The 144,179-nt window shown below is 38.6% G+C and overlaps 6 protein-coding genes and 1 non-coding gene across 12 annotated transcripts in view; 3 read left to right on the top strand and 4 right to left on the bottom strand.

Moving 5' to 3' along the window:
• Positions 1-8,584, bottom strand: part of slc39a14 (solute carrier family 39 member 14) — a 38,626-nt gene extending 30,042 nt beyond the window's left edge. The window contains exon 1 of one of the 2 annotated variants that reach the window (XM_039802543.1): positions 8,328-8,584. The gene's annotated coding sequence lies outside the window, so the exon portion shown is untranslated. The remainder of the gene's footprint in view (positions 1-8,327) is intronic. The other variant, XM_039802541.1, reaches the window with a different exon arrangement.
• Positions 8,585-9,024: 440 nt separating this feature from the next.
• trnap-ugg lies at positions 9,025-9,096 on the bottom strand. The gene has a single exon. It is a non-coding gene; the product is annotated as a tRNA-Pro (tRNA).
• Positions 9,097-9,973: 877 nt separating this feature from the next.
• LOC120561217 (STAM-binding protein-like A) lies at positions 9,974-18,255 on the top strand. Of its 2 annotated transcripts, none has more exons than XM_039804239.1 (10): positions 9,974-10,466; positions 11,971-12,195; positions 12,494-12,569; positions 12,807-12,902; positions 13,382-13,781; positions 13,979-14,103; positions 14,710-14,847; positions 16,050-16,162; positions 16,284-16,383; positions 17,725-18,255. In XM_039804239.1, exons 2-10 carry the CDS (start codon positions 11,990-11,992, stop codon positions 17,779-17,781), a joined length of 1,311 nt encoding a protein of 436 aa, XP_039660173.1. In that variant the 5' UTR covers positions 9,974-10,466; positions 11,971-11,989; the 3' UTR covers positions 17,782-18,255. The 2 variants fall into 2 exon arrangements, with proteins under 2 accessions (XP_039660173.1, XP_039660172.1); XM_039804238.1 differs by having other exon boundaries at positions 9,975-10,129.
• Positions 18,256-19,443: 1,188 nt separating this feature from the next.
• ppil2 (peptidylprolyl isomerase (cyclophilin)-like 2) lies at positions 19,444-50,007 on the top strand. Its single transcript, XM_039803792.1, has 20 exons — positions 19,444-19,601; positions 19,809-19,858; positions 20,905-20,950; positions 21,767-21,829; positions 23,042-23,093; positions 24,770-24,821; positions 25,242-25,333; positions 25,837-25,926; positions 26,026-26,101; positions 26,813-26,973; positions 30,542-30,617; positions 31,669-31,775; positions 35,496-35,585; positions 38,199-38,232; positions 41,854-41,971; positions 42,913-42,969; positions 46,261-46,333; positions 47,187-47,249; positions 47,989-48,131; positions 49,740-50,007. The coding sequence occupies exons 1-20, from the start codon at positions 19,570-19,572 to the stop codon at positions 49,840-49,842; spliced, it is 1,578 nt and encodes a 525-aa protein (XP_039659726.1). The 5' UTR covers positions 19,444-19,569; the 3' UTR covers positions 49,843-50,007.
• A 20,039-nt stretch (positions 50,008-70,046) lies between these two features.
• Positions 70,047-103,746, bottom strand: LOC120560610 (protein yippee-like 1). 4 transcript variants are annotated; one of them, XM_039803277.1, is made up of 5 exons: positions 103,149-103,746; positions 93,811-94,095; positions 74,420-74,463; positions 71,965-72,073; positions 70,047-70,239 (listed from the first exon to the last, which is right to left on the bottom strand). In XM_039803277.1, exons 2-5 carry the CDS (start codon positions 93,925-93,927, stop codon positions 70,150-70,152), a joined length of 360 nt encoding a protein of 119 aa, XP_039659211.1. In that variant the 5' UTR covers positions 93,928-94,095; positions 103,149-103,746; the 3' UTR covers positions 70,047-70,149. The 4 variants fall into 4 exon arrangements, with proteins under 4 accessions (XP_039659211.1, XP_039659214.1, XP_039659212.1 ...); XM_039803280.1 differs by lacking the exon at positions 103,149-103,746 and adding an exon at positions 102,190-102,446; XM_039803278.1 differs by lacking the exon at positions 103,149-103,746 and adding an exon at positions 99,819-100,132.
• A 6,210-nt stretch (positions 103,747-109,956) lies between these two features.
• Positions 109,957-140,409, bottom strand: mapk1 (mitogen-activated protein kinase 1). Its single transcript, XM_039803502.1, has 9 exons — positions 140,039-140,409; positions 118,303-118,485; positions 116,813-117,002; positions 116,459-116,575; positions 115,979-116,093; positions 114,933-115,064; positions 113,987-114,096; positions 113,585-113,713; positions 109,957-110,710 (listed from the first exon to the last, which is right to left on the bottom strand). The coding sequence occupies exons 1-8, from the start codon at positions 140,182-140,184 to the stop codon at positions 113,597-113,599; spliced, it is 1,110 nt and encodes a 369-aa protein (XP_039659436.1). The 5' UTR covers positions 140,185-140,409; the 3' UTR covers positions 109,957-110,710; positions 113,585-113,596.
• A 2,326-nt stretch (positions 140,410-142,735) lies between these two features.
• grsf1 (G-rich RNA sequence binding factor 1) overlaps positions 142,736-144,179 on the top strand; it is a 6,819-nt gene continuing 5,375 nt past the window's right edge. The window contains exons 1-2 of the mRNA XM_039804593.1: positions 142,736-143,077; positions 143,759-143,903. Of these exons, the coding sequence (XP_039660527.1) occupies positions 142,874-143,077; positions 143,759-143,903 (349 nt within the window). The 5' untranslated portion in view covers positions 142,736-142,873. The remainder of the gene's footprint in view (positions 143,078-143,758; positions 143,904-144,179) is intronic.

Below are 144,179 nucleotides of genomic sequence, written 5' to 3'. Positions count from 1 at the left end.
TCTTAAGACTCTTCAGCTCCAATTTTTCATTTCTCTCCCCATCACTTGTCTCTTACACAATCCTTGTAAAAAGTTGCAGGAGCGCTGAACTTTGCCCTCCTTACTGCAGGCTGCTATTGTTAGTGAAGCACAGGATGAAGCCAGGAGTGGATAAAAGCGCTGATATGCTTATTGACAGAATGTGGATTGACAATTTTTCTTCGGGTATTTTAAAAAACTAGTAATCTTAAGAAAATAAGGAAAACGTGATGGACATTTTTCACTACTGTTGGACTTTTCATATTTTAATCTTCCATTACATTACACAATACTATAATATATTGGGATAGCTATATACTCATTGTTAGTACATTTTCGTCTGAAGTTACTTTCCATAAAATAATGTGTTTTTGGCTAATCCACAACCTTAAATGTGTGACATCTAAATTAAATTGAGGAAGCTGATAACGCTGGCCATAATTTGGACTACTGGAAGTGCTATGGTGGTTTTCAGCAATTTCTTATGCTACTGCCTTGGCCAAAGTCTTCATATTTGACCTGGTCAAATAAAGGTTTAACAAAAAGAGAACATAAATCTGTATTACCTAGAGGTATCTAGAGGTCATATCACCCAACCCTACTTGAAGCTTTCCCTCGTAGTGTACAGTACTTGCTGTAAGATACACTGGTCACATCGACAATAAGCCCTGCACCTCTCCCTCCAACACGCATCTGGAAGTAAAGTGATATCGCTCTTCCTTTCCACATTTATTTTTCATGAAGAGAGAGAGGAGAGGCAAGGTGTGTGACAAAATCTTTAGGAGTGACTAAAGGCAGCAGCATATGGCAGGCCTGCCCTGGATAAACATTTGGGTACTACTGTGTTGCAATCTAACATCTGGCTACACAAACAGGTTAAAGGCAGAGTTCACGTATCATTTAAGTGCCAACAAATAGGCACTAGTATCACATTAGCCGCTTTCCAACCGGAGGGATTTTTGCAGTTCCTAGAACATAAAATTCCTAGAACCCTTTTTTTCTCCTGTTCCGACTGGACCAATTTGGGAATTTTTAAGTTCCTCTGGCCGCAGTTCCTGTAACTCTTTCAGTTACAACTCTCCTACTTCAGGGCAGGGTCTTTTCGCTGTTCCCTTTTCAGCATAGGGACCTAGGTCAACGATGGTCGGGTTTCCGGTACAGACAGACCAACAGCGGGACAATTTTAACAATTTTCTTTATTCATCACTAAATTCACTTCTGACAACATTTTAGGCGAGAAATGAAATGTTTAGATTTCGAATATAGGCATTCTTGTGAAAATTGATGCCGAATTGACAATTTGCTTCAAAGTTTTCGGAGTTGAGAAGCGCCATAAACTGAGGCGACAGCCTGTCAGGCGACAGCCAGCAGGCGCCTGCCGCTAGCTCGCCACTCGGACAGTCATGCTCAGAGACCCCGCTGTAAGCTGGACGTGTCTCAGACCGCTTTCGTAAATAAGACTTTTATTTCGCCGTCCACAGCGCAGCAGGCAGAGGCGGGGGAGAGAGAGAGAGATACCCGTTTCTCTTCGGGAGACTTGTATAAATTATGACAAATATGCTATATACATTAGATTTAGTATTTAGTTCATCCTTTTTTTGGTGTATTTGTTTTCTGATTTTAACGCTATGAAGACCATTGCCGTGCTTTCATCACTCCCTTACCCCTCCTACCAGTCCCTATGGCCACTTGGCCAGTGCGAATGCAAATGGCAAAAACGGTTTTGGGGGAGAGTGGTTAGCTTAGAAGTGGACTTTTCCTATAACTACATTCCTGTAACTACTTGGTCAGAAAGCGGCTTATGTGCACACATCACATTTAAATAACGGCTGTTAACAACCAAGCCTAAGGCAAAAAAAGACCCTTAAATAAACAGCATCATCTGTCTATATAGCAAGATAACCAAGGAGGAAGAGGAGCTGTTAAACTGCTGCCTGTCACCTTGCTTTCTTGGCTGTGATGATAACCCAGGACGCAGTACGGACACTTAACATGCACTCATGCCTCTAGTCCATGCTCGAAGCCCTTATTTTGCTTTGAAGAGCATAGATCCAAACAGTAAAGCTACAATAAAGACTGAAGGAGCAAAATCCTTGTTCACTGGCAGACCTTTGCTTTGGTCTTAGTGTGGCTATGGTCCAATTAAATACAGAAACCGCTTTTAAATGTCAGCATGTCAGGTCAGACTGATGTCCCCGCACACTCAGACACACATGCACTTAGAGTCCAAGGGCTATTTGTAGCTGTGGAGATAAAGAGTGGTGGGAAAAGGCCAACTACAGCAGGGATGTTAGTCCTTCACCACAACAGTGAAGGCCTCTGCCATGGTGTTAAATATGAGTTCTACAAGAGAGCCAGCAGCATAGGAGAAAAGAGGGAGGAGCAGGACGAGGAAATGTCTAGTCACCGATCCCAAAGGCATGCAGCTGATTCTACTCTGATCGGCCTTTAAAGTCTTCTCTGTTCTTAGAAAGTCACACGTTTGCCCCAATTTGTAATTTATATGTTAAATGAGTACAAACTTATGTCATACTAACAGCAATAATGTCACATCTCACACACACACAGGGTTCTTTGGACCTGTGTAAACCCAGCTCAGTGAGAAATTTCCCTTGCCATTTATCAACTTCACCACCTGACTGAGCAACAATAAAATCTCCGATTGGTCCCACAAGTTTAACAGGAAGGAGCTCAGGCAGGAGATGCGGCCAATTCACACAGTTAATATCCACCAACCAGCCGGTGAACGACACATGAAAAGAACGATATCTGAACGCAAAATGGTACATGAGGGAACACTTACCCATTCTTCCAGGACTTGTGTAACCAAGCAAACCATCATCACTCAAAACCCACACACCTTTTGAATAAATGAGTGAATAATTATGGTGCTAAATAATCGTGAGCTGAACACCTTCAAAAGTGTTGTTTTTGTTAGAGCTGCTTATCAGTTCAACAGTTATATGATAAGCAATAACAAACTTAATCAAAGGCAAAGGCAAGGTTATGACTGTTAAAGTGCTGATGGAAACTTCCCACACTTTTCTGACACTCTGCACTCTATTGACTCTTGACTTACCTTTTCAACAATGTCAATCTCTCAATCTCTGTCATATACATTTCATTTACCAAATCAACTGTGCACTAGTTTGGTGGGAGATGAAGGGTATGCAGTATTTTGTGGACAGTCCTACAGTACATCTCAACTTAGCCTACTTTTGGTCAGGATCTTGATTTAACTCCCCTGCCATGAAATGATCTAAGATTTTCAAAGCATGCTAAACCTACTAATACCTTTAGTACTGTAATCGACACGTAGCAGCCTGTATGTTTGCATTCACTAATGCTGAAAGTGGAGTGAGTCCACTCAAACTGTTGTGCTTGTATTCAAATGCGTCTGTTGGCTCAGAATCAGACGCCAGCAGAACTATTCTCCATAGTGATGTCAGATTTTATGGTGTCAGTTTAAAAAAATAAAAAAAATTACTCCTGCTAATTGTAAAGCATAAAGCATACAGTACCTTTTATGAATGGAGACACCCAAACAGCAGCTACCCCTTGCTAGTTCCTTATTAATTCAAAGCAGACTGTTCCTGGAAGCAGACTCTGGTGTGTCCTCTCACATCTGCACAGTCAACTGTCTCCTCCCTGGGTCTCTTTATATACTGTGAAGGGCAGGTTAAGCTGTGCATCGACTCATCAACCTTTACCTAAGGCCCATAATTATTGTTTCACGCAGTACTCAGGCTGATATCATCAACCAAGACTGTCATTAGATGAGAGAAAGATGGCTATGGGCATTGTGGTGGTTCACTGAACGCATTGTCCATGTGCTCCACTCATCCTGAGTGTACATCAAAGCATCATTCACCATCAAAATTAAAGGGTATGGACATGACTTGGCCTGGCTCAATCCCTCACTTTTACCCAGATACCCAGAGGCCAGCTTAGAGGTCAGAGATCGGGAAGCAGAAAGCCACAGAGCACATACTGTATACTTCTGAGCACCTGAGCACAATGTTGAAGTGCTGGTGTTTTTTTTTTTTACAACTTTCCTTAACTACATTTCAAGAAGAAATGTTGAACATTTTACTTTCTACATTTATTTAACAGCTGCAGTTCTAGTTAGGTAGCAGAATGTTATCTTACAAGCAAAACATATGATAAGCTCTGAAAGTATAATGATAAGCTCTGGAAATATATTAACATGCCCTGTTGACAGGTATTATTTACACTTACGGAATCCAAAAACCTCTTAAGATTAATGCATGACTTATTTAAGACCCTAAAACACTGGGCATGTTTACTTTTGGCTGCATTAACAACATTTTGAATGCCAAATATCTACTTTTCCATTACAGTATTGCTCAGGGTTCACATACATTTCCAATTAATTCTAAAGAACAGGGCTGCAGACTAACTTTTTTCACTAGGAGCACAGTGGCCCCCAACTGAAAATGTTAGGGGCACAACCAGAAAATGTAGGGGCACACACCGTAAATCAACATGCTAACCAAAATATTCACATTTCTACTAATTTCCACTGTATTACTAATAAATACTTTTATAATAGATGCAGAAATTACAATGTTCTGTTTCAAATTCAGTGTCACTTTTGAAGATGCAACATAGAAGATAAACTGACAGACCCATCGCTGTCATGTCAGTAAAAAATATATATATTTTTTTTATTATTGTATTTGTATATAATTTTTTAGCCTGTTTTACTTTCATCATGACCGTTTTAATTGCTCTTTAATGTTTCATGTAAAGCACTTTGAATTGCCTTGTTGCTGAAAGATGCTGTAGAAATAAAGTTGCCTACAACCTCAGTCCCAGGGCACCGAAACCACAGTTGTGCTGCTCGTTTCCGAGGAAGTGTAACGTCAACAGCACCGCGGCTGCTTTCGGCTCGCCATTAATATCATATCGCAGCAAACGCTGTCTGCGTGAAGTTATGAAAAACTGTAACCACACTTGAAACCACTTAATCAGCATCGCCGTGACTCACTGTGACTTCAACAAAACAGCCCACGTAGTTTGCTCCGTCTGCAGCTCTGCGTGTGTGCGAGTGTGTGTGTTTGTGTCAGAGCTCTGCTCTCTGTCAATTTTCAGAGAGGACAGATAAGCTTGCGCTTACGCGCTCTCAGGTACCGAAATTTCAACGTTTAACGTGTAAAAAAATGGGGCAAATTTACTGGTCGCACATGTGCGACTGGATGTAAAATTCAGTCGCACACTCAAGTTTTGATTGCAAAATGCGACCATTTGGTCACAGTCTGGAGCCCTGAAGAATTTTCACCAATACCATGAAAATCTCTACAAATGCTGTATATACATATACAAATAAGAGTTATATGTGGTGTCAAAATTGACCACCATATTTACAAAATATATTAAGTATTCCTTGCATTATTACAGACGTTAATAAGTTTGATCGCCGTTATGTCTGCTCTTACATTTATGAATGGTTGAAATTTAACATTAACCAAACTGTTTTCAAAACTTTTCCCAAAATGAAGGAAAAAAAAAAACAACTATGAACATGTCAGGGTTATTATGATCATATGAACCATGATTGCTAGCTTTTCACCACTGGAGAGATCACATGAAGGCTATCAGATTAACTTAAAGGGATTTTCCCTTATGCTGACTGTAGAAACAGACAGCTGTGGACTCTAACTAAGTAGGCTACATTGACTCAATAACTTTATTTAAGTACAAATTTGAGGTACTTGTACTTTAGTTGGGTAGTTCCATTTTTTGCAACGTTATAATTCAGCTTCACTACATCTCAGACGCAAATGTTGTACTGTTTACTCCGCTGCATTTGTTTGACAGCTTTAATTACTTTTCCGATTACAATTTTTCACACCCTTTCATAGCTTGTCCTTTTGCTAGCCCTACAGAGATAACCTCCGCCTCTCGGTCTCCAGATGAGCTAGTTACTCTGTTTAATACCACTGTCAGATATTCTTGATATTTGTTGCCCCTTTTAAACTGAAGCGACCCAAAGTCAAAGCCCAACCTTGGCTTAAAGGTGAGACTCGTGCCCTTAGACAAAAGTGTAGAAAAGCAGAGAGGAAATGGAAAAAAGATAAACTGCAAGTGTCCTATGAGATACTGAGAGATCACCAGGTATCCTAGCAACGCCTTGTCAAAGCATCAAAAGCAAAGCATTTTTCTGATATCATAGCTAAAAATGCACATAGCCCTAAAATGCTGTTTAGTGCAATAGATACTGCACTAAATCATGCTATTGCACTCCCTGATGCTACCTTTGAAATCACAGAAAGATTTTTGAGGAGAGGTTGACACTATCAGAGCTTGTATTTCACCTAGTGATGATGACCTTTCTAAATCAGTCCTATGCCCTGCTTCTCTGAATTGTTTTGTGCCTGTGGCCCTGTCAGTATTGATGGATATTGTATCACACATGAAACCTACCTGTATTCATCTTCAGATATTGTCCCCTCTCGTCTTACGAAAGAGGTATTTGTTACTATTGGTCCCAGCCTCTGGTCTGTAATAAACAGCTCTCTTATGAATGGCACAGTCTCATCTAGCTTTACTACATTTGTCTGACAGCTTTAGTTACTTTTCAGATTACAATTTGTCATACCCTTCCTGTCCTGTGAAAAACCATGCATCTCCAAATGTGTTGATTTTGAATGTTTGTGATAAACTGAAGGATGAAGTGTTCCTTTATGTGTGGAGAAAATTCTCCCCCTTCTTAAGCTCAATAAACCATTTAAAAACCCTCTTGAATTAGCTGGGCTGTTTTTTCTGAGCTCATAAAAATGTTGACTTTTTAGAGATATGTGGTTCCATCTGTTTGGACCCCTTCCATTTTTCGAGACGTTATAAGGCCTCTACGCCTGCACCTCCAGACTACAAAATAGCTTTTTCCCCTAGAGCTATAACTGCATTGAATGAATCTGTCTACCAAGTGTCCCCCATAATCTGTCAGCGGTGCACAACTGACTTTATTACAACACAGTTAAAGTTGCTGTAACTAAACATTAACCTCAGTGTACACGGTTTAACTTTCGTGTACATATCTAAAACTATTTGTACTATTTTAATACTGCCAGATGCTGTTTATGCTGTAATGTTATAACTTTATTGCTATTTTTACGCATTTTTATTTTGTACCTAATTTATTTTTACAGCATTGGCACAGCAGTTGCATGCCTAATCTCGCTGTACTTGTACAATGACAATACAGATATTCTATTCTCACAGGACAGCTATGCTACAAACATATGATGATTTTATAGAAAAGTGCATTGCTGTAGATTCAACTACCCAACAGTATAAAGTAGTTTAAATTTGCACAAGCTTAATCTGCCTTGGATTGGGTTTCATCATTAGACTGGATAAACCCAGCCCGATCTGCCGGAGATTTGATTTTGCCCTATAGCCAGACTATATCATCCTCTCTTGAAGCTGATGTTTCTGTCTCTGTGGGACAGTTTAGGTTCAATACAACACCTCTGTCTTGTGGTTTCCCCACAGGGTTCAGTTTTCAAGTACAATGCTGTTCACCCTTTACATGCTGCCTCTGGGACAGATCGTTTAGCTGTTATAGTGCTATCTTTTATCTTAATTCAGTTATTTTGCCCTTTTAAAACACCATGATTATAGCTGCCTCACTGCCATTATTTATCTGCTGCTGCTGTGATTTTAATCTTGTCAGCCCTGTGCTATGTATTGTTGCTATCTGTCGTTTTTATACCTTACTTAAACATCTACAGCGGTAAAATACAACATGCACATTAATGCGGCAGTAATATGAAATAAAAAGATCATAGTAAAACAGTGACAGAGAACATTTAACATTACTTTTCAAAGTTACATTTTGCTGATACAAACTTTCATTTAAGTAGGGTTTTGAATGCAGGACTTGTAACTTGTAACGTTAGTGGAGTAACGTTAAAGGATCTGAATACGTCTTCCTATATATTGCCTGGACACCCACATTTCTACACACTCTTTCCCTCGCTTTTGATTATTAGGGAAACTAACGATGGAAAAGATTACACGGAGAAGTCAATGAGTCGCAACATTTAGTCCAAACTTAATCTAACGTTAGCTAACGTTACATTAGGTTAGCTTCAAGTCTTGATTCAACTAGCTAGCTACACTCTGCCGGTATTAGTAACGTTAAACTAACCAGGTACGAGAAAACTCCAATATGTAGCCAGCTAGCTAAATAACCGTGTTTACGGTCAATAATGAGCCGGTTTCAGTAAGCTAGTTAAGGTAGAGTCAGATAATATTAGCCGTGACAATTTGCTTAACGTTACCCGGTGATGCTGTTGGGGGCATAAAATCAGGCTTGCTTGACGTCAATTCCTCTTTACAACAGCGTCCCTTTGACTCGGACACACCGCGGATGACACACGCACACACACACGAGTAGATAAAATGTCAGCAGCAGGATATCTCCGGTAAGTTCACAGGCGGACGCGATTGTTTTCGTCCTGCCATTCAAACACATCCAAGACATAGCAGCAGCAGCACCAGTAGCAGCCAGCGCGTGGAGGATGTGGTGGGGGGGTCATTCAGTAGTGACGTCGACAGTTGCCTTCTGGGTTTTCAAAATGGTCGTGTCTCCCTCATGCGGCCGACAGCAGGTACTGCAAGGCCATAGATCTATGTGAACATAAAAACTGTGTCAGAGAATCATAAACAAAGGTCTCTTTTATAGTATTTCTATTGCCATATTCATGCAGTTCTTGATAAAAAAAATAATAATATCCAAAGTTTGGTTTGGAGCCCTCTCATTTTGTTTTATTAAGTATAAAGTAATTGAATTACACTGGTTTTACCATTATAATCTTTTCGTCTCACATAATCCTCATAATATGGTACATTTAATGTATAATAGTTCTCATCGTATTGCATTAATATTTTTTTGGAAATATTGTGTTATTAAGATATTAACACTAAATATTGTGCTCACACATAATAACTACATCGCAGTGACTTCGAGCAAATAATGGGCTCGTCCGGGATTTGAACCCGGGACCTCTCGCACCCAAAGCGAGAATCATACCCCTAGACCAACGAGCCACAAACAATTCGGGTCAGTCACAATTTAAAACTACTCAACCATGGCTTTAAGGTCTCTGAAAATTTGCTTGCCCTAATTGGTTATGCTTATTATAAATTTTGACCATCGTGCGTTATTATAGATCCAACTGCAGTTCTAGGCAAGACCCGCCTTTCAATAGCATTCGCGCGCTAGGATTGGCCAGGCGTCCAAGCAGTGACCAAATGGCGCCACCTTGGCGCAGCTTTGCGAGACAACCTTCCTATATATATATATTATAGGTTAAGAAAATAAGGAAGAGTTATATCTCATTTCCACTTCTTCCTAAGGTAAAAGAGGTAAACTTTAAAATTAAATTTACCCAACAAACAAATTTTTAAGATTGGGATTAAATTTTGATACAAATAAATGTTTTTTTTTTTTTTAATTGTAAATGATTCTTGTTCTAATAAATGGTAATTGTAATGGAGTAATGTAGTAGCCATGTATGGTATGGAGCTCAGAGAGGAAAGTTTAATTTTATTTCTGTATTTTCTGTGTGTTTTTTTATGCAAGAACATTTAAAAGTATGGATTTTTATTCTGTTTACACAATGTTGGAAATACTTCTATTCGACTATATTTCAGAAGATGCTGTTTGTTTTATATTGTTCTTTTTGTTCTCTTTGGTATCAAGTATTATGAATATTATATTATGAATATGGACACATATCTTTGATTAGACAAGGCAAGGTAGCAACAGTGAATTTTGCACACATGCGTAACAAAGATAAGTAATATATTACAGTAATTCGTCCAGGAACCCGGGACCTCTCACACCTAAAGCGAGAACGCTATCAACAAGTAATCGATAGCATATCGATATTTTCCGACTCCCTGGTGACGTGTGCGTGGGATGCGTCAGGCGGAAGTTGTTTAGATTGCGGAAGAGTAGCCACAGATGCTGTAGGCGCAGCCCCACTGAAGTAATTCGTTTTCAGGACTCTGTAATTCGATCGTATTTTGATGTAGCTATATGTAGGCCTCTGGGAGCTTCAGTTTACAGCTCGATCAGGTAGGTGAAGAATGAAGACAACGTTTCTCAGTGGCGTTGAGCTGATTAACCGTTTTAAACTCGTGGTGCTTTGCTAAATTAGCGTGGCTAACGCGACGTCGTTGAGAGGCATTGGTCACTGTAGTGACAGGGCTAGCTAGATATCAAGAGCTCATGGAGGGAAAAACATATTTGTATGACACCCAGAGCATGTCAGTAGACCAGGAGGTTTTGTAAATGAGGTGAAAGTAATGTTATGTGAGTCATTACTTAAGCTGAAAAGGGCCCATAGTTGCGCATCTGCAACAGGACATTGTCTGGGTGACACAGAATCTGTAGATGATACATAACATATACAGTAAGTCTGGTGATAACTGTTAACTCTTTTATTACTGTTGGGTAGTTTAATCTACAGCAATGCAGTATTGTATAATATCCTGTTTCTAGCGTCGCTGTCGTGCGAGAACCACGCATCTTTTAAAAGTCAACTTTTCATGGTGTCAGAAAAACAGCCCCTGTTTTCAGCTTTGCGATGATGCATTTTCCAGCTGATCCAAGAGGCTTATTAAATAGTTTATTACATTTAAGAAGTAGGACAGTTATCTCAACACATAAAGGAACACTTCATCCTATAGTTTATTGCAAACATTCAAAATCAACACATTTGGAGATGCATGGTTTTTGCTTGACAGAGAGGATGAAAAATTGTAATCTTTTAAAACTTTTTTTCTGTGCTGCACCGGCTAGCCAAGAATCATGGCAGCCATCCATACAGGCCATCTGACTATTAGTCAGCATGCTGATGAAGCGTTCTCACATTTGTCTTCATTTGATCAATAAAGAGTCAAAAACCTCAAGTCATACCAAATAGACCGTCCGCAGCAGAGTCAATTGTTTTTTTCTTAATAAACTCAATTCAGGGTGTGAAGAGAGAAACACTCCCTCTTCGTGCTACTTTGTACAGCATATTGTGTGGTTTTGCACACACACTGAATTGATTGACTAAAAACATACGTGCATATCGTACTTAAGAATGAATTATGAAGCCTTCACATCAACACATCATAGCCGTATTAGGTTTGAAGTATTTTTGACTTTTCACTAATATTTCTGCGTCATTTGTTGTTTCCTGACAAATTGAATTCCTAATAAACATTTTATTACCATTGAAAGTGGAAGGAAACGTGTCTCTTAGACCAGTGTTATGAACACAAACACACGGTTTGACATCAACAGTAACACAAATATACAGTATGTTGTCTGCTACCTGTGCCAAAGAGGTCAGTTGAGTTCACCCAAATCACAATTCTCACCCATTGTGGGCATGCCATGCAGGTAGTTTTTTTTCAATGTGTTTTTGTTCAGCAGATATCCTGCATTGACTGTATTACTTGTTGTAACTTGTTTAAATGAAAACTGACTGTGGGTTACCCAGGAAAACCTGGATATTGTTATTGAGGTTTAGAAATGTCATTTTGTTGTGCTTTGAGTTGGTGGCAGAAGTTTAAGAGACAGATCACTCAGTATTTGATACTGAAACTATCTACGTCGCTTACAGGGATACAGTGAGTCAAAAAGTTAAAAAAATATATATTATTATTAACACTTAAATTATGTAGTAATCAAAATATAAGTTGGGGCTTTTTTTTTTTTTTTTTTACAGAAATGTATTCTAAGTAAGGATTGAATGGATAGAGAGAGAGAGAGACTTTATTAATTATTGTTACAGCAGCAATCAAATAATAACCCAGTGTTGGAAAAGCTTTTTGGCTGGCAGTGTTCATGCTTCAGATTTATCACCACAACGTTAAGTTGCAGACTCCACTGAATATAGTATTAAAATCTTCAGCTTGTCCTCTCAGCGTTCCAGGTTGAGCTGTCATGATGACGGACCACACTGACGTCAGTCTGCAGCCGGAGGAGCGGGTCCGCGCTCTGACCAAGAAGGGAAGCTCAGTCGGAGTTAATGACGATGTACCCCCGCGCCGCTATTTCCGCTCCGGCATGGAGATGATCCGCATGGCTAACATCTACGCAGAGGAGGGCAACATTGAGAGCGCCTTCGTCCTTTATAATAAGTATATCACGTAAGTGTCTACAGTGATAGGCTGGACTGAGCCGTTGATCAGCTTGTAATGAGATTTTATTTGTTTGATTGTATTTGGTACATTAATTGAATAGAGTGACTTCAGCATGCCCGTTCTCTATTTTGCGATGCCTCCGATGTACGATTAGTAGTTTTTGTTTTCAGGAAACCAACCAGTCTATGTAGTCTGTCATTTCTCTGAATTACAGTTTTTAGGCCAGAGTTTTGAACAAGCATTCTCAGTGCAAGCATAAACAAAAATGGTTAAGTTAATAACAAGATTTTTACTTTTTACAAAGTCTCTTTATAGAACGACTTCCCAAACATCGGGAGTACAAGACCGCTAACATTCCTGAGAAGAAGGACACACTAAAGGTAGGCATACAGTGTTTATACTGATCAAATGCTTTTCATTTTCTCAAAGGAGAGCAAGGAATTAATTTGCGTCCAGTAGTACATATGCAATGCAGAGAATAACATAATAAATAATAATAAATTAACCCTCCCGACGGCAAAAGTGTAGAGGACACCTGACTCTCCTATTCCTATATTACATATTCTCAATTGTTTTTAAGGGAATAACTGAGCAAACCGTTTTTCTCTCTTCTCCAGAAACTGAAGGATGTTGCTTTTCCTCAAGCAGAGATTCTGAAAAAAGCTCTTTTGCAGAGATTTGAACAAGAGTATGCACAATATCTTGTCAAAAAGGTAAACTGTCTGTTAACTTCTTTCATTATAGATCCGTTAACAGTCTCTTGTAGCAATTGCTTTTTTAGTTAATGCATTTTGACACCCAAAGAAAACTATTTTGGTTAGACATTAAACATAATGTAAAAAAAATATCTAATACATTTACAATACAGCAAGCAATGTACACTGATTTTACAGTGTGCTGACACGAACCCTAAATGGAGGGAAACATTCATCAGAAACTGCATACCACGGTTGTAATGAAAGGCACATTTCTTCATTAATAGAGTAAATGGACCGAGACAATGACATTAACCTTGAAAAGTCACATTTTGTGCGACAGCGATTGATAATAGATATAAAGTTGAAATCAAATTACACCGCACATGAATTTCTCTGCAACAAAACTGCTGTGATAGGAGAACAATAGAAGAAAACAGAAGAGACCACCTGCTGAAACTCAAAACTTGTACTTGATGTGTTTTCTATGCGCTCAGAAAGCGGAGGAGGAGGCCTTGGCGCGGGAGCAGGCCAAGCAGCGAGCGCTGGATGCAGAGCGGGAGCGCGTGGCCAAGATGCAGCAGCGGCAGCGGGAGCAGGAGCAGTTCAGTGCCTTCGAGGTGATGATCCGCCGCCAGGAGCTGGAGAAGGAACGCCAGCGCGTGCTCTTGGAGTTCCCGACGCCCGCCACGCCTTCCCCTGACCTGCCCCTCCTTCCAGGCATTCAGGGCCCCCCCCAAATCTCCCCCACCCCCCCACAGAGCCCAGGGGGCCTGTCTGGCGGCACCAACCACCAATACAATTTCCCCCCTGCAACCAACAGCACACCTGCGGCCAGCATGCCCACCGTCGACCGGTCGCTCAAGCCCGGGTTTCTGGTCAGCCCAGGGAACAACAGTGAGTTAATCTTTTTCAGACACGAGGGGGCCGGCCTCCCGAGGATTTAAATACTGCTCTACTCCTGCATTAAAGTATTTATACTTCTGAGCTGTTTTCTTTCCCCCTGACCTACTTCATTTCCTGCTTGCACCATGCCTTGGTTTAGAACATCACAAGGATCTCACTTTGTCTTTTCATCTACATGGTATTTGCAGATACAATGGTGGATGCCCTCCGGCAGTTGGCTGTTCCCGCTGAGCTGTGCCGGAGCTTCCTGAGGTTAGCCGAGGCTAACACAAGCCGCGCTGTTGAAACTTGTGGCATCCTGTGTGGCAAACTGGTAAGACTCTGAAACACGGCAACTGTGTTGATACAAAAATGATTGACTCCCCTTCTGAATAGGTCTGTTACAGGAAGCATAAAAAGGAGTATAAATGAGATGATAAAAAAAAAAAGTATAATAAAATGTTTCTTTTGAGTTTTAATCATCAGTGAAACTTAAGATTTTGCATCATTGAATGCCATAACCTGAGATGGTTAGAGTTTATTATGAAAACAAAACCTTGCCGTTTCAGGATGTTTTCCATAATTCATATTATACTATATATTATATAGTCTATGAATATGTAAGGAATGTGGATTTCGAAACCGAGATATCAGCTGAGCTCCCGTCCCAGAGGGGCGGAACATAATCTTGAGACTTCAGTTCTGCTGTGGCTTTTGTTTGAATTATATCATTTGCTGTTCGGTTTAACTTAAAGCGCTTATCACTTTTTAATGAGCATGACCAAGCGTTTTTTTTTTTTGCCAGCAGCAAACCAGTTAGTGCTCTGTTAATTGTGTCCAGACAGAGTCCTTGGATAGCATTTTGGCAGACGGTTACTGCTGTGTGCATCATTTAAAGGGTTGCAAAAGTGTGACTTTTTTTTGTGTGCGTTTGTTCCAGACCAGAAATGCGTTTACCATAACCCACGTCATCATACCAAAGCAGAGTGGTGGACCGGACTATTGTGACACAGAAAATGAGGAGGAACTCTTCCTTATACAGGACCAGTATGATCTCATCACCCTGGGCTGGATACATGTGAGTAAAGATGGGCAAGTTCTGGCCAATGCTGTCAAATTATCGCCTTCTTGCCTTGTGTAAACCACAAAGGGAGTACAGGCTAATCCTGCTGTACCGTAAAGGAAAAAAAACTCGCAATGCCATGAATCCCATATTTGTGTATTTTGCATGTTTAGAAACGTTTATTGCCAAGTAGGTTTTTACATACAAGAAATTTGCCTTTGTGTTTTGGTGCATAACAATACACATAGTAAGAGAAAATAAAAGATAAAAGCAAGTACTGCAACAGTCAAGAAAATATATTATTATATCAATATAATTGAATAAAATAAAATCGACAATAGAAATGTAGAAAATATTATTTAAAAAAAGTGCACAATATGTCTGTTTGTTTTTTTTGCAGGACTGTGCAAAATATTGTCCAAGGCATGTGCAAAAGTTCACAATATAAAGTATACAGAATATGTGTAATGCAAAGAGATGATAATTTAATACACTTTAATGTAACGTGTAGTGTGTATTCCTGCCATGACACCGAATTAAGATTTTCTTAATGCTGCTACAGTGGAACTTGATTGGAGAAACCTTTTCAAGCATCGAAAACATTGTCATTAAGCAATGATGCGATACAGGAACAGGATAGGTTACGTTTTAAATAAATAGTGAACTCAAACTCATGAGAATGTATCAATGTGACTCAATTCAATATCACAATATTAAAATAAATATTTTTTTAGATGTTGATAGATATTGCGATCAAAATCACTTACAATGTAATCAAACTGATGTTTAATGCAGTGAAATTAAATAAGACAAAACTGTTCACACGTAAAATAGAATGCTTTGCTTATCTTGGTACTTGCTGCAACAGAATTTAGCAAAATTATCTTTACACATTATACCAAAAGTGTTTTATTATTATGATTCATTGCCACAAAAGAAAAGAAAAAAACAATTGAACTTTAGACTATCACCCGGCCCATGTAACCACAGAGCTTGAGTTATTATATCAACAATCTACACATGATTGATTTTACGGTTGTTGAACTTTGGCTTCTTTGTATTTGTACACTTGTATATTTACACATAACACTTGTGCCCTTACTTTTGGTCTACAACATAAATAGAAGAAGAGGAACAAGGAAGCATACAGTAGGTCTTCTATGTGCATTGATAATCAGTTGAGGTAAACTAAAGTATGTCCACTGTGTGCTTCCCAGACTCACCCCACACAGACGGCCTTCCTGTCCAGCGTCGACCTGCACACACACTGCTCCTACCAGATGATGCTGCCGGAGGCCATCGCTATCGTCTGCTCGCCTAAATTTAACGAGTGAGTCAGAAGTCTTTTAGCTTGGTCTCGTTACCCATTGTTATGTGTTTGTCATGTCGGCATGCCACCAGTGTATCTTATGCTAACGTGTGACTGTGTGTGATTTGTGTTTTTGTCCCAGAATCGGCTACTTCAAGTTGACGGATCGAGGAACAGATGAGATCTCCACATGTAAACAGAAAGGCTTTCATCCTCACAGCAAAGAACCCCCTCTATTTACAGTGAGTACACCTCTACCTGCAGTTTTATCTCTTACTGAAATATTGATTCTGGGGGAAAACATATTTGATTGTTTCTGTTTCAAATTGGTTTATTTCATCAATTTACTAGAGTCTAATAAGTATAACTTTCTTGATATTAGTTTCTTGATATTAGTGCACAATTTGTCTGATCCAGTGAGACAAGGAAAACTGCACTGGGAACAAGTGTGATAATGGTTGGCATTTTATCTTGTTTTAATGAGTCTGATCTCCTAAATTCCAAACAGTATATCTTTTCTCACTCTAGTGGTGTCTGCCATCTACAGTATCTCACAAAAGTGAGTACACCCATCACATTTTAGTAAATATTTCATTAAATCTTTTAATGGGACAATACTGAAGAAATTACACTTTGCTACAATGTAAAGTATTAAGTGTCCAGCTTGTATAACAGTGTAAATGTGCAGTCCCCTCAAAATAACTCAACACAGCCATTAATGTTTAAACTGCTGGCAACAAAAGTCAGTCCACCCCTATGTTAAATTCCCATAGAGGCAGGCAGATTTTTATTTTTAAAGGCCAGTTATTTCATGGATCCAGGATACTATGCATCCTGATAAAGTTACCTTGGTCTTTGGAATTAAAATAGCCCCACATCATCACATAGCCTTCACCATACCTAGAGATTGGCATGGTCTTATTTCAGTTAGCCTATTAGCTGGTTTAATTTGCATTGAGAGATGATCTTATGGAAAGTACCCCATGCCAATCTCTAGGTATGGTGAAGGGTATGTGATGATGTGGGGCTATTTTAATACCAAAGAAAGACCAAGGGAACTTTATCAGGATGCATAGTATCCTGGATCCATCAAATAGCTGGCCTTTAAAAATAAAACTCTGCCTGCCTCTATGGGAATTTAACATAGGGATGTAGTGACTTTAGTGTCCAGCGGTTTAGACATTAATGGCTGTGTTGAGTTATTTTGAGGGGACAGCACATTTACACTGTTATACAAGCTGTACACTTAATACTTTACATTGTAGCAAAGTGTAATGTCTTCAGTGTTGTCCCATTAAAAGATATAATGAAATATTTACTAAAATGTGAGGGGTGTACTCACTTTTGTGAGATACTGTATATCTGTCTTTCTAAGTATAGTCTGTTTCTTAGGTAGGTTCTTAAAAAAAGGAAAAGGATTTCATTTTTTTTCTTCTTTTGTTCAATTGTGTTTCTTTTAAATGTACCTTCTCAATAATGGCCATCATTGATTTGGGAAAATACTGCATATTTTTATTATTTTGTACAAGCAGTACAGCATTGAGCTTGTTTTTTTCTGACTCCAATCTGTTTCTCCTTTTCAGCACGCGGGACATGTCAACATCACCAATGACACTGTAACCATGATGGATTTGCGGTGATTTTTCTTTTTTCACCAGAAAACTCAAAGACTGTTTTATGAACCTGCAGACATTTCACTTGGAAAAAAACACTACTTTTATTTTCAGGACATTACTGAGCAAATGCCGGCAACAACTTACCATTTATATGGACTTCATTTGTTCTCAAAGGGAACAACATTGTGAACCTTTTTTTAATTTTTTGCTCTCTTAGCGAATAGAAATCCACATATTATTGCACTTTGCAAGCAAACAACTACGATCCACTTTACTGACTGGCTCTTTAACCCCTCTGTTTTTGTCAGTATATGCTCTACTTCCTTATTGTTACAACTTTGTCATTAATACAAATTTATGTTTGTCTGTCTGTTAACCCAACCTTTGTTTCATAAATGCCATCAAATTTTGGTTCTGCCTGACAGATAAAGTGCCAAGAACGAGAACATTCACTTGCTATTGAGTTGTTCATTTTGCAACAAGAAGTTTGTAATCTTTGTTCTTTTGACTGGTGTGTTTCTGTCATAAGCTGTTGAAGTGCTATGAGTGATGGGAGAAATGAAAGCCAGTTGTAACTCAGGGATGCAGGCAGTGTTGCTGCTCTGTATGAATTTTTTTTCTATACAACAACCATCACTGCAAAGTATCCTTTATCTACAAAGGGTTTTGTTTGAAGTTTAATTCCTGCTTACAGTGTAATGGATCCACCTTTGACTTATTCTTTGTTTATGTTTTTTTTTGGGAGTGGTTGATAGTACCTGTATAAGGTGTCCGTGCTTCAGAAGACGTGTGCGCCAGGCAATCTGAATATACCTTCTCCTACACGTTACTACACATTACTAACCACCTGGCTAGGGATCATGCCTATTAACGATTTTTGATTGCTCCTTTTGCTTGTTAGAAGAATTGAATGATTAGCCATGATTCTGAGATTACTTTAAATTAATGAAATGTCATATCAAAATAAACTCATTGTAGACGAATTTATTCTGCATTGTTTTTTTTGTCATGTGTGTCCAGTTAGTTGTGTGGTACAAATTTAAAGCATAGTAATGGAGTAGAAAGAAGATAGATTGCACGCGAGAGAAAAAAAGATAAATAATAGACGGCAAGTATAGAATTTAAACTATCTATGACAGGATTACTATGCACCTAATGGGTGATGGGAGAAATGAAAGCCAGTTGTAACTCAGGTATGCAGGCAGTGTTGCTACTCTGTATTATATTTTTCTTTTCCTTTTTCTCTTTGGGTACTGTGCTTATTTCATTTTGCTTGGGGGACATATGGTCTCAAACATATAAAATGCAAGTCTCCTTCAAAAACTATCCATTTTATTTTACCAAGGTCATGAAGACTTATGTTGATCGCAACGCATTGGTCATTTCAAATACGTGTTGCCATGTAAAATAAAGCCATTTTAATTTAGCACAAACTTTACAGTGTGCCTTGGATTGGTTTTGAAGGAGACTTGCATTTTTATATTTTTTGAGACCATAACCCACCCATGCAATGAGCTCTCCCCAAAATGAAATTAAAAAAAACTTTATTCTAAATATATATTAAACTATTTTCTCACAAAATGATGATGCATGTAAGAAATGTGGGGTTTGCTAATAAATAAATAAAATGCAGGCCCTCATCCAGCGGGGGCGACAGAGTGCCGTTGTTATAAGTCGTATCCGGTTAATGACAACGACGACGTAGAACGTAAACAGGAAGTCACAAAAAGGCGAAGAAGGTTTCGTGTTGTTGACGTTAAAGTCTGTTGTTTTTACCAAAATAATCTTTCAGATCTACACAAAAAACTCAAAATGGGGAAGCGACAGCACCAAAAAGACAAAATGTAAGTATCAAAGTTATGCTGAACAATAACGTTAGCGTTGCACCGCAACACTGTTGTTGTTAGCCTAGCTAGCTAATAGTGTTTGCTAACGAGCTAGCTAGAAAACTTACAGCAGCTCATTTCTAGCATTAATTTAGGTTTCCATTTATTAAAGGTTGCTTCATTGTCTTTCCTCTTATTTGTCTGTGTGTTTTATCCGCCTTATAGGTACATTACATGTTCAGAGTACACACACTTTTATGGAGGGAAGCGATCAGGTGAGTTTTATTTCATATTTATTTCATTCCAGTTTCAACCTTTACGTTTACTGGTTAAAACAAACGCTAACAGATATAGTTAGCTATGAAGTTACCGTGTGGTTTTTGTCTTTATATCTTGTTTTATTCTTAGCCAGTGGTGGAAGAAGTACTCAGATCTTTTACTTGAGTAAAAGTAGCAATACTACAGTGCACAAATACTGTAACTGTAAGTATTTGTGCACTACTGTAACTAGTCAAAGTTCTGCATTCAAAATCTTACTTAAGTATAAAGTAAGTATAAAGTATAAATACAAAAGTATTAGCATCAATATACCAAAAGTAAAATTACTCATTATGCAGAATTCCCCGTTTCAGAGTACATGTGGGGGTCACGAACTCCATGTTGGAAACCACTGTAATAGAATAGTTTTAGCTACCGAATTTGAATCCGAATCATATTTATTACCAAAATAAGTTTTCACCTGCATGGAATTAGCCTTGGTGTATTTTGTGCATACAGAATATATATATATATATATATATTACAATTTAAAAAGTATGTAAAAATACACAATATAACAAATATGTGCATTACATTATAACTGTTTTAAGAAAGGGAATGAAGGAAGGCTGTACGGTTTAGTGCAGGGTGTGCAAAAATATTGATCAGGGCATGTGCAAAAGTTCACAGTATGTATAATGTGTGCAATGGTCAGGGTTAAGAGTCTGTCAGTGCGGGTGCCGGGCCTTGTTGATGAGGCCCACTGCAGTCAGTAAGAAACTGTTCTTAATGCGTGAGGTTTTGGTTAATGGACCGTATCCTCCTGCCAGAGGGGAGTGTTTAAAAAACAAACAGTAGATGTGACTAATACACTGGCAACTCTGTGTTTCCTGCTTCGCTGAATTTGATAGAGGCTAGTTAAACTATTTCAATATCCACGATTCCACCCATTACTGTCTTCAAATGAATGTGAAGTGTAACTCTTTTTGAAAATGTCTTATTTCTTATATCAAGTGGATGTATTGTATGGAAATGAATGCCATTTGCTGTTTTTACTTTTCAGAAATCCCACAGGCAAACTTCAGACGGCTTCCATTTGACCACTGCAGGTAAGAAGAGACTTGTTTACCATCTCCAGCAGAGGTACATTAGATCTTTCTTGCATTCTGTGTTATGGAAAAACTCAGGAGCAGCACTAATCTGGATACGTGAGGATGGTTATGGAGACTTTGACGACTTACACATAAGTATTTAATGAAATCTCGATCGAGGAGAATTAGGATTAAACTGTACAGTTCAACCACAGTGTGGTTATGTGTAGTGTCATCCCAACTCTGTAATTCCTGTCTTCCTGAAGGTGTATTCAAACTCATGCTGGAGATGTTTAGTTAAACTGAACCTTCAATGGAAACAAAGATATTGCGGGCGCCGCAAACGCATATGCTAACGTAATCACGACCCCGAACACCTCCGCACAGACCGAAAACAATGTCACCCTGACCATACTGCAGTGGAGCCTATCCTTAGGTGTGTGTGTTTATTCAACTATGTTTTCCCTGTGGACATTATCTAATTTTGGGACCTTGGGAGACAGAGAGACACAGGCCCAAGCCTTTTGTTATACACCTCCTCAGTCTCCCTCAACTTTGAAGAGCCAGAGTTAACCTATGGCTTTGTCTGCAAGTGTTTCCGAATTGAACATGTTGGGCTTTTACCTGAATGAGACCTGAGGTACCCCTGTTTCAACTTACACAGCATGAGTTTGTAAGATGGAAATTCTACCACATTCTGTAGAATTGATCCTCTTTGCACTAAAATCTATGAAAATCTGGCTGGACATGTAGTTTTGCTGAGCAATACATTGGTGTACATTTTATACCATTCGTCACATTTTGACATATTGTGTTTTCTCTGAAACATTTCAGTTTGTCCCTGCAGCCGTTTGAGTATCCAGTCTGTACTGAAGAGGGAGTCGTCTTTGACCTGCTGTAAGTAGATGCTAATTTAAAAAAATAAAAAACATTTTACAATAGGCATTACTATGACTATAAGTGACCTTTTGACTGACAGCTGTCATAGGATGTTTATATAATAGCCAAGCAGACTACTAGACAACCCTGGGAAGATTTGTCTGTCTACTCAACACTAGTTGAAATACCTGGCAACTGTTGTTACATGGAACTTTTAGAAATCCTAGAAAGCAAATTGTTAAAGGCCAAAAATAAGATGAGGATGAATGGTGTTTGTTGAAAACATATTGTAGCTCACATCTATTGCGATTGCTTCTAGTTTGACCTTAAAGTGCTCATAATATGCTTTTTGGCTTTTTCCCTTTCCTTTATTGTGTTATATATCTTTTTTGTGCATGTAATAGGTTTACAAAGTGAAAAAGCCCAAAGTCAACCCCAAAAGGACTTACCATCTCCAACAGAAAACACTGTTCACCAACTGCTCCAAACAGCTCTATTGTAGTCCAGCCTTTACTTCCGTGACAAACGTTGGTCACTTTGTAACACACGTTATAATGCTCGCCTAGCTGCTAGCATGGCACGCCCTCATACTCTTGCTTCTTAATGGTTAGTAGTCCTTACCTAGCTACTGCTCATGTGCGACTTCCAACAAAGATGGAACAGAAGTGAGATGCCTCACTCTGTAGCTAAAACAGAGAGCTCAACACACAGGGTGAAAAGAGGAGATGCAGCAATGTGCAGTACAGCAAATTTATGGTGTTTTTTGAAAATTAAACAATGTAAACCTATTCTGGTACAACCTCTAAATACAATTATGAACCTGAAAATTAGCATAATATGAGCACTTTAAATAAAGACCACTTCCTTTCTATTAGGGCTGCTCGATTATGGAAAAAATATATAATCACGATTATTTCAGTCAATATTGAAATAATGATAATTTAAAACGATTACTCATTGACTTCTGGAAAGATGTTTCAATTATTGAACTTAAAAAACTGGAAAAAGTTAAATAAATCAACAGTAAAAAAAAAAACGCATACAACTGTGAAATTTGCCTTAATGCTTTTCCTATTTAAACTTTATTTTTTCAGTTTACTTGCAAAACGTAATGAGCTAAATAATTGTTTTTCTCGAATATTCTGTTTTTGTGATCATTGGGAGCCAAAATCATAATCACGATTACATTTGGATTAATTGCACAGACCTACTTTCTACCTTGTGTTTCAGGAGCATTGTCCCATGGATCAAGAAGTTTGGTACTAATCCGATCTCTGGAGAGGTGAGCAAAAAAACAGACAATACAGCGAGTTTAGTTTAGTTGACAGACTGCTGCTCCCCTTTTATGTACTGCCATCTTGTTAAGGCAGCTTCTTGGTGGTTTAAATATTAACCTGCATATTTTAGTTTTAGTTTAGTACTTTTATATGTTAGGTACCATGTACAACAAAATCTCATACAAAGAAGAAATGCATCTTACGAGTTTAGTTACTTGCTATTTTTTATCTGCAGTTCTTTGGCAGGTAGGCACAAACTACTACTACTAGAACATTTAATACAAGTTCAAAATGCAATAAGTATGAAATATAATCCTATATCTAAACATACAATACATACAAATTTCAGGGATTATACCCAACCTTATGCAGTATAAGTGCTCAGTCCCAGTCAGCCTTTTTCCCCCTGAATGTTGCTTCAGAGTAGTGCTGAAACAATTCTTCAGTCATTTGAACTGAAAGATAATCATCAACAATTTTTTTTCATTAAGTAATTTATCAAGCAAAAATTATGCAAATAATTTCCTGGTTCCAGCTTCTAAAATGTGATGATGATTTTCAGCTTTCTGGATTTTACATGATTGTAAATTGAATATCGTAATATGTTATAGTATGTTATAGACTAAACTATTGAGAGATTCATTAAAATATTTAATAATGATATTAATAATTTGGTGCAGCCATAAAACGTTTGAAATTTAAATTGGTGGAGCGGGTGCCCATATAGAGGTTTACTCCTTGACGCAGCAGTCCCGGGTTCAACTTTGCTGCATGTCATTGCCCCTCTCTTTCCCCTTTAATGTCTTTTGCTGTCCTATCAAAATAAAGGCTGAAAATGCCCCTAAAAAATCTTTAAAAAAAGAAATTTAAATTGCTAAATATTTTTAGTTCACACAAGCTACCAAAATGAACTATTGTAATGTAACTTTTAAAACACCAATTTTAGAGGCCCCACAAAATGTACTATTAACGCAAGTATTCTTTCCGGAAAGTTTTACTTTTACTCCTCTACATTTCCCCTAAGCATCTTAGTTACTTGTTACCACAAAATAAAATCAGAAGAAATGTGTTACACTGGAAAAAAGCAGGTTTGGTGAATCATTGCTCCTAGATTGCAAGTTACGTAATGCACGCTCCATTCCAGTTGGTGATGTAATGCCTGTCTGTTGTGGCAAAAAAATAAAATAAAATAGGCCAAAACTAAAGAAGAAGAAGAGGAGGAAGCATAATAACTGATAGCGTCATGGAAGGACCTGCTGCAGGCTCTGGAGCCAACATAACAGACGATGAACACCTCAGTGTTTTTTTAACTTATACTTCTAAAACTTAAGTACATTTAATATCAGAAACATTTCTTTTGATACTTAAGTACAGTAGATATCAGATACTTTAAGACATTTACTCAAGTAATATTCTAAAAGGTGACTTTAACTCCTACCAAAGTCATTTTCAGGTGAAGAACTTGTCTTCCTATTGAATAGCTGAATATAAAAACTGAAAAGATGTGAGAGTTTGAAAAACTTCAGCTCTGGTTCACAGTTTAAAAGATTCCAAAAGTAGAGAAGTCCACAAAGATGACCTCTGTGAGAGTTTAATGGAAGGTTAAGGGGAAACTTTTTACCATTATGTTTTTATGCCTCAGTTTTTCATTATTTTTTTTTTGCCTTCGTCTTTCCTACAGAAACTGGAAGCAAAGTCCCTCATCAAACTCAACTTTGCCAAGAACAACGATGGTAAATATGCATTTGTTAAATGTACTTTAACCTTTTGGGATTCACGTAGAAACTAGGGGGGTAATACGTTGATGTTGTCATTAGAGCTTAATAATCCTGATTCTAATCACCAAAATCAGACAGTAGTTTTGGATTAAAAAGGTCAAAGCCACTCTTATCTTACTGCCCTGCTGTGTGTAAGAGCAGCTTGAAAAAGAAAATTAGACTGAGAATGTTAAAGGGTAATTTCTTTTGGGTAGATAAGAGCAAATTAAAGCAAGTAGAGGAGGGAGATGTGAGAGAGGTGATATAATTTGTCAGGGAGCACATTATACGAGGTATTTCTTGACTTCTGGAGGAGATGAGTTTTCAGCCCGTAGCGGATTCAAAGCTACTCTGGCGCTCTTGCTTGTTTCTGATTCTCTTTTCATTTTCTTCTAGGAAAGTATCACTGCCCTGTTCTGTACAACGTCTTCACAAATAATTCTCACTTCGTTGCCATCAAGGTCACCGGCAATGTGTTCTCTTATGAGGTTGGTGAACTCGCACACTTTCCCTGCATTGATCCTCTCATAAATAATTTTGTAAAACAGACCATGGCTAAAATTACACACACACACACACACACACACACACACACACACACACACACACACACACACAAAAATGTTATTGATTTTCGTGTGATACGGTGCAGATGCTCAGCCCACATGGGCTCACAAGATGCTGCCTTGCATCACACTGCCTTGCATCACATCGTTATGTATAACAAATGTTTCTCCTTGCAAATTTAGGATAACACAGGGAGGGGGGTGGCTTTTTCAACCTTTGTCTGAGGGGAGGCCCATAGTCTCAGATTTTGAAAACCCCTTAATAGAAAACAAGCAGAAATTAATGTCAAGCGGTTTGAGTGACAATGAAGAGTAAATAAAATTAACATAAAATACACTTTTATTTTCCCTTTCATTACATTGGTGACCTTAACTGTGTGCCAAGAGAGGCTTTTGTTTTCTTAAATATTTCTGTTTCTACTCAGGCTGTTGAGCAACTCAACATTAAGACCAAAAGTTTTAAAGATCTGCTGACAGACGAAGAATTCACCAGAAAGGACATCATAGTACTTCAGGTGGGTTTTTCCTTTGTTTTGGTTTTCAAAGTTGAAAGCACATTATTTCAGGAAGAAAATCTGGTTTCATCATTTTTTGGTTTTGTTTTGTCTTTGTAGGACCCCACAAACCTGGATAAATTCAATGTTTCTGACTTCTTCCACGTAAAAAACAACCTGAAGGTTTTGGATCCTGGTGGGTAATCAAACAGTTTTTTGTTAAAGGTCCAGTGTGTAACGTGTTTAGTTGTTCATTATCTAAATCTGTGTTCACAAACTTGTCCTTTTTCATGAATATTTACCACCACCATCAATTCCAAGTATTCCTTTTGGCTTGAAATTTTACATTTGCATTCGCATGAACTGGGGTAGACCCTCCATATTCATGCGGCCATCTTGAAATACGTTAGCCGGTAAGGGACATACAGGACATACCGCTTCGCCTTTCGCGTTTTTGCTGTCACATGATAACCTCACAGGTGCTGCTAATGGGTATCGTAGCTTCCCGGCCCCGGCAAGTTTGAAGAAGGAAACATGGAGGACAACACATATTCAAAATCCAAATTTTCAGGAACAGGAGTCTTCTTCTTCGCCCAGAAAAAGAAAAAGAAGATTGAAAAGAGCAAGAGACCGGCTTTTTGATGCGTGAAGGCTACCGTAGATGTAATACGTAGTTTGAACTGCATGGTGCGAGAGAGTTGATTGCGATATATGATCTCAACGCTAGATGGGAGAAATTCCTACACATTGGACCTTTTTAAGTAACTATTTGTTATGGGGAATTGTGGGGAATTTACTTTTAATCCAGAATCAGGGGTAACTTTGGATATAAATCTTCATGGACTATGAAAGTGCTTTGGTTAAATCATTTCCTTCCACTTGCTCTCCTTTCCCTGGCTCGGTTCAGATGAGGAAAAGGCCAAGCTGGACCCGGCGTACCACCTGAAAACCACCAATCTCGAGACCCGGGAGACCTTAGCTGAGCTCTACAAAGACTACAAGGGGGATCAGATCCTGGCTGCCACGATGAAGGAACCAGAGGCCAAGAAGACAGACAAATTTAACGCTGTAAGCAAAACCACTATGATGCAAGAGAATGAGAGAGGAATATGAAATGAAATGAAATTGAAAGTGAAGTAGTTTCATATCTTTCCAATCTCACGCTTTATTCTGTTCGGTATTATTCCCTCACTTTAGAGACCATAGAGAAACAAGTCTTTAACATCTAAAAATCCTCCTGGTAATGGAAGTTTTCCATGCACAAATAAGTTAAAGTCCGCACAACTCCGATGCTCCGAAAAAGTATTTAATAGTGCAGAATCAGGCACACAACGTTTCGTCCCAAAATTTGGCCTTCCTCAGGTGTATTTGATTATGGTGGCCCATGACCCTTATCTCTTTTCACATGATCAGAGGACAGGTGATGTGAAATAAACATCGGAATATTATTCTGACATAGGTATAAATATTGTCCCAATATGGCAAAAATAATAATCTCATTATTCCAATTTACAAACGATGCAAGTAGTTGCATAACAGACTCAAGCGGGTGTTACTCTCAAATGCAATAGAAAATGACATGAATGAATTGTATTTACAAAATAAATAAAAAAAAAAAAAACAGCAGAATGGAAGTTTTATATGCACATCTAACCTATAGCTACATCTAATATACTGTATATAGAATGTAATGGTGGATGAACAAAACTTTACCCCAAGGTAATGGTTCAAATCAGCCAGCTAAACATCGCTTAAATGTGTCTTTTTATCAACTTGTATACTTAGCTTTTAAATGAATGTGTAATTTGTCCGTGTCTGGCAGAAAACGGGAGCTTCCTGGCTAGAAATCCATCTTCGTGTACTGTCATTAGCCTCCTTGTAGCTTTAATCGATTGATTAGTCCAAATCCATCAGTTCCCTTTGACTGGAGGACCAGGTTCAGCCCTCTGACCTCATGGATGAGGGCAACGAAAAACGATACCGACTTGAGGTGCACTTACTATCTTTTCCTGCAGCTTTCAGCCATGTTACTTGGTCTTTTGTTTGGAGTAGGAGCTGTTGGCGTGCAAGTTTATGAGCGGTGATAATTTAATCCATAGCTCTTTTAGGACTTCTTGTGCGCGCTGGCTTAAACGTTTAGCATCAAAGATCATTATTGTAAAGATTTGTTTAGAGGCTAAATTTACAGTGTAATTAAACTGATGCACAAACATTTCCAGATGTGCCTGGAAAAAATACATTGAAAAGAAAGGATAAATACACAAGTAGATAGATAGATAGATAGATAGATAGATAGATAGATAGATAGATAGATAGATAGATAGATAGATATAGAGAGAGAAAAAATTTCCCCAAAAAGTCCAGATGATACAATGCATTTTTTATTTTTTTATTTTTAAGATTATCTTTTGGGCATTTTAGGCCTTTATTATATAGGACAGTTGAAGACGTGAAAGGGGGGGCGGAGAGAGAGAGGGGGGGGGGGTAATGACATGCAGCAAAGGGCCGCAGGACGGAGCTGAACCTGCGGCCGCTGCGACAAGGACTGAGCCTCTGTACATGGGGCGCACGCTCCACCAGGCGAGCTATCCAGGCTCCCTTAGACTCCTTTTTTTAATGAATAATTTCATTCTTCAGTTGTGCTGCTGCAGCATTTTTAATAGGGCATTCATTTGGTGAAGACATGTACTTTTTACTTTGTACACAGGAGGGAGCCAAACACACAGTAATACATTGACAGTAATGTAAGCAACAAGAAAAACAACTGCATCCAGACACAGAACAAAGCATGTTTACAGTGCTATGAGGAAGATGAATTGTATACTATATTGTATACTTAATTAAAGGAATTTAAGCAAATATTACAAAAAAAGACTTTGTTCGTTAGAACATGGCATGGTCGGAAACTGCGAGAGAAATTGAATAAACAAAGGCCTCTTTAAATATCCAGCAGGTTTAAGTTCTTTATTTAAAAATACCTTCTGAATATTTACTGTAACCTTCCCACATGCTTATCATTATAAGTCAGGTATAACTGTAGGGGAAACAAACACATACAGATGTGTAACAAAAAAGGTCAACCGCGGCCACGTTCCCACCGTGACTGTGTCGTGACTCGTGAACAACAGGGGCGGCTGAACTCTAACTCAATTTGAATGGCATTCATGACTCTTTTCTTAATGGCCTCTCTTTTGATGCTGCTTTTTTTTTTTTTTTTTTTTATGCTTGAGTTTTTCCTTGGTCGCTCTCCGTCTCCAGTTCACAGTCGAGGTGATGCTCTGACAGCATTTGAGAGAACAGGGAATATAGGTCAAACGGAGCACACAAGGTAAAGTCTGGGCTTTCATGCGCCGTCACAAGAACTAGAGCAGAAGAATGCCAACCCAGGACCGTAGAGTAGACTTGAGCTTTTGAAATCTATTTTCACGTCTCCGCTTTCATCTCCCCGAGTTGTTATTCTAGCAGTTCTCCTAACTATTCCCCAATCTCACTGCATTGTGGTATTTTTGGATGCTGTATGTTACTTTTCAGCTATTCTACTATAATTTTAGCTCAAAGAACGTCAAAGCCTCTCCAATGCCCATTAATTATGAAATTGTATAAATCTCCAAGCTGCAGAAGCTGTTCCCCTAATCATGCAGAAGCTGCTGAGGCTGTCATTAAAGTAGTTTGCACTTGATGCACCACTTAGCATAAATGTGGGGACCAGCCAAGAATGTGTCGCCCTGTTGAAGTGCCTCTGAGCAGAGAACTCGCTAGGCACGTTTAGCTGATCCTCATCTCCAGAGGAATATTGACAACAGGGATGAATGTACAAATAAAGGTTGCAAGTGATGTATATTTTTATAATTGATTTATCAATTCATTCATTCATCAACTATAGATTAGTCCATAAAATGTTAGAAAATAGTGAAACATACAAATAACATTTTCTCCGAGCTTTGCACTGCCTTCCTATGAATCAAATAATTGATTTCAAAATGTTATTATTGACCTACAAAGCACTGAAAGGTTTGGGGCCAAAATACATTGATTGTCTGACATGCTGCTCTGTTACGAGCCATCCGGAGCTCAAAGATCATCTGGGACAGTTTTGCTCCACGTCCCCAGGGTCTGAACCAAACATGCAGCGGCAGCTTTCACTTCCTATGCACCGCGGATCTGGAATAAACTTCCAGAACACGTGAGATCTGCCCCAACCCTTGGTTCTTTTTAAATTGAGTTTCCAGAGGTCATTTAAAGATGTTAAATTCTTATGCATCTACGCCTCTTAAATCCACGTTTTTGTTTTTCTCTTTTATGAATGATCTTATTTTGTGTTTTATTTGTCTTGTATTTTTATGCTTATGTAAAGCACTTTGAATTTACTTTGTGTCTGAAATGTGCTATGTAACTAAACTTGCCTTACCTTTTTAGTCCGTATCAGTTGATCAATTTGATTGCGGCTGTTCTCTTTTCTATCTCTATCTTTTATTTGAGAAAAGAAAAACTAATGTCTACCCATTTATTTTCAAGACAGTCCTAACATCACAAACGTATACGTTAACAGGCTAAGTAGTGTTTTAAAAGTAGAGTTACAAATTTATTATTTTTGTCTCTTTTATTTATTTATTTTATTTTTTTTTTTTTCCCCCAGGCCCACTACTCTAAAGGCACGGTTTCTTCCTCCTTCACATCAACGGCCATGACTCCTGAAACAACACAAGTAGCAGGCGAGTGAACGTCTCACACACAAAACAACCTCCGCAGATTCCCAGCAGACAGAAACATTCACCTCTTCTTTCTTTAGTCCCTTTAATCGTTATCTATCCAGGAGAGGCCGGCTAGTCATGCCTGCTCTTTTGCAGCTTCATGCTCACACAGCTGACTGTAGCTGCAACTGGGAGCTGCTCAGTTCGACTGTGTTTTCTTCTCCTGTCAGCCTCTGAGCTGCTCCATGGGAGAGATTTGCCGTTACGCAACTGTATAGTAGATTTAGTACACTTCAGAAGAGGAGGACAATGTTTGGAGGGCCAGTTCAGGATTCTGAAAAAGGATGGCATGCCACATATTTTTCTCGATGTGGGCCTTACTCTAAGTTGCATAGAATACTGAGACGTGAGCTGTGTTCGAAACCGTTCCCTATCACGGAAATAGTTCACTATATAGTGTGCTCGCCTTTTTGTAGTGGTGTTCGATTCTCCGCAGTTAGTTTCACTCACTATATAGTCCATTCTAAAATACCCACAATGCACAGTTAATTTGAGTGTACCTACAATGTACCCTACATTTTACTCCCGTATACCACGAATGAAAAATGTGTGTCTTTTGGGTGTGTTTGTGTGTGTGTGTGTGTGTGTGTGTGTGTGTGTGTGTGTGTGTGTGTGTGTGTGTGTGTGTGTGTGTGTGTGTGTGTGTGTGTGTGTGTGTGTGTAAAATATGAATGTGGGTCATAATGTTGAAGGCAGGTGTTGAAATTTAGTAGTAGTCAGTCTCTATATATGAATATTAAATAATTTCTTTTCTATATGAGGTCCTTTTTGTAAAATTGAACAACACTGTCTTATATACAGGCTAAACAGTAATTTAAAAAAATCTATTTGGATATAAAACATTGTTCATAGAAGAATAACACTGCAGAGGCTCTTGGGGATTTGTAAACAATCAATTAAGTCTTAAGATAGCTTTTCAAAATAACAGTCCCTGCTTGATTTGTCATAATGCCAAATGTTGTCATCTACAAAGACACATCAAAATGGCTAAAGTTGTATTTTTATGTTATAGATGCCATTGCAGACGATGTTGTGCGTTACCAGTACGTGAAGAAGAAAGGCTACGTCCGTCTACACACAAACAAGGGAGACCTGAACCTTGAGTTGCATTGTGATAAGGTAATAACGCGTATATTCATCACACACACAAACACACACACACACACAAAAACACACACAGCAAACATCAGAATCCCTGACGAAACAATTGAAAGAAAAACATGGTTGTTGTATATTGGAGAAAAATACTTCCGAAACCTTATTTTCTACATCTCCTCAACTTCAGATAGAGAAAGAAATCACAACCTTCCTTGGTACTGAGCTGATCGAGTCCTCAGTTTTTTTTTTTTATTTCCCTATGGTCATTGAAGGATAGAATTCCAAATAAAGAGAGACTTTGAAATCATACGTCAGGTCTATATATAAGGCTGGAAGGATGTTGAAAAGATAAACCACATAAAAAGCAGTATTTCTTTAAGCCTTTATAGGAGCTGATATCATTTTTGTCTTTTGAAAAAATATGTAAGTAAATGTTTGAGAGCAATAATGCTGACCAGTTTTATAAATAAGGCCCGGTGTTTTTGACACTGAGGCTCTGATACAGATTGACAGCTGATTTTTAATTTGCTGGTATAAGGTTTTCAAATGTTTTTTGCAGTGTATGTTTGGCCCAAGCTGGTGGTTAAATCGTATTTAGGGTGACTCATCCAAAACACTGAAATCAGCCTCTTGCAGAGTCTGTCCCGCAGGTTGCCAAGTTTACACCCTGGCAAAATGTGTTTCTTGTGTGCCTCCTTTTTTAAGGTCAGGTGTGGGGCTCCAGAGAGACAGCATGAGTTCCAGGAATGCATTTCTGCCCTGGTAACCTGGCGCCTCATGCACTTGGTTTTCATTGGCTTCTGAGCTGTCGAATCAGAATAATGAGGTGAAAGTTGCAGCGGTTAGACAACCTGCCCTCTGCGCCCCCCATCCTCCTCCTCCCCAGTGGTTTCCACACAAGATTGCAGCTCTATTTGTGGCCTGCTGTTTATGAATTAATGAGTGCCGCTTCACTGTCACTTAAACTCTCACACAAATCCAGAGCTCAGCGCTCTGTAAAGTGCCCATTTTCTCGCCCAGCTTTGGATGTTTCGGACGGTCGCCCCTGCTCTTGTTGTCCCCAACTTGGGTGAAGTGTGAGGGGGCAGATGTTGGAAATTGGATGACGCGGCGTCTACCCTAGTCACAGTAGATAGGCTTCACCTTAATGTGGGCTAGAATAGGACGATGTATCTAAATTTACATTTTAGTCCTCCAAAACCATTTCTAAATCTAACACCAATTCCCAATATTTTCTTTGACTTTAAAATGAAAATCCAACAAATGACCATATAAAACAAATGCAGTGTTATATATATATATATATATATACACACACACACACACACACACACACACACACACACACACACACACACACACACACACACACACACAGAATAGTTGCCTGTACAATATTCTTCAGATGCTTTGCTTTAAATGATAATTTTTGCTTAGGCAGGTTGGCCGGTAGGCGGTGCTTGGTTTTGGCTCGGTTTTGTTCACAAAATTTCTCATTTTTACAGCTGAACACTAAAATATGTTTATGAAAACTTTTGAGATTAGACATCGGCGATAGAATAACACAATCTTAACAGAATCTCATATATTGGTTAGTGCTGCCTGGTTTTACAGTTTGACGCAGAAGCAGTCATTGACAAAGCCTTAGAGGCTCCTCTGCTCTGATTGGTTGTTTTCCTTCGGGCGCAGTGGAAACTTGCAAATGCCATTAGGAGCATAAGTTTTTTTTATTTTATTTTTTATACAGTTAATCTGCCTAATGTAGTACTGCCTGGATATAATGACAGTTTCAGCAAATATGACAGTTATTTTTTATAAAAATTACCTACTGAACCTTTTTAATTAAATAAAAAATAGTTCTTTTATTCTTTAGATAAATGTGTGTATGTCCCTCATCATGACCTTATATTTTAGTTTTAGTGCCCAGGAAATAGAGGAGCCTGCAAGCATATGTAAAAAAAAGATTTCTGTGTGCATCAGCAAACATTGTTTCCATGCTGACATCACTGATTGCTGACAGTTTTAGGCACCTAGGCATGTTTCTAAATTGGATTGCATTTTAAACATTCTCTGGCTCTAACTCACACACAAAAACACACACAAACACAAAAGCATGGGTTGCAGACACGCTACATTAAACATCATTACAGGGCAGCAGCAGATAGAGATCTTTGACATAAAAGATTCTGGTTAAAAAAGGATTAAGATGACCGTAGTGGCAAAACTCAAAAAGAAAAGGCTTTTATATTTTGACATGCACACATTTTATTCATACATCTACAAATAATCTCATGTGCCATTAGATAACCTTTTTTAGGTCTTCTTTTCCATTTCAAAAATCTTTTTTATGTCTAAAATGGTTAGTCTATCCATTTTTTTTTTTTTGCCTAGTGGTTTAAAAACAATAAGCCTCTTTGTACCAGAGTGCTTTGGAAGTCTGGGATTTATAATCGAGGGAAAAGAGGCAGAGCGTTGAACCCCAACAGCAAAATTGAGACGTAGCGGGAAATAAGACCAGTAGAGCTTAGACGAACCTGTCACACAGTGAAAGGCCAATGAATAAAAATATTTTTTTACGAAAGCATCTGGTTATTCTTGGAAACCACCAATTGTTGCCAAGGGGAAAAAGTTAAATGCTGTTGACGTTAATAACAGTAGACCTGACCGGCGTCACAGTCAAAGCCACGCCTCCCGCTTTGGGGACAAATACCGCCTTATTTCACACAGTGCCAGTCAGTCAAAATTAGCTTCAGTCTTTGGTCGTTTTTTTTATTTTTTTTATGATTTACAAGATGCCGTAAAGATTTTATGACCCAGGGTGTACCTTCAGCAAGTTTACACCAACAAAACGGAGTTTTTTAGAAGATTGCTAAGCCTGGCTTCTAGCAGTATAGATACATGCCGCCTCAGGCAACAGTTGAACTCTACTTCACTGCAGACTTGTGTGTACAACACACTTTCTAACAGGTCACGCAGACTTACAGAGTTAGTATTTGACTGATTGTTTATGTGAATTCCAAGCTGTCGGCTCTACCTGGAAGTTGAGATGTAACCGGTATCTGGAGCTGTCTAATGTTATCTGAGACTCCACGTCACTAAAGGCAGCTGTGTACAAAGATGATGGAGTTACATGGCTATGTAATACCTTCTGTTATTTAGCCCCTTAACATTAGAGAATCACAGTGGAACTACAAACCAGCACTGAACAGTGGACTGTAGTAAATTGATATTTTTGCGGAAACTTAGCATTGCCGGTATATTTTCGATGTTTATATGCAGTAGTTTCCTCTTCATTTTTATAAAGGTTGTCTACTGTAAACTATATGTGTGCGATTTAATCAGGTATGAAGAGATGCCATGCTATTAACACCTGCGGACATCATGTGGCCTTGTTTACCCAGCATTTATTTATCGATTTGGTTTTTTGTCACCATTGGTTGACATCAGACTAGGTTGTTATAGAAGTAAAGTGGCTTCAGACAGGTATTGACATTCAGCATCCAGTTTATCAAAATATTACAAGCCCCAGAGTGTGGCTGCAGAAATGTTACTGGGTTTATCAAAAACTCTCCTACAGTATTTTTTTTTTTTTTTTTTGGCACACAACACATCACTTTCAGAAGACTCACCAGTGATTTCTGACAACACTCTGTTTCTTCACTTTTGTTTAGGCTCAATGCTACTTGGTACTCGTATAACTCAGCACGGATTTCAGTAATCTCTGTATGCTCTTTCCTCCAGGTTCCCAAAGCTGGAGAGAATTTCATCCAACTGTGTAAAAAAGGCTACTATGACGGGACAGTCTTCCACAGGTCCATCCGAAATTTCATGGTAAGGATTTTGACCACATTTTTACGTTTACTTACCTCAACCACACCGTTGTACTTAAATAACTTTGGCACTTTCTCATATGCACAATAGCAGGCTTATGACCAAACAAAGTGCCATGTTTGGCTTTGATTGCTGGTTTGGACAGATAATATTAGATTTAATGGGAATACAGAGATTTGTGAACTCCAAGGGAGACGTTATACCAGGTTCTTTGCAGATTAACAAGATCTAATCTTAGCAATTTTGGGATTGGCTTGTGAGGTTTTTTTTTTTTTTTAAGTGACTATGGGGCTGTCCCATTACTGAAAATGTCACTGGATGAATTCTTGAAACAGCCCTGGATGTTGTCAAGGCAGTGTTGTTAAATAATCATGTGTGAATTAGGACTTGTGATTATTCAGAAGTTAAAATTCACCATCACAAAAAAAATCTATTTTCAGATCAATTTTGTTTTTCTCCTTGTATAATTTAGGCTAGTCTTTACTGTGACATTTTATATGAATGTAAGTGATAAACTACTAGATTTAGGTGGGTTTATTATGCACCACATCCCTGTGAGAAAGAAATGCAAGTCACTGACTTGCTTTAACCCAAAATATAAATTAATTACTCACCACACTGCTCACTGTTTTATTTTCTTGTCTTTGTCGAAATTATAATATATTTTAGTGTTTGGTGCTTCAGAGATGAGTAAACGCAGCTTTTTCTTCCAGCTGAAGCTTCCTAAACCAGATTGTGAATTTGAAATACAGGTCTCTGATCAGCTGCTGCTTGTTTGTGTATTTTAGATCAGCCTCTCCTGCAATTAAAGTGGCTCTGAGTGGACATCTGGTCTCAAGGGGACACTTTTTTATTCTGTCCCGTGGTTTTCAAACACAGTGGCAAGCTGCGAATTGTTTATCCATAATTACTTTGCCACTTACGCCTTTCGACTTATCCTCCACAGCTGAAGGAAGGACAAGAGGGTAGCCTTGGAGAGAATAATTTCATAGCAACAAAGCAGTATGTTAATGGGAACAGAATCATGGCCCTCACTTTCCTTTTTTTAAAGCACCTTTTCAGGACCTTGCAAGTGCACAGAACATCCTGATATGATACTTCTTAACAAAATTGACAGTTTTACTTTGAAACGTCAGAGGCCCATCAAGGCTGCTACCCCTCAGGCTCAGACAGTGAGTAGGATTGTTCAACACTGATATGATGCAACTGTTGAGTCTTCCTAGGTAGTGGTACCACAGTGTAGTTGCAGTTTCTTTAAACCTGCTGTCTCCATGCAGTCAGAGAACATAAAGGCATTCATCGGCTTTGATATAACCTTAAAGTGTAACAAACATGTTGAATGCATTTCTTTACTACCTCATCAAACCTTTTCATGCATGTTTTGAAGTGGGCAACGGTTACATTCCGTGTTTACGCCATTTTTGCAGTTATTTCAGACTCAGTTTGTACTTGAAAATGTTGAATTCAATGTAAGTAGATTCTGTATGCTACAAGGAATAATCCAGATAAGCTGTTCTGGTTATTTGTGCTACAAGGTAGTAAATTAGACTTAAAGCGATAGTTCAGATATTTGGAAGTGGGGTTGTATAAGGTACTTATCCATAGGCAGTAGATGGCGGTCAGCACTCCCCCCACCCCCCTCTCCAGTGAAACCAGTGCACTTTTTCTATATCTTCTCTCTAATGTCAGCCTTGTCCCAGTTTAAGATTCTGACCATTATTTACACATTTTAGTTGTTTATCTTTTTGCTTTGCTCTCTCCATTCGATGTTGTAGTATGTGGTTGGCCAAACAATTTCTAACCACAAAGTGGGAGGTACTCTCGGCGGAAATTAGTATTTTGCCAGCCCTTTGCGCATGTTTTTAATGTGCATTGTTGCACACAAACAGTACAGGGACAATCAGCAGCACTAGTGGCCAAATCCCCCAGTGTATCTTTAAACCAGAAGTCCAAAGAAATGCACAGAGCAGTATAGGGCTGCACAATTAATCGCAATTGTATCGAAATCGCAATATGGACTAGTGCAATATCCAAATCGCAGGGGGGCGCAATATTTGTTAATGGCAAAATATGTTTCAAACCATTCTGAATGAAGTATCGTGGTGCTGCAGAGACGTCCCGGCCTACAAATCCTATCCTACAGACTAAAGATTTTATTTTTTTTATTGGTACAGATCCTTGAAAAAATCATTTTAATTTCTTTCAATGTTAATAATTTTCAATGAAAATGAGAATAATGATACAAAAATGATCATTCCCTCCAATATCGTGAATCATACCGCAATCGCAATATCAGTCAAAATAATCGCAATTAGATATTTTCCTCATATCTTGCAGCCCTAGAGCAGTACTCCTATATATTTAAACAATAATAGTAAAGTTGAGCCTCAACAATGAACAATAGAGGCCTGTCTCCTTTGTCAGTGACTAGTAGTGCTTACAAGGAGCAAGCTTTCTAAGTTGGATATGTGACCAAAGGAAATACTGTAAGGTTAATTTGAAGTCTCCTTAGACCACTTTACAGAAATGAGACATTTTCCTAGTACGTAATAGGAGCCACTCTTTTAGCTGCTGACGTCATCCAAACCTAACAAAGTTTCTTTTTGTTTCCAGATTCAAGGAGGGGACCCCACTGGCACCGGCACAGGTAAGATGAGGACTGGACTTTAACCACATTTTGTATTACATAACACCCTTCTGTTAAATTATGAATAGTTCCTTTTTGGAAGCTTTGCGTAAATACCGCTTGCAAGTCAAGAGTGTTACTAAATATACTCTGTGAAGCCACATAGGAGTACAGACAACATATACACACACACACACACATACACACAAAGACAGAGAGATGATGTAAATGGAAGAAGGCTGAGTCGAAGTTACAAAATAGGGATGTGGAGAACACCCAATAAACCAGCATTTGGTGTAATGTTCCTGTTTTTAAAAGCCAGTTTAAAAGACCGCTCAGTGTAATTGACTGCAAGGCCTCATACAGTTAATTTCCTGCCTTCGTGTCGTCTGTGCTGCTCTGAGAGTTTGCAGTACAGAGTGTGCTTTGTGTCTCTGGGCGTCTCTGAGCACTACGCAAAATGCGTCGTCCACCATGACGGATTTATGAAGGTGCGGTATTTCTGGCCTCTGGATAAAGATTTTCCTCATCGCCGTGTGCACACAACTCATGAATACCTGCTTTTAAAGATGTCTTTCTCCACAGTGTTTGACAGTCTTGTAACATGCAGTAGTTGTGCAGTTACTAGCATGTGATGATACATTGTGTGTATCGTCAAGAACAAAAACTTTACACATGCAGCTGCCATGAAGCTTCGGGCTAATGTCACCCATTTTGATGTTTTCATTCTGTATGTTTGAAATATCTTTTTCAACTTGTGCAGATCAAAGCAGAGTGACACATTTCATATTTTCTTTGATACAGTATTCTGCTTTTTGAAGAGGTCATTTGTCTGCTCACATTTAGTGATAAAGATGAAGACCAGATGCAGGAGCACTGGAGAAAAAAAAAGAGGGACGATCAATGATTTGAGTGTGTTTTTTTTTTTTTTTTAGCAGGGGATAGAGATGGCAAAACTTGATATTGAACCTACGAAAATTGCCCAGACATTTTGAGTGAATCCTCTCACACATCCGAGCAGACTGCTCACTGTAGCGTTACCTCTTTCCACAAGTTCAGAGGAGCCTCATTTATCTAAAACCATTCAGAACCAGATGGTTTGGATAGAGAGAAAAATGTATTCAACATCCAGTTTGAAATGAAATCCCAAGATACATTCAAAATACAAAACGAGAGGTTCATGCTCACATATTTTGAAATGCCCAAATAATTTGTTCATTATTGGAGATGCTTGACTGCTGACAGTCAGTGGAGGATATTTTAATATTCCAGCTTTGTTTCCTGTTAAACCTGGTCGAAGTTCGAAGTTGTACTGTTGGTTTTGATTCAAGGGGATTTATAGATTAAAGCTTTAGTGCAGAACTTTTTTATAATAATGAACATCCGTTACATTCATCCAAATGAGTTGATACAAAGCCAATTAAGCGTATCGTTTCCACAAAACTGCATGGAGGAGGGTTGGGGGGTAAAGCGCGATCATGGAAGGCTTGTATCGTGTGGACGCACCGACAGAATTGGTGTCATTACTTAGAATTCCTCATGGGGGAGACATAACCTACGCACTATAGCTTTAACATGAGATGGAATCCAGTTTGATGTATTGGTTAACTCTTAGGTGAGAATTAATTTCCCCCTTCATCCTCCTCTTCTCCCTCTAACTTCATTTACAATACAGTCATACTTTAGAATGTCAGCGAGTTGATAAATGATGCAGAAATGTCACCAGGGGAAGTTGACAGCTGCAGAAAGCCTCTGAAGGGTTGATTGGCTGGTTTGCATTTACACTTCAGCTTGAACACGCATGCACAGCACATACTGTACTAATGTACACACAGTTTCATGCACTGCACACGTACACCAGCTGGCAGGACAGTGAAACACACCTCAGGCCAATAAATCCTCTCCTGCTGTCGGGAGCCAATAAGCTCCTGCAGTGCGTATTCCTGTATACTCATCATGATGATTCTTAATGATTAAGTCAGTCTGAATTAATGATTCACAGCTGAAGGCTCTCAACATGGCTCCATGTGCAAGGGCAAACAGGTCTTATGAAAATACACAGTGCCTCATTTTTGTTTCATCTAATAGTGCAGTAATTTAAATACATGGTACTGGTAGAGCCAGTAATTAGTTGTTTTCATACAAACTAAATACATTTTAATGGGTTTGATTATATTTTGCAATATAAAAATCTGACGTTGTGCAATGGAGCTGAAAATGAAACCCTTATGAACTCAATCGTATTAGTTTTACTCCCCAAAGTGTAACATGCATTAAATCCCAGATGAAGCAATTCAATGACAGTGTGAACTGTCAGCGGACTCCTGCTTAAAAGTGCCCACGTAATGACTTTCTCTAACGGACAGAAGGCCTTGTCCTACCAGCAACAGCATCCGCATCAGTTTCTCCAAAGATGTTTGAGTTGATTTCAAGTGAGAAGTGTTTGCCCAACCAAGTTTAAAGTCTCCCTTCTTAACAAGGATGTTTTTGTTCATACATTAAAAGTGCCCTGCGGAGGTTTCTTGTAAAACAACCTCAGTTATTTTGACATCCGCTTTGTTTCCCACCAAAACTCGTTGTGTGGGTCCTTGAGGCCATGTTAAATAAATGTCCTTCCTTGCTGAACATTTCCAAAGCTAAGTTAATGAAACCTGCATTCTTTACATCCGCTAGCAGTCTCCTTAACTGTTGATCAGTGGGAAAGAAAGAAACCCTCCCTTCATTTGATAGACATGGACAATCTTTACTGTTGCATCTACCTGACATCATCATCTGCATCTTGTTCTAGTGGATGTGTTAGTTGCCGTTTTCGTGTTGAATGGCTTGCGTGCATCACGCCTTTGCTTTACTGCCTCCCGGCAGTCAACCGGAATGTATTTCATCTCTCGTGAACCTGTGCTCCCCTGTGTGTGTGATATTGGAACACAAGATACAAACAACAGAGACGTGCTCTTTAAAGCATTAAACTGTAGTGTCACCAGTGGTCAAAAGCTACACATGGTGCCTTTTTAATAAAAACAAATGTAGTTATTTATCTAGATAATGAGATCTCTTTATAAGACTGATAAACTGTTTAACTTGAAAACACTGATTTTGCCCAAGAGAGAATAAATGGGGAAACACCATATTTAAAAATATGTGGCAAGTGTGTCGAACTGTAAACCCTATATTGTATGTCATTCTGAAATATGAGCTGACTGTATTTTGACTTGTCGTAGCAGCACAAGTGTAACTGATACCATTACCACGGCTCTGTTCCTTTTCAAGTGTCCCAGTAAGCCGGCATGCTCAACACCAGGGCCCTGAAACAGAAGCACACATAAATGGAACGCAGCCATCATTAATGTTATTGACTATGCTCTCCCTGCTTATGACATGTCAAAATGACTTCCGTGCAAAAGGTCTTTAGTTTGGACTAACATTCAGGCTTCACCGACAGAAACACATTACGTCTCTAACTGCAGCTCCCTGTTCAGCTGACTGGAGGGAAGTGAAGTGCTAAAACTTAACAGCAATAAACACTTTCCTGCAAAGATGTTGCTGAAATTTAAATATATAATAATAATAATAAAATTGCTCACTCTCTCTTTATTTTTTTATTTTTTCCTCTTTCCTTGCCTCGCTCACTTTCTTCCTTCCCAGGAGGAGAATCCTTCTGGGGAAAACCTTTCAAGGATGAGTTTCGGCCCAACTTGTCTCATGCCGGCCGGGGGATTCTCAGCATGGCAAACTCTGGTCCAAACACCAACAAATCTCAGTTGTAAGAATTTCTTTTTTTAAAGTCTAAACTTTAAAACATCCGTTCTGTACTAGAAAGTCATTCAGCAGAGGTGTGTGTGTGTGTGTGTGTGTGTGTGTGTGTGTGTGTGTGTGTGTGTGTGTGTGTGTGTGTGTGTGTGTGTGTGTGTGTGTGTGTGTGTGTGTGTGTGTGTGTGTGTGTGTGTGTGTGTGTGTGTGTGTGTGTGTGTGTGTGTGTGTGTTTTTGTGTGTGTGTGTGTGTGTGTGTGTGTGTGTGTATTTTTATAAAGTCTGTCTTCCTTTTGATTTATTTGTTGAGGCCCTACGGGCAAATAAGACGAGAAGAAAATCCTACATAATATCTATTTGATGCCTAAAAACATGTTATGTATTATGGCATTAACTTATTAAGTAGGTAACGGTTATCTTTGGCAACATTTTTTGTAAAGGAAGTGTTGAAACCTCATGAGTACTGAATACTTTTTAATTAATTTTTGATTTTTTACTTAGTACTATGCATACGGTAAAACTGAAACGGTTTGCTTTTTAAGCTAATTTTGTCCTCTCGCTATTTAACATTTATGTGAAATAATGTTTATTGATGTAGTTGTCAACAAGTTTAAGCCCTCTGGGATTCTGGCAATAATGGATAATGAAGGACAATATAATGACACAGTTGAAAGTAATATAAAATGTCTTCATAGGATAAGTTTAAATTGTTATATACTATAAATTAATAAACACTCAAACCACATAACATCCTATTGACAATTTACTATTTGTCTGTGTTGTGTGTACAGTAAAACCAAAGTAGTTATGTATACAGACTGTACTGTAAAGGCAAAGCTGCTTTTTAGATTACTTGTTTGTTTCCATTACTTTTCACATATTCACTTACTGTACCCGACATATTTTTTGTAATGTTTTTTGCTAATGTAATGATTTTGTTCTGTTTTCTCTCAGCTTCATCACGTTCCGGTCATGCACCTACCTCGACAGGAAGCACACAATATTTGGAAGGTAAACCTTCTATTTTTGTGTGTCTGTGTCTTGATTTTAAATTGACTCACTCCACTGGGGCTTAGTGACAGTTTTTTTGTGTAATTTAGCAGCTGAGGCAGATGGCTTTGAAAGGGCACAATCCTGACAGACACTTGCTTAATCTTAGTGCCATTTACACAAAGAGTAGGGTCAGCTCCACATGTTGTTTTTAGCTCTTTTTTTCCTCTTTTTCTTATCTTTCTTGTGTTCTTAATCTACTCCTCTTAGTCATTTCCTCACTCTGTATCTCTAACCCTCTAATATTATTCTTAAATAAATATTTGGTTCCTTTGGAGTTCCAGATAGAGCTCTCTCTCTCTCTCTCTCTCTCTCTCTCTCTCTCTCTCTCTCTCTCTCTCTCTCTCTCTGCTGAGCATGATCTGAAATGGTTGTCTTTTTGGAAAAAGCACTCGCTGCTGTCTAAAAATATTCAGACTGCTTTCAGCTGACTGATTCTTAACGTGGTCAACACACTTAAAAAGCTTCTGCTTTAACCTCCGCGTCCAGCTTTTATCCTTTTTCCAGATGGTATTCTTTGCACATTTAATGGGACTGGCGGTGTCAGTCCACTTCACCTGATCTATACATAATGTGGATTCTTTCACAGAGAAAAGTTTTTTTTCTGAAATCCAAATCAGACTAGATTTATTTTTTCTGATTGTTAAGGTGTAACCACAGCCGTGTAGTTTGCCAGTTTAAACCTGTGGTAGGCAGTTTTCTGGAAAAGGCAAAAAAAAAAACACCAGAATAAGAAAATACAGTCCTCCTCCTGCAGCTTTCCCCTCTCTGTCACTAGCCTTCCCCACCAGAATAGCTCAGGCATTTGCATGTACTTCATAGAGTAACTTAGACGAGTACTAGTCCAGCTGACTTTCCCCTACAATTAAAAAAAAAAAAAAAAGTGTAATAATAATTTTTTTACGTAGTGGTGAGCGTGTGCTGATTACTGTGGAAAGCTATAGAGAACAATGGGCAGCACTGTCAAGATACATCCCTACTCTGTTGTTTAATCCAGCAAGAATTTCCCAAATGATTTTCCTGAAAATGATATCACAATAGATCTTTATCATGATCTAGAATTACAATTACCATTATAGAGGATTATTATTCATATTGCAAACCCTTATTGTCCAGTTTAACACCAGAGCTACAGCTGTTCTTGGTAAATGAGCTAAAAGGTAAATACCTCAGATTGAAGTTTTGGTATCGGTTACATGCTTTTTGGGGGAGTATTGCTGCTTTTGATCTAACTAGATCTGGAAACTGCTTGAACGTCCTATATGACATTGAAAATTGCCCGATCGTCTAGGTTAAAGTAAATGTGGGAAAGAGGTTTGAGATGGGAACAAAATGAGTAGTTTAAACCAGATTTATCGAGTGATCGTTGGCACCCTGATAGATTTGTCCGTGAGTCCTTGAGTGTGGGAGCTCCTCGGTTCATCTCAACATGTGGCCTGAGAAGCACCCCCTGCTAGCTATTGGCTGTACTGTTTGTGAGTCTTCTCACTCTACACATGGTAACAGGAGCAGCTGGATAAAGACCTTGCAGTTAAAAGAGCAAAGTGAGAGCAACTTCTTTTAAAGTGCTCTGCAGCAGGGGAGTCGCTGACAGATTGGCCTCTTGGCCTTCAGCATTTGACAGGCCCTATATCTTCAGCGGTTGTTTTCTCTGCTTTGCTTACACCATAAGGCCAGTGTGCTGATAACAAAGACTATAAACATTTGCTTTTAGCAGCAATTCTTGTTCACTGTTGTCTGAGAAATATACTGAGGTCTGCACAAATTCCCCAGGCGCTTAAGGATATACTTACTACACCATTACAGGTTGAGATGGTAGTACGCAGGTTTGTGTAATACTCGTTTCTGATCGACAATGAAAACATTTGTTGGGTGCCTTGCCTGGGCGCTGCCAAGGTGCTCTTGAGCAAGGCACCGAAACCCCCAACTGCTCAGGGCGCCTGTCGCTCGACAGCTGCAGCCTCCTCACTCTGACATCTCTCCATTAGTGCATGTATAGGTACTGAGCGTGGTGTGTATTTCAGGCCTGTGTGTAATGTGTGTTCTAACAACAGAGTAAAAACATTGTAATTTCCATTGCAGGATTAAGAAAGTATAAATTATTATTTACTATTATGACCTCTTTGATTTCTAATCACTTCAATGTTGCAATGCAGTGGACTTACCTTACTTTATAGTTTCAGCTCGTTGTTTGGCTGTCTGGCTGCAACTTCACTGTTTTGGTTCACTCTCACCACTCTCATAGTGTCATTTTCTGGCCGCAGCACAACAGGCAGCTGGTTTCAGAGGAAAAGCTCTAAAAACTAGGGCTGCACGATATGGGTAAAATATCTTTTGCGAATATTTTGACTGATATTGCGATGTGATTTACAATACTGGAGGGAATGATCATTTTTGTATCCTCATTCTCATTTAAAAATATTGAAATTAAAATGATTATTGCAAGAATCTGTACCAAACAATGCTTTTTTTCTTTACTCTGTATGATATGATTTGTAGTCCGGGACGTCTCTAAAGCACCAAAATACTTAATTCAGAATGGTTTGGCACATATTTTGCCTTAAACAAATATTGCGCCCCCTCTGTGATTTGGATATTGCACTAGTCCATATTGCGATTTCGATAAAACTGCGATTAATTGTGCAGCCCTACTAAAAAACCCTACTACCTGCTCAGCAGCAGACAGACACAGTTAGAGACTAGCTGGTGAACATAGTGGAGCATTTAGCAACTAAAGAGACATATATTTCCTCTAAAAGAGAGTGGATATTATAATACAAGTACTACAATCTGTAGTGTGGCATCAAATAAACCTTCAAACTGATTTCCCTGGATCGTATTTTTGGATCGTACTGTCTCTTCTCATCAACGCAGTCTTTTGTCAGTAATATTGCTAGTCCGAGCAGGAAGTAAAAGTTGAATTCCCACACACTGGTCAGCTGCAGAGTTGACTGCAGTTCAGCTGCCCTTCAAATGAGAGTGATTTGCTGTCTGTCGCAAGGGCACTTCGGCAGGATGGATGGTGTCACAGGAAAGTTTCATCTTGCTCCTCGAAACCACCCTACAGCCCTCATGTCATTATTGAACACATCATTCTTTACAGGATACATGGGATATTTGTCATTTTCAATGGTGAAAATGGCTGAATTAGCAATTAGTTTATTCAACTGTTGTCTCCAGAGGTTACATTTTAATATAGAGGACTTGTCATGAAGGATTTATGTCATGGAGGATTTTTTTTTTTTTTTGCAGGATTGTTGGTGGATTTGAGGCACTCACAGCCATGGAGAACGTGGAGAGTGATCCCAAATCAGACAAACCAAAGGTAGGAATTAGTGATGTTTAAGGTCCAGATGGGCTTCAACTTAATTGTATTTTACTTTGAAATTTACGAGTGTAGAAATATCCTTCCACAGAGTTTTTTTGGGGTCCAATTACGTCTCATTTTACAATATTGAAATGTAGCCGATACCCATGTCCAGAGTAAATTACAGAGTGCAACTGTAGAATCAGGTTCATTAGATCACTAACACGAAAAGCAGCTGAGGAGTGCAAGACTCCGTTATAGTACCATGGCCGCATTTTGACCCTTGCATGGACCATGCAGTCTTTGCAAAGCAGGAGTGTCATTCTTTTATTCTACATTACAAATCAGCTGTAAAACATAACAAATGCAGCTACAATGTTTTTTCCAAGTTTATATTGATGTTAATATCTAATTTTCCTCACAAAAAAACTTCTCAAAACGTTTGTCATTAAAATGAATTCATTTTAAACATGTAAGCAGGTGGTAGATATTTTAGAGCCTTTTTTTTCAGGGGGGCATTTCTGCCTTTAATTGATAGGACAACTCAGATATGAAGGGGGATATGCAGGAAACCGTAACAGGTCAGACTCAAACCCTGGACCTTCTGCGTCGAGGAATATATACACACACACACACACACACACACACACACACACACACACACACACACACACACACACACACACTGTATGTGTGCCTGCTCTACCATCTGAGCTAACTGGCCACTAGAGACTGTTTTTTGATAGAAGAACATAATATTTACTGATCATTTGATGGTGACTAGCATAAGGACACATAATATTTATTTTTCCTTTTGAGTGAGCCATGCACTTTTTGGATCCTAATTTATTTTTGTTTGTCTGTTTTACAGTCGGAGATCAAGCTCATAAGTGCTACTGTGTTTGTGGACCCGTACGAAGAAGCTGACGCTAAGGTTCGTACTGTATCTCTCCGTCTGTTTGCAGACATGAACCATACTGACTTTAGGATATACCAGTATCAGTCACACAGGGAAGCCCTATCTGCTGAGTGTTAGATTTCTACCAATAATGAGTGTGTGTGTCTTTACAGTGCAATGCGTTAAGTATTTCAACAGAGACACATATTCATTGTTGTTGTTCTGCACGGCAGCACATTCAAATTTATGGTGTCAAACTCTGCACAAACATCATTCTGCACACCAAGTAACATACAATAAGGAAAACATTTTTTTTCCTTTAGAAACATTTAAATAAAATAAATCAAAGCAACTTTATCAAATTGATACAAAAATCCTCCAATAGAAGTCCAATATTGCCTTAAAGATCGATTAATTTTCAACATTGCCCACAATGGTGTAATACAGCAAGAGATATTAAAGACATATATAGCTACCTGGGTAGAAATTGTATAGAAACATCTCAGCTGACCGTACAGAGCAAACACAACAAAACACGTGGCTGTATTTATGTGTGTAAAACCATTATACATCAAACTCTGGAACCACGTCAGATCTACTGTCAGTGTTAACAGAGTTTTGTCTATTGTTATAAAGATGATCCTCATTGCACAGTGCAGGTGTCAGCATGGAAGTAACAATTACTGAGCATGTAGTCCTTCGGCGTGAGTGTTAGCCTGTGTCTTCTCTGATCTGGGATCTAGTTGTTGGGATTTATATGATTTGTGTTTTTCAGATTGCAGCAGAGCGAGAAAAGGAGCTGCATAGGGAGGAGGAGGAGAGGCAGCAGACCAGCATCGAACGTAAGAAAGCTAAGGAGGAGCAGGCGCCTCAGACCTTCAAAGCAGGCGTGGGGAAATACATCAACCCCGCAACAACGTAAGGACACACGGACACACACGCATACTGATTTACTATTCACCAAACCACACTCTGCTTCTGCGGTAGAACGCACACACACACAAAACACTAGAAGGATATATGTTCCACTTTCCAGGCAGAATTTGGAGTAAAAAATGAACCTGGCGTCCACACAACCACTCAATTTTTATTTTGTCATAGTCTCTGTGGAACAGGATAGTAATGAGTGATGATAAAACATGATGATTAAAAAGTGACACAAAACAAGCAGAAACATAGTGTGCAGAATTGCTAATTATGTAGAAGATTACCCAGTTTCCCCATGGGGATAATTCGGGTTTATTATTCAGACCATATATTGCTGAGTTCAGGTATATTGTGTTGTTTTTATGGGATATTACAACATATTTCATTTTAGTTTTTTTTACGTTTATCTCTGACAACACTTGTTTTGGGCAGTGTTGGCACAGTATTTGGAACAATCTGCACTTGTACTTGCAGTTAGCTGTTCAAAATAATCTCAGTCTAATATAAAATATGATGAAGAGAAAGAAATTAGGTTCTTGTCTCTTTGTACTTTTTAATTTCCTTAGGGAACCCTTTTGGGGTTTTATTTTTGTTTTGTTTTCGGTAGAATCTGTTCAGAAAAGTGAAAGAAGTTACATCTTAGACACTTTTTACACAATGTCTAACTTTGTAGCATTTGTGGGAATATTGAAATAGAGGTGCATTAACTCAACTGAAAATGTTGCACTTTGGCTAAAGTGTGCATTAGGAGATAATTATGCTTGTGATTTTTCTCTCTTTGATGGCGTTTTATCTTCAGAACTTACCCATCGTCTACTTCTCCTGTCGTCACATTATGTTCACAGAGCGTGTCGGTATTAATGCTCCCAGATAACATCCATCTATTTTCTTTTTAGGGTTTTGTCAGTGGGAAAATGCTTGTCCAATCGTGCATTTAAGAGAAGATAGATAGATAGATAGATAGATAGATAGATAGATAGATAGATAGATAGATAGATAGATAGATAGATAGATAGATAGATAGATAGATAGATAGATATATTTAGCCCTTGGGAAATCTTTGTGCAGCAGTGTTGCAGTAGAGTAAGACTCACGCAGTAAGAGTGCAAATACAAAATAAAAGCTAAAAGGATTATCAGTACGGTGCAAACCAAATGTACACAGTGTCAGAAATGTAAACAGATTAGCAGTAAGAATCATAGATGTGTATGAGATGTGGCATTTCCCGGATGATTCTGATCAATAGAGAAATACAGGATGGAAATGACACACTTAATAATATGCAGATTAATCGATAATGAATCCCGTTTTATGTCTGATCAAAGGAAAAAACTGAATTGTTGTACAGTCTGTTTTGAAATGGCGTCTTCCCCTGAAGAGGAAATCCGACAGACCTGCGTACTGTATTATACAAAGGCATAATCGACATCATTTTCGAAGAGAAAAGAGTTATGAGAAGGTTAAAAGCTCAGGCAAAAGGAAGAACAGATCAGAGAAACTCACAATTTACACATACAAGAGGCACACATCTGGGATGGGGGGGTGGGGGGGGTTATGGCAAACAGCTGGCTGTGATATTATTATATTCTTCTCCCTCAGAAAACGTTCGGCTGCTAAAGATGAAAGCGGGCCGTCCACCAGCGGAGCAGTGCCCAAGAAGTCCAAAGGCAAGGCCAGCTTCGGAGACTTCAGCTCCTGGTAGCACCGCCGCATTCGGCATTTACCAGTCTCAAATTTTTTTTTTTAACTGTTCGGGTTGAGCGTGAGCAAAATTTTATTCCATTCATTCATACATACATAAATGTGTCTATCGTCTCTCAGCAGTGTTGGCATCTCGTGAAACGATTAAAGTTACTTTTTACAAAGAGAGCGTCGTAATCTCATTTTGTACATCTTCCTTCAAAGACACAGTGGGACTGTTATTCATATTCTAGTGTTATTAGTTTTTAGCTTTGAATGTTAGTTTTTAGCTTAGCTAAACGTGGGTTTATTTAGTAACTCTTAGAATATTTTAAAGTTTGTGGTCTGCTTAGTGTTGACGCTTTATTGTAACAGCAAACGTTTGGTCTACTTTAAATTTTGTGGTCTATTTATTGGAATCCTATTGTAACAGCAAAATAGTTCAGTGTTTTTAATGACAAATGTCTTCATAAACCTGCGATAATGCTGAAAGGTCAAACTAAACTATTGCTTTAAATACAATGCAGTAACGGTTTTGGTGCAAGGAAGCAGCAGTATAAAGATATCAGCACTTATTAAGAGGAAACTCTTAAACTGTAAAATGTATTTAATCTCATCTTCGTCATCTAAGACAGTCTAATCCATATTTTGGCTCAAACCTTCTGATTAAACTGTCCAGGACAAAAAAAGATATTGATCAATGTTTGGTCCAGGATGGTATAATCAGTATATGTGAAGATGATTAACTCCCAACACTACACTGTGTTTATTTTCTGGTGACGAATGACGACATGAAGCCATTTCAGCACGGAGCCGTTTTTTTTTACTTTGGCTCGACTCCCAAGTGTTTTTAATGGGTTTGCTTGTGACGTTTCCATAATCATTTAGCACCGTGCTCCACAGAAAGAATTAGTTATGGTGACAAAGTGAAATTGGCCCACACAAATGAAAAAATGAATCTAGAGCTTGGTCACATTATGTCCACACTGGTGGTCTGGTTATTTTATGAAATACTCTGGTTCTTCAATGAATGTTGCGTTGGAGCCATTTTTAGATTAATAGATTGCACAGGAACAGTAAAAAAAAAATATCTATCTATCTATCTATCTATCTATCTATCAAAGCTGGAAGAGAGGAAAAAAAAAACACAACAAAAGCACATTGAACTGTATGTGATGCCATGTGGAGTTTAACAAGCCCAGAGTACCATACAAAATATAAAATGGACATGAAGTACATTTTCAAAAAACACATCTCTTTTCTATCTATAACCGAAACGTTTGCCCAGGTTTTCAGAGCAGCAAATGTAAAAGCTTTCGTGGTCTCGGACGGGCCCGTAATAGCATGAAGCTGTGTGTGTTGTCGGTCATTCCTTTTAGGAGACATGTTGCGCAGGAGAAACGGTGGTTTTGGTGATAGCACCCTTGTGTCACATAACGCATAATTTATTGGATGCTTGGTTATCGCCCTAATGCTGCTCCACTCAGGCCTCATTATTTAGCTGTGGTCTTGGCAGCAGTTGCTAAGCTTTGGGCTTTTACCTGAATGAATACACCCTTGAGTGTCCTCAGTGTGTCTCCCCTGCCTGTGCGAGCCAAAGCTTTGTATATACAGGAGGTGGAAAATAAAGTCAGTACCCTCCCAAAACTCAAGTTCCAGAGCTACATGATCCTTTTCACACATGGAGTTCTAAAACTGAGCCAAGGTGTGATGGGGACGAAGCACGCTGGGTTTACGTTTTTACAGGTACTGTATATCTGGCAACCCGGCCTGGCTGTCAAACTGGGCAGTTGATAACAACACACAGGCCAAAAGCACAAACAGAAATTCCGTCACGGAACGGAAATTTCAAAGGAGAAAATACTGGCATTAACATTGTTGTCAGAAAATATAGTATTTCAACTTAGCATGTTTCCTTAATAGCTGATGACGCATTAGAGGGCCTTTTTGGATTGAATACAGGAAATATATTACATATTGCACCTTTTAGTAAATGTTTTTATGAAACCAAATGCCAGAATTATTGCTAATAAATTAATTGATTAAATACTGTACCTAATTTGCATAACTGATCATTTCATTTTAATTATGAACTAAAGTGATTATTGCACTATATTTAAGCAGCCCCTTGTTGTTTCTGTTATGTTCTGCGCAGCTCCATGGCTGTAATTTAAAGTCTGGACTCAATTGTCATTTTAAACACATAAAGCTGTGCTGTTTGATTGGCTGTTTGTCATTTTAAGACCAGATTTTAACATATTTCCACAGATAGATGTGGTTGTTGTGGTCTTTGTTCTAAGTTAAGCTAAATGGCTATTGGCTTTCGCCTTATATTTAACAGATAAAAATGAGAGGGGTATCAATCTTCTCATCTAACTGTGGCAGAAAGCAAATGCCAAGCGTATTTCCCCCCTAAATGACAAGATTTTCCTACATTGAGAGTTTTTTGACTTTGCCCTTCAGTGCAACTTGTAATTGAGATAAGGTAACTTTGATATGCCGGAACAGCTGTTTACAATAAATACACTTACGTCTTATGTACACAGTTTATATAACCGATACTTGTAATCATTGGTCCTGTTTGGATCCAGTTTTATCTCATATATAGGTCAGGTAGAGGACACAGTCTTTTTAAAGTAATCACCCTACTTCTTCAGTGCTGTAATAAAAATTGACCAGAAATCTCTCAGCATACGTGCATAAAATGGTAATATGAGTCTGTGCACATAATCTCTTCCCTCTTATTCTTACTTTTTATTTCCAGGCATCCTTCTGAAGTCGACCATTGAGAATAGAAATCGGCACAGATACTGTAGGGGGGAGAGAGAGAGTGGGTGACTGTTGTGTGGAGTTACTCAGCAGTCAGCTTCTTATCTAGTTCAGCATCCTCCTCCAGATTTTTAGACATTCTCGGAACATCATTACTCTTTTTCAAATCTGTACCGATCAGTGTTGTAGCCAAGACCACCTAAGCCAAGACCAAGTCATTACCAAGCCCAGAGTGTATCGATTCCGAGACGTTGAGGGGTTGAGACCGAGACAAGACCAAGACCAGACCAAACACCTAAAACCTACAGTATATACACAACTAGCTAATATGTATTCGCTAAATCCCTTTGGGTGAGGGGAGGGGGGGGGTGAAGACATTTCTGATGTTTTGCTTTAGCTAACCCAAACGGCCAGAGCTTCTTCTCCTGTCACCTACATTTACTTTAGGAGTGCGTGTTAAGGGGGTTAACAGTAACACATTTCAAACTAGAAATGAGTCAAGTTATTGGTTGAATTTGAAGCAGGAAGTTTTACATCCAATCACATAAATCAGACGATAACAGGCAATTTAGTGATATCCTGTACTGGATATCTTACTGGATACCTGACTGTACTGGATACCTGACTGTACACTTTTTAGTATAACATCTTGATACATTGCCCTAACAATGCTGCATGTGTTAAATTGTGTTGGACATCCTTTGATTAGACACCACATAATCACCATTTTCATTTGGATTTTACTGCCATTTTCAAACAGTGGCTTTAGCAATAACTAACATAATTTCTCTCAGCTGTGTTTTTGCCCAAAAATGCCTGGCCTTCATAGAGATGTTCCCTCCAAAGCCCAAACAAACATCCAACCTTCAGTTTTACCAGCCCCTGAGGGACCTGCTGCCAACACCAGTAGATGCCTTTTTTATATCTCTCCTTTTCAAAATGATAACCATGAGCTGTCTGTCTGCTTTTATTTCAGAGGGCAGCCCTCCATTTTACATGCAGCAACCATTTCATTGAAACTGTTCTGAAAGCATATAGATCACTTGTTACTTTTCAAAAAAGGAAATGAATCACCCATCCTGCAAAAGGAGGTAATCCGTGGCTCTCAACACTCCCTTCTTCTCTGCACCACAGCAGAGGGCAAAGGGTTCATTTGAGCTACAATCGCAGCTGTAGCTTTTTGATCTAAAACATTCATGATGTTACACAGTCCAGAGAGAGATGTTAAAGTGAGTCACAGAAACTCTCCCCTATCAGAATAGCTCCTATACAGACACTTTTGTGGATTACGTGTTAGTGTCAAATCTCACATTCACAAGCAGTTAAAAAGCAATACTGAGCTTTTAACTGAACATCATTTAGTGATACATAACGTGACAGCTGTATTAATTCTGCTGATATGCAGTTTTAAATCAAGTGATAAAACTGTTTTTGAATGTGCTTTTCAGGAAAGAGCTAAAAGTATAGTGTCACAAGCTGTAACATCTGAAAAATAACACTTTTTGGCCAAATTCTGTATAATTTTTTTTAGCTGCAAAAAGCACGTCTTCTCATTTCACATTACATTTCAGTGATGGAACAAGCTGTTTTAGAGATCATAATCAGCCTCACTTGGGGACTCGTCTCCAATGATCTGTAGCTGCAGTTTGAATTTGTGTTTATGTTCTCTCGTTTGTTCCAGCGTGCTTTCTTGTGAATTCCACTTCACTTTTACTACAAAGCAAAAATGTTGATGCTTCGTCTGTGTTGCTGAGCAACAGAGCCAGCTGCTGGCTTTGTGCGTGAAAGGGATGATCCAGGTAATTTGATGGCTTTCCGGGGACAACATGAAAGGGTTTGAAATCAACAATGCTGCTTTTCCAAATATGTTATTTTACTGGCTTTTCTTTGTGAAAGTGGCTGCAGGGAGTCATCAAAATGGCCTCTGGATGCTTCTAACATAATTCACTAGACCTTTCCACACATCAGACACAAGGAGATCAAATGAAATGATCATGATTACTGAGGGGAATGTGGGCAGCTGCACAATAATTGAAAAAAAGAGATGTGAAACAAGAAAGCAGCAAATTAATGTTTTTTTAAAAGGTTATTTTCACTTAAAGCACAAAACACCTTTTCCACACTTAGGCCTACACCAGGTGGGGTCTGACTGCTGAGACCTCGCTCTGCCACTATATAATCACCATCCACACGCCTGATTCTTATTTCAGTGATGCAAATTATGACAAAAAAAAATTATAAAAAGCTTTTCCGAGAGCTAAAACAAATTGGGGATTATAGCACACTTTAACAAAATCAAGAAATGTATCCTCAAACCTACCTTAACATACTTTTTGGCCAGTTGGGGACAGCAGAAATAAACTGTAAGCACAATATTGACATATTGTAAACTATTTAAGAACGTGCAAGCAAAACACTGGCGCATTACATCCAGCAGATCAGAGCAACATTGGCATTCATTTAGAGTTGTGTTTGTGTCCACCTGATGAATGTAAGTCCAATATTAACTCTCCTTTTAGCTCTGGTTTGGTCTCCACCAACTCTTTGCGACAAGTATCTGGCTTTTTATGTGCTACACTATATTCTACAGCTAGTCGCTAACTGTGTCTGTCGGCCATCTGCTGCTGGACTGGTGTGAGAGTGAACCATACAATAAAGTTTTGGGCCGGAAATCCCCAAAAGATTAGCTTAAAGACACTAAAATGCCTCGTAGAGCTCAGGCAAGGGGAGACACTTTTCACAGCCACTTTTAATGCAAAAATATAAATTGGAACAGCTTTTAGTTTATATCTGTTTTGGAGGGGTTATGTTTTATTTTTGCATTATTCGTAAACAAAACATCTCACACATCATATACAGTATTACTAAGTTTCACCAGGTACCTTTTTATTTCCTTTGAGTGATTTTGTCATCAAGTATAGTGCTGTGCAAGCTGCTCAGAGCCTCAGAAAAGCTTTGGCCAGCCCAGTCCTGTAATATCTTTAGCCACTTTCCGGCCCTATGCCAAACCCCACCCAGAAATGCTCCCAATCAGGATGAGTCTAGGGTTAATTGGTCAATTGGTACTAAAAGAGGATTGGCAGCAGCTCCAAACAGCAGTAAAACATCTGACATCCGCCCTAACCTGTTTCTATCAAAGGGATAACGAATGTGACAGCCTTCCTTGTGTTGACGTTGGTGCGTCAGCAGAAGATCTCTGACACTCTGCTTTTGGATACACATCTCTGCTTCAGTCCCATCCTTTCAATGACATCACTCGCCTGCTCTCTTATTGGACAAAGCGCCAGTCAGTCTGACACACTGACCAACGGCTGCCTGTGTGGCGCCTGTTGGTTCAGCTGCGGGAAGTGTGGCTGATGCAGTGCTGTAGCCATGACGACAGTGGATGCTGAGAGTATGCCACGACTTTGTGTAGGCAGAGTCTGAATGGGATGACATCACTGAGGGAGACAGGAGAAAAACAACGTCTCCTTCAGTTCCTGTGTCTGTTTTTCTGCCTTTGACGATAATGCCAAATTTTGGAGACAAAGATGTTTGTTCCGTTGGGCAGAAATACATGGAAATTAAATTTGATTCCCTGCAAAACAGAGAGATACTGTTTATGTCTTTATGATGTAGTGTGTAAAAAGCTTTAACCAGTGATGGTTTATAAGAGCCAGTACAGGTTTTTGTGTTCTGTAGCCAACAAAAAACAAAATGTATGCCAATTTTGTTATTATTATTTTGATATTTGAATGATTTTGCCCCAAATCACCGAAGTTTTTGCCAAAATGATATTCCTGGAAAAGCTTTGATATAGAATTATACACCACGAAATATAAAAAATGCTAGATTAAAACCAAAAATATATCCCAAATATAACAAAAATTATTTAAAATGTTAGGATAAAAAGAAAAGCATAAAAGAAATCACAAATTAAAGCTGTGCTCGACACTTTATTTTTGGAATCGTTAGGCAAAAACTCAATATTAATCTTTTAGCATATTGTAATTCAAGTGGTATGAGAGAAAACTAGACTTCTGCACCTCCTCTTGGCTCTGTTTTCAGGCTTTAGATAATCTAGCCGTGATGGAGACTTCAGTCAATCACAGGTCATTTCAGAGAGAGAGAGCGTTCCTATTGGCTGTTCTGTGCATGCGTTGACCATGTGACAGAGATAGGAGAGCTGCAGGAAGAGGTCTCACTCCACTTCAAATCTTGCCATTGTTTTGCTTTCTACCTGCTGCAGCTTTAATAGGGTGAAAAAGCTTTAATTGTTAAATATAGGATTAATATACCATGAAATACAAAAATGCCAGAAAGAAAACAAAATTTTTGACATATACAATTGCAAATACACAATCAAAAAAATTATAAACAATACCAGAAACAAAACTAAAACGAATTGTTTTACAACAAAATTAGAAGAATATTAGTTGCTTTATTTCAGATAATAGCCTATTTAAAATTTGACAAACTATTGCTAAACATAGATTAACAAATAAAACATGAAAGAAAATAACACCTCAATACTGACTGTTTTATGTAGCTGTAAGAGAAACCATAGTCAACAAAACTGACTAGCTGGTTGTCATTTGTGTTGCTGTTTTCCTCACCTTGTACACTTTTGCAATTTCCCAGGTGACAACACTGTACATTCATTGATATTTGGATGCTGTATACCTCTTTCTCACTGAATCGCCTCTCCTCCTCCCTCCCTCCTTCCCTCTCTCTGGCTCTGACTCACCGCTCCAGGGATGAGGGCCCGGCCCCTCCTTCAGATGACATCAGAGGGCTTGAAATAGTAGCAGCATTAAAGGCTTCCAGTCATGGGAGCCTGCTGCGAGGCCTGCAACCCAGGGCAACCACTTACAGCTGAAGGGGGGGTGGAGGGACGGAGGGAGGGACGGACGAGGTAGAAAAAACAAAAGTGACAGAGGAGATAATGAAGTGGCGGGAGCAACAAGTCAAAGGGGGTCATTGGCTCGACATCCTTTGAGAGCTAATATCACACGCAGATGGGCTGCAAAATAGAGAGCAGCAACTGTGATTTTTTTCACTGATGGATTTTCTCTGTCTCTCATGTTTCCTTAATGTATAATCAAAGCATAAAATATAGCCTTCATATTGTACATGCTGTACAGTAAGTGGTGGAATAAGTATTCAGACCTTTTACTTAAGCAGAAGTACCAATAATACACTATAAAAACACTGTTACAAGTCAAAGTCCTGCATTTAAACTCCTACATACTGTAAGTAAAAGTATTACATAAACAGTAAAGTATAAAAAGTTATTTCTCTCAAAAGTAGAATTTCTTTAAAATTCAGTTAAAGTTGATATGATAATAGGACCCACAGGTTTAAGGAACCAGCTGGAAACCCCTTAGGCCGCTGTGTAGCAGTGATAGAATGTACATTTATTCAACTTACTTTACTTAATTACAATTTTGAGGTACTTGTACTTAAGTATTTCCATTGTTAATGCTACTGCTAGTGCACCTTACCCCCCTTTTCTTTCTTTTGCACTACTTATTTTTTTCCATGTTGTTACATTTCTCTTACATACATGTTGACACTGGAAAAGGAGTTGTTTCAATCTCGTTGTACATGTGTATAATGACAATAAAAGGCATTCTATTCTATTTTATTCTACCAAAAGTTCTCATTATGCAGAATGGCCCATTTAACATTATATCACTGGATTATAATTGATGCATTAATGTGTAAGCATCACTAATGCTGCAGCTCGTGAAGGTGCATCTTATTTTAATACTTTATATACTGCCGGGTATCTTAATCTTTAGTCATGCATCAGCATTTATTAGTTGATTATATTTTTTTGTCAATAATCTTGATTTCAAATAAATGTACTGGAATAAAAAGTACGATAGTGGCTTCCAAAATGTCACTCTCACTCTTCTGGTTTCCCCTCACACCCAAACACTTACTGTTTATCCTTATCTGTCTCCTTCCTGTCTCATAGATAGGACCTGTCTGTGCTGATGGAGTGTGAACAAAAGAAGAAAGACAAGTACTGGACGCCTGAACCATGACACCAACCTCTCCCAGCATTATCCCCCCCACACACACACACACACACACACACACACACACACACACACACACACACACACACACACACACAGAAAGACCCTCCTGTGGAAGAGTTTGAACTGTGTTGACCAAGCGTCGCAGAGAAGTAGGTCAGGAGACATGAGGACTGTGAGCATGAGAATAACACGCTCCGACATAAACAGCTAACACCACTACATCCTGTCTATCTGCAGCCATCACAACAACACCAACAACAAACCGATTCCTGCCCATTCCCTGCTTGTTCACTGTTTCCTGTTTTTGCTGTATTCTCATTCCTCGTTCATGGTTCTTCTATTCTGTGTTCTGTCTTGGTTCCGTGTGTATGTTTTTGATGCCTTAGTTTCCTGTTTTATTTTGTAGTGTTGTTTCTCCTTTGTCATGTCTTGTTTTACTTCCTGCCTTTGTGATTGTTGTCTCCCTGATGTTGTCCTACCTGTTCATCGGCCCTGGTGACACCTGTCCCTCGTTAATCTCTTCTTGTTACCTTGTGTATTTAGTCTCTGGGCTTTCTTTGTCTGTTGTCATTCCCTGCGTCTCTCCGTCCTTGAGGTTTTGTTTTTTTCAAGTCTTCAGTTTTCTAAGTGGTTTTTAGATTGTGTGTTGGATGTTCCTTTTTGTCTGCCTGCCTGCGTCAGGAAACCTTTTGTTGTAAGCTTTTTAACTTTAACTAACCTTCATTATCTTCACGCTGCCTCCTCGTCTCTCCGATCTGCATTTTGGGTCCAAGCCTGCTATTTCCCAAGTTGTGACAATACACTACTTATACTTCACATACACAGGTTGGAATTTGAAATAAAATTTGAATTATTTCTGCCAAAATAATTCCAATAAAAACCAACATAAAAATATATTTGAAATAAAATGGTATGTTTTTAAAGATTTTTTGCTGGAAATAAATGAAAAGAAAATCACGTTGTTGAATTGATCTAGTCTGTCGCATGGTAAACTTTACTGTTCTTTCTTCCTTACTGCTTTGTACGTTTATTGTCACTCCAACCTGCTGCTCAGTCTCACCTCGACAGCCTGAACACGGCCTATTTCAGACAAACTAAGGTTTACGTGTACAGGGGTCACATTCACAGACGGATAAGAAACAAAATATGCTGTTGATATATTGTATTTGTGTGAAAATGTTGCATGTTGCAGCTTTAAGAACAAGGCAGGGAGTGTGAGATAAATTAGAGGCAGACAGGCTGCCGTGTGCTTGAAGACAAGCCAGGCACCTCAAGGACATCAAAACAGAGGCTGTGTGGGCATTAGAATCTCAAGTAAGGAGACGGATAGAAAGCACTGTGCGAGTATGTACTGCCATAGCAACTTCAGTCCATACAACAGTCTGTAATGTATCAAATGAATCATGTCTAATTAACTGTGCTGCAGCAGGTCTCATAATCTTTCAGAAAAATTACTTAATTCTTCTGATGATCACAGAGCTTCAAATTAATTTACAGTTATGAATGTTTCATCATCATCACATTTAGGTCCGGAGCTGTTGAACATGTTTGCATCCACAAGAACATAAACCAGAGAATGAAATGAGAACAGCTACAATGACACCTTTCAAAGGGTCAGTCCTCCCTTAATCTCGCTTTGCCAGACCTTCCTCCATAGCGCTGCGGAGGAGGGTCTGGCTAGTCCACACAGCATTCCAGGATGGGAGAAAAACGTGCTCTGGTTTATTGGCATTTCTCTAAAACCAATCTCAATCGTCATGGGTGGCGCCCAACACCAGGCAGAGCCACGGTGCCGCTGCAAAATAGCCTCGGGAAGGAACTTGTTTTAGTGGAACGTGTGTACGTTTAAAGGTTGTTTTAGTCGTGCAACAGAAAACTCAGATTGGACAGATAGTCTAGCTAGCTGTCTGGATTTACCCTGCAGAGATCTGAGGAGCAGTTCACCATAGTCCTCATAAATCCACCGGAGTTTAGAATTCCAACACAGAGAAAATGGAAGGTAACCGAAAAAAATTTAAATCCGGTGGAATTTTCCGGCATTAACAGAGCAATCCCGGAAGTTGAATGTCGTGGATATAGACTAGTCCTCCCTAAAGATGGTTGGATGTATCTGCTGATGCAACCCATTTATTTTTCTGTTTCTTCCAGTGACCTCAGGCTGGTGGAGTGGGCAGGTGTGAAGCTGGTCTACTTTTAAAGGGAGCAAGCACTAAAGCAGACTGAGGATGTAGAGATAAACAAGCTTAAGGAAAGAATGAAACCAACAGGTAAACACGGACAAGAAGATTTAAGAGCACAATCTGAAAGCGTAACGAAGTAAACGTGGCTTTTGAAAGTTTGAAAGGTTTTTTATTTGCATTTTTATTTGCATTTCTGTTTTCAGTTAGCTTATTTTAATAATTGTTGAACTTGCTAACCCCCAGCTTCTTTATTCCACACATACACACACACACACACACACACACCACACACACCCCATACCTCACATCTCACATAAACAATGAAAAATTCCTCTCATAACACATTATTATATTTTTCCACCTTTCTCTCCATTTCTCTTCATATTTTTCCACCTTCCTCTTCATTTCCAGCAACTGCAGGTTAAACAGAGTGAGAACAGACTGATAAGCTCCCGGGAAATCGGAGGTGAGATTCATTCATCACCTCGGTCCTTCACACTCTTTCAACTAAGATCAAAATATAAAGTTGAACAATTTTATGAGGTTATTCCAGTCCTGGTTTATCTGCATTACAGACATTATAATGCCATCACATTTGTTTCTTTATACATGTTCTTATAGTATCTTAATGCACTTTATAGTCTTTGCACTTGTTTTAAAGAAACATGGTTTTTAAACTTTGACGCTGCAGATCAATATGCCATAACTCACCATGTTAGGGACAGTGGGGGACGTCCGAAGGCTCTTAAGATCAGTTTATCAATGACAAAGTGCTCTGTTTGATTTTGGGGCTGGGAGTACAAAGACACAACCAACATACCAACCAAGAGAAAAACATTTATATGAAGGAGACAAGCAACCATTATGCGACAAAGATGATCAATAAAAACAATTACAGATCCTGAAAAAAATAACACCGGATGATTAATCTTCAAAATACCAAGGCAGTTGGTTGAGTGCTGTTTCCATTTAAAGTCTGTGCAAGGCTCGTGAATATTGCAACTGGTAAAGGTGGATATCATCTCAACTACTTAATCCATAATAATACATCATAAATTGGTAGTTAATTCTTTTTTTATTATTATTAATCTGAATCTGCAAAGTAACTAATGTTATGGAGTGGAGTAGAAAGTACAATACTGGCTTCCAAAATGTAATAATAATAATAATAATAATACATAAGTTTTATATAGCGCTTTACATGGAACTCAAAGACGCTTTACAAACAAAAGAAAGAAAGAAAGAAACAAACAAACAAGATGAGTGATTATTGTAAATTATGGATAGGCCAATTGAAACAAATGAGTTTTGAGCAGTTTTTTATAGGTGTTCAGTGAGTCCGAGTTTCTGATGTGGATGGGGAGTGAGTTCCAGAGAGTGGGGGCAGCTATTGCAAAGGCTCGGTCCCCCAAAGTTCGGTGGGTTGATTTGGTGATGGGTTTGAGGAGGTTTAAGTCAGCTGAGCGAAGGCATCTGGAGTGGCGATGGTGCTGTAAGAGGTCTGTGAGGTATGGAGGGGCTAGATTATTGAGAGCTTTGTAGGTGATGAGTAGAACTTTGTAATGGACGCGCTGTTGTACAGGGAGCCAGTGAAGCAGAAGTTGCAAAGAGTGGAAATAAATAAGTAAAGTACCCTCAAAATGTACTAAAGTACAGTACTTGAGTACACGTATTTAGTTCCACCAGTTTTTTAATCGTAAACAAGGACATGACCTACAGCCTTGTGAGCTTTACGGACAAATATCAAGAGATTATTGTTCTCTCTTCTTGTGCAGAGAGCAAAGATGAGTATACATTTCAAACAGTAGAAAGGGTATGTACTTGTCTCTGAGTTTAATAATATTTGCAAATTGCTTACTGGCAAATAAATGGTTTAGGGAAAATTGAAGTATATCATAGGAATGCAGAAACACAGTTGAAAACTCACAATGAAAGCTAACGAGTTCCCTTTTTTTTCCAACAGCTTTGTCTAGGTTATATGCAGATGTTTACTGAAGTGATATTTTTTGACTGTCAAATCTTGTGAAGAGGAAGTTTGGCTGCAGACTACGGTAGACTTCTAGGTCAGTAAAAGAAAAAAAAAAAAAAGAGAAGCACCATCAGTGGAAAACTCTGCAGGTCTCTCAGTTTTAATCTAATTATCTGACAGTCTACCAGCCTGACTGTCTGAGACTCACACATCAGTAGTGCGACCAGTGAATTTCATGCTCCAGTGATTGTTTTACATGAAAAGGGCATTTTCTGACATATTTTCTTCCATGCCTGTAATATTTAATCGTAAGTTCTGCCTCTCTGCTAAACTGACAAAGTTAATTTCATCATCTTCTCACGCATATCACAGCCGCCACAGACAACTTCCTTTTATTCAGCTCTGTGTTCCTGCAACATGCTGTTTTATTTTCATTAGGTGTGATGTTCTTGTGGCTTTCCACGTTTTATAGCTCTCATAATGTAAAAAATATACTGTATAACTTGTGCCCAATGTTTTGTTTGTTTTTGTTTATTCATGCAAATTAAGTGTATCCCAAGGCAAATGTTAAATTTTTTTTTAAGGCTTTCACATTTTGCTTGCACAGCGAAATCCTCTGAATCATAAAAAAGTCAAAATGTGTAATAGATATTTAAAGACATACTGACATGGACAATTAAGATGATTGGAATTACAACATATATGAAAACACTTGAAGTGTGAAGAATGGTTGCATAATATACAAAATTACTTAAGACTTTTAATCTTTTTAAAAAAAATATTGTTTGTGATATATATGGCAACATTTTGCTGTTAGTTGTAAAAATGTAATGAAACTGCTAACCTGTTGTGTATGTACCTATCTTCAGACTCTATTATTCTATTCCTAAATCATGGTTGCAGCTGTAGCCGTGGTCCTGCTCAGCACCCTGCTACGCCCCGCAGTGCCCTGTTATGTCCTGCTACGCCCTGCCACACCCTGTATGCCCCCCCCACTCCACTCTTGGGAGAATTACTGGAATTGTTGAGTCTTTGTAAATTATAGAGTGTGGTCTAGACCTACTCTGTCTGTAAGGTGTCTTGAGATAACTCTTGTTATGATTTGATACGATAAATAAAATTGAATTGAATTCTATTTCTCTTTATCTGCATCACAGACAAGATGTTTAAAAACAAAATGAAAAAAGTGTCATGTCTGTATTTCAAAATAAGATTCCTCTGAACATGAAGTATGTCTAACGGTATAAAGATGTTCACTTTCCTTTGCAAAGCAGTCCCTCAATAAAAGAATTCCTGTTATTAGTTGTATCCATAGACTGTATAATATTAATGTGCAGAGCATGTGTGACGTCACCCATTGGTTTGTGGAGATCTGCCATGAGTCGTTGAGTTTGCCGTTATGGCCACAGCCACCCTGGTTGCGGATGTTATGATTTTAGACGAGAGGGAGGAGTGAACATGGACATCGGAAAAACGATTTTCCGAGTGAAAACGTCACCATTCACGTAACGTCCTGTGGGAATCAGAGGTGGGAAACTCGGGCTGGATTTTGATAACCGCGTTTCCCAGTTGGTGACGCGTTGTTGACAACTGACGTTTGATGGAGGCGACTTTGGTTCACTGAACATATTTTAATGACATTAAACTGTTTATTGTGGACAAATGCCTCTGCCAAGAAACATACACAGACATAATATGTTTCAAATTTTCACTAAAAAAAAAAAAAAAAAGTCTTTTCCCGTTCGTTGTCCTGCAGATAACACAAACAAACACCTGGCGATGTGCTGTTTGGATGCTCGTATAAGAAAACAGCAGAAAATATTTTGTTATTGTGGCCTACCTTTTTTCACACACCTGATGCTCTCGGCTACGGCCAACCGTTGGTGGCAGTCATGCAAAAAGTTGTTATGCCAAACGCCAATATAACAGAAGAAGAACACGCATCCCGACCATGTGAACGCTGCCAGTCGGAAAAACAACGTAACCAGGGGGGTGGTGCCTGTTATTCCGAGGTGGCGTGAACGCAGGGTGTCACTCTATGTTACGTTACAAACTTTCACTGGCAATCACATCATAGCCACGCCCTAAAACACCCCCTGCTTTATCGGCGATTTGAAAATCAACAAGACCATAATTCAAAAAATTAACATCATTCTGTGTTGCAGAAGACTTAAAACTAGCGACTGAGACCATAAACTCATTATGAAAATGTTTACGGAGGTAATAAATCAAGTGAGAAGTGGGTCACTTTCTCATAGACTTCTACAGAAACCGACCTCCTTTTGCAACTGCACGTGTCGCCCCCTGCTGGAAATCAGATAGAATGCAAGTTTAAGGCACTTCCGCATTTTCAGCACTTCGCCGAACCGGATGCCTAGTCCATAAATATTATATAGTCTATGGTTTTATCCTATAAATGAATGACGACTTCAAACAATCCACAACTTTATGCCATTGAAAATTTATTGTGATATCTGATAGTTTACATTAGAGTGAAAACAGATGTGTGACATGGCTTTACTAAGACAGAATGCAAAGCAATGTAGTCAAATAAAAAGCATATATTTGTTTTTAAATTTAGGAAGAAAAAATAATAATAAAACAGGCACGACATATAGCCATTATAAATACAACATGCTTTAGACCTTAAACTGTAGTTTAACAGTCCTAAGAAAAGAACTTGTACATTCTTTTCCCCTGTATACCCATCTTGCCTTTGATCAACATCCTTTCTGTTATGTTTTTAGAAAGTTACAGAGCTCAAAAAGTAGGTAGCCAGTATCCCAATAAAACAAAAATAATTAAAAGTAAACAGTTTTTCAGCAGCAAATTGTTTTATTCAGGCTGCTTTGACGCTGTTAAGTACAGAGAATCAAAACATTCTACAGAATGTCATACATGACAGGAGTTCTTCTCTTTCATTTTGGTATAGCAGTTGAATCTGCAGGAGACACTCGATCCCTGGCTTCCTTCCTGCCCACTGATACATGACACTGATCATTCGATAGAACCTGGTTCTTATTTGGTATACACCGGCGGTGACACTGGCAACTGCTTTTTGTTGCTTCAACTTAGACTGACTAATCCAAAGGGGAGTTTAGAGGCTCTGCAAGCAACCACTGCTGGCGCCAACTTGGAGGTCCTTTGGAGGAACTGGCTTTGTGCATGTAACAGCTAACAAGTTGGACTAATGTCGGTCCATTCAGTAAAAATGTAAGCAGACATGAAGGTCTGGTAAGGTATATTTTTTTTGTTTCCAAATTTAGTCACCAGTACCATTCTGTTTGCTCTACGACTTTGGAAAAAGTCAAAACTAAACACATGGCTGGATTATGACATTTTCAGCCAGATGTGATCATCATATCAGACAGTGAATGCTGGCTGACCAGATAACAGCTGCTGCATCACAAACTAGGAGCTGCAACCTTCGAAAGGAGGCACCCCTTGAAAGTGTCCTCCGGAGCGGAGGACCTGGCCTCCGGAAGGCCAGAGCAGCATCATGTACATAAAAAACAATGGTGCATTCAAGTGCTCCTTGTCCACCCCTAAAGTCGATTGAAAATTGAAAAAATATTCACACCACAAGGTCCATTTGGTAGCTGTTCGGCAGATGGAGCGGCCCAGTTAGGATAGAGTTATAGATGTTCACATTTCCATTCCTCTGAGCACTTCGAAGGATGACACAGACAAGTGCTCGGAAAAAAACATTTTCATTTTCAACTGTATTTGCTGAGGAAGATCATAAACAGCTACCAAACGGACCTTGTGGTGAGATTATTTCGACAACTGCTGTTTTCAAGGCCAATAATTAACTTTCAGTCTCAGTTTTTTTTTCTTCAAGTTTTCAAGAAATGGCTTGACAAAGTGGTGTATAGTAGTAGCAAACTCAGTTCAGCCAGTTTGCCAGCACTGATGAGCACAGGAACACAAATATCAATGAGGTCACGCTGTATTTCCCGACTTTACAAATCGACGAAGACTTGAATACACCAATAAAGAGTAACATAACACCAGGCTAAAAAGTTTTTTTTCAATGCCCTCTCTGGTGGAAAGTCTCACACCCAGCATCACTGATGGTTGTAGTCCATAAACATGCTCTGTTGCACCTGTAACCGCACCCACCAGTGATGTCACGGTGTACTGACACACCCCCTGGAGTACACATCTACCTCACTGCAGCCAGTTGTCAAGTTGAATCACTGGGTGTCAGTCAAACCAGGTGCTCTTTAAACAATGTCTGTGCAGTGGATTTGGTGGGACACAGAGTGCTGCATTTGAAGGAGTGTTTAAAATAGACCAGGCCTTGTTTGACCTGTTAAGAGGTTTAAAATGCAAACTTTCAAAGAATGCAGCCCCAGAACTGGGATGTAGTGACTAGGCTTAACAGGTAACATTATCAAAACAATAAATCAAACAGATCAGTGAAGTAACTGTTCCATTTTCAGTCAAAACCAGAACAAAAATGAATAAGTTCTCAAGAAATACAATCAGATATTCACGGCCAGCGTTGCCAAAGGATAAGGACCTCCAATTTGGCTGCCAGAGGGTGCGTTTCATCCCCTGAAAGCCCTCTATACAGGAGACACTGACTGTGGTGGCGAAAGGGTCTTGATAAAGGCTCTCCCTGCGACATGGTGGGAGATTCCAGCTCGCCCTCGTTGTCTACATGGCTCAGCAGAGACCTAAACATCAGCCCTCTAACGGGCTCTCACCACACAAGCTAAATAAACAAGCTAACAGAACACAAACAAAACAGGGATAAATCACTTTCAAACAAACTAACCTGGCTGTTGACCTCACAGATAACCGGGAGAGAAACCAAACAGCTGCGAAAGAAAAAAAACAAAAAAAAAACAGGACAAATAAAAACACTTCCAAACCAAAAGGAAGAGGAAAAACAAAAAGAGAAAAACTCTCTGAGGAAAAGAAACTAAACATTCACTTTTGAGTGCAGGCATGCATGTGGGCTAATGCACGCACGCACACACGCACGCACGTACACGCACACACACACGCACACACGCACACGCACACTGAACAAAAGTGCTTCAAGTTGGGGAAGTAAAAGAACTAACCCAGTAGAAATACGTATAAAACCTTAAATATGTAACTTTATGTACAAAAGCTGTAACACGGGCCAACATCTCAGCTGTTTATGTCTTTATATTTTCAAGTAGTTATCACTGCTAACTATTAAGGGTTTGCATTGTCATCGTTTTTAGGATAAAAAGTTGTGTGATCTGACTGACCTTGCCGGCAAAGCAATCAATCACTGCTGATTTTTTGTAAATCTCTATCCCGCGTGTTCCAAACCTCCTCCTCTATGCTTTACGGTGAGAAATATACTGAATATCTATCCGTTTTTGCACCTCTAAATCTTAACGTAGAAAATATAAGTTTGTATGTATACCAAGTCTCTGTTGTCCCAAAAAAAACCTTAAAAAAAACCAAAAAAAACAGGGAAGAGCTCTATGAGGATTTTGGTAGAGAATGTTATTTTTGAGGGCCATTTTGAACCAGAAGAAGGGGAAGACAGTCATCAGTTCACACAAAGGTTTTCGGAGTTATGCACTGCACAACAGAAAATAAGAGGGGAGGCTGTTCATGTTTTGAAGAGGCACAAGATTCATACGGCTTAGAGGCAAATCACAAAGAGCCAATTCATATGCTTTGAGAGAGAGACGAATAAGCATGTAAAGTGCAAAAGACCTACGAGAGCGGGAAGGATATGGCAGGATTTCTACGATAGCAGCAAATAATCGGAAACTACACTTTTCACAAGCAAAAAATTGAGAGGAAAAGCAGAATTTGTCGATATAATTTAAATAATAAAAACCAGATCATCTAGAAGCTTCTAATAGAGACGATGAACAAACCCTTAAACCGTCCAGGTCAAATTTTTCTTTCCGTCACCAACAATCTGTCGTTCATCTGTGAGGCAATTTAAAAAAAAAAAAACAGATGAAAGCGGACAACATTTTTGCCTCTAAACTGAAATGAACCAAAGGCCTCTGCAAAGTGCAAACAAAGTAGCATCGTTCAAGTATGTCACTGTGTAATGCGTGAACACACACACACACACGCACAATGTATACACACAGTCATATGCATATATACATGTGCATGACAGCTAATATATATATTTAGAATCCATGTTCCAATATCAACGTACTACGAACATTTTCATAGTATTTATGGATATGTAATCATAGTATGTGTGTATATATATTCTTATGTGGTTGTGTCTCTTAGTGTGCCATTACTAGACAATGGAATAATACAGTCTGCCCTAATGCTTTATGACATGTGGCCACTGATGTCAGGTTCCCCAGTCTAGAAACTAGTTCTAGTCTAGTTCTGCTTTTTTAGGTTGTTTTCACTTGCTGCAAAATGGGACCAGCCACAATCGCACTTAGCCAAACACTAAACACACACACATATATATATATATATATCTCTATCTCTATATATATATATATATATCCATTTATGTCAAACAAATAGTAGGTGCTGCTTTCAATGCTTTTTGGGTCCTGAAAAGTACCAGGGGGAAGGGGAGGGAATAAAGAAAATTCACAATATATAATAAAAAATAAAATCCCACACTACTACAATCCCATCCTTTCCAACTTAAAAAAAAGAAAAAAAGCAAGATACTGCTACATATTTGTAACTACAATAAACTCCCTTTCCCCTCCGGTCCTCACCCGTCCCTGATTGCTCATTTGGACATTAGCAAAGAAAAGCATGCTCAGCTATAGGCAGAGATACAACAAGCCAAAAAAAAAAAAAAAAAACATGACAGACTTGACAGGGAAATAAAATGCTAACCAGTAACATCCATATGCCATCAAACCAAAACCTTACCAAACCCAGAAGTTAAAACTATAGCAAATAACGTTAAAAAATAAGCATCGTCTGTCTCGCTTGGTGGGCGAAATAAAGAAAACCAAAGCCATGTCCCCTCAGTGAAGTCTCTCTCCTTTCGCATAGTGGTCGCCATATCACCACAATCGCTTGTTTACGCCTGGTTCGGTGGTGGGGAGTGGGGTGAGAGTGAGCGGGCGGGGGTCAAACCCAAAAAGCTCTGGCGATGCGAAGGAGAACACACAATCTGTAAAGTAACGACAGGACTCCTGTGACGTGATTTTTCAACAGTTGCTCCGCTTCCTCGTCGTTGTCTTTTTTTTTTTTTTTTTGTATGTCATTTGTTCTGTTCTGTTTCACGATGACCAGGTGGGTGGGTGTGCACGTGAAGGAGGTGAGAGAGGGGTGGGGGGGGTCTTTTAAGGGGTGGGGAGGGGGGTCAGGGTGGTCGATGGTCGTCGCTCCACGCAGTTCAATAAAGAGCATTCCATGGTCAGAAAAAGAACAGAGGAGCATCACTCCCATCCGTTGTCCTTGATCATGTGAGCCAGCTCGATGATGAACTTTCCCTCTTTGTACTTTTGACTGCTCTCAAACGCGTGTTCCTGTAAAAAAAAAATAATAATATATATATATATATATATATATATAGCTAAGCACTTTTTCATTTAAGTACAAATTTAAGGTACTTGTCTTTTCTTCTTATGCCGCTTTATACTTCTACTGCTTTAGTTACTTTACAAATAAAGATTTTTGCATAGAAAACACATGAAGAGCTTATAAAACATGATGTTCTGTCATAAATTAAACTACTTAACAGTTTATACAAGTACAGCTGAAACGATGAGTTGGTTAATAGGCCGGCAACCAACGATTACTTTAATTATCAATCATCTGCCGATCATTTTTAGATTAATCGTTTGGTCTATAAAATGTCAGAAGTTAGCGAAAGATAGTGAAAAATGTCCATCCCATTTTCTCAAAGTCCAAAACCCAAAGATATTCAATTTAATAGGATATGAAACCGATAAAAGCTGGGAGCAGGAGACTGAAAACAGCAAAGGTGTTACTTTGTGCTCTGGGTAATTCTGATGGCATTTCTTAGCATTTTCTGAATTTTACAAACCAAACAATGTAATCGATTCATGGAGAAAATAATCAGCAGATGAATCCATAATCAAAATAATCATTAGTTGCAGTCCGATACTAAATAGTTAAAAAGGAGCTCCAACTCAACAACTACAACTGCGTTTAAAATAATGAGTAATGATATAATCTAATGATATAATATACAAATACAACCACCTCCCATGACAACTGAGCCAACTCAATCCACTGAGAAAGACCGCGAGATGTGGTTGAAAGCTCGGGGAAAAAAAGAAAGCCAGTAAGTGAACCTTGAGTTAAGATTGTTTTTGTCGAACCATTGTCGTCAAAGTAACGTACAAGGTGTTTTAGCTGAATTATGGAGGAAGCTTAAATGTATTTACAACACTGCAGAGGAGGCAAACATCATCTAATAAAGTTTGCAATAACTCAGCAGTGAATTTGATTTTGAGAGACAAATATGCACACATTTATTCATCTGGCCTCATTATTATTATTATCGGAGAAAAGCCGGATTTTAGAGACGAAGAGAAAACAATGAAAATGAAGCTTTCCTCCGGTGACCAAACCAAGTCTTTGAAATTAACTTCCTGTCTGACAACACATCTCCTGAAGTGCCGGATCATTTCTGGCAGACGTCTCAGTCCTGCGGAGCGTCATGAGAATCAGGATGTCGACGCGGGTCTGTGTCTTTGATTATCGGCTCAGCCTGCTTTGCCTTGTAAACCAGCTCTGCTCTGCTTTGCTCTGCCTTTCTGAGACTCTAATTGTTTTTGTCACTGAAGGAGAGGCTTTAAGTGAGTCCCTGTCTTATACTTTGTTCAGTATTCTTACACCCTTCTACGGTCTTTTTCAGACAATTACCGGGACAAGCCTCTTCAAAATGCCCTGACATTTAATCACTGTAGATTCTCAGAGGTACCAGTCTGGCTGTCTGCAGCCAACCTTTCGGCACTGTAATTATCTTACACGCTAGGAGACCACAGAGCGCTCAATCTCTGAGCCTAAATACAACCCTGAGCAAAGAAAAGTGTCACCATGGCTTTAACGAGCAATGCTTTAATGAGAGCAACCTTGTTCCTTTGACCTGTATCATTTGTCCCGTTGCAAGCCAAGAAACCACATAGTTGCGCAACAACACAGCAGCGGGCGTTAAGCGGCGCGTCAAGAAACACTCGGACGGGAAAAGTAAAGGGCTCAGGTGAGAGTTTAAGGAGACTTACATATTTCCAGCCCAGGGTGGTTTTACAGTTTTCACAGTAGATGTCAGCCACAGCATGTAAACCTGTGAGGAGTACCCGCTCCTCAGCTGGCCCGCAGCCGACATTCACCCTGCAGGGAAGACAGGAAGTGGAGAAAAGTTCACGAAGGAGCAGAAGAGCAGCCACATTTTTTTGTTGTTGCTTAAAGTAAAAACAGTCCTCAAGTATTCAAAATGAAAGTACTCATTGACAAGAACAGTCCCTGTCAAAGTGTACCTGGTGCAACGTATTCATTATTACAAACTTAAGAATAAAATTAAATTAAATGACCTAAACTTGAAATACAAATGGGTGAACATATTATATTCTAATTCTATCTAAACTATTTCTCCATATATGAGATATTAGCTTTTTTTCATACTTCAGATTTCACCAATGTGGGGTATTTTCTTGCACTTAAAACGATTAAATTGAATACCCTGAAATTATTTTCAAAGTGTCAACAATACATTGCCAAAAAAAGCTACATTGCTTAGTCCCAAAAAAATTGACATTTTTTTTTTAACCTGACAACAGTGACAATCTCTGAGCTTATCTACTATATCTACAGATAAGTGTATTGGAGGAAAGTATAAAGTCTCCCAAAATGGAAATACTACTGTACAGTGCCAATACTTCAAAACTGCACTTCAGTAGGGACCTTAAATAAATTCTTATTTGGTATGGGAAATCTATTGGTTTTTCCGTATATTTGTACTTTCTTCCTTACTAAACACACCACTCCCTCCCAGTAAACACTGTGCTGCTGATTAGCTTTTAATTAAAGGAAATGCCGCAGACAAATAAACAATCATTATATGTAACCAAGCTAAATGTCTGCAAAACTTTCATTTTCCCACCAAATGTACTGTATCTGATTTGGGGCTAAATGTCTGGTTACCTGCAAAGCACCATACACATCTTTCACTGGATTTCAGGCACTTTCACATTGGGCATGATGTGAATGATTTATTAAGACTGTAATTCAATTCATTCTGGCAGGTAGGAACAATGTAAATCAGAGTCGGGTGGCACAAAGCAGTTGCACTGTGACACCTGAAAATGTCTCAGACCTCTGGGGAAAGGTGGGGAGAAACTTCTGTGTGGTTCATGAAGACTGAGAGCCAAGGCCCAAAAACCAACCAAGCAAGAAATAAACCACTCATTGGTTTAAAGAGATGGATGTTAACCAGCAGCTCCTACAGCCAGGACTGACATGAACATGTTTTAATGGCAAGGTTACATATACAATCATTGTTCCAACAGCATATATCAGTAACTACTTTAAAACATGTCGTTAGGACCTGGTTCACATTCAAATTTAGTCATTTGATTGTGGTTGAAACATTTATATGTAACGTAGACTTCAGCCCAGTTTTAACCTAAATATTTTAACCGTTTTTGTCCTGCAAATAAGCAGTGCTTACTGGGAGTAGTTGGCAGACTGGTTTTAGTCCCTGTGATGCTAAAAAAAACATTGCAGTTCCGTCTGCTTTCACACTGGCAATTAAGTACACATCTGCAGGTGTTCTGCCAAAGATTTGGATAATAGGAACTTTATTTTCTGAACCCATGTACAGACCAAGATATCATACCCAACTCCACCTAACAGAGGTGGTCCTACATTGGTAGTAGTAGTGCACTGCTAAAATGTCTGTGGACAATGGACAAAGAGGCACGTTGATGGCATGCAATGTTTCTTTCCGATGATGCGGGTATTAAAAAAAGGGGAACTTTAAATTTTATTTCTATTTCATGTGGTTTATTCCCCAATTTTCTCCAATTTCTGAATAACCAACTGCTGAAGTGTCCTTGAGCAAGACACCAAACCTCAAATGTGGGTGTTTGCTTGTATGGTTGTAGGGGGGGATTTTGGACTAAAGCATCTGCAGCGTGAATTTAATGTAGTGTAATGTGTTTGTTGAAACGGATAATCGATAATGACTACTGGGAATAAAATCAGCAGTAAATTCTGCAGTAGGGAATGTGCACTTCACCTGTATACCCCTTGTTTTTAACTTTTTTTGTGGCTTTTGGCTTTTTGCTTGTGGCTCCACCTGCCTGTACATTGTTCTAAATTTCGTGCATGTGGGTTAAAACATTATTTGGACATACGTGTGCAGTCATCGTGGCAGCAACGGAATACAGCTGCACAGAAAACAAGAGTAGACAAGTGTGAAAGCAAAGCAGTACGTTAAGGTGAAGAAGGGACAATTGAACTCTGTTTTAAACTCAAACAAAATGCACCCAGTGGGAAAACGGAACAAATAATGAGCTTCTTGTGAGTCCATGTAACTTTTATTTACAAGCCCCAGATGACTTGTAAATAACACACTGAATAAATCAAATGTACAAAAAGAGCAACAAAGCAAAGTTTTCCACTATGGAAGAAAAAAAAAAAAAAGATGTGAATTGTAGGTGTGTGTCTCATACTTACACTGAATTAAACAGATAGGCTCTTCCTTGACTGCCTTGAAATGACTGAAACGAGAAAAGTGTGAGAGAGAGAGAGAGAGAGAGAAAAAAAATCATGTAAGTAGACGATACAGTGCTGCACCAAACTGCTGAGTGCAAGAATGTCAGCAACTTATGCCCGGGGGTGCTTTTCTTCCAGTTACTGCTGTGCATACATTTTCTTCCACCTTGTCAAGGTTCCCACACACAAGTTTGGCTGGAGGTAAGAAATAAAAGTCTGAGCGAGTCTATTACCACCACGTCAACTTTAATGATGACGAGAGAGATGGTGTTTCTTGAGACGGGAAGTAGGATTCCTCTCATTTCCCTGTTATTGATTGTTACAGTGCAGAAAACGAAAAATGAACTCAAACAGAGATTTGTACTTCATTGTCTGCTAAATATTTCCAAGAAAAATCGTGTAAAAAGCTGTTGGTGCTTTGCACGTTTAGAGGGTCAAAATACAAGCAGAAAGTTGATGGAATAAGAGATTGATGTTGTGTATTAAAGAGGATTTGTTTTGGCATTTTAGGCCTTTGTTGTTGACAAGACAGCTTAGACATGAAAGAGGAGAGAGAGGGGGAATGACATGCAGCAAAGGGCCGCAGGTCGGAACCGAACCTGCAGCTGCTGCGTCGAGGACTAAGCCTCTGTATATGGGCGAGCGCTCTACCAGGTGAACTACCCAATGCACCCGATGTTGTGTTTTAAATAGTTACTTGCCACAATCAATGAGATTATATCAATCTAGATAAAAATCTACTAAAAGTCTGACTTTTTTTCCTTGCTGCAAGACATCACGCTTCATTGCTGACATGCAGCGTAACAGATATTCGGTGAATTTGCAGAACGACGACAGCAGCGTCTAACAGCTGATAGAAGAAGAGACTTTAATGCCTGAACAGTGATGAGAATCTGAGCTTTACGCGTGATAAGTAAATAAAAACACAGCCAAGATATAGTTTAATTAGAGATTAGGTAAACCGTACACACACATACAGCCAATTACAATACTGAGCCCTGATTAATTATTTAACAGTCCTTCCAGAAAAATGCTTTTTTTTGTGATTGTTGCGGGCAAAAATCCTTGATTATGCGGCACGGTTTGTTAAAAAATGCGATGGAATATGCGGGATATTTATGCAATTTTATGCAACTTAAATTGCAGGAACTTGCAAAAATTGCGGGAACTTGCAAAAACTGCGGTTTGATGAAAAAGAAAAAAAAGTGATTCCCCCAACACCCTGCTTTTCGATGATGTTCACGTCGCGTAATTACGTCACTTCATAATGTTCCCATGGCAATATAGGAAAATGGCTGCTCTTGTGTGAAGTAAATGCAACATTTTTCAACTTTCTGCTAAGACATAGGTTACTTTTTTGCAATGAAAATGCGGGGATTATGAAATCATGCAAGCACAGCATATTTTGCGCGGAAATCTGCAATTTATGCGGCGAAAGTGCGGTGTATTTGAAATAATGCGGCCCCCGTAGAAATATGCAGACTTTGGCTGATTATGCATTGAATTATGCGATCGCATAATCGCGTTTTTCTGGAGGGACTGATTTACAAATTCCCCAAGTGAGTACATGCGGAAAACATGTTAGCTCAACTGCATTGAGGAGTAAGTTATGTTAAAAGGTCCCATGTGGAGTTTTCTTTTAAACAAACACTCTTATTTTTTATATAGTTTGTTTTCAAGGCCTTAAATGGCCTGGCCCCGGAGCATTTGTCCGAGATTTTAACTAGGGTTGCCCGATATTGACAAACAAAAGTTATGGGGTTTTCGTACAACAGAAGGGTTTATTTAAACTGGCAGTGCAACCTGAGTAAATAAATAAAGATCTGATTGGAAAAATTCCAGTACTGTAAAAATATTTGCTAGTCTAAATAGGAAACATGTTGGACAACTGTTATCAGTGATCTCAAAATCTCTCCAGATATCATGTGTGTACATTTTAAGTTTCTTTCTACACTTTATTATTATTCCTTGTATGCGATTGTAGTGATTCTTCAGGTTTAGTTTGGAAAAGCAGGAATTAATAAACAAATAGATAAGTTAAAACACAACAAAAAAAAAATCAATTGTGTAGTCGTAATGAATGTAGGAGGTTAAATAAAATCAGGCTTTATAAATATCCTGCCTCCGCCTGCCGCTGACTTCACACATGACGTTACTGTATATTAATGTAAACACCGAGCAGTAAAGCCGTCACAGTGGGTGACGGCAGAGCCTGCCAGGCTTCTCTCCTCCGGCCCGGTCATCCTCAGCCGGCAGGCAGGCCCCCAATCAGCTTTGCTTTTTCCATTGCAAATGAGTGCGGCAGATAAGTTTGTGGCTGCGGTTGAGGGCGCTGAGCTAATACCGCCTAATAGGAGCTCCAGCTGCCTCCTACTCCACTGACCGCTGACCACAGCCACCACCACCACCAACACCACCACCACCACTGAGGCCCAGGGGACTATTTTCAGCTGCCCATGTGTTGATGCATTTGTCAAAACTGAAAACATTTCATTTCAGATAACAGGAGTTTGTGTTGGAACTGATTCAAGAACAACATATGTAAGAAAGAAAGAGGAGTATTATTCTATTCTTTGCCCCCCCCCCCCTTTCTCTAATCGCTGTAGGTGTTGATGTCTCACTGTTACATTCTCCAGCTCATTGTTTGTGTTTGAAGTGAAGTCTGCACACACATACAGTGCAGAGCCACAAGACGTGCAACCTTTAGCTGCGAGAGGGAACTAGGTCGGTCCCTGTGAAGTCAACAACAAGTCCTCTCCACAGTGTTTATAGTCCAGGGAGGAGGTGACTCCATGTGACAAGAGCTGGGTGTCATATCTGTGCTTCAGCCATCAACTTAACCACTGGCGCAAAAAGGGACGGCTCCGTCTCTCGCTGCCCTTATCTGCATCCCACAGTCTATTTTTACTTTGGCAGCGGCTTTTTTTTTTTTTTTATTTTTTTTTTTGGCTCTCTACCCGAGCTGCTGCGAGCTTCAATGTACTGTAGATCACTGGACTACAAAAAAAACATCAGGAGCAGGAGGATGCTTGTCACATAGCCTGTTAAGAATCTAACAGCAAAATCTGTAGAAAAGATCTGTAGAAAAAGAAAAACATTTGGATCATGTTTTGTTGAATGCAGACAGCAGCCAGACAGCTTTTGGGGCTGCACTAAAACCCCTCCAGACTCCCTACAATCCTATTAGACGGCCCAACAGGATCCTGCAAGGATTGTTTCCAAAATGTAAGAGTGCAGAGAGAATCAGATGCAGGGCGGAAGTACTCCCACAGGTTTTTTTTTTGCTGTTCAATAAAACATGAGCCAATGGGAGTGTGCGGTTACTGAGCTCGTTTTCCTTAAGCTGCTGCAATTGCATTTGTTTTAAACATGCATGTTCCCAAGATATAAACTCCACGAAGCAAATCTCAAAATCCCTGAATCCTCTTGACCACGCGGGACTGAAGGGAACAATACCTCGCACAGAGAAATCCACTCCTTCAGCCAAACACACTAAATACAAATCCAACCCCCGAGAGGCAAAATGCTTGAACTGCAGAGAGCACAGAGTTCACACAAACTGCATCTGGTGCCACCAACATTCACAAAATGGCATTTTTATTTCGGCCCCTGTGCGAAATAAAGATTAACTCCAAGCTATTAACAAACCTGCTGAGGTCGACTTTTACCATCTGTCTCAACAGATGCTCGACTGTGGTAGGTGAGGGTTCAACGCCGACTTAATGCATCCTGTTAAACCCAAAAAGCTCTATTTGAATTCAATTTGAGGGAAGTACTTTAAATGATTAAACATCGGATATTTAGAGTTATTATGTTCTGCAATACACTTTATCTAAAATACTAGTCACAACAACGTCCAGAAGCGTAAATGAGATCAACACAGCTGTTCAGGTTACTGTAAGTCAACTTTAGAAATAACTTGTCGTGAGAAACGTCATTTCCTCCTTACTACCACCACCCAAACTTCTGTGTGTCAACTGAAATGACGTGAGCAGGACTGATACGTCAGTTGCTTCTGACTGGGTTAGGGCACAATAAAAAAGACTGAAGAAGTAAAACCAAATGGCAATTCTGTCTGATTGACAGGCTGCGTTTATCCTGTTTACCATCTTAATTTAATATAGCATTTTTTGCATGTTAACATAAGCCAATTAGCACAAAGTACAGCTGAGGCCATTTGGACACATACCCAAATATTGTGTCAAGTTTAATTTTGACCTACTGGTATCAAATACTTGTTGAGATATTTCACTCTGGACTAAAGTGGTGAACTGACTGACCAACATCCCTGGAGCCCGTCTGCTAAATGTGGCTTACAGTTTAATAAAACCTTGCTGACCTTCAATACACTTGCTTTAATTATGATTTTGAAAAAGAGAGGAGGGGGGAACAGTAAGAAATTGACTGTTGTGTCACAGGTTCCGTCAGTCACATGTAAAACGAGTCTTGGCAAACGTCCAGCTGAAAGAAAAAAAAAAAAAAAAAAAAAAAAAAAAAAAAACTGAAGTGGGTCTGTTAAAGGCGAGAAAAGCAAAGTGTGATCAATCCATTAGAGTGGCTTCCATCAGCCTGATGGGTGGGACGAAGCCAAGGTGCTGAATAAAACACTTAGCCTCCTCCTCTGTTCAGGCTGCGCCGTCCCGCTGGAGGACCACGTTCACACTGCAGGCCTCTGCTCTCAAACTGCCGCTCACACTCATAGGATGGTGCTCCTATCTGCTGTAGGATGTAACCCTTATCTGATCAAAAATATGAACTATGACAGTAGGGCTGCACTATTAATCGCAATGTTATCGAAATCGCAATATGGACTACTTTAGAACAAAAGACTTGAAATGCAGACATCAAGCAAAAAGCAAGTCTAAACAGCCGGATCTTGCGCTGCTCTTTTGAAAGTGTCCACAGATCTTTGGTCCAATGGGAGAGAGTTCCAAAGTTTAGGAGCCACAACCTTAAAAAGGAACAAGCAACAAACCCTGAGACCTGCTGCTGATGTAGGACTGCATGAAGCTCTTTAATGCAGGCAGGCGCCTGGCTCTAAAAAAATGATCCCAAGGACCTTAAAATGGATTCTAAATTTGATAAGAAGCCAGTGTAAAGAAATCCTGATGGGAGTAACATGAGACCTTTTGGAGGACTTGGTCAAAAGCTTGGCGCAGCAGCAGCATTTTGGACGACTTGTAGGCAATTCATGGGAGTCTTGCTAAGGCAGGTGAAAAGAGAACTGCAGTAGTCAAGACGGAAGAATAATTATTTCCAACTCAGCTGGGTACACAATGGAGCTGAGTTAAGCAATGTTCCTCAGCTCGTAGAAGCAGGAGGGAACCCAGCAATTCTAATCATTATTGTCTGTCAGGGAGTTTTACAACAAAAACAAAACTTCACCATTCAGATCTGTAGCAATAAAGGCTCCCCATATTTAGTTTAGCGGTTGAGGGCAGGAGGGGATATTGTGCCTGCCATACTTCCTTCTGGCCCGTATGCTCAGGTTAATCCTCTCTTTCTCCATCTGCATCTTTTCCTCACCGGCTGGCATGCCTCGAAGTCTCGGCGCATATGCTCGGGGAGGGGAAACAGTTTTTTATACCTGGCTCAGGAGATTTCCAGCAATCAAACTGCAACTGAGGGGAGAACTGTGCCAGAACCTGCAGAGCTCCTCCAGCACTTCCCCTTTGTTGTTAGCATGGCCGGGTAACTAGTTTGCCCCTTTTCTACTCCGTGCACAGTGGAAAAAAAAGTTAATAAGAAACGCGGTACTGGAGCTGCACTTCACAAATTTCACATGAGATAAAAATCAAACATGGGCAGGGCGCGTGGCTCTTGGCAGTGTGAAGTGGAAAACACCAGACTACGGTGTCATCTTCTCCTAAGTAACATAATCGGCTTAGAAGGGCTGATGCTGAGGACTGGTGATGCCTCCTTAGACTACTAAACACACAAATGCTAACGAGCTGTGGCAGAGAATAGAGAGCCTATTAATAGATCTGTGAGCAGTATGGTCACAATCAATATCAAGATATTATATCATGATCTAGAAAATGTGTGCAGAATCAGATATAAAAATACTGAAACAATAAACAAACAATATCTGATTAATTCATTGATTCATTAATTAACATGTTTATTCTCTAGTTACAGCTCTTTAAATGGGAGGACTTGCTGCTTTTCTCCGTTTTATATCAAATTTAAATAAATATATCTTTGGGTTCTGTACTGTCGGTCTGACAAAACAAACAATGTGAAGGAGTCATATTTCAGATGTGGAAACTTGTAATAAGCATATCTTATTGTTTTGATATTGTAAAGACTGAACAGAACACACACAACAGTTGCAGTCCTAATCAAATTGATATTCAATTGTGGATTGTGTTCCACTATTATGCATTGCATAAGACCAAACTCTTCAGACATGAATAACAATGAAGTTATTCTTGAATTACAAATTGTTTGCAATTGTTAATTTGAAAGAATTGTGTAAAAGTTTTAGGAATTACAGATTGAAAAGGAAGTTCTGAAATGTCATATTTCTTTCAACATTTCTAAAGATCTGAATCTTTTTTCACATTCTCAGAGAAATAAAAATACAAAATAGGCTGATTACTGTTCATTCTGTGGGTTTAAATATGAGCATTACACCATATAAAGATTGTACTGTAAGTACTGCACTGCATTACTGATTTGGTATTTGTGCAATATTTCCTTATTACTTCTAATATGCATTTACTTTATTTAGATTTTTTGATCGCCTTCTGTATCATGGTTAGTGTTTGATATATGTTGTATTAAGCTTACTATGCATTTGTACATTGGGAAGTACAACTGAGAACCGCATGTGTACTTGCATCCAAACAATAATGTGTGAGTTAAAAATGCAACATAAGGGGGCGCCTGGATAGCTCAGTTGGCAGATATAGAGGTTTACTCCTTGACGCAGCGGGCCAGGGTTCGACTCCGACCTGCGGCCCTTTGCTGCATGTCATTTCCCCCCCCTCTCTCTCCCCTTTCATTTCTTTAGCTGTCCTGTCAAATAAAGGCCTAAAAATGCCCCAAAAATAATCTTTAAAAATAAATAAATAAATAAACAACATAAAATTGACATACAGATCATGTTATCTGCCTGGTCTTTTAGAGATTTAGAAAGTACTGATTCAAAGTGTTATATTTGTCCATTTGTCCATTAAACTAACAACTTTGTCAGATGTTGTGTGCCAGATACAGACGCACAATGTGTTACTGTACCGCCATCAAATCAACACATTTACCGTGTAAAACCTACGGGAGAAAAGACTTAGGAAGAGCCCTTAATTAAATCCACTTATTATTAAAGTGGATTGTTTAGACTAATTAGGTCATTTATCAAGAGTCACATTGCCCCAATAAACGAGGAAACAACCCAGTTCACTCTTCACTGCAGTGGTCTTTGAGTTTTTAAAACTGAGCATCTTTTAATGTCACTGAAAGATTATTTCATTATCGATGAATCCGATTCTTCCTCAGTTGATTGTTTGATATATAAAATTTAGGGATATACAGAAAAATGCTCAAATGAAGCTTTTTATATGTATTGATATCGATTGTTTTGTCCAACCAAAAGTTGAATATTTTCAGTTTTCTATCATAGAAGCCTACGAAAACCAGCAAATGTTCACGTTTCAGAAGCTGGAACCAATGCATTTGTAGGTTTTCTGCCTTGCAACCATGACAAACAATTAAACGGATAACATAATTGTTGCTGAAAAGTTCAAATCACTTTAGCTCTAGTTCTGCATGTAATTCAATGTCATTTATGGAAAATGTTTTGACAGTAACTACTTTAATTCATTTAAAATCATGATTTTGGAAAGATTTTTTTAAAGAATAAACAATGTACAGTATATGAATAAAGACACAATTCCATCCACTTTTGCACATATTCCAACACAGATAGTGTTTTCCTGTAATGTTATTACCAATCTTCTTGTTAACAACCCCATGACTCCTGGGAAACGGATTCTTCCTGGAGAAAAAAGTTAATCTTAGTACTTGGTAATTTTATTATGTTCGTCTATAACTCCACGAAATCTATTGAACATCTGTCCGCCTTAGAGAGAGGGATCCCTCCTCTGTTGCTCTGAGGTTTCTCCGTTTTTTTTGCCATAGCCTTTATAAAAGGCTGTTAAAAGGGTTTTGTTTAGGGAGTTTTTTCTTTATCTGAATCAAGGGTCGAAAAAGACAGAGGGTGTTGTATGCTGTGCAGATTGTAAAGCCCCGAGGCAAAATTGTGATCTGTGATATTGGGCTATATAAATAAAATTGACTTGACTTGAAATTGACTTTCTGACCTCATGGTGCACAAGTGGGTTCCACTAAAAAGTCCAACCAACAAAGTGGATTAATGCATATTCCCAAAACATGAACAGTATGTGAAAAATCTGTCCAAACTGATGTGTTTATGTCTGGTAAACTCAAGTTTTAAAAAGTCAGCATTTTACAGGCCAAACACCTGCATGACTGAGGCACAAAGAGGGAAAGCCAACATTGCACCGAGGTGAGACATTTACCAAAACTTCCTTGAAGGCCAACAGAGCAGATTACAAACAAAACATGGAGGTACAAACATGCAGAGACGGTTTCACTACAGCAGGCCTTTCCAAACTGGCTGTGGAGTTATATAACAACGTGACACTGAAGGCTGGATCTCAACTAGTATTAAAGACAAGTACCAAGTGATTACATAATGTGGACACTTAGTTTTAACGCCATCACTGTGAAAGTCACTTGTTGCACTTATGTTTGCTTTTATTTTGCACAATTCCTTTAATGAAAAAAAGGTTGCAGCAAAGGACTGGTTTGTGTTGCGGTTTTTAAAAATATTTTAAAAAGGAGTGTCGTCTGAATGGAAATACCAGATCCTCCACCTGGCCTTAAAGGAACACGCCGACTTATTGGGAATTTAGCTTATTCACCGTAACCCCCAGAGTAAGACAAGTCGATACATACCCTTCTCATCTCCGTGTGCTGTAACGCTGTCTGACGGCTCCAGCATTAGCTTAGCCCAGCACAGATCCTGCAGGTAACTGGTTCCAACTAGCTCTACGCTCGAATTGTGACAAAGTGACAAAATAGCGCCAACATGTTCCTATTTACATGTTGTGATTTGCAGAGTCACAGCGTGTACAAAAACAACGTAACATGAGACACAGCCATCTTCTAACAGTAAACAAACCGGGAACTATATTCTCAGACAGGCTTGCTGCGAGCATATCACTCCGCCCAAGTACTATATTCTTCCGCCTGAGAATATAGTTCCCGGTTTGTTTACGGATAGAAGATGGCTGTGTTGATGTTTTACGTTGTTTTTTAACGCTCATGACTCTACAAATCACAACATGTAAATAGGAACATGTTGGCGATATTTTGTCACTTATTCGGAGCAGTAGGATTACTGGAACCATTCACCTGCCTGTTCTGTGATGGGCTGATGCCGTTGGAGACGTCAAGACAGCTTTACAGCACGCATGGAGATGAGAAGGGTATGTATCGACTTGTCTTACTCTGGGGGTTACGGTGAATAAGCTAAATTCCCAATAAGTTGCGTGTTCCTTTAACCACAACCACTAACCCATACATAGCCATCTCCAGCCCGATGCTAATAAACATGACTGGAGCGTATGGCTTGAACTCAGACTATAGTAGTTTCAGTGCCTCTCCGATCTTAGTCAATATCCACGACGTTCCACTTCTGGGATTGCCGCAGATTGTGATTGGTTTAAAGACATGCCAATAAACCGGAGCACGTTCCTCTCCCATCCCGGAATGCTATGTGGACCAGCTAGACCCTGCTCCACAGTGCTGTGGAGGAAGGTCTGGCAATGCAAGACTAAAAAAAATCTAGTTTAAATAAAACAATTTCTTAAAAATGAACCACAATACAATATATGTTTATTTTATGCTTATGTAAATAGAAACCACAAACCAAATGTAGCTATTTCAGCACTTGGGGGAACTCCCTGAGACACGACTACAAATCTAATTTGCATCCAGTTTAAAACTCTCTGGTGCTACTGGTTCGCCAGCATTCCTGCTCCAGTATCAGCTGTGATGACAATGTGGCGTGACTCTAATCAAAACAAACGCACAAACTTAACAGTTAACCATCTTCAGCCTCTCCCACGGTGACCTCAGCAGCACTGACGAATGAGCTCATAAATATCTCGCTCTCATCTCATTATTTGCCACTTAGAAAGCAGCAGTCAGGGCTCATAATAAGTCACACTGAAAAGGCCAAGTGTGCAGTTGAAGAATTAAAGTAAATCAAAAGTTAAGTGGGGGAGGAAAGCTGAGTTTTGGACTTATTTTTATGTTGTGAAGGTTATGACTTTATATGCCTGTGAAGCAAAATTTGCTTTATAAATGTGCTTAATTATATAAATCTATAATCAAATGTTTACCCACATAAACGTAAGTCTAGTTATGTCCGTTCTGGTAAACTGAACAGCAGTTAAATGGCCCAAAAATCTAACTTGCAGCTTCTTTCATTAATTTCTATGCAAAACCACATCTGACTTTTCTGCACTTCAACCAGACATTTGGAGCATCTAATGTCGCGTTCCCACTGCATGGTACTGCACGGCACAGCTCTACTCAACTCGACCTTTTTTGGTTTTACATTAGCAAAAGTTGTGAATAGTACCTGGTACTTTTTTTTGGTATCACCTCGGTCAAGGTTCCAAGCAAGCAGAGCAGATACTGGAAGGTGGAGTTAAAAACACTGCAGGCCACTGAGAACCGTCACGGGACAGCCTGCACAACAGAGATGGCAAAAGTACTCACTTCCCGTACTCAAGTAGAAGTACAGATATTTTTGTTAAAAAATACTCTGGTAAAAGTAGAAGTACTGATTTAACTTCTTTACTCAAATAAAAGTAACAAAGTACAGGCTTGTAAATTTACTTAAAGTATAAAAGTAAAAGTAGCCTTGCGAATGAATACCATTTTTTTATGAAAAGCTGCCTGGACCACACAAATCTAACTAGAGTGGTAGCTGAGAAACTTCAGTGGACTCTTTTTATGCCATTGCCTACATTTTAAATGGATGTCTGCCAATAGGCCTAAAACATCACATATATGATTATTGGGACAGAGACTGGGACTCCAAGTTAATAAGATTCTGACTGAGTAGTAAGATAGAATTCACAGATCCAGTTTCTCTTTTTTAATCTTCCCCTTAACATTTAAAGGAATCTACATGTATGTGTGTGTGTGCTCAAATATGGCTTCTGGAATGAAAATAAAGGATTAAATAAGAATTACTAAACAACAACAACAACAACAAACAAACACCCATACTACTAGTGCTAACGTTACCACCATCAAGCCACAATGATTTGCCGCAAATGAATGCCACCGAATCTGTCGAGTCGTTGCATCAAGTGCAACGTACAGTATATTCCCATCCAATTAGATCCAATTAGATTGAATTCGGTATTGATGATGCGAAAAATAATAACAGTAAATCCAGTGAAATGATTTGAAACTTGTTAGTGAGGACTGGATTAGGACTGGATTTAAAGCAGATTCTGGTTTCCAACTTTGCCCCAGGTGTGTCTAAAACACGGACGGAGACAACTTCTCTCTTTTGATGCTTTGCAAGAAATATAGACCAATACAACAACAGGCTTAAATGAACTGACAACATAAGTTATACGACTTACAGTTCTCAACGAGTCACACACACGATCGCAACTGATTTATCCCCTTTTCTCTCACTTTTTTCTCTGTGTGGCACGTGCTCGCGGTGTAAGACGCGTGTCCGCGCTATTTTCCGACATGAACTCACAATCACTCCTGATAGACGGCCTTTCGTACAAAACTAAAGTAGCCAATTTTCTAAAATGTAAGGAGTAGAAAGTACCGATATTCTTCTTAAAATGTAAGGAGTAAAAGTAAAAAGTCGCCACAAAAATAAATAGTAAAGTAAAAATATCTGAAAAATCTACTTGAGTACTGTAAAGAAGTATTTGTACTTCGTTACTTCCCATCTCTGCTGCACAAACAAGCCATTTTTAAAAAGCCAAGCTACCGTCAATAGTGACTGAAATATTTGTATTCAATCGTCCCAGATTTTTTTTAAATGCCAGCCAGCAAAACTATGCCATGCCATTGACTAAGAGCAGATATTGTTGCTGTTGAAAGGATCCAGCAAGTGTAGCGTTGCGTGTGAAGATACTCTAGTGTGTTATTTTTTATACTTCCTTTTTTTCTATATATTCTAATTCTGTATTATTTTAAAACTGATGTTACTTTGTATTGGTTTTCTTGTCTTCTGTTTTTCTTGTTTCTCCTCATTGTAAGTCCATCAAAATAAAAAATAAAAACTCTTTCAATCGCGCTTTCAATTTACATCTCGCTGTGTAAACACTTTGAGCCACATGCTTTCTATGAACTTTGTCTTTAGTTTCAATTTAGTTTATTATTAGTGGTGTTTACTTCCTTTTTTTATGTTGCGTCTCAACCCCAATGAACTTTCTGACTGCAAACCAGAGAGGATGTGAATCAAACAGAAAATAAATAATTAAAACAACAGTCTACATTGTCTGACACGTCAAGGCTTTTAAATCTAATGTCCTGTGTAGGGTGAAACTGGCTGGTATAAAAGCGGTGATGACTTTTAGAAGCAAGTTCTCATAGAGGCCAATTGTACATTTTAATTTAGAGAGGAAGCAGAGAGGGAAAGCGTTACTTGCGTGTCTGCGGGCCTGCAGCTGCAGAGTAGCTGTGTCGACGTCGACGAAGAGGATAATGATGCCACAGGGATGAAGATTAGTTGAAGTTGAGGTTGGATGGGAAACTTTGCAAGTGGTAACAAAGAGATGATACCAAAGCGTCCGCACCAAAAGGAGTCCACAGTTGCATTCCAGTGAGGGTCTTTCATAGGTAAGGTTTGGTCGAGAAAATTCTGTGAGACATCTGACCATCACCAGATGTCCTTACCCAAAAGGGGGTATGTCAATGCTCAACACCCATCATCCACCCTACTACAGTATGTTTTCGTTTAAAAAAACGCTATCTTTTGCTACGTTTGTGCCTCGCGTCTACACTACTCTGCTGTTTCTGACCCCCCTAAAACGGAGACATTTTGAAACACTGCTGACCCGTTTTGCCGGGGTTTGATCAGTGGGTAGAGCAGGCGCACATATACTGAGAGGTTTATGCCTCGACGCAGAGGTCCATTTCCTTGGTCAGGGTCTCTGCTACTGCACTGATGCATAAATCACTGTATCATCAGCATACATTTGACAGTTAGCTGACTGACGGCATGTTGGTAAATCGTTTATATATAAACTAAAGAGCAGAGGCCCCAAGATCCCTGTGGGATACCCATTGTGGATTGTAGTGGCGTTGAGAGTTCAGTTTTTATTTTAACACGTTGCTCTCTATGCTCCAGATATGATGCAAACCAACCGATAGCATGTTCAGAGAAGTTGAAGGTGGTGAGTTTATTCAAGAGTATGTTGTGGTTCACGGTGTCAAAGGCCTTTTTTAAGTCTATAAACACAGCTCCCACAACATTACCCTTGTCCAACTTACTCTTGATGTTTACGGTAACAAATTTCAAATTAGATATGAGATAAGTTATTGGTTGCATTCACAAATTGTAACACATAGGCCTAAATCAGACAATGCACAGGCAATTTAGCGAAATCCCTGCAGTTGTGGTCTTGACTGGTCTTGGAATAAAATCCAAAGGAGGAGTCACTTTAGAAGGAGGTGGGTTTGAATGTCCGGGGGGGGGGGAGTCTGAGGATGAAGTGAGTGGCTGTACAAGAGTTCAGACACACAAGCGTCTGTCTAAAAGTGTATCACTTTTCTTCCTTTTAATCTCATCTTGAAAGTATGAAATATTTCATTTCTTTGGTTATGAAACATGGGATTGAAGTGCCGGTCTGCAGAGGGGTCATAGCAACAGGACCACTAAGAGGTTCCTTGTTAATGCCGTCTTGTCTCTGGTCTTCACAAAGAGGACTTTGATTGTCTTCAATATAAATACAAATGTTGATCTGGTATCTGGTCCGAGCCTAATTTACAGCTGTAATTAAATGGAGTAGAGGACTGTTGTAGGGGGTTTGTAATGCAGCCCCCTTCAACTGTCTGTCTTCTGCCCAGAGATTTCCTACACCTGATTCTTCCGTACCTCACATCTTTCTTCTGCATTATTCTTGTGTTTAAACTGAAGAATATTTGCATTACCCTCCTTTGCTAAACCTTATTCAAATTCAGTTTTTTCCTTTCTGCAGCAGCAACAATTCCACTTCCCCCACAGGTGCCAATAAAGTGTCAGTGTTTCATCATAAAACACCTGATTCTGCCTCTTCACACAATCTTTGCTGTGTAACACTTAATCCACATGTCTGACATGGCTCTAGACAGGTTAAGTGAGGGGCAGATAAATGAAGATAGTCACTCTCGTAAGCCTAAAGCTCATCAGTGTGATTTACGACAGTCGTTAACAATTAAAACAATGTGCAGACTTCTAAACTCCAAGGCCTCTGATCCTGCCAAAAGACAGTCTGGTGATAGAGCTGTATACCAAGCTCGTCTTCCACTTCCACTAACAAGCTGCGAGCTTTCAAGTCTCTGAGCTGCAGGAGACGGTGAGTGTGCAGATTGATCATCTTTGCCATTTGAATAATCAGCTTAGTGCATGGTGAGATTGCAACGCACGGGGAGCACACTGTCACCATCTTATTATAACACATAAAGGTCATTGCTTCAGTCGCTGCAACTCCGGTTCATCTGATCGTTTGTAAACTTAACTCACTCTTTGCTCACCAGCATGGGGTATGTTTGTGGCTCAAAACGTCAGCAGCTGTTGGACAAGGTGGACTTACAATACCCAGAAATCTTGCAACAAATTGATACTCGTTTGCCTCATAGCAAAAGAAATCAGAGGATGCAACTCTCAGCAGTTTGTATTTCACTCAGGTTCAGATTTGTCACTCTCCGTGGGCGGGTAAATGACCAGACCCAGCAGGACAATATCATTTTAGGAAATGGGCTGTATCTTAGGCATCCTACTGTTGTCTGACTGTAAAATGAGTTTTTTGTTGTTGTTTGTTTTTGTCTCTGCTAGGATTGATAATTATTGAGAACAGGATGTGGGTGAATGTATCTGCAGGCGGGCACAGACCTATCAACAGTCATTAATGATGGAGGAATTTGACTGGAAGTTAAAAATTAGTTTTTTTTCAAGACCAAAACTGCTGGTGTGGATGTTTGATAAGAGCTCCAAAGCAGCATCATACTGGAGGAAGTGTGTGATGATATAAAATCCTTTACATATATTGCGGGACCGTCCCGTGTTACAGGGATTTTTTTTGAAAAATGTCAACGATGAGACTGAACAAGAATAACGAAAACTGACGTCCTACTACTGTAGATCTAATGAGCTTGTACTTGTTGGAACATCTGAAGATTTAATAACTTTAATAAGGTGCCATCTTAAGACATCCATGGTGATCAGGGTGCAAATTTGTATCGCACAGTTCAAAGTAGGACAAAAGCTTCAAGAGGATTTAATTCGGAAAGTTCGGATAGAGAAAATCTGATGATAAAAAGGACTCCTTTCAAATCAATTGAACTTTCTTTCCATCAACACGAATGCTATCGGGCCGCGGCCATTATCGATGTCTAGAAAAATAACTATAAACTGGATCAGAAAGACCCTTTAACTCTATGTCCTCATGACTTACGTTTCCATTACATTTTTGCACATTTTAAGCTAATTTCTTACATATCTGCAAAAGAAAATAAGAATTAATGCTCGTTTCCATCAACCACCTTCATGTGAAGATATTCAAGAGGTTCTGACAAGGTTACATAGCTAATCCAGCATCAGCACACCCCCGACACAGCCACCCTTGTGATCATTTTTTAGGCTTCAGGTGGAGTAGAGTCTTATAACTTTTTGAGTTGCAGCAGAACGTAAATAGTTTGTCCACAGCAGAAGAAACAGAAGCCGAAGTACTGTGACTTAAGGTCTAATAAACCAATCTGTTTCCAGCAACCAATGCACGTCAATGTACTTAAACATTGAAACAAGTCTTCACGCAATCACATTGCACTTGAAACTTTCTGAATGATAGGACATGGAGCATTATTTTTGAAAATACCTTTTAACTCGGAGCTCAATGTCAAGGTTTGTTCACAATAATATGGAATATATACTGTATCTTCTCTGGTGCGTCTGTAAGACATTTTCCTTGAATATTAGTTTGAGAAGAGCTCCTTGAAATTCAAACCAGTACTGCCAGACATCTTTCTGACACTTATAATGAAACTGTCATTTGGATTCACTTTAGGTCACAGTCTCACAGAGATGAGTTTCTCTGACAACAGTCTGACAGAAACTCTGCATTATACAACTGGCACGTCTTATTTCTATGAAAGCAGAAGAGCACAAACTCATTTGTGTTATATGTTTAAAGTTTTCATGTTCTGCAGTGGGTGATGATGAAAATCACTTTCCCAAATGTTAAGATTAGGACGCACAAGATCGCACACATCCAATGACTATATGCACCAAATTACAAGTTGAAATACAGATAATGTTTTGACTCCGAACTGTTGGCCAATTTGCGTCCAATCTCTCTTTTTTTTAACTTTTAAAGTAAAAAGACTTCTACGATTTCTCTTACTGAGAACATTTGGTCGATTTACATAAGTTTAATAAAAGTTTTATATTTTTAGGTGATTTGCCAAATAAAATACAAAGCATTTCTAAGATTTAACCTCTCGTGTGTGAGTACTAGCAGTTTTTTCTCTCTATCTTATATCATTATAATTTAAATCTCTTTGGGTTTTCCAACTTTGGTGCAGACAAATTAAGCAATTTGAAGACAACACATTTGGGCTCTGAGAACCTGCAATAGGCATTTGTCCTCATTTTCTGACATTTTCAGACTAATAGAAGTAATCAGTTCAATATAATCCATAGTTTAATAGATAATAAAAATAATCAGTTGTGGCCCTGGTGACAGCTTTGAGCTCCAAATTCAGCAGTGTTGGTATCTTTATGACAGGGAGGAGACAATTCAACCACATAAAAACAAAAACAACAACCGTTCAGTCCATTTCTAAAACAGAAAACATGTAGGCAGTGGTGCAAATGATATAAACCTCTGAGGTGTCAGTCAGCCACAGCAGCAGCGCTTTCAGTTTCAGCAACAGAAACGTAAATAGCCGAGGCAGTAACACTTTAAAAGATTGGCCACAGAAACCAACTTCAGTTATAACACCAGCAGCGGCTGTCATCAAAGCCTCTGAGAATTTATCGGCAGAAATAAAATACAGATGCAAGAGGAGACAGGTACACGAGCTTTGGAGATTCAATAAGGTTGGTGAGCATCACATAAAATGACATTGCTGTCAAACCCAAAGCGACATTTGCCACAACTAATACCAGGGGACAACACTCAATCACTGCTGAGAATTCACAGTTTAGCCGAGCACAGATTTATTAACGGACGCCGTCAACCTTTGTCATCATGGCTCATAATGTCATCCAAAAGATGATTAACGAGACAGAGATAGCCATTATGCAAGCCAATATCCAGATGAGTCTGCAGACGTATCAGTATTTGATATGAATAATAAAAAACTGGATACAGTTACCCAAAAAAATATCATAGAGCAGCTGAACTTTGTACAAACATGTGAACTCAGGCAAAAAAGCTGCATTGATCAATATCTTTTATATTGACATTGAATCAAATGCCTATATGTAAAAGAATAAGCTGATAGAAGCAAAACCACAGGGAATTATCTGCCAACTGTGTGCTCTAATTAGCTTTTTAGCCTCTTTTAAGCTAGTTTTTGGTTTTGCATTTATGACAGGGTTCAGCCTCATCAAACTCATTTCCAGCTGCCCCAGGCAGATATTTGTAACAAACAAGCTTTGATAAAACCACTGTACTCCATCCACCCAGCACCAAATGACAAACACAAAGTTAGCGACTTGCTGGTGAACATAGTGGAGCATTTAGCAGCTAAAGATCCAGATATCATTTTCGGGAGTTGGTGGAGACCAAAAACAGAGCTTAAACAAGACTTCAAATGAATGCTGCTCCATGTCTGCTGCATGTGTAAACAGACAATTGTGATCCTTGTGAATAAAGTGCTAGAAGTTGGATTATGTGACTTGATGCAGTTTATCACTCTGCCCTAAGATTTATATCTGGTGATGTAGTTAGTACCCACCACTGTCTCCTTTATCAAAATGTAGGCTGGACTTCCTTGGCTCTGAGAAGGGAGCAACACTGCATTCATCTACAAAGCCTTGCTTAAAAAATTGCCTGTATTTTTAACAAGCTTGCTTAACTTTAAATCGTATCACTATGGCACTCGTACTAGTGATTCCTTGGTCCTAAATCTTCCATTTTTTAGGACAGAATTAGGCAAAACTGCATTTGAATATTATGCTCCATATAAATGGAACAACCTGCAGTTTCTAATGAAACTGAACATCCCGATTTCATTTAAATCACTTTAAATGTCTTCTTTATGAAGCCATGTATACTTAATGTACATGTTCACTTTGAGTTGTTTGACATTCTGTAATTGTTTTACGTGTGTACTGTGTATTGCAACTGTATACTGTATATTTATTACTATGTTCCGTCATTTTTATATGTATTGTAATTTTATATGGCACGTAATCAGGGCGTCATTGGAAATGAGAGCTAGCTCACAATTGGCCCTCCCTGAATAAATAAAGGTGATTACAATATAGTGACTTGCAGAGCTCATTTGCATATTGTACATACTGTAGCTGGTGAGCTAACTGCTAACATGCTAGTCAGTTGGAAACATGCTAGTGCCAGTCACAACTGTCAAGTTTACGGTTAGTTAGCAAGCTAGATAGCGCTGTCGCTAACGGGACAATAAGTTCACACAGTTTATGCAGAAATATTTTTGGGGCCATTGACTCAGTTTGATGTCAGTCAACGGTGCGAATTTGACACAAAACATTGCAGCAATTTCAATGACATTAATATATTAATTTATATATATATATATATTTTATATATAAAAAAAAAAAAAAAAAATATATATATATATATATATATAATTATTTAATGTGTCTACACTCACAGTTTGAGTGTATTTCAGGCATTTTTTACATTAATGTATTATTTTTCTCCAATTGACATTCATAAAGGCACCAAATATTACTGCTGGGAGATTTGTGACACAACTGCAAAGCGTCCTAAAGCCTTTTTCATGTTTATAAATATAAACAGATCCGTTGAATGTCATGTGAAATACTGCAGGGTGGCTTAAATGAAGGACAGGGAGGACTGGAGCTGCTGTACCTTTGAGATGAGCTCGTCGTGGTTGGCCAGGTGTGCCCGGCAGTGGATGCAGCTGTAGGTGCGGTGGCAGCTCGGCAAGTAAGCCTGGAAGGTCTTTGACTTGGTCATCTTCACCATGTCAATGGGGCAGGGCTCCTCGCTGGTGTCAGGACTGGCACTGGAAGAGTTGCAGCTCTGCTGAACTTGCTGACAGAAGAAACACTGGAAGATGCAAGCAAAAGCCGTCGTTGTTGTGGAGTGGGTGTGTGGCACGCTCCACACAGACACCACAGGAGAAAATCAAACCTGCAGGCCGAAAAGGAAAAAGAGGAGACGTGGTTAGACACAAGTCCCATACTTCCTATTTTTAGAGCTCACGATCCTGATTGCATTTCCAATATAAACACAGCTCATTTGCTCGAGCAATCATAATCTGTTGACTACCAATATGCGGTGATGTAACTTAATATAATGACAAGTCAAACAAACCCTTGTTAATGTAAAGCCACAAAACATGTTTGACTTGATCACAAACAATTTGATTATTCATAGTTTATGTATTATTATACATAATATATATCATCTATTGGAAGACCAATTTCTGAAGTGGTATTATCATGTTCATATACATTTATTATTGCGTTAGATATAACAAAAATATATCCTTGAACTACAGATAACTGATTTTATCAGTCAAAAAATAAAGAGAAATATAGGAAATACTACATAGAGGTCAGTTTTTTCAGTAGTTACATAATGTTTTTGACTTTTTTTGGTAAGAGTAAGCTATTGCTTGACGCTGATGTACCAGAATAAATGTATATTAATTTTGGCTGTCATTTTTATCGACTATGATTAAGAGATCTTACTCTACAACAAAGTTAGATGTGGGCAAGAAACAGGTTGTAAAGGTTGTAAAGAAGCCAACTGTGAGCCCGACAGTCTAAACCACATTATTTGGAGTGTGAGAGCATCTGAAATATTGGTAACAACCCCCATTTCTGGAAAACTGTGTGCACACGTCTACAGTTAGTTCAGTAAGTCTGTCTAACTGATGATTGCAACAGACAGTTTGAGTTATAACTTTAGAGTTTGCCTTCATATTCCTTTACAAATAAGTTTGGCTAACCTCAAAGTTTGTTTACAATGTGTCGGATCATCTGACTGCTCGGGTTTGTTTCTTCCCTGCTGGACTTTTTTTTTAGTGACCTTGTTCCCAGAGCTCTGCAGTGGTGGAAGAAGTATTCAGATCTTTTACTTAAGTAGTCATACTACCAGGGTTCTAAATTAGCACCGTTTACCAGCCAAATGCTGGTGAAATATGCAAGTGGCTGGTAGATTATTTCACTCACCAGCCAAAAAACCCAATGGTAATCTATTGAATGGCTGGTAATATTTGAACATTCATTAGCCATTTGGCTGGTAGACGAAAATGTTAATTTTGAAGCCTGCATACTACAGTGAACAAATACGCTGTTACAAATAAAATTCCTGCATTCAACTTGGTACTTAAGTAAAAGTACAAAAGTATTAGCATCAACATATACTTAAAAGTACCAAAAGTGAACGTACTCACTATGCAGAATGGCCCATTTCAGAATAATATTGAATAATAATAACATATGCATTAATGTGTTCATCACCATCACTTTAATGTTGCAGCTGCTAAAGGTGGAGGTAATTTTAATTACTTTATATACTGATGTGTAGTTTAATCTCATCATTTATTAGTTGATTTATATTTTGTATTAATAATCTGAATGTGCAAAACAACAGTCAATTAAACATAGTGAAGCAAAAAGTACAATATTTCCCTCTGAAATTTAGCTGAGTAGAAATGCTTGAGTAAAGTACCTCAAAATTGTAATTAAGTACTGTACTTGTAGAAAAACACAGCTGGATCTCAGCAATTATTTTGGTGAGTACAATGATCATAAACTATTCATTATCATTGTTATCATAACAAACAAACAAAATAACAAAAAAAAAACTCCTAAAATATAATTGAACTTGTAATAAACTGGAAATATGGATAAAAGTTTTTAAAAAAAATAGGAGGATACTGATACAAATACAAACAAACAGAAACTTAAGGTTTTCATTGGCTGAGGTGAATTCAGAAAGCCTGCAGGGGTTTCAGCTCTACACACACACACACAAAAACACACACACAAATGCAAGTCAGTTCATCTGCAGGACAGACTAGAATAGCCGATGAGACAATGCAGCCAAGACACAATGAATGAGGAACTCAGGTTAACAAAAACATCTCTGCAGGTGCATAACGCCAACATATCCACCAGAATGCAGACAGCTCTGCTCCATTTCCTTTACGCTACTGCTTTCTGGACTTTGGTGAGGAAAGAATTGGATTCCAGCTGATCAAATATGACATTCATGCTTACACAGACATCAAAAATATGCATATTTAATTTTTTTTCAAAAACCCTTTTTAACCTGGAGACTCCAACAGTAGTTCATTTCCTCAAAAGACCTCAAGACATGCCTTACTAATATAACACATACAAGTTTTAAGTTTAGCATTCACATCGTCAAACATTTCCATTTTGTTTTATTTGGACGATTTCTATTTACATAATCTCTTTCCTGCCCCTCTGCTGTCTCCATGCTGCCTTTTATGTCACTTTCTTTTATTAATCTTGTCTATTGAATTATCTTTACTAATGTTATTAATCCTTATGTGTTTGTGTCCGTGGTTTAAAGCGACCACTAAAAGGCTCAGCTGTCAAAGGAAATATTAAGTGTTGTTCCTGTAAACAGTCGAGATGATGGCCGTTTGGTATCTTTAAGTGGACACTGAGTTGGAGGTCAAACAGGTTTGTTCATAGAATACTCCTCTTACTTCTCTTTTTCTATAGTTTGTCAAGGCCCGAGACACACCAAGCCGATAATCGGCCGTTGGACAGTCTGGCGAGGTCAGTGACTCGCGTCTGTTCGGTGTGTTCCGTGCCGTCATCCGTCCGAGGGGCCGTCGGCCTTCATTTTGGCCGATTTGACATGCAGTCTGACTCAAATGACCCATCTGATTGGTAGAGTGCTAACCCGGAAACGGGGAGCGGAATGAGGGGGAGAAGAGGAAAAAAAAAAAAAAAAAAAAAAAAAAAAACGGTTTTTCCTCCATGAAGACAGATTCAGCAACTGCACGGCCCATTTCTCGCTTAAAATGTTTTCAGAAAAACATTTCGGTGAACTATTTTAGTACAATATGAGATCGTATTCTGAACAAGCCGCCATGACAGTCTGGTTTTAAATTTCCGGAGAAACCAGACCCACGTGACGCGTTCGTCCAATCAGCTGCCGGTTTTCATTTTTGGGTGAAAATACAGATTACCGCCGCCTGCTGTTATGGAGACGTATTACGTCTCGTCTCTTCAGTGTGTTCCGAGTCACTTTTTTGACCAACTCGGGGAGACTGATCAGTCCAACTGCCTTTTCTGCCGACGTTTGGCCGTCGGCTCTGTGTGTCCAGGCCTTTAATGTCATGTTGTATCTTGTTTTGTTTTTTTTATATTTTTTGTCTGTTGCAGTCTTGCTCAAAAGGCACCGTGGAAATAAAGTTGAATTTGATTTGATCTGATGTGATTTTAAACACATTCAGCTCCAATCACAGTTCACCTGCCCTGCAGACAGTGATGAAAGGTAAGTATTGCACTTAAAATACAATTTTATTGAACATGTTTTAAAATGTTTGATTTGTTTTATTATTACATTTTGTACGCATTAGTCTCAAATTAGTCATCTGTTAAACACATTGCAGTACTCTGTAAGAAAGCTGCTAAGCAAATAAAAAGTGATCGATAATGCTGAATTAATAGATTTTCTGGTCACTTGGGGGCAGCACAACGAGTTTTAGGGCCTTACGTTTTTTTCTTATCTTTCGCAAAAAGCTGCTTACGTTAGCGCTTACAGTGGTGGCCCCCTCTAGGGGTGTTAGTGAAGATTTCAGTTAGCCACACGCACCTGGCAGTTACTGGGTGTCATTTTTGGTAACACTTTACTTGAAGGCATCTACATAAGAGTAACATGACGCTGTCATGAACACATGACGCTGTCATGTCACTATCATGAACACATGAACCCTAACCCTAACTTGTCATGACAAAACCCGAATGGCACTTACTAAAAGAAGAGTTGTCATAAACGTTCATGACAGTAAAGTGTAACCTAATTTTTAAGCAACAACTTATATCTACGTAAGAACTAGTTTGTGTGTGGTGTAACCTGTTTTCATTTAGTCGTCCATACATTAGTATTAGTATTTTTACTTAAATTAAGGATGTGAGTACTTGAATGATTATACAGCGCCAGCAGTTTGTGGTTGACTGAAATGCGACTGGACGGTGCCATTTATCTGCTCAACCACACTGTCTTTCACTGCTTATATTTACTACAAAAATATATTGGAAAACACACTGAAGTAAACCTTAACCTGGTATAGACCAACCAGACACTGGTGACAGTATTGAGCATAAAAAAGAGAGAGATCTACTTGTATGGGAGTGTTGAGGGTATTGTTTATACTGTATTTAAACAACTGTATGATTCTCAACAAAACTACACTTTCTTCTGCCAGCCATATTTTTTTATACCTGATACTTCTTTTGAAAGAGTATTTGTAATTTATAACACAGGACAGACATTGTCAAACATAATCCAAGTGTTGAAATTAGGAAAAACCTGTCTATTGTCCAACTCTTTGTCTTAAAAACACATTGTCTACTGCAGCCCACAGGCTCGACAGTCACTCTAAACATCCAAACACCAACACAGCATTAGTAAAAACACAATGACAATGTGCTTCAGCAGCTCCAGAAGTTTCCAGTTGAACTCAATGTGCTGCAACAGGAAGAGCAGCAGCGCCGAGACAGAAGCCAGCAGCCAGACAAGAAAACAAAGGAACTTCCGCAACTCAACACGAAGCAGCCGTGATCTGATGTGAAGCACGGCTGCTTTGCAAACACACACACTTGTAAACACACACATTTACACAACTGGGAAGGTAACATTACCCCCCAAAAAAACTGGCCACCAGACGGGCCATATTTACATATGTATATAATCTGCACAGGTGCCTGAGGCATAATCCATGCATGAATAGGACAAAATCCCCCCAGTTTAACCCTGGCTGCATGTGCACGAAGAAAGGTAAACACACACACACACACACACACACACACACACACACACACACACACACACACACACACACACACACACACACACACACACACAGTTATTTGCATTTAGACACACACCTTCCTTTTTTCTTCATAAATGCCAAATAAGGACATGTGGAGCTGTTTCTTTGTTTGTTTTGGTCCCTTGTAAAGCCAATTGTTCACTTCAGGGCATTTGACAGCGCATGGTCTTATTTGTGTTCCCTTTTTAAGATCTTACTTGAGCATTTTCTGTAAATTTCTTCAACTATAAGAGCTGGGAAATACTTAAAAACAGGTCTTGAATCCTACAAAATAATTTCCTGACACTAGAATCCATGTCTCTTTTGTTTCAGCCTTCCTCGTCACATGGTGACAGCTCAAATTTGGATTGAAACGACTTTTTTTTTGAAGGATGAACCAAAGAAAATGAGAAAACTAAAAAAGGAGATACAGTAACACCGCAGGAACAGCTGCTATTCAAACTGAGTAAAGTGAAAACAAAGAGGCAGCACAATGTGCGTCTCTGGTTACCACTAACAGGAAGAAGTGTCCAGACAAAAGACTCGCTCCACTCGCCCCTGAATCTAACCCGAGAAAATAACAAATTTAAACACAACATGCGTTTTTACCATCATTTGAATATTCTAAATAAGTTTCATCTTGACATGACAGGCTTTTGCAACTCCCCCCCTCCTCTCCTAAAATGTGTTTATCCCCAACAAAGAGCAACGACGACAGCTCAAGTGCAACAGTGGGTTTTTTTTGTTTGTTTTTTCCGAGCCTGATGCAGTCTGTGAATCCAGCACGACAGGTTTTCGGAGGTAAACACTGCCATGCTGCTGTACTCACCACCTGGATCAGATCTGAGCAAAACGCAGCATTGGTGGAAATATGCTTGCTGAAGAAAGACAGAGATGTTTTTCAGTTTGTTGTTTTTTAAGTTAAATAAATGATTGTCGTCGTCCCAGGCTCTGGTCCATGTGTGATGCTGCCAGATGGGAACTTATTGTTGTGTCCTTTGGGTGCTGACGGATCTCATTTTTTCCCCCTACACGGGCTTTTGTTGTGTCTTTTGTGTGTCCGTAATGGACTGGCATGGTTACTTTGGTACGGAAACGTCACCACGTGGGAGGGAGATGGAGCTGTGATTGACAGCCAAGGCTGGCCAATGGGTGGCTGCGCTGCCTTCAGGCTCCCATGGGAAAGATGGAAACCAGGTTGAGAGAAGCATCAGGTGAAAATGAAAGGTTTTGTTTCTTTACTTTTTAGCGGTCCATTCATTTCATGTTTTATTTGGAGTTACTTTATAAGTCAACTATTTTTTTTATGTTTCTACTTGTTTTTCTCATTTTTGGCAATTTTTCTATTCTATTTCTATCTCTCATCTCCCCTTGCGCACATGTGTAATAGATATATACGTGTAGAAGTATATGTATAAGCAACTGTATGTATTTTTTTATTTAATTCTATTCTAATTTAAATATTTGTAAATATGTTCTGTGTGTGTGTGTATGTGTAGCGTGAATGAGCTACAGCTTACATTTCATTCTGCAACCCTGTGTTGTAAAACAACAAATAAATTAACTTTTATTTTTTTAAAGATTATGTTCTGGGCATTTTCAGCCTTTATTTTGATAGGACAGCAGAAGACATGAAAGGAGAGAGAGGGGGGAATGACATGCAGCAAAGGGCCGCAGGTCAGAGTTGAACCCGGGCCTGCTGCGTCAAGGTGTAAACCTCTATATATGGGCGCCCGCTCTACCAACTGAGCTATCCGGGCGCTCCAAATAAATGAACTTTAAACTTTAATAGTGATTATTTGTGTCAATACACTTTGTATACTATTTATGTATGGTACACTACACATCTGTTTTTCTACTTACTTGTGCTGCTGTGACACTTCTGTTTCCACGCATAGGATCAATAAACTTCTCATCTTAAATTTTTATTATTTTTTTTTGTAAATAGCTTGATTTATTTTATTTTAGATTTATGTTTTTGCTCAGTTTGGGCCTTGTAAAACACCTTAGTAGTGCTGCAACATGGAACATTTTGAATGCTTTCTAGAAATGAAATACCATCTGCGTCTTTTCGTCAAATGTGTTATAATTAAGGCTTCAGGTTGTGGACTTTGGCAACTCAAACCCAACTTCTCTAAAGAAGAAGTTTTAAGTGGAGGCCAAGATATTTTGGATGTTCAAAACACATTTAGTTGTTCCCTGTAGGCTACTATTTCTTCTACTGTAAAACATTAACTCAGATGCAGCACATATAACGTGTCCGTGTAAAGTGTGACAACGTTGGCAGTTATTTATCACAAACAACAAATTAAAATCATATATTTTAGTTTCAGAAAAACAAAAGCTCTGAAAGTTATTGTTCTGTTATTGCGAAAGTGCTTATTTCCCATGTGGCTTGAACGCACCACATAGATGAGGAGGGAGCCAGCAGATACCCGGATGTGTAAATAAATACAAGATGAGAATATGAATCTGACTCCTCTTCTTTCTCTGATATGAAAAATGTTTTTTGTTTGTCATGCTCGGTTTTCCACCTGCAGCTCTCTGTATTAATTACAAGCAGTTACTATTGGTTTCTGCACGTTTTTGGCACATTTTCCACTCAAATTACCAATTGCATGATAAATATTTGTATAAGAATCCGTCTGTGTAATGATTAAGTAACACTGCGGGTTGAAATCCTTCAAAGAAAAGAGATCATGACATGCATAGTAGGATGTCAAAAACAACAAAACATACAATTCGATATTATCCCTACACCATGTGGGAGAAGAACCAGAAAGTCATAACTGACCACCATAGAAACAATTTAGCAATATTATATGATGATTATTCCTTAAAAACATCCACAGCTATCTGAGCCAAAACAAGCTGGCCCCTATTAGTCCATGTTAGAAACAGATCAATGCATTCCTCAAGTATTTATTTAGACTTTGACATGGACAAAGCGGAAATTCGTATTATATTTTGTAGATTAAAAAACAAAAACAGCAGCCTGATCGCCCACGCCACGCCACCCCCACCTCCTCCTCCTCATCCCCCCCACCCCCCCTCCTCCTCCTCCCTTCTCCTGCTGCACTCTTTATGTGTCAGTACTGCATCATCCTGACATTGGACAGATCCACATCTGACATATAATGCCATGAATGATGACATTAAATATAAAAAGGCCTACAATTAAACAGTAGTCTGGTTCCTACCTCCAAAACAAAAGCCTGCCTTGATCGTCCTATCCTTGCTGTCCTGACGTAGAGGACGCGCGTGTGCTTCAAGACTACAACAACAACAACTCACGGACTGTTTGTATTTCTTACTGTCTTTCATTAAAACAATAAACGTTGACATCGCAGCACGGGTCCACGTTATGTTGCAATATCCTCAAATGTGTTGCTTCACCATATGGATGCATGTAAACACAACACTGCAGCGTCCCTCGGAGGTGCAGGCTGTGCGCGCGTGAGCGTTATGAAAGACGTCCTTTTCACTGTGTTGTTTTGTCGCCTGTTCACGTGGCATCATAAGCCCCCCCAAAACTGACCGAGATCTGCAGCCACAAAGGCGCACATACGATGATAATGGGTGTAAGGGTAACGGAGATAGCGCACATTCTCAGCTGAAAGGAGCTGGACGTCAGGGGTTGCTCTTGAATGTAACTCGATGATCACATTGCAAAACGTGTCTCATAGATAGGACACATTACCTTATAATTAATATAAAACTGGTTATTATAGGCCTAAAGTTAGGCTATATAAATCCTACAGAACTGTCATCCTAGAGGAGCAGGGAATGAACAAACACGACATAAATACCACTCTTAAAGTTTCTGGAGGAATATCAGAGTATTATGCAAACATTAGATTGTTACCGGAATACTGAAGTAGGCTACTTTTAATGCATTACATAGTTTATTAGCTCTGCATGCATCACAAAACACAAGAAGCCTAATCCTACGATACATTAAGCTGTAAAATATGAATATAGAAACATCGGTGCAACAGGAAACAAACATAAAATACCAAAAACTATAATAAACTCACTACACGACATACGCACACTTTAACCTAGGAGGATATTATAGTAGAAGAATACATTTATTATAGTGATTATTCTGACAAACACGCGCGCGTGCCCTCCAGCAAGTCACTGGCGTTGCACTTACCCCAAAAACACTTCGCCTTTCCCTCCTCGGAAACCAGAACAACCCCGTGAGGAAATCGCTTTCTCTGCTGGAGCTGCAGGAGTCTGGGTATTAGTAAAAAGCATAAAAAGATAAAGACACATTCACCGTCCCGTAAATGTAGCAGCAGTCCGTCTAGGTCGGGCCGAGTGCCAATAAAAAGTCTAAAAAAAAACATCAATCTCCTCGGTGGATCTTCACTGCGTTCATAAACCAAATACTTTCTGCGTTAAAGCGTGAGATGTGCGGGATATCTCCGTAGGTCCGGTTTGAGTAGAATCCCAACCGTGAGGCGGGTCAGAGTGTGTCCATGTTGGTGCAGCTTGCAGCTCTTTGAAGGGTTTTAACCTCTATACCTTAGCTCTCCGACATCAGCGGCAGGCCGAGCTGTCCCGTCTACGGCCTTATTTATAGCCTACTGAAATCCTGATTACCTCCGTGATGCGCAGCGCGCTTTGACTAATGCACGAACATTCACGACACTGGATCTGTTAAATAAGACTTTCCCATCTGTTGGAAGTGTTTACATTCTCATTGGGATGAATTGTGCTGGCTGCTTTCGGTCTAAAACAAATGTAAAAAAAAAAAAGTGCAGAAAAAGCGGTGTTTTATTACATCCAGGGGTGCTGCCTTTAAGTGCTGCAGGAAATAAGAGAGTTAAGCGCACAAAAACAACAACGTAGCCTAGAACATGTCTGAACAACTCCAACACTATTATCTTCCCAAAGGAAATTTCGTTAGCAGCCAGCCATTTAATACATACATCACATGAATACAATGTTGACAATGCACATATATAGGCCCAACCAATGAGTTTAACTTTTTTTTTTTTTTTTTTTACATTTTATTAAAAATGACAAGTAAATATAAGATACAACTTACTTGTTTGTGAAGCTTTTAAATACATCTGGTTGTCTTCTTCAGTGGTGAGTTGCTTAGTTGTCATTAAGATGGTAGATGTGGTCACAAAACATTAAACAGAGAACAAAACAGCTAACGTAGCCTACACAGTTTAAGGTAGCCTACTTTCATATTTTCAGTTGATCAATTATACACGGTTAGTTGTGCTTTAGGTTTTAAAGTGAGTTTGTAAACTTAAAAACAAAGGCTACTTGGTCACGACGTGATTTAGTGGATATTTAATTATGGACGCCACGTCATCAGCTGCTTAGGCTATTAAGTAAATAATCACCACTTTTTATGTTTTTGCTTTCACTATTCAGCTTTTACTTGTCACGTAGCTTTTATAGCCTCCAAAAAGTTTCAAACGGAGTCAGTTCGATGCTGTATAGCTGCTACTTCCGGACAAAACAACCGAAAGCTCATCTTCATCTTTAAACTCTCTTAAATTCGATATTTTGAGAGGTACGTAAAGGCAAAAGTAGCCTAGCTACACAGCCTGTTCTACAAATAGCGTCCAATCTGCCAGAAGAAGAATCTCCGTCTGACCAATCCGCTGTGAGGGAGGGCGGGGCTACACACTCACAGCCAATCAACCCAAGGCCAGACGCTGAACAGCGCGCTCGCGTGGCTGAGGGTTGTTTTTGGCTGTGCGCGCCACCGACACAGACGCGTGCCAAAAACAATACCCCACAGCGCGCATGCGTGGCCGCATTGCAAGCACGTGGTTAAGAAGAGCAAGTAAACAAACCCTGCTCCAAAATCAATACAGTTGATTGATGTTTAATATTGGCGTTTACTGTAGTTTTAATATATATGCTTGTGTCAGGGTTAAAATAATGTTTTGTTTAATAAATTATAATCTTTAAAAGCATTTTACAAGTTTTACGTAAATTTTACTTAAAAACCCTTTTTGTTTCCTTTTTATTTCATGTTCTCGCATTTGCATTTGTAATGCAAATGCGAATTGATATTGTTTGTCGATTTAGCAGGTTCATGAATGTTGATTAATGTATCATCTAAAAGGAAAACGAGGATCCATCCACATAATTGAATTCACAATTATGTGTTTTTTAGTCAAATTAAATCAATTGAATTTTGAACTTTCTTAGGGCTTATAGGCTACAAATGGTGAATATTAATTTGTGAATCACACTGCTGACTGGACAAATGACATACTGCAGTAAATGTTATTAGCCAATACGACAGCGCCCCCTTAAGGACGCTGTGGCCTGAAGTATCTACTTTACAGAATGACCGAGATAATAATTCTGTGTTGATCAGGACTTGTCCCTTATGTTTTGGATGGACATTATTGCGTGTATTGTTATCTTGAATCCTCTTGATGGTTTTATTTAATACCTCTCCTGTGGTGTTAAGTAACTAAGTGCATTTACCGTACCCAAATGCTGTACTTAAATACAATTTTGAGACACTTGTATTTTACTTTAGTATTTTCATTTTCTGCTACTTTATACTTCTGCTCCACTACATTGTAGAGGCAAAATTGTACATTTTACTCCACTACATTTCTTTTATAACTTTAGTTACTTTGCAGGTTCTTTTAAAAATACAACATATAATAAACAAAAACATAAGATGTATTATTATAGATTGAGATACAACTTTATTGATCCCCAGGGGCGGGGGGTTTAATCAGAGAATACAATTGCAAAATGAAAAGTGGCAGACATTTACAGCCACACACAACATTTTCATTAAGAACGTTCACTCTTCTCATTAAACATAACTAAATTGTATACTTTGTTGCTCCAAGAAATATGTATTTTGTAACTCTGTAATAACAGATGCTGACAGCAGTTAGAGAGGTTGTCTATTGCCAGTTGAAATCTTACAAAGAGACTTCACAGAGATGTTAATGAAGGTACAGTGTTTTTAATGAATGTCTACTTAAATGTCATGGCAAAAAGAAAAAAAAAGAAAGAAAACCAAACATTAAAATACAGGTTTTTCAAAGTGGCAGTCAGTCTTTAATAATAGCAGAGAAATGCTTTGTTCAAGGCAAATCCTTCACACGACAGCAAAATAAAACTGACCGATCAATTCCAACGATGTCTATGGCAGGTCAAACAGGAAGCATTAAAATACAACCAAGGGTCTTATTTTATTCTATAAATTGAAGGTTTATACTGATCAAAACATACAGAGTGAAGTAGTTCCACTGGAGACAACTCAAACAAGATTAGTGTCTGATAGAAACATAACATTCATTTTACAATAAAAATATCTGCACAAAAACATCCCCAAAAAAAAAAAAAAAGGGTAACGCAAAAAATATAAATGTTTGCTTTTCATCTTTTCAATACAGTCACAAATCACACAGCTGTGGCAACAAATCTCTTTAAAAATTTACATAACTGAAAGATAAGGATACCCACCCGCGACCCCTCCCTCCCTCAGACTTGATTGCGTTCATTTTTAAGAGCGTATACTGCGATTACAAACGGATTCCCGACTGAACAGAAGCTGCACATCAAATCTTGGATATCAAGACTATCAAAAAAGGCACAAACAGACAGGTTGCACAAAGAACTCAGCAGAAGCTTTTTTTTTTTATACAACTAATCCCAGTAAGGTTTCCAGTGCCCTTAAATGTTCTCTTCCCCCACTCCCCCAAAAAAAAAAAAAAAAAGACTATCTACAGGCAAGTCAAGTCCCGGCAGGCACCTCGGATTACAAGTCCCATCCCAACTACTGTAGAAGCAAGTGCATTTAATAATCGTGTGACAGACTGGTGTGTACAGCAATTGTGAGGAGCACTGGGACAGACGAGTCTTTACCTCACGATCAGGTGAAATTTGAGAGTGCAAAAACGGTCAATTCTGCAATGGAGTTTGGTCATTTTTCAAATGTCATCGGATGAGTTAAATCGATCATCGGAACCAACGAAACAAGTTTTTTTTTGGGTGTGAGCAAAGAGGGAACTCTGAACAAATTTTTTGTTTTTAAAAAAAAGAACATTTTCTTGTAACACTTTATTTTTTCGGATCTGTTATTTCTTATATTTTCTTCAGGGTTTCCTGTATGGAACTGTGCAAGTTCACACTATTTATATGTAAAATAGACCGTATGAGTTTGAGACGGTTATTCTACTTAAATGTGTTCAGAGGAATTGCCTTGAAAGGACATCATTCATTTATTATTGGAAATTGCACATCTTTTGTATCTGTGTCTTAAAGACTCTCAGCTCTCTCAGCAGCAGCAGCCATCTTGCTGTGATAATTACAGATCAATCTGAAGTCTTACTTCTTAATGTCTGAAAATGTTTTTGCTGACCTCCAGCGGTTTAACTTCTAATCTGGCTGAAGTGATGTAGAAGTGTACTCCAGGCTGTGACATCACTGTTGGGTGTGGTCAGAGTTGCAACACACTGACCCATTATGGCTTAGTACATTTCAGCAGGGCGTTACAGCCTCCTCTCTTTGCTCCTACTCCGTTTCAGTCTAACATTATTCAGCCAGAACTAGAGAGAACCAAACTGTGTCCACTAATTTAATTCTACCAGAGCAGCTCTGTCCTCAAGAGAAATATTTGTACAACTCATACTTGATTTTTGCTATGTATGACAATGTATAATAAGAATGAAAAGTTGAGATTTACTCATCTTCTGTTAGAAACATAAAAATATCATGAGTTTGCGGCTTGCCCAATATTTTTTTTCACAGGCAACAGACATAGTTGTCATCAACGGAAAGAATGAAAAAAATCACCTGAAGCAGCGCAATAGTTCTAAAATTGTCTTATTTTATATTTAAATCTCAGATTTTTCACGTTTAAGTGCCAGCAGAGAACGATTCTTGAAGAATCTTTTCAAGTAGATTTTGACTTTAATCTACTGCGAGATGCTTTAGTGTCGTGAATAATACTTGTTTCATTCATAAGGTCACTAACATATCACCAAATGAGCATTTCTTTTGAAGCTGCAGTACTGTAAACTAACTAAGGCTAGGTGTTACCATGAGAGTGAATATTTGAGGCCCACTTACTAAACAAACTGAAATGCCAGCCATCATTGGACGCTGCAGTGCTACTCAAATGAAATGACACATTATGTTGATGAAGCCTCGGTGCTTCAGGCTTGTCCCCCCCCCCCCACCTAAAGTTTCCACATATATCATATTTAAAGTCTTAATTTGTTTGCTTGAAATCATATCTTCAAATTCAACAGTCTTTAAAGCCTCTGAGCACACGGACAGCTGATTTCAGAGGATCTAGCTGATTAGACTTCTGCTTAAGTTAAAGTGGGCCAGAGATTAGATGGGAACTTATTAGGTCACAAATCTTTTCTACCAATAAGAATGGTAAAGCTGTCATTTGTCCCGCCCTAACTGGTGCAACAAAGCTAACAAGAGACTCAGGAAAATGTGAATCAATCAGTCTATACGCGGCCACAGTCCTGGGAGCGATATTCCGAATCCCACTATGGCCATGCCAAGACCCGCCTTTCAATAGTATTTATTGGCCAGGCGTCCATGCTTACGCGAGGTAACGTAACCCCATTTGTTCAGGTCCTATCCCCTGACCAATCGGCTATCCTAACCTTAACCACTCGAGGTGAAATGCCTAACCCCAACCAATCGAGCTGCTTCGTAGGGCGGGTCTTGGCGTGGCCATAGTGGGATTCGTAATTTTGCGTCCTGCGAAGAGGTCTAATCAGCCAGGTTCACTCCGAACGCCTGTGTGGGTGTTCAGGGCCTTTAAATCAGCAGTGACTGACAAGAACTGAAAATATGGTCTTGATTTCTGCTGCTTCTTTTTTTTTTGGTACCGACACCGCCAACTGTTTTTATTAGAAGTGAAAATGTGCAATTTAAAGCAAAGAAATATTACAACGGACGAAATGAAAAACCTCATCTGTTAACGTTTGAGCAATGTTTTCAACTGTATCGTGCCTGGATCCCATTTCTCAGGTTGAGGAAACAACATGTTCTGTGGTGTCTGCGCGATTGGTATAAATACAGATATATGGTTATTCTCCTATTTGCAACCACAACTACACGTCTTAGCATGCAAGACTGAAATCTGTAAAAGAAAATGACATAAAAACAGACAAAGAAAATGCTGAAGCAAAAGAAAGAAACGGGACAAAAAGCACCGTGTGATTGGAAAGTGTGATGTACCACAAAAAGGTAGAACAGAAATAGCCTGGGCGCTCTCCCGGTGGAGCCGCCCGGCTCGTGTGGCACTTAACATCGTCGTCTTTGTATACAGAGCTTATAACAGTCATGCAAAGGGCACAGTATCATTCTAACAAGGCGAGAGAGAGACTGAAGAAGAAGAATACAAAAGAAAACACGAAACAGGAAGTAAAAGGAGGCACGACAACATTTCCTCCAGACGAAAACGAGTTGTGTGTGATAACTGAATTCCTATCCTGACGCAGTTTTCTCCCATATGAAATATTTCACACTGTACATACAGACTTGTGTGAAATAAACCGACTTTTCCTTTAGGTTTCTCGTGGCTAAGGCAGAAATTGATGGTGAAATCTTTCAATGCACTTGTAATTTGGTGCATTTATACACAACCTGACATTTTACTGAAGCCGATGAGAAATGAAAACAGGCATTTTTTTGTGGTTGATAAAAAAAAAAAAAAAAAAAAAAAGTTACAAATTCATCTGATTCACCTTCTATCATCACTCTAGCCATTAACATAGCTTAAGACTCTTTGGGATATATATATATATATATATATATATATATATATATATATATATATATATATATATATATATATATATATATATATATATATATATATATATATTAATTTATATATATATATATATATATATATATATATATATATATATATATATATATATATATATATATATATATATATATATATATATATTTTATGTATGTACTTGCATTTGGGCCGTGTGTGTGTGTGTGAAGGATTAAAATAGGTATTTGTTAAAATATAGATCCTCAACTTCAAGTGATGGCTTTTGGCCCTTTTTTTTTGTCTGTGACTGATTATGTGATTTCATTGCATAAATCAGTTATTTTAATTCAGTTTTTCTTTTTTCAAAGCGATAAAGAGAGAAAAAAAAAAAGATAAAGATCAAGGTACCCCTTGTAACAGTGCGACAAAGGTTAGAAAATTCAAAAGACCCCCTTTTTATGATGGATGATTCTTAGTAATCTACTGTTGCTTGTTTGTGCAATGTAGGCTGAGTTATAACCACGACCGTTGCACCAAAAAACACAACAGCTAGTCTATCACGGTCATTCACCTGGACATAAAAGGTCTTGAATAGGAATAGCCATAGCCGAATGCCTTTGAGACACAAACAAATTGTTTATCTTGGCTTAAAACACAAATTCACCCCCAAACTGTAAGCTGTGATGTTGAACCCCTGCCCCCCCCCCCACCCACCTCAGGGAGAGAGCGAGAAAAGAGAAATAGAAAGAGAGACAAGAGAATGGTTGATTGATTGATTCCTGACGCCATTCCTGAGCAAATTGGATTTGACGAGTGAGACCCAAGGAATCCAGGTGATGTGGACAACAGGATAGTAAAATAAAACCCCCAAAAATATATATATATATCACAGCAAAAGTGTGGAGGTGAGGAGGAGGAGTAGCAATGCCAAAGCCGGTCCACAGAAACATCTAGAGGGAGAAAAAACAGCGATTGTGTGATGAGCGGTCACATTAGTTTTTCCTCATTATTTAAAGTAATAATTAATTGCACATTGACATGAATATATGCATTTCATGGGGATTTCACTTATAACAAATAGTGTTAGGTCCCCATAGTCAAGATGCATTTTTGATCTAATTCCAATTGGGGGAAAAAAACTAAACTGATTCAATAACTGAACTCCAACCCAAAAATGAAGTTAATGAAAAATGTCACATTTTCTGTATGAGATTGTTCTCCACTGCCTTTGACTGAATATTAAGCACTCATCATTATTCAACTGGCACATATATATTTGTACTTATCTTGTATTTCTTTGTTTCTATCTTTATTTCTTTTTAAATGGTTGCCATCATGACTTTGAGGAATCCAAAATAACCCTTTAAAATATTAAAGTCACACAATAACACAAACAATCTAACCGAGGCAGCGGTAGATCAGCAACACCCGTATTCTGCGAGGCAAAATTACTGCATTTTTGGATTGGATTTGAAGAGAGCATAGATGGATACGAAGGCTTCAGTTCCGCATTGGAACAAGGCTGTCTGATGGCAAGATAAAGCAGTAAAAATATTCTAAATATAGCGTGCACTTAAACAGATACTGATTTTTTTTTTTTTTTTTTTTAGGTGGTCCTTTTTTTAGGGGATACGTTTTGAAAATGTGCTACATTAGAACAATACATTGCTTAGCTTCCATGCCGATACTCGACCGCCATCTACTGTAGCTAATACACAGACTGTGGATAAGAACCTCATATAACCACACTTCAGAAAATCTGAACCATCCCTTTAAGTGTTTTACATTTGTGGATTATTTAAAATATGAAAAAAGAAGTTAAAAAAGTGTGACGCCTACAGAGACGCTTAACTTCACCCCCAACTAGTGTAAGCTGGCATTGTTTGAGTATCAGTTGACCATCACCAAGAGACGAGTGCAGTGCAGAAACACCACAGCAAAGAACACTTTTTAAAAAATTCCGTTACAAATGCTTATGTAAGAACTTCCCATTAATGTATTAAAGCATTTACAAATATTATATTTATGCAATACAATTCGTAATGAGAAATGTTATGTCAGCACATTGGTTACAATGTTACTACACCTGCAAACTGTTAATGATAAATTCAAAGATACATTAACAGAAGTTACAGATACTGAATTACTATTAAGATATGAAAATATATATATTTTTTTAAAGATTATTTTTTGGGCTTTTCCGCAGACAGCTAGGTGAGAGAGGAGGAAGACATGCAGGAAATCGACACAGGTCAGATTTGAACCCTGGACCTCTGCGTCGAGGCATAAACCCCGCCACAGTGAAAATACATTTTAAAGCTGCAAAAACAAACCGCTGTCTGTGCAGAGAGCAGCTTTGTGCTCCTCTAATTTAGGAGATGTCACACTCCTGTTCCTTTTCAGTTGACTCATGTTGTGAATTAAAATGCTCCAGAGAGGAAACACAGCAATTACAAACGCTGACACAATAGGGATGATAGGCTATTAAATGTAGCACTGATAGTTATTATCACAACAAGAAGGCCTGTCAGGGAGCAGCTGGTGGTGAGCAGAGATCCGGGAGGGGGGAAGAAACCACATCAAAGGAGTGGCGGAGTTAGGAGTTAGTGTTGGAAATTACAACATTATCTCCTTTTGCTCTTTTATATTTAAACCTTTTTTTTTTTTTTTTAAATAATATAATTAGGGTTGTCCCTAACGATTATTTTTGTCATTGATTAATCTAACTATTTTTTCAATTAGTCAATTAATCTAACGATTAATTTGGATATTATTCTATTTTTTGAACTGAACTTTGGAGAATCAGTATTTGTACTTAGGTACTTGACATAAAAATTAAAATGGCTATGACATGGATTGATTTTATCAATGGAGTAATGGGCAGTTAAGATAATCACTGGCAAATGTATTTTTGCATCGTAGTGGGGCAAGGAAAATAATTGAAACGCAGGGCTCCAGCCTACGTAAGTGGCCTGAAATTTATACTTGTGCGCTTGTGTGTGCGTCGATCTCTTTCATAGCAGGGCCAGCATGTGTATGTGCGTGGGGAGTGTGTGGTAGAGCGAGTGGCGGTGATTAGCTTCGGAGTGAGTGCCGACTCTAGAGTCGTAGTGAGAGAAACAAGTGTCTCCCCTGTGCTTTCTGACGACTGTGGGGAAAGTTAAACCCTCTCCCTGATTTCATGTTATTTATGGAGATTGGGAACCAGGAAATGTATTGGGGGAAATACAATGCTACCAAGCCAAGGCCGAGCATTTTTAATGCCATTGTAGATAGGAATATCAGATTTTTAGTACCAATACCAAACAAAATTTTTAATGATACCTTATTCTGCGATATATGAAACACGTTTGAAATAGAACGCCATAGTTGTTAAAAGGAAGCATATAGTTACATTAATGTTTTGATAGGTTACTCTCAAAGTGCCTTGAATAAAAAATATTTAAATACAAGCACAAATGATTGTAGGACTGTTTTTAAGTTTTGCTTAATTTGCAAAATGACAGAATTAAATCTGAATTATACTGGTGGTGTATCAAGTGCCCGTTCAGATAGAAGGTTTTTATAGTGGGTTTATCTTGGTGAAGAACCTCTACAAAAGCTAAATTTAAATCGATATAATCGTGCAGAGTGAAAGGTTTTTGAGTGGCGAGTTGTTAAATTTAACAACTGTCGTAAAGGTCTAGGAGTTAGCGTTACGGGGAGGTCATATAGTTGCAGGTAATGGTAATATTGTTCTTTACCTGTAGGTCTGATCCCTGTTCCTCTCTGAGATTATATTGGTTTTCAGGTTATACACTGGAATGCGAGTAATGTGGACTTACCTGTGTGAGATGTTAGGACCTTAAGCCGGACTGGAAACGTGCAGTTTCTTTAAAGATGAGCTCCTTCAGCGTCTCTTTGGGTAAGTCATCCAGCTCCATGTCAAACTTGAATGGGGCCTCGGCAACAGGCTACACAGGGAGACGGAGAGGTCATATTGACGTAAATGTACAGTGGAGACTTCTGGTGTTGATCCCATTGAGCAACTTATAACAGAGCAGCTAATTCTAGTGCACCGTGTTTAATATATGCTCACCATCATTCAGTTATGTAGATATAATTTGCTGATTTTAAATGTAAGGAATGGAGAAACATAACAAATGCCTAACAACTCAATTCGATTAGCAAAAGATTACGTATCCTCATTCCAAACAGGCCTATACAGCACACGCTGACAATCTCACCTCATCCGTGGGGTCGTAATACTGCTCCAGGTAAGGGTGCGCCAGGGCCTCCTCCACCTCAATCCTCTTGTGAGGATTAAAGGTTAACATCTTGTCCAACAGGTCCAAAGCTGCAGCACGAGGAGAACATTTGAATTGGACATATCATGTAAAACTCACTTTTTCAGTGCTTGTGCACATAAATGGTGGGTATCTGGAGTGCCACAAACTGTGAAATAAGACAACCCAGTCAGTCTTTTGTGGGCTGATTAGATGAGAAACACGAGATTCAACAAGCCATTCAGATTTGGCTCCCCTTTCCCATATCACATGCAGGCTCATTAGAATATTTAGAGCAGACTGGGCCTTTTTCGGGAGGGGGGGGGGGCTTAAAGAGACAAGTGCTAAAACAGAGCATTTCAGGCCGAGGGTGAATACAGGTATATTCAGACAAACCGTATGAAAAAAAAAACATTAAAAACTTATAACTATGTTCTAGTTGAAACCCATATTACAAGTATTAACCTGAAAATGAGCATGCTATGTCTCCTTTAACGTGATTCTGAAACAACAATGAGCTTGCCTGCCCACTAGAGGGCACCATCACACCCTACATGCAGTCTGGATTATTTCCAGGTAGAAAACTATGACTCATTTTTTTAATTTAACACATTATCTGAGGCATTACTGTTCAAAGATTCAGAGCTGGCAATCAATTTGGTTGGTTGCATCCAATCTACTCCTCTATCTTCCCACCCCGAACTTTTGCCACTTGTTTTGCCTGTGGCAGTGGCAAGTGTTTTGTCCCTTTGCCTATGCCCCATTCTTTCCAGGAATTCTCTCAGGAAATTGTTTAGAGGCGGTAACTCTTACTTGCAGTACAACCTCTCAACGATACATTGTATTCCAGAAATTCCATGATCAGTGGGAAACATTAAGTCAATAAAGAGTTTGTCGTGGCTCTGACCTTTGGGATCAGCGTTGGGGAAGAGGCGGTTCCACGGCACTTTGCAGCGCAAAGGCAGCGACAAAAGATAGTTCCTGGCCTTAATGTTGATGATGCAGTTGAGATCCTCCTGAGAGGGAGAACCCAGGATCCCTAAAAGGACAAAGAGAATAATTACTTTCTGATTCTGTTTAAAAACAGTTTGCAACACTGTAAAGGAACAAACTGTCTAGTAATTTAAACAGCCCCTGCTTAAAGTTTTCAGTAAGTAGTCTAAAGGCACAACAAAATGACAGATGAGAGAAGCAATATGTGGTCTAGCACCAAGACAAAAAGTACAACTATATAAATGAACATTAACAGCTACAGTATCCATGGACTGGCACCAGGAAGCTGTTGCTACTGATGGAGAGTGTGATACTGACAGAGAGTGTGAAAGTTTAGTTCATGTCTCAAGTTATCAAATCTTTTATGCAGACTCAACCGACACCGCATTTTCTAACATGTTCATTTGTCACGCATATGCTTACGACCATTATGATATACTGTACATACTGTAAATATAAATAATGGAGAGAGATAGGCAAAATATACAGTTTATACTTAATTTTCCATATCAAGATTATTATTTTTTTTTATGTTTAACTACATAAACACAATTATTTCAGAGGTAAATATCTTAACAGCTTCCACTCCAGCAAACATGGTTCACACTCTGTGATTCTGAATATGACTACTATTAAGAAAAGAATCAGTATACTGTTCATACAATTAATTCATTTACTTTTATTGACTGGAATAAACTTCACTAAAACATTCTGAAACCATCTTCTTCTTTTCAAAAGTAACCTTATCTACTTGAAAACACAAGTTTATGCAAATGATGGCAGGTTTGATAAACTGACCATTTAAGTTGGAGTCTTTGTTAACTTACACTTAAACACAAATGATACTGGATTGACGTAGATTTCCTACTAAGAAATGTGTTCCCCCTTATCCTTTAAACAACAACAATACTACATCACCACATCAATCCTAAAAACACTGCACATAGAGAGATTTATTACCCAAAATGTGGTTAAGCTGATCCAAGTAGTGCTTCCCAGGAAAGATTGGCCTGTTGGACAACATCTCAGCCAGGATGCAACCCACTGACCAGATGTCTATGGACTTGGTATAGCCCTGAGATTTAAGGGGCATAAAGTCACAGTCATGACTACAGTATCTTTAAAGTTAATATGATATCAACTGGTGGATTATGCCATACATACAATTAACATAGCATGAATGAAAACAGTTATTTCTTGTTGGGTCCAGTAAGAATAAAAGGCCTTAATCACTAGTACCTCATTCGTCTATCTGCAGGATTCAGAAAGCTAAATATGAGATTTAAAAACACAGCTAATTTAAAGGTAAAAAAAAAATAAAAAATAAATAAACTTTACAAAATAAAATGAATTGAATGAGGTTTTGACCAAAAACAAAACAAACCAAAAAAAAACCATTCACAACAAACTCGTAATTTCACGGCAGGTGAGCACACTCACCTTGGAGTTGAGCATGATCTCAGGTGCTCTGTACCAACGGGTGGCTACATACTCTGTCAGGAAACCAGTGTGATCATGGTCAGGATCAGCCACACGAGCCAAACCAAAATCACAGATCTGCAGAAAGATGGACAGAGTGACAAGACAATGAGAGACTGCAACTTTAGAGGACACAAGATCAAAATAAGCCAGACGTCATTTCAATGGTTTGCCTGGCTGTTTTGTACTCGTCAGGGGGGCATATTGTGCTAATATCTTTATTTAGGTATCAGTTTTCTGTTGAAACTCACTGACCAATATATATTGAAAAACTAAATATGGATTATCGAACCGAATTCCTCTTTGAGACCCTACCTTGAGATCACAGGTGGTGTTAAGCAGAAGGTTGGAGGGCTTCAGGTCGCGATGCAGGACGTTGGCAGAGTGGATGTACTTGAGCCCTCGTAGGATCTGGTAGAGGAAGTAGCAGATGTGGTCGTTGCTCAGGTGTTGAGTCTTCAGGAGCTTGTACAGGTCTGTCTCCATGAGATCCTGGACAATATATCTGCACAGCGCCACGTTAAAGAACTTCTACTTTATTATCATGAAAAACACTCCTTGTGTTTTTAATGCACATACTGTAAATAATATAAAAGCTATTTTTTTTATGTCCATCTGGACCACATTGTTATGTCCTTCAAAATAAGATCTCTAGGTATACAACAGGGCTGAACAATTAACCGGAAAGTGACCAAAACCGACATTATGACTCCTATTTCTAGTATCAATATCAATAATACGATAAATTCATTATTTCATGCATGCTGCTGCTGCTGCTTACCCCTTAAGAGTACAACAAAGTCATATTAAATGATTTTCTGTTTATTTAAACTGCCCAGTTCAGGTATCCATATTACATTTAGGTTTTACTGCCACACTCAAATTGGATTGTATTAGCATTGCAAAGAAAATGAAAAACCTTGCATAATTTAACTCAGACAACTATCCTTATTCTGTTGTCCCTGCAGGCTGGCAGAGTCATGAAAAGGCAGTCAAATTGATGCCTTTTTTTTATTAAGATTATTTTTTGGGCATTTTTAGGCCTTTCACAGGACAGATAAAGACATGAAGCAAAGGGCTGCAGGTCGGAGTCGAACCGCATCCACCGCGTCGAGGAGTAAACCTCTATATATGTGCGCCTGCTCTACCAACTGAGCTAAACCAGCCACAAACGGTTACTTTTCTACGCCTAGGACTACAAAGTTCTGAAACCGTGTTTGGCCAATGTGGGCCCTACCTAAATAACTAGGTTCATCTTAGATAGATAGATCGTCTTTATTGCCCACTGGGGAACTGTGAAGGGTTTAGGGTTTTTGTTTAGGTGAATGCTCATCTAATGAAGGCAAGCAGGAAGCAGTGAGCAGAGTAGCTGCAGGATTTGGTCACATCCATTTCTTTAAGGTAAGACACACTGCGTTATGAAACTGACTATGCACTCGACCAGTTTGCTACTGTTGCTGCTGGGCTACAGCAAAGACCGTCTCTTCCAAATATATGGTGACAGGTGGCCATTATGTAATAAAATACAACTGAAAACCTCTATTCCAGCTACAAATGCTGGCGTATAAGACCACATTACTTGTCACAAATGAGTCATTTTAAATGTTTGAAATATATTAGCATAAAAGCACAAGTGTTAAGTGGAAATACAAATAATTTAACATGCTATTACCAACCTTAAAAATGCAAAACAAAGACTAATTATTGCCATTAAGGATTAATCTGAAGCCCATAAATTAAACTGCAGTCACATAAAATACATTAGAACATATATAGAATCATAAGAGGTGTATGTAAAAGGATACACGTCCTTCATCTGGTCAATGGTTGGTGTGCGGATGATGTCGTTGATGCCGATGATGTTTTCATGTTTGAAGCGCAGCAGGATTTTGATCTCTCTCAGGGTGCGTTGGCAGTACGTCTGGTGCTCAAAAGGGCTAATCTTCTTAATGGCCACACGTATCTTGTTGTCCCGGTCATAGGCAGAGCTTAATTATTTAACAAAAAAACAACAACAAAAAAAAACACAAAAGCCAACAATTAGACATCAATGTTGAATGAGCAAAATGTCATAAAAAGGCACAGCATTAAAAACATTTTTTTTTTTTTACCCCATTCAATTTTGTGTCTCCACAGTTCGACTAGAAATAGTAATACTTAAGTTTTAACTTCCAGTTTTGTATATTTCGTACGGACTCTTCTGTGCGGATGAAACCCATCTTACTGATACCCACAATCCTTGCTACAGAAAAGCATGAGATGGCACTGACATCTCTTCAATATGTGCCAATAATGCCACTTTGGGATACCACACTGAGCTGTGCCGTGAGCAACTAACCAAATCTGTAATACAGTAACATCACAAGGTAAAAAGGTACAGCAAACATTACTAAGCCAAATGACATTTTGGAGGCTTGCTGATTCGTACAAACTGCAGTAAGCACCTGGCCATTTCTGTGAAAGACATTCAAACATTGAAATATCTTAAAATGATGCACTGACATAAAGGAACAGAAACATTTAATCATATCTTGCTGTGCAGGCCAGGTTTATTGAACAGCAGAAGTCAGGTGCTAACCATTTGGGTGACAAATGCTGCTTCCTTCCTGTGGTTTGCCAGTGGAAAGCTTTTAATTTGAAGAAATTTTCGGTTTGCATTAGCAGTATCTTAACAAGGCAAATACATTTCTGATACAGTGTGGAGCAGAAAACAATGAGGTTGCTGCAGTATCGGTTAGATAAAAGTAAGAACAGAAATGAAGGAGTGGAACAAAAATCCCAACCACAGAAAATCTAACCCTACACAGAGAGCTGCTTAAGTACTGCTACCTGGAAATTTAGCAAGACGACACAGCTCAAAGACCATCCCTGCTTGGTCCAGCTACCAAGCAGGTCCATAACACTGCAGATCAGCTGAGAGGATGCAGTGGCATTGCATGTGATCAAGCCGTGCATTGCTCGGCACACCAGTGCATTTAAAGTGTGCTACACAAAGCAAAGGGAAAGAGACAAGAGCTTGTACGTCCTGATCAAGATAAGCTCACCTCACTCTGGTTCCCCTGCACCTTTTATGACTATACTACGATGCAAAGTATGACGCTAGTGTCATACTTTGGACTGGAGCATGAATAACAATGTCTTTGTTTAAATGCAGCCCTGACATTCAAAGTTTGGATGATGAATATCACTTATTTGTACAAATGCAAAGTCAAACGGTAACAATAGGCTTTACAGAGCAATATTTTGAATTACAATGAAACATTTAGCCTAGCAAAGAGACAGCAAAGTATTTAGTAAAACTCAATTATTGCTAATATTCTTCACCAATATTCAGTACTCTAATAATAATAATAATAATAATAATAATAATAATAATAGCATATATAATAAAATCCATTTTGCAATATCTTAAAACCCAATGATGAAAAGTATAACATGCAGGCTACAGGAAATGATAAAGCATGTTTGCATGCATGGGATGCCTGGGTCTGTCAGATCTGACATTTAAGCCAGATCCAGAGAAAGGGCAATAAGTTAATGCGTAAAGCTTAGGAGGTATGTGCCTTCACATGACACATCTTCAAAGCTGAGAGCGGTGTCAAATATGCTGCTAAAAAGGGTAAAGGGAAAGGTTTTCCTCTTATGCAAACAGGTTTGATAAAAAAAAAAAAAAAAGAAGTAATTATTTTTATATACAGTATATAATACAATATCCAGACTGGAAAAACACATATTTGGTCATCTTTTCAAGAGGAGACCAAAAGAATATCAAGATAAAGTACAGCAGACAGACAAATCTCCTGTGTATGATCAGATGTAAACAGGAAATAAATCCCAGGATGCCCTTTGGCATACATAAAGAGGAGGACGATATGGTGTAAACTGGGCTACGTTTTTGCCTGCAGGCCCTTTTTTCTAGGGATGACGCTTACCATTTACTAAGCTGAATCAACAAGTATTAACATGTTCATGATCCCTATGGTAGTTTGAGAGTTTAGGATTTTTGTTTACTCTGCTGGCTTTTAATTGTTTTCCATTGTGCCACTGTACTTAAACAGCAGTTTTTTAGCGGCCGGCAGTTTCAGGTGTGCGTGTTAGAAGTTTGAGAGTGATGATAAAGTTATTGTTGTACAAAACCCTGTTGTCCAAATTGATGATTCCATGTCAAAATGCAATAAAAACTAACAAAATGAGTGTAAAAATGTCTGACTAATTGTCTGACTGTGTCTACACTCAGCAGACTAATTGTTCAATTCCAGTCTAAAATCTTGGCCCTGCCTGTGATGAGACACTTCCTCCACACCATTTCAGGTAACTGACATGTCCACTCTTGAATTTCTGGCTCTTTTCACTGGCTGGCTGTCAACTTCCCCACACTCACTCAGCCTGATACATTTTGAAATCCCATACCGGGGATAAACCTGCATCTTGAATGCCAACTTTAACTCCCAAAAGCAGACATTTCATTATTGTATTTTTTTAAATCCAATAAAATGGGAATATAAAGATGTCGGTGTGTTGCCTTCAAATGCTGTGACTAATAACTTAATATCCTTTTTTAGTTATTTTTAGGGTTACATGAAATTAGTGGGTGCTCGATCATCAGAAAAACAATTAGGTTTTAATGTAATGAAAGAAATTCTCTCCCAAAGAATGTAAATTCATATTAAAAGTCTGGTGCTGGGCACAGAAACTGGCCAGACATATTCAGTGCACAGGAACTGACACACCAAAACCAAGTCCAAACTCACCACCAACTGCCAAGAAATGCAAATTACTGCTTCCAAGTTTTGCTGGATTTCTAAATCATCTGCTGTCAAACTGGTGCTAGTTGCTGCCATTTGTAGCCATCACAAAAGCAAAATTGCCCAATAAAGCTGTAGCTTCGGGATAACAAATTACGAAAACCTTAAGTTGAGCTTCATCATTTACATCTACAGCCAAGAGTGATTTTATTTCTGCACATAAACAACACAGGAGACTGGAAAACACCCACATAGTATGACAAAATAAGACTAATGAGTTGCTATAGTGATGGGGGTGTAGGGACTGAAATGTAAACACAAGTGTACCAACCTTCTGCAAGGGAAATATGAGTGACCTTCCTTTCCACTTGTGTGAGAGGAATGTGTGTGTGTGTGTGTGTGTGTGTGTGTGTGTGTGTGTGTGTGTGTGTGTGTGTGTGTGTGTAAATAGCTCTCCATGTAACTGTTCTACACCAGTAGATACAATTGTGCAGCAGGGAGCTACAAGACTTTAAAGCTAAACTATGATCTAGGGCAGAGCCAGTTTGGCACAGATATATATTCAGACTGTTTTTAGAGCAGTCAATGGTATATGCAGTTGCCACCGGTTTTTGACACAGCACAATGTTATCTCATGCATGATGGAAACTAAAAAACTAAATGTCTTCACAATACAATGTCATCTCTAATGGTAAGCAAATAATAATAATAATACTACATTTATTTCTGCATAATTTGAAAAGGTATATACAGAATTGTGCACAGGTTGCAAAAATGTTGGCATTCATGGCATGATCTATAATTTCATATCTAGTGCTAAAACAATCAGTCGTTCATCAGTCCACACAGATTATAATCAATTAATTGTTCAGTCATTTATCAAGCAAAAATGTCAAATAGTATCTGGTTCCATATTAACTTTAAAGATAATATTTTTGGGGTTGGACGGTTAGTCAGACAAATCAAGACATACGTTGCTCCTCTGGCTTGAAAAAATGTTGAATGAATTTTTCTTTTCTTTTTTTACTTTTTCTGTTTTTACAGAGCAAATGACTTATTGAGAAAATAATCAGCAAAAGCTCCACAAATGCGAGGGTTTGCTGCCAATAACAAAACATATCTTTGGGTTGTATGACTGTTGGTTGGCTGTAACCCTGTGCTCAGGGAAATTGTGACTTTTCTGTAGACTAATCGAATAATCCTAAAAATAATTGACAGGTTAATGGATAATGATTTAACAGCTATCTGGAGCCCTATTCATAAAGTAAAGAGTAAAGAGTAACATGCAACATGCTCCGTTGCCTCCTTACTTATGTGCTGCAAAATTGTAACTCCTAACATTGCAGTGCTTGCATGATATAAAATAGAAACCAGGGACTGTTTTCAGTGCAGAGAGAAGTGTGGACAATCTTAGTTCACAGTACATTTCACCATGTTTATTGAGGCAAGCCCACCAGTTTCTTGTCAGTTTGTCCAGGCATATAACAGAAGGTACTTTTGAGGAAGTACAAAGTACACCGTGTTGAGTGTGTAGTATTAATCTGCTCGCCTCAGTGTACTCAGAGTCTTGACCTGCTCAGCCTTATCACTAAAGGGTGACTTTCATTTGTTAGAATGGCACTCTGGACTTTTGAACTCTTAACTTTTTGATGGTTCAGATCAATCAATAATGAAAATAAATCATTACTTGCAGCCCAAGCTGCCGGCTAGATCAACATTTTCAGGAAGATTGAAACTGTCTGATAAATAAAGCAAAATTTGCTACATAATTCTAAACAGGTATTCACATGTTAATGCGTGCGTTCAAGCCACCTCGGAATAACAGGCACCGCCCCCCTGGTTACGTTGTTTTTCCGAATGGTAGTGTTCACATGGTCGGGATGCGTGTTCTTCTTCTTCTGTTATATTGGCGTTTTTTTGCATGACTGCCACCAACGGTTGGCCGTGAACGAGAGCATCAGGTGTGTGAAAACATGGAGGCCACAATAACAGAAGATTCTCTGCTGTTTTCTTATGCGAGCATCCAAACAGCACATCGCCAGGTGTTTGTTTGTGTTATCTGCAGCGAACGACGAATGGGAAAAGACACGGATAATGTGTTGTTATTTTTATACATAAACCTATTTATGAATAATTTTAAACATATTATGTCTGTGTATGTTTCTTGGCAGAGGCATTTGTCCACAATAAACATTTATTATCATTGAAATATGTTCAGTGAACCAAAGTCGCCTCCGTCAAACGTCAGTTGTCAACAACGCGTCACCAACTGGGAAACTTTTTTTCCCACCTCTTGATTCCCACAGGACATTACGTGAATGCTGACGTTTTCACTCGGAAAAACGTTTTTCCGATGTCCATGAACGCACGGTTATTCTCTATTTGATAAAAGGACAACACACATTAATCAACATTTCTGTAAATGTGTTTTAGCCAGCCGGCTAATTTTCAACTGTAGTCCTTTGGCCAGATGATTTTAGACCAGAGCAACATTAAATGTCCGTAGACAGACTGTACGATTTTCTTGCGATTTAACCGCTGTGCTTATCTTAATAAAGATGCTCTGTTGAAAGTAAGAGCTGCAGGTTTTTTGTGTGCAACAGTAAAGAGAATCTGCTCTGAGCTGCCTTTCCTGTTTCCTCTGCTTCTGTATGGTTTTCTGAGCATGCTCTGTGCCCAGGAAGGAGCACAGAGCGATGAAGGGAGGGTGGTGAAAAGAGAAGACGGCTGTTTCCAAGGAGATGGGAATACAAGGCTTTACAGTGCAGCTGCTGTGTTATGCAATAGGGCTTGTTACCATGACGACATTCAAGGGGTTAGGCTGAAGGAAGCAGGGGGAAAACTCACAATGTTAAAGGGTGACGCGTACCGAGAGAAGGCGCAGATACGAACGTAGAACAGATGCCGTTCCATGTAATGTACCAAATTATAGAATACTCAAAATGCAAATACAAATCAAAATATAGATAATTATAGATAAAGATATTAACCATCATGCAATTTTATCACTTGCTTTCTGTGTTTTTGTATTTCCATTAGAGCTATAATTAGTAGTTGATTACTTGATTGGTCAATTGTCAGAAAATGTAACTGAAAGAATTCCCATAATAGTTTAATCGTTAAAGCATAAGTGCTAATATAAATGTGAGGATTTGCTGCTTCTCTCTGTTGCGTTTTACCTGTACAGTGAATATCTTTGGGTTTTAGACTGTTGGTGTTAGACAAAACAACAAAACAAAACATCTAACAAAACATCTAAAGACCACCTTGGGCTCTGAAAAGCTATGATGGGCATTTTACTATACACTATAATTTCAAATGATTGACGTGTTAGTCAAAAAAAATAACCAGCAGATTAAACAATAATTTAGCCATCATTTCAATTTCCAAAAATCTGTACTCAAGGAAGCTGCTACCAAAATCTCTATCTTAAAAGCTCTCTTTTCCGCTTACATTCCCATTGTTTCTCTCTCAACCAACAATCAACTAATATATACACATTTCTATTATACTTATCCTAGATCTGTTGAATGTAGTCTGTTCTTTAACTCATTTACTATTGTACATTTCATTTGTTTATTTATATTCTTTAAAATGTATTTTGGAATCCATGCTACATTTAGTTTCTGCACAGAGATCAATTAAGTTTAATTTTTTTCTTAGAACTGATATCATTTGCTGTCTCTGAGAGGTTTCAGTAGTAAAGCCTCAGGCTTCACTGACTAACGCCTACAAGAGTTCAAACAATATGACCTAAGCTGTGTGTAGTAAAAATAAAAAAAAAAGATTTCTATCATGGGGATCTTTAGCCAAATAAAAATCACAATTTCAGGACACACACAAAAATCAATTCAATTTTGCATATTCAGTCACTTAAAGACTTATCCATGAACTATTACAGATTTAGTTGCATCTTCTTTTTTCACTTATCAAAATGCACTTCCTGTTTCTGTGTATGCTAACCACAATAACCTATTTTAAGTAAGCAAAGTGAATGTGAGGCGTTTGTGTTTTTCACTCAAGCTTGCATGATAAAATGTGACATACATACATACCTACATACATACATACATACATACGTTTCCCTGCCTTCTGCAAAATGCATGCTTAAATAAGATCCAGCATTATCTATGGCGTCGGGATTAGGTCATATCTCCCGAGCGCGATAAAAAATTCTCACAAACAAATTATCTAATTCCACATGCGCATATATTACTCTTTGCGCACCAATTCAACAATCGAGAGTTGTACAGGCAGCTGCGAGCGTGAAACAAAACACAGGAGAGGAACAGAATGAATGAGTGTATTAAACTAGGCAGCAGGCGCACAGAGCAGCCACCACGCGCCCGCGAGCGTCCGCTTTGCGAGCGCTGGAGGGCATACACGCTCCCGCAGCCAAACTCTGCTCTCGAAGTTGATTTCTGCTCGCTCGAATGAAACTGACTTGACATTTTGGGGGCAGAAACCAAGGAGGCACTGGCCCTCTTATGATTGGTCACTTTCAAGGCGATCTCACCCAGAGTCTCCTTAGTTTAACTAGAATGACCGCTAGATTCAGGAAGCCCGGAGTTGGCGTCCCGGCTGAATGTGTGTTTTTCTGTCTTTATTAACGATGTAGTGCAAGATAGCATCGTAAATAAAAGAGTGAGCGTCTTACCTGTTCTGTTGTTGGGATATGTGCGATGCTTATGAAATGACCGGTAAATCCTTGCGGTGTGAAAAACGACGTGAGCCAACAACAACTCACACAAACGTTGTGCTAAAATCCAGTGTTTCTGTGATGTTTTGTCAAACCACTTACAAATATTTTGTCTTTATTTACTACGGCACTTATTTTGTGCCTACAGTAGCACAACTTCACTTAAAAGATCAGTCAAAAACTGTATGATAGTACTCGTGTACTGATTTCAATGAAACTTTAACAAGCAAACTTTAAAGTAGAAATGAGGCCAAGAGATACCATCAAAGCTGTCGGACAACGTCATTGTTTTTTTCTCCTCACAGGCCACAACACAATCATATCTGTAATTTAAGCTTATTTTATTTAGTCAATTTTCTGAGAAATATGTGAATGTAACAGCAGTGCAGTAATAAAATGCATCTGTCAGGCCCTGATGACGAAGACCGATATCAACTTCAATGCAACAGACTGCAATGTGCGTGAATGTTTTACGTGTTTGTTGAACCAGAAGGCATTGTGCTTGTCTTGGCAGGCGTAATCACCCAAATTACATCTCCTTCTGAATTGCACAACAGGATCTCAGAGTGTCAAGGCTCTCATTCTCTCCCTCCCTCCCTCCCTCTCCCATTGGCTGTGGAGAGGTGGTACTGATGTCAGCGGCAGAGGGGTTGCCATGGAGATGGGCGCCACGGTGGCATTTCAAGAGGACAGTTCATGGCAGAATGAAGCAGAGCATCAGCAACGGCTAAGAAATCAGGCAGGTCATGGAGTTGAGATCGAGATTAGAAAGACTCGCCAGGAGGAGAAAAAACATTTTATTAACAATATGATGAAATGTTTACTAGAAATGTGTTAACTACAAATGAAATATTTCTCTTGGTAAATGGTACTTTGGTGCAAAAAGGTACACTGTATTCCTCGACAACTAGTCATATCTTAAAACTATCAAATTAACAACTTGATCACAATAATGCGTTTTTCACACGCTTAAAAAATTGGGCTGATTAATCCCAAACCTTCCTGTTTGCAACTTGTCAAATATGAGGGTTTGCTGGTTTTATCTATTTTATCATTTTAAATTGAACATATTTGTGTTTTGGACTGTTGGTCAGGCAAAATAGACGCCGCATTAAGGTCTGTGATAGGCATGTTACAATATTTTTAATATCATTCTATTTATATATATATTATATTTTAATTGTAAAAATGATCAATTGAGAATTAAAATAATTGTTAGTTGCAGCCCTAAAAAACAGAAAGAAGATTAGTGGAACATAGGCTATTATTTACCACTGGGCAAGCTCCAGGCTTTAACTGGGTTTAATTAAGCTTCTGACAGTCTTTACAACGTTACCTTTTAGGCAAAATGGTTTCAAATAAAAAGAAAGCTTATAGCCAGTTTGTATGACATTTTCAAGTCGTATCAGATTTATACTGTACCAATGAGCTCTGAACTACAAAATACTGCTCAAATGTATCTTTTTTTATATTCTTCAATGTCTTTCAACTGGCATTACAACACAAACAAACGTGTTAAAACAAGCACCAAATATGGCCCCAAATCCACTGAAATTGGAACCCTCTGGTAAGAGAAAAACTAAAAAAAAACTTAGTCGATCAACTTAAGATGCACTGATCCCATATGTTGGATCATATCTCCAACGACACGGACTTGAAAAAGGCAGATCTGGGGTCCGTTTCAGAAAGCAGGTTTAGTGAAAACTCTGAGTTTGTTAACGTTGAGATGAGGGAAACTGTGGGTTTTCCGTTTCAGAAAGAGAGGCAACTTAACCTCAGAGTCAGTTACTATGGTAACTGAGCCTGTGAACCTAACCTGGTCGGGAGCAGGTTTTCTTCAAGAAACCTCGAGTTTCTCCCAGTCAGTCAGTCAGAGGGAGGAGACAGAGAAACTTGAGGTTTCTTCTCACTCACTTCCTCATTCATTCATGTATCAGGCGCATTTTAATGCAGTTTGTTATCTGCATGAATAAAAACTTAATAAAACTTATTGTTAGGCAGATTATAAAACATTTTTTTCTCAAACATGTCATGTCCTTTTGTCGACGATCCCGTTGATGAAAAAGCTGTATTACTTGAGAGAATTTACGTCGGGAGATGATATTGAGTCCCGACTAAATGTATTTTCATTTCCACATTTTTTTCACAGTCTATCACATATGTAGATACCTTATCCGTCCTCATATCACTAACATCAACCATCGTGGACAGGCTTTAACATCCCAGCAGATTCTTTGTGTCGCATTACGTTTTTTGCAAACGGCAGTTTTCTTCATTGGTGATGCGCATCATACTGTAATAGTAAAGCCACTGTATGCAGAGCCGTCAGAAAAGTGTGACTCGCTCTGAAACGTTTTTTGTAGTGTTCCCTGGACACAAACCAGTGAGAGCCATTTAAAATAAATAAATGATTATACATTATAGTTCTGTTAATGATCATGGTGCTGCAGCCTCAGAATGGGAATAGTATAGTTTACTTTTTTGCCCGCAGGATTGCACCCGAATGAAATTATAGGTGTAATACAATTCCAGTTTTCACCAGTAGCCTAATATAAGTTAACTCCATTGACTCCAGCAGCAATTTTCTCCCACACCAATTCTCTCTCTTCTGCAGCAACAACCGCTCTTGCTTTTTTTAACGAAATGCATGTTCAAACTCGTTGTTTGTGCACATGAGTATTTCCGCCGACCCGTTTTTTTGTGTTTGTTACCATGGTGAATCGTAGAATCATGGCTCCATTCATACTGCCTTTTTATTTTAGTGGTGCATGCGCGTGAACATACTCTGAGTTGATTGAACCAACTCAAATCAGCTGTTCTGGAACCGAAAATTCAGAGTTTCCTCCTTCCTGGAACGGACCTCAGGTATCAGCCTTGACGTAACCGGTCAACATTAATACTATAATAATTACAGTTTATTTGTCAATTTAAGGGTGAAATTCAATATTCCTTAAGTAACATTCACGTCACGCAGCACGATAAACAGATTTCAAATTTAGGGAAAAAGGGAGCACTGGTATTGGATCGGTACCCCACAGATACCCTAAGTTGAGATATCAGAATTGATTGCACCAGGGATGCACTGCTCCAGCTCATCAAAACTACAACCACTTAGATATAAACCTTTAACAGGAGCCACTTCAGAAGCATTCCCCCATGATCTAACTGTTCATGTGGGTGTGCTAAAAAGGCAGAGTATGCTAAGCTTCTGAGTATCATCAGGGAAGGCGATACAGTATCTTGCGATTGTGTAAGCCTGACGGTGTGCACAAACGGAGGCTGGCGTTAAGAGGCTCAGTGCACCGTCAATATGCGCAGCCCTCAGCCACTGGAAAGCCCTGACATGCAACAGCCTAACAGTCAACAAGAGGCTATTGAAAACAAAAATAGGCCTACTCTGAAAATGACACAGACATGCCTCACAGTCAACCGCCCTCTTACCATATAGTCAAACACAGTCCGATTTCGTAATACAGCATATCTTGACACAAACTCAAAACTTTGTAGAGTAGCATACCATATTATTAGATCGTTCATTGTACAACTTGTACTAACCGGGGACTCGCAGACTGATTGTAATTCTCTATCCCACCTTGTTCTTTTGCATGATCATTAAAAGAATTCAGCACAAGATGATAAAGTAACGGTTTTATCTTGGTTAAAATGCCAAAATTCTAGTACGTTAGTCAACACCCGTTTTGCTTGGAATATGAACAGAAACACCCTGTAGTCAAGCGTCAGCTTCTCAGAAAAAAAAAAAAAAAAAACTCTTTGAGAAATTACATCCAGAACCAAAGGCTTGTTGAACAGTGGAATTCAGAGCAACTGTTGGTAACAAAACAAAATATTGTAGAGGGCTGCAAAAGGAAGGTTGCAGTTGTGATAGCTTGCTAAGAAGCGATTGCTGTTGGATCGCATTTAGAAAGCAGAGAAAACTGTTTTAGAACATAACATATCAGAGCCGTAGATATAATACCATCATCATGTAGCTCTAGTATCAGAGACATGGCACACTGATGAAGTGTTGTCCATCCCAGGTGGCATACACTTCAATAAGAACAACATCTTTACAGTAGTGCTGTCAGTTAAAAACGTTATTAACGGCGTTAACGCAAACCCATTTTAACGGCATCAAGTTTTTTTTTTAATCGCAAGATTAACGTTCTTTTTGGCCTAGCAAACTTTGTAGTTTTTTTTTTTCCACGTGCTGTTGGAACAACTAGTAACGTTAGAAAAACTACAACACCACACCGGATCTAGCTAGACCGGAAACAAAACAACCGGCATTGTTTGGGCTTGCGAGCCGACCGAGTAGTAGGCTAACGTTATGTTTTGAGTGGATGGCGAGCGCGAGACGGCGAAATGGACGCCAATAAGATTCTGAATGGAAAGTTTACTTTTAAAAAGTTGCCAAATGGTTCCACTCACAAGACCAAAGTGATCTGTGCGTTTTGTCGTTGTGAACTGAGATATCATCGCATCACGTCCAGTCTGAAATACCACTTTATGGCCAAGCACACAGCTGATGCCGATTCTCCGCCCCTTCGTCAAAGCCAGGCGACAAAAGCACAAAGCAAGCCGATCCACTTTCCCATATTGATAAGAGCATTAAAATGAGGGGAAAAAAAGGGACAAAAAGAAATCAAGGGACATTTAGAATAGATAAAAATGTGCGATTAATTGCGAGTTAACTATGACATTAATGCGATTAAATATTTTAATCGTTTGACAGCACTACTTTACAGTAATAAAACCAATGACCAACTATAAATCCTTATCCACCAAGTTTTGCATCTTTGTCACAACGTTATGTTTGCTGTCCCTGCATGATGATGAAAGTTAAAATGCTCTAGGACTGCCCACTGAAAACAACAAAAGCAGCAGAAAGAAGGACATAGAGAAGGCGGAGAAAGCTGTTGACATGGTAACCGTAAACAGCATCTCTGCTTCAGGCTTCAATGTGAATCTGTTGGTTTTAAAAAGTTGTTCTGGTATTACTTTGCAGGCTACTTCAGAGCAGAGGTGTCAAGTAACGAAGTATATTACAATTTTTACTTCTTCCAACCATATGTTAAATTAAGAGTCAATCTGGATTTACATATTGCAATAATATCATAATCCTACAATGAATCATTGTGAAAACTAAACTTAACTACTTTGGCCAGGTCATCATCAAACAACTAATAGTGGCTAAGACCTTACTATTTGAGGATATACAGATTTTTGTTAGTTTCTCCAAATACCTGAGGAAAAATGTCATTAGCACCACATAATAAAATTAACTGTTTTAGTTGAAAAGGAAGCTACAGAAATTGTGGCCAAGGTATTGTATATATACAATTTCACATGATCACATGTTTTACTGTAGTTGTTTTTTAAACTATTTGTCTTAGTCATTGTCACGTTTAACCCTTGTGTTTTATTGCCTTGTCCTTCCGGGTCAAAATTGAAAATTCATTTTTTAGTGCTTTTTTCTGGCCCGTTTGTCGCTTTTTGCAAAAAACAATTTTTTAAAGGTTTTTGTCAAAAAAGCTTTCTTTATTCATGATCAATAAACTGAATGTATATGACATTATATATATATATTTTTTTAGGTAAAAAAGCAGAAATTATTAATTATTTTGACTAACAGTTAAGATCAGAGGATGTTGAGTGGATCACAGACTGGTGTATGTTAAAGTTTAGTCAGGATACTGTTTTTTCTTTATTATATATATATATATATATATATATATATATATATATATATATATATATATATATATATATATATATATATAAAATAAAATTTAATATAACAAACAAAATTCAATGCAAGTTATCATTAATTATACCTGCATATAACGTTGTATGGAACCCATAAAACATATCCATGCATCCATGATAATGTTCTGCAATTTGGTTGAAACCCATATTTTTTATATAAAAATCATTTTCAAAAAGGGTCAAATTTGACCCGAGGACAACACAACTATTTAAAGTGCCCATATTATGAAAAAAAAACACTTTTTCTGGTATTTGGGGTGTTCTTTGGTGTCTCTGGTGCTTCCACACACACATACAAACTTTGAAAAAAATCCATCCATGCTGTTTTGAGTGAGATACAGTTTCTGAACGTGTCCTGCCTTCAGTCTCCTAGTGAGCTGTTCAAAATCGGCTCGGACTGTGACGTCACAATCCGAAATGAGCTGGCTAATCACAACCGTTAGCTCGTAGCGTTAGCATTAGCATGCTAACGCTAATGCTAACACTAGCATAGTACCTTGTTCTCAATAGCAAAGCACTGCTACAACACACACAAGTTCACCATAATCTACAAAAGAACTACTTGCATGTGCGCCCCCCCATTTAGAAGTCTCCCAGCTAATCCTGCCTTGTAACGACGAGTTGGAGAAACAGCCTGTCTTTTACTTCTATGGAGCTAGCTAGCTGACATGATCTACATCTGAGCTACTGAGCATGTGCGAGTGCAATCAAAGATAGTACAGAAGAAGAAGATGAAAAGAGGTCTCACTCTGTAGCTAAAACAGAAACCAGGTGAAAAGAGGATCTACAGCAGTGAGAGAGAGCTGTGCAGTACAACAAAAATATGGTGTTTTTTGAAAATTAAACCATGTAAACCTATTCTGGTACAACCTTAAAATACAATTATGAACCTGAAAATGAGTATAATATGGGCGCTTTTTTATTTTGTTGTGTTTTCTAGTAAATTAAGTACCCTAAGTTTTAGATTAGGTGTTCAACACCTTTCTATCCCTTGCTGTGACTTATCAATTCTGGACTCTGTGCTGCTGCCAGCCTGTGTAGCGTAACTACGTTACTCACCGTCGATCAACGGTTAGCTTCAGCTGGCTAACATTAGCTGTCAACCTCCCGACTAGCTAACTGTTACCGCAAACTAGTGATCTATCGAGGATTCTCCCTTCAGACCACAGTGGACTTCAGTGGACTCTCCATCCAAACTCCCAACTGGACCTTCGTCTGCCATGACTGCCGGACTCTTTCAAGTACATGTAGCCTACTCCCTGTCTCCGCCGATCACTTTGTAGCTTTGAGACAACTGGTCAGCTGTCAGTTTACGCCAGCTAGCTTCTGTTAGCTTCCACCGACGGCTCGCCCAGCACATCTGTGTTCGCTGCTTAGAGCTCTTTTTCCCGGCTTTGAAATTAGCTACGATTCCTACGCCAAGACCCGCCCTTCAATCACTACTATTGACCAGACGGCGTCCATTACGCAAGGTAACGTAACCTGATTTGTTCAGGTCTTATCCCCTGACCTGATTTTGAGAGAGAGAGAGAGAGAGAGAGAGAGAGAGAGAGAGAGAGAGAGAGAGAGAGAGAGAGAGAGAGAGAGAGAGAGAGAGAGAGAGAGAGAGAGACACAGACATATACACACACACACAGTCATGAAACAATTAGGACACCCTATGAAAACATGTGTTGTGTAGACATATGGATATTTAATATCAATTTTAACAATACTGAGAGATTCAAGTAATACAACTAAACAAGAAAAACTGAAGAAAATACTTTAAAACTTTCTGTAAAATGTAATAAAATAAACATGCAATTTCTGGTGAGGAATAAATTTGTTAATGTCTGAAATCACACACACAGATGTATCACATCAGGTGCACATGATTAGAACATTGTTACTCAGCATTTTGAAGGAGGCTTGCCCTATTTAAACCTCAGACAGACATTCAGTTTGATGTGCTCCTGACTGTTGACGTGAGAGTGAACACCATGGTGAGATCGAAAGATCTGTCTGAGGCCTTCAGAAAGAAGATTGTTGCAGCTTATGAGTCTGGTAAGGGATTTAAAAAGATCTCAAAAGAGTTTGAAATCAGCCATTCCACTGTCCGGAAAATAGTGTACAAGTGGAGGACATTCAAAACAACTGCCAACATGCCCAGGTCTGGCCGTCCAAGCAAGTTCACCCCGAGAGCAGACCGCAAGATGCTAAAAGAAGTCTCCAAAACCCCTAAAATGTCATCACGGGACCTACAGCAGGCTCTGGCGACTGTTGATCTGAAAGTGCATGCCTCTACAATCAGAAAGAGACCGCACAAGTTTAATCTTCACGGGAGGTGTGCAAGGAGGAAACCTTTACTCTCCAAGAGAAACACTAAGGCCAGACTGAAGTTTGCCAGAGAGAACGTAGACAAAGAACAGGAATTCTGGAATAATGTTCTTTGGACCGATGAGTCTAAAATTGAATTATTTGGACACCAGAACAGAGGACATGTTTGGCGCACACCAAATACGGCGTTCCAGGAAAAGAACCTCATACCAACTGTGAAGCATGGAGGTGGAAGTGTCATGGTTTGGGGATGCTTTGCTGCAGCAGGACCTGGCCAGCTCACCATCATAGAATCCATCATGAATGCTACAGTGTATCAGAGGGTGCTTGAGCAACATGTAAGAAAATTAAAGCTGAAGCGGAACTGGACCCTGCAACATGACAATGACCCTCAACATACCAGTAAATCCACCAAGGACGGGAGTGGAGAGTCCTGGAATAGCCCAGTCAAAGCCCAGCTCTCAATCCCATTGAGAAGCTGTGGGGTGACTTGAAACGGGCCGTACATGCAAGAAACCCCTCAAACATCACACAGGTTAAAGCATTCTGCATTGAGGAGTGGGGCAAACTTTCCTCAGACTGATGTCAGAGACTGGTAGAGGGTTACAAGAAGCGTCTCACTGAAGTTATTTCAGCCACTACTAACACTAGGTATTAGGGGTTAGGGTGTCCTAACTTTTTCCTCAGTTAGAATATGCATTTATGTCGATGTCTTTTGTATAGAGTAAAACAATGTTATTTTTTGCTGTTTCTCTGCAATTAGATCACTTTCTTTTCCAGAGATAAATAAAACAAGATTAGACATCGATATGTGAACATTTCTTAATGAATAACTGAATATTTAATGGGGTGTCTTAATTTTTTCACATGACTGTATGTATGTATGTATGTATATATATATATATATGTGTATGTATGTATGTATGTATGTATGTATGTATGTATGTATATATATATATATATATATATATATATACTAAGGGCTAAGATTTTGTCCTTAATGGCATTTTTTCCCCTTACATTACTTTTATACTTAAAGTAGTTTTGAAATCAGTACTTTTACACTTTTACTTGAGTAAAAAGCTTGAGTTGATACTTCAACTTCTACAGAAGTCTTTTCAAACCCTAGTATCTATACTTCTACTTGAGTAATGAATGTGAATACTTTCGACACCTCCGTTTGAGGTTTGAGGTGGGTGCACTTGTGTCATTTGCAGGTGTTTGAATGGTGTTTCTTTGGTACTCCCACGTATACTTTTCTGTCTCCCAACAGGAAGATGGATCAACCAGCTTGTTTGATCGACAAGATTTGCACAACACATTGTTGATTTTGTGGAGGTGTGTGTGTCTGCTCCTCTGCGAGCATCAGCGACATACAGTTAAGTTATACCTTAACCTCTCTGTGTAGCTCTGTAAAGACGCTTCTGCACAACTCTGCAGAAGCATAATTACCAAAGCTCTTGTGAACTATACATTATTACTTTTATATCATTTTTAAACTATCAAAGTCTTTGTGATATTTTCTAATTTTATTCAAAATCTCTAGGTGTGAAATGTGCGCTTATGCATAAAACATTTTTTTAATAAAATATCAACATAAAGACCGCTTTTTTTCTTTATACTTGTTGAATGGAGCCCAGGGGAAGCCACTGAAGATGGTAACACCAGTATGCAGTGGTGCACTGCCACCACAAAAAAACCTGAAAGCAACATGACCAACTAACTGAAAACTACAGGTCTCAAAAAGAACAACCAGACAGCAAGTGCAAGGAAGCTGAGGCTGACACATTCCACCAATCCAACGCCAAAAAATACAGAATCAACACCAAAGTAAAGAACTGGGCTTTTACATGTATATAAATGAACAATATTGGACTGTTTTAGCTTTTGCTGCTGGTAAAAAAAAATTGTGCTGATACAGTCATTCAAGGGCTACAAGATTACAATAGTCTTTGAATTAATTAGAGAGATGGGGAGACTGCTCTCAAAAAGTCACTTCAAACAATCTGAATTTCTCTTGAAAACTTCAAAATAAAGAATCACAATTATCTCTGAAATGACATAGTCAAACAGTGTATGTTGTTGCATATTTAGTCTTACAGGACCAACTTAGAAGTGAGAAGGGCTTGTAAAAGAAATAAAAAAGTCACATGTAATGGACATAAAGTTATCGTAACTTTGCCATCTTAGGGTATTGTTGCTCTAATTAATGATGATAATAATAATATAATAATAATAAGATGAGATATCTAAACATGAGTGTATTCTCTATACTCATAAATCATTGTGTTTTTTGGTTTGTGTCCTGTAGTTGGTTGAGATTCTCACTCCTCATAATATACAGTATCAAAAGCCAAACTTGTAATTTAAAGCACACATATTAGCTCAAGTTGTTTGAGTGACCTGAAAGGCATAGTCTACCACTGCCCAAATGAACCAAACTAATACATTAAAAATTAGTGGTAAAATCCAATTTCACCTATGAAGTCATCAATGATCATGTTTTGCTCCAGACAGCATCACCTAACAGTTATTTGGTTAACAGTCCCTAATGCTTTTCACATTACTGGAATTAGCCCTACTTGCAATTACCAGAAGAAGAAAGCACACACTGGAGTAAACTGAGAATGAAAAGAGCTCTGCTTACAGAAACTGAAACTTTATTAAAAGAAAGTTCAAGGAATAAAACGTTGCTGCCCACGCAGTGTGTCTGACAGATGATCTCTTAGAGGGGACGTGCAGAAACACCACAGCTATGAGAGACCCACAAGTTACCACTTGTAACATATCAACATAATTGTTAGCCAAGAGGACGACATGCCCAGTTTTACCTACAACAAAAAAGGTTTTTGTTGTCTTTGTGTGAACAGAATTTGGAATAGGCCATTGCAGACACTGAGACTATTTTGACCTAATTTTTCTTAGGTTAGGCTATTTAGTACAAACTTTAACAGTTTGTTATTGATTTGTCCCCAAAAACAAGCTTTACGGTGGTCAGTCTGTATTTTCCACACCTTGCAATCCAAACCGACTAGTCGATCAGTTCAACTATACTTTTTATGTTCAGTTATTGTTTATGTTTCCATGAAGTATTTCCTAAATTCTTGTCTTTTTATTAGGGGGCACTGCACATAAATCAACATCAATGTCAATGTGCACGGGTTAGCAAAGCAGCTCATTTGCATTTACATTTGTGAAAGATATAGGCAATCAAAAAATGTATCGAGAATTAACGTGATAACATAATTAGTTGACCACAAATTAAGACAAAATAAGACAGCGGTCATCCCACTGCAAAGCTCCAGGCTCTGGCACATCCATCCCTCAATCGCCAGGACAGTGGAAAACCATGTGTTATCGCACACTTCCTTATCAATCATTAGTGCTTAGATGCCACAGTATTAGAGCTGTAACAATTCCAAATGTTGCTGTACAATTAATTGTCTCAAAAATAATTGCGATTAACAATATAACTGTCTTTTTCAGTCAAATTCAAAAACATTTATTTATTCATTACTTTTTAAAACAAATTAAAGTTTTAAATGAATTCCAGATACATCTTTTGGTCATAACAGTTATGTGACCAAGATAATGTAGTAACATAAGTACACAGCCTATGAAGTAAATGCCTCTTTATATCATAAAAAAATAAAATATTCTAACTGTATCCCTCCTTGTCATTTTTTGTTGCTATGAATGTGTAATATAAAGGGTCAAGTACCAACAACTAACATAGCTTATTCAACAGTCCGACCAATAACCACTTTGTCTAATTACAATTTGGCACATACAACAAAATCAACAATTACAGTCATACCTCTTAGGACCTTAGCTAATGTTAACAATAATTGCGGTTAAACAAAGAAACCGCGATTACGTAAAATAAATTGACAATTAGACAATTATGTAATAATTGTTAGAGGCCTAGACGGTGTTATATTGCACAGTTTATTACTTGATCGTGCTTATCGTTAATAAATTAAAGTAGCCTACTGAGTGTATGTTTAATACATTGTATCACGTCCATGCCACCAAGTAGGCCTATTATAAGCTGACTGATCACATTTGGGCTACATATGTATTGTTTGTCGTGCTTATCGTTAATAAATAAGTGTATTGTATGTTTTGATGCCACTGTGTTATAGGCTACAGAGGGTAAGAATAACCACTGCCACATGACCTCCACCAATAAGAACAAGGTAAACAATACAACCTTAATGTTTTTTATATATAAGCAGCAAACAACTTGTACTAACCTTATGAGTTTGCTAGTGACTCGTGGCTTATTCAATCTAATTAATGCAAGCTATGGTAGGAGGTGGGCCCCGAGTCTGGAGCTCTGCAGCTAGACCCTTCTGTACAATGCAGCAAATCCTCATATTTAAGAATGCGTTTAACAGTATGCATTTGTTTTTAGGTCATTTTCTCAAATGATTTTGATATGAATTGCAATTATGTGGCCGAGCTTTTAGCTCACTATCTCTCTACAGATTCCAACACTTATTTTGAACACAGACAAACTCTTTAAAACTCAACATCCTTCCAACACTGGGGCTTCATAGGTGAACTGCGCTTTATCTGGTCTGCTTTCCTTGAACTACAGCACTGGATGGACCAGTGGTTTGTTTGATAGGAGATGATACGAGTGACAACCATGGCTGTGTGCATTTGGTGGGTTTTTCCAGTTTGCAGACAGAAAGATGCTAAACAACCTGCTGTGCCTCTAAACTGAAGGATATGTGTCAAGTCAGTTGTTCTCAGAACAACAAGCTCTACACTGATATTATGTAATACAGTACATTGTGCACATTTAAGGTCAGTACAGTACCACAGGCTAAAGAAACAATAAGATTTAGTGTTTTTGAAAGTCAGATTTGACAATACCATCTGAGATGCAGTTACAATTAAATTAAATTTGGGGTTAATTACACAATTAAGATAACAGACTTATAATAGAATGGGGTAAAAATCTGTATACCACATAAAAAATGTGCATGATTTGAGTTTTGATGAGTGGATTGTTCACTACACCTCTGATAGCATATCCATTAGGTAGGAAATGCTTCATGCTTCATGCATGCTGCTTGCTCGTCTATAAATTCCTTCATATACAGTGTAACCAGCCATCAGCATCAGCTAGTGAAACAAATGTACAAGAAAAAAATCTTGAGGTACTATTGCAAGTACATTTTCAGACAAATATCACCAAAATAAACCCAAGCATAAAGTGATTATGTGGAAATTGATATAGTAAAGAGAAAATAACACAAGGTAGTCTGAAATTAGTAGAAATTCTGTATTGATTACAACATATATGATTAAGTATTAAAATGGGTATTGCTACAGTATGGGAGATAGAAACCCCCAGCAAGTCTAAACATAGTGTACAGCTACCATGGGAGAGAAATAAGGTGTAGTATTATCAGATTAGTATTTAAATCTCTATTGATTACAACTAAAAACCTGTATATTCGATAGTGAAGTATTAAAAGGGCAAGTCTGGGAGAAATACACCACCACAAAGTTAATTGAAATCAGTGTAAATGTAAAGTGGAGAATTGCACACACCCTGTTGGGTGCCTGGTGTAGTAATATTATTGACAAATAAAATCGAATTTGTTCATTTTATAAGATGCAGGTTACCTTGAAGAGTAACCTTATGATGCAAATCCGATTCAGTTAAAAGCGATGCAAATGACATTTTAGACAAACATTACATTATTATTAGTTGTACCAAATAAACAAGACTCCTAGCTTAACTACATTGACTTCAAGTCGATCAATATTACAAGCCACCAAAAGTCAAGCCAATTCAGCCGTGATTTAACATGTTTTTCCTCGCAAACGGACGCGGTCTTAAATAAACTAACAACGGTTTCACACTGTTGCTTGCTAGCTAAAACATTCCATTTGGCTAAGTTAGTTACGTTGAGTCAAAAAGAAAAAGGTGTAAACTCAAGCGTTATACATTGTGTCCAAAAACTAGGTAGGTGAGCAGTCTTTGAGTACACTTACCACACCATGCCGTAGGCTCCCTCCCCGATGTAGGAGAGGTTGCTGTACCGAGGCCCGACGTCGAAGGCCTGCCCGCGGACCAGCTCTGTTCCCGACCCGGGGCTGGGGCCGCAGCCAGCAGGGGCAGACACCGCAGCTGTCGCCATTATGAGCTCTGGCTTTTTTCTTTTTTTACAAGGCTATCAAATGAAAAACACAGCAACTAAGATTAGAAAACAAATAAATGTGTTTTTATATCCGTCGTCGCTGTGACTGCAACAGTTTTCGGTGTGGTAAAGGCCTTCACTTAGTGTTTTTCTTCTTTCCGTTAATGTGCGTTCAGAGCGACCACACCACTGCTGTGCTGTCGCAGGCAGGAGCGAGTAGCGGAGAGGTTGGTGCTGCAGGAAATAACGGAGGCGGTCGTCATGTGATACGGTGTTTTCTTTTTTTTTGCCCTTTTTCTTTTTTTGGATGGCCAGGTTTACCTTCAGGTACTGCATCCACTCAGTAGCACATTCGCAAACAGTCAAGGGATATCCAGTTGTGGAAGATGCATTCAGTATCCATATATGAGGATTCTAGGGGGGAGTTACTGCAGGACGTTTTTTTTCTTTCTATTTATGAAAACTGTCATATACATTAACATGAATCCAACATATTATCAGCAATGATGAATGAGTGATTTTTTTTCATTGGTAGGCCATCCACAGATACAGTTAACCTTAAGGATTCACTGTGCCACATGGATGTTGCACATTAAAACATGATGTATAAATTGCAACAATTATTATTTTAATAGCTTAGTATTGTATTCACCATAAAAAGCTATGTGTAAAGGATTTATGTCATCCTACACGTTATTGTAGGCCCAGTTAATTATGCAACTAAATAGTATGCAATAGTAGTGGGGGTCCCTGCTCCGTCTCTCTCTCTCAGCTAAGGGGTCCTTAGCCTTAAAAACATTGAAGACCCCTGTATTAGTGGATCAGTTACATATCTGTTGCTCGACAATATCCACACTGGAGGTCAGTGTTACCACTCTTCAGTCATCTGATGGTTTTGGCCCCTCAGTGTAAGGTGCTGACAAAACTGAATGGTCCCTTTCACCATCCCATTTTGGACTCAATTTGCAGTTTATGTCCTCCAGAAAACAATAAATATCCTTTTATCATCGAGGCAAACTTAATCAAATAAATACAAATAAAATAAGAAAGAATTTTCTTTAAATAAAAGAGAAAAAGTTGTCATTGGCAGGGATTTAACAGGAATGAAAGAGGTCAGAGATTTTGTGTTTGAAGATGAAAAAAAGCCAATTAGAGCTGAAACAATTAGTCTATTAAGTACCAGCTTCTTAAATATGTGTATTTTCTCCTTATTTTTTTTTTTATTTATTTTGTAAGTTCAATATCTTTGAAATTCAGATCAGTGTCATTTTGTTCTACTACAATCACCCAGTTTTTTCACAGACATGATGAAAATGTATACCTTAGGCTAAATTCAGATGAACAATTAATTAAACTGCCTCCTGCTGCAGCTACAACCTAAACTTACATTTTTTATAAATTATGTGTAATAATAGCAATCATGGAGGTGCGACATTTTGAGTCAAACATCTTATAAGTTTTTCCTGATGAACATCTTTCGTGTTGCAGCTGCATCAAAACCATAGACTGTATATTACAGTCTATGATCAAAACCTGATGCAGAATCTCAAACTGGAGAAATTAAAATCATGTTATTGTTATGAGACAGAGGAGTTTATGGCATCCTCACCTCTAGGTGGCAGTGTACATAAAACATTAACAAGAGCAGAGTAAGAGAGAGGAAGTTCTTGAGGGAGAGGACTGTTGTCAAGTTTACAGGAGTTAGTGGCGGCCATGGTGGCGGCAGCACCTCTTCCTATATAGCCTACTAATTAAAATGAAGTCATTTCAAAATCAGGGAAGTTTAAAATGTCCCGAATAGGTTACATTTTATCGGTATGTTACATGAATATTATTATTACAGCCGTTTTTCAAATGTTGTTAAAAACAATGGAAATGTGAGAATCTTAGCCGGCGAGCAGATCTTTTCTTTTAACATTTTTTTATTTCTGTTTATAGCAAATTATGCCAGTGTTTCTGTTGTGGACACATTAACTCAACTCAACCTTATTTATATAGCACTTTATACAGTTGATCCAAAGTGCAGAAGTACAGAAGAAAAGACAACACACAAAAAGAATTAAAAAAAACAAAAACAAAGAAAGAACACACATTAATAATACTGATATAACTACAACATTTAGAATTTAATAGATTTTTCAAATTCTAAATTTTCGGGGTTAACATTAAATGGCTTCTAAACTGGTTGTATGGTAATTAACAAATTGCACACCTTAAATGTTGGTTTATAGTTTATATAATTTTTTTACTTTTAGGTTTTTTAAATAAAATAAAAAATGTTTTAATTATTATTTAGTTTTCTTCTTTTCTGTTTTTGTTTTGTGAACATGTATTCATTATTATAACAATAAAGTGTGCTAGCTATGTGTTTGTTTTAATGTCACCTCATTTAAAAAACATTTAGTGCTAGTAGTAGTATTATAAATAAAATGTTTAATAGAAATCATGAGCTCTGAGGCGATAGAAATATATTTTGAAATGGTCATGATTCGGCTTTTGTTGTGAAAGGTTAACCGGAAGTCAAAAGCGGTTAGCCGTTAGCTTGTTCGCTCCGTTAAAAGACTTTAGAGCTGCCCTTGACTGACTGATCCCTGATCCACGTGAGTCAGTTTAGCTTCCTGTAACCCCATGCTGAGCCGGTAGCTAACTAAACTAACTAGCTAAATAAACTCGGCTAGGCTCGGCTAACATGTCCAGCAACAGTAAATATCTGTTGTTTTTACTTCAGCGGTGTGTCGCAGTGAGAAAGGTGACGTTACCGACAGCTATCAAAACAAGATGCAGCAGCGTGTTGTGCGGGTTTCTTCAGCAGCCGACATGGACATCAACAACACGGGCAGTCTGTCAACTGCAGTCCGCCGTGAGAACCAGCCGGTACCGCTTCTGTACCAAGGTTAGTCCCATACAGAGGGCTGGTAACGTTAGTGACTGATTACTGTTAAGTTCGTATATCCTTTTTATGCTGCTTTGACGTTATACTTCTACTAGTAAGTTACTATTTTACTTAAGTAAAAATGGCAGTGTGAAAATGCTACGCTACCAGTAAAAGTCCTGCATTTTGTAAAAGTAGACTATTATAATGAAAAAATACTTAACGTAACGTTGCCAAAATTAAAAGTACTCATCAACGTTATGCATTTTAGAATAACATATTATATTATTGTATGATAATGATTCGTTCATGCATAATATGTAAGTTACATCTTAGCAGCTAATTTTTAACTACTACTACTTTTTATTTGTTTATTATGTATTATTTATCTAACTAGTATCAGATAAACATAGTCAAGTGAAAAGTACAATACTTCCCTCTGAAATGTAGTAGATTGCAAATCTAAAGTAGCATAATGGAAATACTAAATTAAGTACAGTACGTGAGTAAATGTACTTACTTACTTTCCACCACTGGATTATAAAATACCAGAAAAAAAAACTAAATAGCACTTAACTGTTGATAAAAATGGTTCCTTGATCCATTAATGGCAACACTTTTACAGGTGATTCCAGTTAAACAGCCAGTGATGTACAATAGAATTTGTGGCTAAATAATCCTATTTTCCATCTTGTCTTCCAGGCAGGAGAACCTTGTGAAGATGATTACCCACCACTGCCGGCCTATCAGTCTGACCCAGAACCAGAGAAGAAGGAGGTGTACATCGTGCAGGTGAAAGGTCTCCCCTGGTCGTGCTCGGCTCAGGACCTCCTGCAGTTCTTCCCAGGTGAGAGTTTAGATCTGGGAAAAGTCAGTGAGGGACACCTCTGGTTATATTTGGTTCTCATGGATACATCAGTATCGGGGGTGTATGTTGGCTCTTTTTTTCATGTATTTTTGATGATTATTTTTCATAAGTTAAATTTGTGTTTTCATTCAGATTAAATTTAAGGATTTAGGTTTTATTTTTTAGTGAAGTTTATTGTTCATAATTTATCACTTTACGTTAATGTTATATTTGACAGGAAAGATCATTGTCCAGCTGTTAAAACATCCTGCCTTG

This window comes from Perca fluviatilis, chromosome 6, assembly GCF_010015445.1.
Source record: "Perca fluviatilis chromosome 6, GENO_Pfluv_1.0, whole genome shotgun sequence".
Classification (NCBI taxonomy): Eukaryota; Metazoa; Chordata; class Actinopteri; order Perciformes; family Percidae; genus Perca; species Perca fluviatilis.
Note: the sequence above shows the minus strand (reverse complement) of the source record. Positions and strands in the feature narration are given on the sequence as shown.

Coding starts and splice junctions, on each gene's coding strand:
- LOC120561217 (XM_039804239.1), top strand. CDS start 11,990: ATGATGACGGACCACACTGACGTCAGTCTGCAGCCGGAGGAGCGGGTC. Junction 12,196..12,493: donor CTTTATAATAAGTATATCAC/GTAAGTGTCTAC, acceptor CTTTTTACAAAG/TCTCTTTATAGAACGACTTC. Junction 12,570..12,806: donor AGAAGAAGGACACACTAAAG/GTAGGCATACAG, acceptor TCTCTTCTCCAG/AAACTGAAGGATGTTGCTTT.
- mapk1 (XM_039803502.1), bottom strand. CDS start 140,184: ATGGCGACAGCTGCGGTGTCTGCCCCTGCTGGCTGCGGCCCCAGCCCC. Junction 118,486..140,038: donor GGAGCCTACGGCATGGTGTG/GTAAGTGTACTC, acceptor TAAATAATTAAG/CTCTGCCTATGACCGGGACA. Junction 117,003..118,302: donor ATTGACCAGATGAAGGACGT/GTATCCTTTTAC, acceptor GGCGCTGTGCAG/ATATATTGTCCAGGATCTCA.
- LOC120560610 (XM_039803277.1), bottom strand. CDS start 93,927: ATGGTGAAGATGACCAAGTCAAAGACCTTCCAGGCTTACTTGCCGAGC. Junction 74,464..93,810: donor ACGACGAGCTCATCTCAAAG/GTACAGCAGCTC, acceptor TTCTCGTTTCAG/TCATTTCAAGGCAGTCAAGG. Junction 72,074..74,419: donor GCCTATCTGTTTAATTCAGT/GTAAGTATGAGA, acceptor TCTTCCCTGCAG/GGTGAATGTCGGCTGCGGGC.
- ppil2 (XM_039803792.1), top strand. CDS start 19,570: ATGGGGAAGCGACAGCACCAAAAAGACAAAAT. Junction 41,972..42,912: donor AACACCAACAAATCTCAGTT/GTAAGAATTTCT, acceptor GTTTTCTCTCAG/CTTCATCACGTTCCGGTCAT. Junction 46,334..47,186: donor CCAAATCAGACAAACCAAAG/GTAGGAATTAGT, acceptor TCTGTTTTACAG/TCGGAGATCAAGCTCATAAG.